Raw genomic sequence first — 144,179 nt, forward strand, 5'->3', positions numbered from 1 at the left:
TGTGTGTGTCCCGGTGTATCTGTGTCCCCCCCGGAATGGGCGCTGGGAGAACTACATCTCCCGGCAGCCCTTGCCCCTCCCACCAGCGCCTGGAGCCTTCCAGCAGCCCCCGGGATACTTTTTTACGAGGCGGAGGGTTTTCAGAGCTGAAAACCCTGCGACCACTTCTTTTTAATTGGACACCGTAGGTATCGGGAGTGCGCATACCCGCAGTAATCCAAAATTGGATTACCGCTGAGTTTTTTTTCCCCTCGCTAAACCTTGCGCCCAATTGAATATGCCCAATAGTGTGGCATTTGACGATGTTCCCTTGGCACATAACATTTTCCTTCTTGTATGATATAGTCTAAGAACACCTTAAACATCCAGTCTTCCATTTGTATTTATTAGAAATGTATTCAACAAATACAGACCAAGTCCAACGATTGGGTACACACAAAGATGGTCATCCCAATAACATGCCAATGAGTCCACTACGAGAGCGTAAGATAAACATAAGAATTGTACTTTTAGAAAATACTTATTCTACTCAACAGTAAATTCAAGGCATCCAATTTAGGCTGTATTATGTATATACGCATTAGTACATTGGTTTGGGCTTGAGAAGAAAGTGCTACCGTCACATGAACACTGCATTGCAATATGAATCACAAGGAATTAAAATAAAGGCAAATTTGGGTATAGCTAAATCTGTAATAAGTATAAGCTACAATTCCCAGGAAGCAGCTGCAAATGGTCGATTAGTACATGGATGTTGTACGACGCTACTGCAGGCAGCTGACGCATTTCTCATGTGGTAGAGTTAGCATTTCCTGTAAAATAGTGGTGCAGGACTGTAGCACAGATATAGTTCAATTTTAAAACATCTAAGTAGCAAAGGGCTTCACTTTATAGTTTAAGAAACGGTGGGCGGTGTTTTGGCTGCGTTGTGTCTTCCGTGAGTTGGCAACTTAGGCAGCGAATGATGGCTCCGACATCTGCATTAAGAGAAAAATATAAAAGTTCTCCAGTGGTTACACTAACCACCAAGGTAAAATGCAGGCTCAGTCCACCATATGTCCTTCATTACATATTTTATCACGCACTGGTAAAGGCAGTGTGTGCGAAATGCGTTGGCACTTTAAAAAAAAAAAAAAAAAAAAAACACAGGTGTAGAGGCTCCAGCACTGTATTAAAGAACTTCCAAAAATGTGATCAATCCCCTTTAATACATATTTAAGATTGGACCAGTGCTTGTCAATTCTACTTCTTTACAGTGCAGCCATCACCTACTTTTTGTCTCATTGGGGTATGTAGTAAATTCATAGTTGGCACACTGTGTACAAGGCACCTCCAGCCTCACCATCTGTAAACGCTCTATATATCCATTATGGAGTAAACAAAGATTTTTCTTTCAATATTCATTACACTTCCCTGCAAAAAATGTTTTTTTTTTCTTAAAATGAAGGTGGCTAAGTACATAGAGAAAGCAACATTAAAAATCACTGACATGTACAGATTAGTGTATATTATTCTGGGTGTTTTTGCTTTTTTCAAAGTAGTGAATCTTGATTGGAGCATTCTGGCGATTAAGTTCTGATTACGCTAACAATCCAGGGAGGGGAGGTCACACCTAATACCATAGCTGCAAAGAGCACAGATATACTAGTCCCCCCCAGTGATCTCTGTTCAAGCCCGCACAGGACTAGTTAAGGTCTGGTATGAGTCTCTAGCCAGGGCTAAGGTCCATTCTGCTAGGCTAGAGCTTGGATTTTGGTGTGCTCTGGATGAGTGTCTGCATATCACACAGAGCCTTTTCCAAATAATGCGCCATTCTTGCGGCATTCGTTTCGGCACAGCTGTTAAACGCAGATACAGAGAAATTGATGTGATCCTCCATAGGGTTATAGCAAACGCCATATCCGTCAGGCACCACCGGACCAAAGCACATGACGCAGTCTGTTTTAGCAGGGACCTAAAAAACAACATACAGAGTCAGGCGTGGAACACATCAGGCTACATAGCATTGGTGGGGATGACAGGACACACAGCTCATGTTATACCTGGCTAGTGGAGAGGTTAAAGTGCATTGCCATAGCATAGGAGGTGTCCATAAAGATTTCAGGAATGCTGACCAAATCTTCAATGCCTTGTAGCTTCAATCCCAATAGATGGCGGTCTATGGCATTACCGTTTATAGCCTGTAGCAAGCAAAGGGGAGGACGATATATGGTATTTATTTCATGGTCCTTTTCCTGGAAGCATACCAACCCCCCCATGCCTTTCTTAAGTTGGAGTGTAAGCATTAACCTATAACCGACCAATTCCTTTTGGCAGAACAATTCAGCCGTGGGTTCCGGCATACAGACCCTGACCGTTTCTCTAGGACACACACGAGTATTTGGTAGCATATTAGGATAAGTAGACTTTTATTATACACACTCATCCTTTATAAACGTCCTGCCAGGCTCCAAGGACAGCAGGTTCCTATAGATCTCGCAGTTAGTATTACTTTAGATAAGTGGTTCCCAAACTCGACCCTCAAGGCACCCTAACAGTCCAGGTTTTCAGGATACCAATGCTTGAGCACAGCAGGCTTAATTAGTACGCAATTCAATTTGATTTAACCATCTGTGCTCAAGCATGGATATCCTGAATACCTGGACTGTTACGGTGCCTTGAGGACAGAGATTGGGAACCACTGGTTTAGATCAAATCTGAGAATGTCATATTAAACCCGATGCATATATTTTTAGTTTAAATCATGTTCTCTGACCAACAACAAGATTAATTGCTGGTACTTTGCTCTGCAGTAGTAAGAGTTAGTATATCAGTAAGTTAGTACAGTATATCAACATATTAAGCAACCAGTGAGTAGGTTTATTACCACATATAAACACAAGGTGGCAGTACAAGGGCTTTTACGATATAGGTCATAAAGCTCCTAGGAACTCGCAGAAAAAAATGGAGCCATAGCACATAGACTTAAGTCGGGGTGTCACATAATCAGTCGCTACGTCTAGTGTGGAGATCAGCCGGGGAGGTATGCGAGTAATGGTTATATTCTGACGCCTGCATGCACCATTTACATGTATGTCAGTAACAATTTGCAACTCTCATCTATTGGAGAAGAATAAAAATAAGGGCAGTTCCCTATTAGCACCACAGCTATAAATGAGTGACTGTCGCTCTGTATCTAGAATCCCAGCGGCCATGTGCTGCCCTATGATCTTACCGTGTCTGTGTATGAGCGATGGGTTTGGACCGCTTTCCTCAGCAGATCTACTTTCTCTTGGTTCTAAGAATGGGGAAAAAAAGAGCCAACAAAACCCACGTTTATTAACTCTTCACCTGATAGCAAGCCTCTAGTAAAAACACGCCTGTATGTACAGAATATATAAAGCAATTGTGCCAAATTCCAACACTTGTTACCGGTTTCCCAGAATCCTCTATTCCTTTCACAAACTCCAGAGACTGCACAGAGGCGGAGCGGATGGTGTCCGTCCTCCCTAAGCGGAACATTCGCAGCGATGCACTCTCGTAAGTGGCACAGGCGCAACCGTACATCCTACACAGAACACAGCAAATCATGTATTAGGAGGTCACCTTGTATTACTGCTCTGTTCAATGCAACAGATATCAGGTGGAGGGGGACCAAGACATGAGATCATCTTGTGCCAGAGTCATAAAAGTGGTTTCAAAGCAGAATACAATTTGGTATACAATATAAATACAATCATTATCTTTGGGGCAGATTCAATTACACGTGAGCTGCCGTCCGTAGATCAGGTTGCGCATTTATCTGAGAGTTACGGCAGGACCTCTATGGGCTGCGAGCAGACTCCGCCTTCTGTGAGGCCATGCATGTAGCTGGCAGGAGCCGTTCCCGTGCCCTCCACATCTAATTGGATCTGCCCCTTTGAGCTCAGGCACCATGTGGCAGAAATAGTTTGTAACCACTTCTGCTGGGCAGACCAGAATTATTTCCCTATAACACGGTAGTGCCCAGCTGCCTCTCGGCGGACCCAGCCATACAGTCCCCGTACGTACCGGTAATAGGCCAGCTGCAGTGCCACTTGGATAAAGGCATCGGGGCTCAACTTCTCCGTCTTTGGAAAATTCTTCCCAAACACATGATAAACGAAGACTTTAATGTCCAGATCGTGAACCATTCTTAAAGAAAAGAGGAGGAAATACAAAACGATGAGGAAGAAATATAAATAGTAGTGCGATCTGCTTCAGACAAGTTTCACTGGAGGCTAAGTGACAGCTCGCCCCGTTTGATGGGCGGGCCGGGTGGGGGGGCCTCAAACGGAGGCCATGAGAACGCTTGCCGTTTGGGGGCGGCCCCACTGACATCACGAGTGATGTCAGTGGAGAGCTTCCGGCTCTGTTAAGAGTCGAAAGCTCTCTGGGGCTTGCGATGGGCGAGACCCTACCACAAGGGTCTCGTCGCAAGCCTGATGGTCGCGATGGTCTTGGCCATCGCGACCATCATCCTGGCCGCTCGGATTAGCTGTGGGTGGTCAAGAGGCCGCTCCAAAAAAAAAAAAAAAAAGCCCGGCCCTGATTCAGAGCGAGCGGCTCTGAATGAGGCCCTATGTGTGCACTATATAAATACCTTCTAATAATAATAATACAGGGTATTAGGAAAAGTAAGATCCATAAAACCTGCCCAATAGTCAGAGGAGTTCAGTGATCATCCTGAGCTGTAGCCCTTAGCGAGGTACTAGCATAAGGAGGCCTGATGGATGTATGTGCAGAGCATTTCCCCAGAATGTGCTGTAGCAGGTGACGCCCTCTATGGGCATCATAGGGTAACTAGAAATCGCCACTCTCCGTCTACCCTCGGCCATGTGTGATCTCTCTGTAGAGAAGACTTAGGCGGCACTTGGGTCTGTTATAAGGCTGCAACTCCAAGCGTGTCATTGGCCGGCAGGGAATGCTGTGATACTTAGTTTCACTGCTGTAAAGTTGCTGTTTCTAGTACAATATCTAACTAAGATGAATAAATGCTGTCACCATCGGTTCTGTGCACTCACATGTTCAGGTTTTGCTTGGCTTTCTCAATGTCATTCTTGATATCTGGAGTGATATTGAACCGCAGCTTCTTGGGCATCGGCAGGGAGACCATCGGTGAGCGCACAAAGTCCGGCTTTTTCCTGCGTGAACACACAGAGGTCAGAGCCTGCGGCTCACCATCTAGTTTATAATATGCAGAACCTAAGAGCCATGGCGTTTACTTCTTACAAATAGACACTAAAGTCTGCTAAACAAATGTGACACCCTGACTCCATCGCAGTTTATTGGAAACTCGCTGTTGCCCGCGGCTTTGCCCACAATGAAATCGCTTCTGCCAGCATTTTATTATTTGAAGTGTTCTAGTTGTACTGCTATGTACAGGGGCCCTGTTGCGGGAGTGGCCCACGTGACCAGCAGCGCTATACAGACTGGTAGCAGCAGCGCCTTCACCCACCACTCACACCAATGTCACGGTGTGCCCTGTGCACAGACTGCTATGTAGCCTCTATTCACCCACCACTCACACGAATGTCACTGTGTGCCCTGTGCACAGACTGCTATGTAACCTATCCTATTCACCCACCACTCACACCAATGTCACTGTGTGCCCTGTGCACAGACTGCTATGTAACCTATCCTATTCACCCACCACTCACACCAATGTCACTGTGTGCCCTGTGCACAGACTGCTATGTAACCTATCCTATTCATCCACCACTCACACCAATGTCACTGTGTGCCCTGTGCACAGACTGCTATGTAACCTATCCTATTCACCCACCACTCACACCAATGTCACTGTGTGCCCTGTGCACAGACTGCTATGTAACCTATCATATTCATCCACCACTCACACCAATGTCACTGTGTGCCCTGTGCACAGACTGCTATGTAGCTTATCCTATTCACCCACCACTCACACCAATGTCACTGTGTGCCCTGTGCACAGACTGCTATGTAACCTATCCTATTCACCCACCACTCACACCAATGTCATTGTGTGCCCTGTGCACAGACTGCTATGTAACCTATCCTATTCACCCACCACTCACACCAATGTCATTGTGTGCCCTGTGCACAGACTGCTATGTAACCTATCCTATTCACCCACCTCTCACACCAATGTCACTGTGTGCCCTGTGCACAGACTGCTATGTAGCTTATCCTATTCACCCACCACTCATACCAATGTCACTGTGTGCCCTGTGCACAGACTGCTATGTAACCTATCCTATTCATCCACCACTCACACCAATGTCACTGTGTGCCCTGTGCACAGACTGCTATGTAGCTTATCCTATTCACCCACCACTCACACCAATGTCACTGTGTGCCCTGTGCACAGACTGCTATGTAACCTATCCTATTCATCCACCACTCACACCAATGTCACTGTGTGCCCTGTGCACAGACTGCTATGTAGCTTATCCTATTCACCCACCACTCACACCAATGTCACTGTGTGCCCTGTGCAGACTGCTATGTAACCTATCCTATTCACCCACCACTCACACCAATGTCACTGTGTGCCCTGTGCACAGACTGCTATGTAGCCTATCCTATTCACCCACCGCTCACACCAATGTCACTGTGTGCCCTGTGCACAGACTGCTATGTAACCTATCCTATTCACCCACCGCTCACACCAATGTCACTGTGTGCCCTGTGCACAGACTGCTATGTAACCTATCCTATTCACCCACCACTCACACCAATATCACTGTGTGCCCTGTGCACAGACTGCTATGTAACCTATCCTATTCATCCACCACTCACACCAATGTCACTGTGTGCCCTGTGCACAGACTGCTATGTAGCCTATCCTATTCACCCACCACTCACACCTATGTCACTGTATGCCCTGTGCACAGACTGCTATGTAGCCTATCCTATTCACCCACCACTCACACCTATATCACTGTGTGCCCTGTGCACAGACTGCTATGTAGCCTATCCTATTCACCCACCACTCACACCAATGTCACTGTGCCCTATGCACAGACTGCTATGTAGCCTATCCTATTCACCCACCACTCACACCTATGTCACTGTGTGCTCTGTGCACAGACTGCTTATGTAGCCTATCCTATTCACCCACCACTCACACCAATGTCACTGTATGCCCTGTGCACAGACTGCTATGTAGCCTATCCTATTCACCCACCACTCACACCTATATCACTGTGTGCCCTGTGCACAGACTGCTATGTAGCCTATCCTATTCACCCACCACTCACACCAATGTCACTGTGCCCTATGCACAGACTGCTATGTAGCCTATCCTATTCACCCACCACTCACACCTATGTCACTGTGTGCTCTGTGCACAGACTGCTTATGTAGCCTATCCTATTCAAGTGACCGAGGGCCCAAAGCACCGCTCCCCCCACCCCTTACCGGCCGCACGCATGGTGCTGCACCTATCTCTTGCATTGATGATAGCAATACATTTTGATTTTGTTATTGCTCAGCTTTAACTTTACAGATGGAGATGAAACAAAGTGCCGGTTATATCTAGGAGATACCATTACACAATGACGCAGTTTTCATGACAACCGCTTTAATAGTTTTTGTGCCAACTTGGAACAAACAGACAGACGCAACGTTCTTATTATATTAGTATAGATAAATGCATATATTTTAGGTGTGACAAGGTGTAAGTACAATATATGTACGCTGCAATCTGACCACTATGTAGAATATCTATTACAGTGTGGATAGTACATGCATTCAAGGTGTATTACTATTCCTATGGCTTGGATGTCTCATACACTATCATTATACATGTAGCACCCATTACCATATTATCTCTGAGTACTCGAGTACAGGACTATCAGTATATACATATTTAGCAGAACTATAACACTTCTGTCTTTGAGCATCAGGCTCCAGACATGTTGGAGATCAGATTCATATCCTACGGTGGTGCAGCTCTTCTGTCAATAGGTTCTCTGAAAATTGAGAAGATCGGTTCAATTACTCCTTGCACAGGGCCGGATTCTAACTCGCCTGCTATGTCCATGTCAGACGCAGATGAGCAATTTTACTGTACATGCTCCCAGATTGTGTTCTTACAAAGTCACAGGGGTTGGGCACGCAATCCTGGCGCTGTTAATGCCGGCGGTCAGAATCCCAGCAGCGCAATCCAGATGGCGCAAATCCTGACGCATGCAGGTATGTGTACTAACCCTACCTCTAACCCACCCTAGCCTAACCCTTCCCCCCCGCAGCCTAGCCCCAACCATCCCCCCCACAGCTTATCCCTAGCCCTCCCCTCATCGCAGCCTGTTCTAACCCCCACCCCACAAACACATACACATACAAACTGACTCTAACCCTCCCCTCACACAGATTAGCCCCAATACTCACCGTTGGGATTGCAGCAGTCAGAATTTTGGAGCCGGGATTCTGTCCACCACCATTGTATGCGCCAGGATGGTGACTACATGCGAGTCACCGTAGCGATTTTAGAGGCAAGGAAGTGGCTACAGACACACTGGGACTGTACGTCTTATGGGTGTGCTATGGGAGCGTTGCTGAAGTAGTTGCCAATTTAGAGGCTTCATCTAACCTAGCATAGGGCTGGTGCAAGTTAGGATGGTGCAACTGATGGTGGTTTCTAAAGAGGCACCGAGCGGTATTACAGCATCTAAAGATGCTCAAAGTGGGCATCGGAGCCCTAGCACAGTCAGACGCACAGCTGTACACCAGGGAAGGGCTGGTACTAGCATTAGAATATGGTCACAGACACGACTACAGCAATAGATGCTAAGCGATGGCAGTAGTATGGGACTAACGCGCTCTCCCCCCTGTTATAGTTATAGAGTAGGCGGTCTGTCAACGAATACAAAGTTGTAGCAAAATAAAAATTTAGAAACTTCCACTGTCTGTCCATATGCCCTAAATAAACAGGTCCCACCGTTCGGGCTGTCACATGGAATTGCATGAGGGTAGGGGGGATCGTAAAGGAGTTTCTGTGCTCCCATATAGGCTTCACTGCAGATACAAGTGCCCATGCTCAAATGGCAGAGAGGAGGGTCGGTGCACGGGCAGCACTTAGTCGTTGGACCCTTATGGATATAGATCCGCCCTGCCCACATTCATACAGACCACCACTCATATTAAATTTATACGTGAATAAAATATGTGGAACTGAATGGTTGAATGCCATACTGGGGTGGATTCTGTGCTGCGTCTTTATGCTGATGCCGCATCCCAATTTTGAAGGGCTGAGACGCCCACATGCAGTGACTTAAGATGATGTATTTCCAGTCTCAGGTCACACACCATAGAAACTTACACCAGACCTATAGCAGGTGCAGAATCTCCGTATGGCGTCCTGTGTGAGCAGCTGTGCGTCTTTGTACCCAGCCGCCGTCAGCGACCTCCCGGCGTCAGCTTCGCCAACCCCGTTACCTCCCAAGAAATGTCCACCATAATGCTCAGACTCTACGTCTGATTCTGTGCTGCGTCTCTGTGTGCAGACAATCAGGCCGTATGCGTGGTGCGACTCAGACACGTAGGCAGTAGAAATAACTACACATATCGGCTCAATATGAATTAGGCTCAATATGGGAAATTCATCCGGGAACTTAAATGAGCCGCGTTTCTCAAGACCTTTTCCGATGGCGCACAGATAGAATGAGCTGTAGGTCTTGAGTTCCAGTCCTCAGCGGTCACATACACGCTAGGTCAAGCACTATTCCTGCTTAGATCACATTTATAAAAGTGTTATGACACAAATAATTCACACTAGTGACTGCGCTGGGATTTAGTTTTCTCTTTAGAGGCCACTCTCAGTACAGGATTCTTACGTGTATTCAACAACGTGATCCAGCAAAGCCACGATGGGTGGTCCTTCCGCAGGAGCGTGCTCGTACACCAGACCACACGAACCATCCTCCGCCACTATAAACTAAGAACAAAAGCCCATGAAGAGCCCTGTGCAGCCAATGGTGACCTTAAACTGTAGATGAAACTCTCCCAGAGACCACTAGGTCTTACCTGGAGGGTTTTGTCAAACCACCTATTGCCACTGTTCAAGCGGCTGCCTCCGCCATGTAACATCTGCGCAGCCACGCGGCTCATGTACAGCTCGTCAGAGACTCTGGGCATTGGGGCATCCAGGCACACCGTGAAGATGCTCTTCTGAATTGTTCTCACCGACTCTTTGTTGGTTTTATCTGGACGGAGAAGAAAAAGCCTTGTTAAATAGTCTGACACAGCTCTCTTTCCATAAGGGATAAAGCAGAACAGATCATGGAAGAAGAGATTGTTATGGGTTCTTAGGGAAAGATTCAAATAGCCGCCAGTCTTCTTCAGAACCACCCTGGTTACTATAACCTGGGTCAGCTGGGCAGGATAACCTCATTTAAAGACGAGCAAAGTTTTCCCCTTCGGCAATTATCTGAGTTTGTAATTCGGCAGCAATGGGGCAGATGGAATTCTTGCACAGTTATAGGGCTGGTGCAAATGCACGCCGACTGTGCCGATGGCTACTTTCACAAGCAAATGTATATGGTCATATGCGGCCAACTAGGAATACAGAAGGATAAACGTTTTGTTTTTTTAATCTCCGACCACGAAATGCAGACAAATTGCCTGTCACTCCAAATCAGCCATTGGAGGGATTTGTGGAGTGATGCAGTGAAATGCGAGATTTGGGACTTACACATCGGAAACATAGTGAATTCTACTGGTTACATATGTATACAGATATCTTCTGAAACATGCTTTGATGTATGCTTCCTGTATGGAAATACTGTATACCCTGTGGCTCTGATGTTTATACGAAACGACATATAGAACAGGCCTTTATCCCTGATTGTAACCTCATCTCTTTGTTGGACACCCCTCCACAATTTTTCCCAGCTTCAATAAAGGAAAACATCCTAATACAGTCCACATGTATGGCGTGGAGATTGACTAGGTCTAGCTTGAAGGTATCAAAATCTAACTCATGGGGGGCGTGGCCTAGCTGTCGGGCAGTGTGGATGTGTCTCCTCTCAGCTCCCTGGAGAGTCCCTCTAAATACAGGTCCCCCTGTCTCACCTTGTTACCCTGAGGGGCCTGGGCTTCTTCCTCCTCACTAGAGGAGCCGCTCCCCCCTTGTTTGGGCTCCGTGGGCGGACTCGCGGCGCCGATTCACTTGCGGCCTAGGTCGCCTCCAGAAGCCGCGGGCTAAATTTCGCCCCCCGCCGGCGCGTCCTGGACCAGTGGCGTCGCGGAGAATTGCCGCTCTGCCCGCCGCTTGTCTCTCCTCTACAGCCTTGCCGGGACCCCAGGTGAGACTATACTTACCCCTCCTGAGCCTCTGAGACCTCTAGGAAGCTGCCGCGATTGCCGCGAATCGCGGGTGGCGGCCATTTTGAGGCCTCCTATATATTATATTATACTGCTAATCAGAAGCCTGTGGCACAGGCAGGTGTATATGAGTCCTGACCAGGTTGCTGCTTGCTCAATCTGCTTGGCCCTGTACGGGCCCTTGGAGACTCTGTCTTGCCCAAATCAGCCTTAAATTGATAACCTGCATGAAAGGAGCCTGTGTGCTGGATTGGTGGCCTCCTTGCACTCTGTGGATATTAAGCCCTACAATGCATGCCCTGACAGCTTCAACCATGATATAACAACATGTCACTGAGGGGAACCTGAAATATGACACCCACTCTCTGCTAAGCCTGGTATTCCGCCTTTTCCTTATTGTGCCAATCCGCTCTGATATGTATCCTCATGGGGAGGAAGAATACAGCTAAACGCCCGGCCGCCACTCCAGTTAGGAAATCATCTAACTCTGCATTCCATACTCTATTTGGTGTTTCTGCCCCTCCGACTGGTACTTCAACAGGTTCTGCCTCTCCACACATGGCATCGGGGGGCTCAGATGGAGGCTCTAACCAGGAGTCTCATTCACCTCATTTAACCCCACCTGCCTCTTCTCAATCGTCCGATATAGGGGAGATTCTGCAACATTTACGGTCCTTACCGACTCGGCAGGACATTCAACAAGATCTGCAATCACTAGAAAAACGGATTCAGGAAACAGTCCAGACTCATATCTCCTCCATCCGCTCAGACCTTACCCACGTGGCAGAGAGAGTGGTTGCCTTGGAAGAACATGTGGAATCTGTGGATACCCAGCTTGGCGAATGTAACACCTTGTTCTCCCGCCACTCCAGTATATTGTTGGCGATGCAGCGTAGATTGGACGATATTGATAATAGGGGTAGACTAAATAATCTGCGGATTCGGGGGGTTCCTGAAGATATTCCTCAGTCGGGAATTGAAGATGCTCTCACCAAAATATTTAATGAACTTTTACATGCTGATCCTGATGCACGGATTCATTTTGATCGAGCCCATAGGGCATTGCGCCCTCAAGGTATGCCCTCTGAAAGACCCAGACACATTATATGCCGATTGCATTACTATAAGGTTAAGGAGCAAATTCTACGATATGCCAGACAAACAAAGGAGATCGACTTCAATGGATGTCCAGTACAGATTTTCCAGGACCTTTCGTGGTCAACGCTCCAACAGAGGCGCCTTCTCCGTCCTCTCACAGAGGAACTACATAAGCGGGACATTAAATTCCGATGGGGCTTTCCGCTAAGTGTGCAAGTAATGTATGAGGGGAAGCTCCATATTCTTCGAGAACCTGCTGAATTGCCCCAGTTTTGCTCTTCTCTGGGTCTGCCTACTATTTCAGTCCCCAATTGGCTGGATTTATTGGATACCAGTGCCCCCGTGCCACCTCGTAGGGAGTCCTGGCAGCAAGCCCGAGGCTCCAGACGTAGACCGGGAAGAGATCCTACAGCTGAAAGTGAGGAAACTACCTGATCAGGACAGTTATTATGGTCCGTAACATTTTATTTTATGCTTGATGATTTTTGTGGTCTACTTGTTAATCTTTGCTGTCTTTCCTATACATTCTAGGTCACTTAATACTTTTTCACTTCCATTTAAATGCGATCCTGCTAGATGTCTATGTGGGTCGCAATGGCCCATGAACAGTTCTTGTTTAACCTGATTATTTCATGTTAATTTCTAATATTCTAGATTAATGTTTTCCTATTGATTTTATATATTTTACTGATCTAGGCGAATACTTGACTTTAATATTACTCTAATTTAGATAGGTCCCTTTTTGTTTTAGGACCTATTTAGGTGTCATGTTCACTATTACCCTCCTATTTCCCCCTACTCCGTTGTGTATACAATGTCCATGGACCCCTTAAGGGCTTCCATGGCCTTTATTACGGAGTTTTGTTCTTACTACACTAATATATTCAGTTTTGAATTGAGATTTAATCTGATGTTACAATGTCCTTTGTTTTTTAGGATTTGTTCCATGTTTTCCTTGTATTTCCTTTGTTTTCTTCCTGTCTTCCTTCCCTTTTGGCTCTTATGTGTCCCCTCTTCTCCCAATATCTTTTTGCTGGTAGACGCTCTCTGCATGCAGGTAACTGTTCTTTGTATCCGACAACTGAGACACTCTCCTACACACTTTAAATATGGCTAAGTTAACTATTTTTTCTCACAATGTAAAGGGTCTTAATATACCGGAGAAAAAATCCAGTCTTCTGCATACGTTACATATAGATAAGGTGGATATAGCTTTTCTCCAGGAGACGCATTTTAAGAAAGGTGTGGCGCCATCTTTACGATCTCGTTATTTCCCAGTGGGGTACTTCAATGATTTCTCCGAAGCCAAGGCTAGAGGGGTGGTCATATTGTTTTCTAAACATTTGGTGCTCTCTGATACCTCAGTGGTCCATATTGGGGACGGTAGGGGATTATTGGTCAAGGTTACCATAGCTAATCAAAAATATTCTCTGGTAAATTTATATGTACCCAATAAAGGTCAGTCTGGCTTTCTACGTAAGTCATTAGAAATGATAGAAGATCAGTTGGAGGGCATCCGAGGGGTTGGTGGAGATTTTAACTGGGCTCTGGAGCCCTCTCTTGACACCACTTCTGGCTCTTCACGCACCTCTTTTAGAGAGGTTAGGAAATTCAGGCTGACCCTGCACGATTTTCAGTTGGTAGATACTTGGAGACTTTTACATCCATCAGAGAGGGATTACACTTTTTATTCTTCCCCTCATAATTCTTATTCACGCATTGATTATTTTTGTGTAGATCATTCCCATCTAGATCTCCTGGCAGATGCCGCTATTGGGCAGATTACTGGTTCTGACCACGCCCCTGTTTTTTTAACCTTGTATCTGCGTGATCCCCCTTCTCGCCAGTGGAACTGGAAGTTTAACGAGCAATTCCTCCGAGACTCTTACTGTAAAGATCAAATTGGGGAAACCCTAAGAGAGTACATCTCTCATAATGTCACCAACGATGTCTCATCAGTCTCAATCTGGGAGGCTCACAAATGTGTTGTCCGGGGGAAATTTATTCAGTTAGTTTTCTTTTTTTTGAGATAGGACCCTGAGTGTAGGGATGCTTTGTTATCTAAAATCCAGATGCTCGAACTTACCCATAAATCTACTATGTCCTCTGATGTATTTGTAGACCTTCAAAAGGCTAGAGACGCTCTTAATGATTTACTTTATGAAGGGGCTAGGAGAGGGTTTCGAAGATGCCGCCATAAATATTATCGTTGGGGGAACAAACCAGGCAAAATGCTGGCAAGGGCTCTTAGAGCTCAGAGATCCCTGACTTATCTTCAACGTATCAAGGATCATACAGGTAATCTCTGTCATACCGACAAGGACATTGCAGCAGACTTTTTACTCTGCCCTCTATAATCTAGGTCCGGATAATGCGAATTTAGATCACGCAGCTCGAGTACTGCAGATTCAGAAGTATTTGGAAGAAATAGACTTCCCTATTCTCCCCGAAGCGGTGACACAGGCTCTTGACTCCCCTTTCACAGAAGACAAATTATCTGTTGCCATCAAATCTTCCCATCCGGAAAGAGCCCTGGTCCTGATGGCTTCACGCGGTCATACTATAAGGCGTACCAAGATACTCTCTTGCCTCTTTTGTTACGGGCCTGTAATGCAGTTTCAGTGTATACCCCTTTCTCAGATCAATCGCTTGCAGCACACATTATGGTTATCCCCAAGGAGGGCAAGGATCCATCACTACCGGCGAGTTATCGCCCGATATCTCTCTTAAATGTAGATGTCAAGCTTTATGCGAAGCTTATAGCTAATCGGCTTAAGCCTCATCTCCCATCTATCATCCATTCTGACCAGGTGGGCTTTGTCCCAGGTAGGGAGGTGAAGGACAATACCACCAAAGTCCTTGATTTAATACACCATGCAGTCTCCTCTGATATTCCCATGGTGCTCCTCTCCACCGACGCTGAAAAGGCTTTTGACCGGGTGGATTGGGGTTTCATGACAGGGGTGTTGAATTGCTTAGGGTTGGGTGCAAGCTTCCTTTCTAAAATTTTGGCCCTATATAGAGCCCCTTCCGCCCAGATACGAGTGAATGGGATCTTGTCGGCCCCAGTCAACATATCAAATGGTACTCGTCAGGGCTGCCCTCTCTCTCCCTTGGTTTTTGTACTTTGCATGGAGGCCTTGGCGAGAGCAATTAGAGCGAATCCTAGTATCACGGGTCTTAAGGTGGGTTCATGGGATTATCGCCTTGCCCTCTTTGCGGATGATCTGCTAGCAATAGTAACTAATCCGGTTACCTCTCTCCCTAATTTAATGAAAGAATTCCAGCGTTTTGGTGACCTCTCTAATTTTAAGATTAATTATAGTAAGTCTGTTGCCTTAAATGTTACCGCTTCGGTTGAGACAGTGTCTGCACTTGGTACCTCCTTCCCCTTTAAATGGCAGACTTCTTCTCTTAAATACTTAGGCATATTTGTTCCTAGACGTTTATGTGACCTGTTTGCCCTTAATCATACGCCTTTGATCACTTCTATTCGTAAAGAATTGGATAAGTGGAGTTTGTAAAAGTTTTTGTGGCTAGGCCGCCTAAATATTATCAAGATGAATATTCTTCCGCGCCTCTTATATTTGTTGCAGGCCACACAGATTGCTCTTCCCTCGAGCTTTTTGTCAGAAGCACATACCCTCATCCGAAAATTTGTCTGGGGAGGTAGGAAGCCCAGATTTAAACATGAAGTGCTTTTTAGGCAGAAAAGTCAGGGAGGCCAACAATTACCAATGATATCCACTTACTATCAGGCCATTGTACTCGGTAGAGTTCTAGATTGGACTCGGGGTACAGTGGGTAAGCAGTGGGTGGAGCTGGAGGCAGAATCGTCTAATCTTCAGTTGAGTACTTTGCCGTGGTGTTCCAAAATTGTTCGTTCCACACACCCAACAGTGGGCCCTACTTTAGAAATGTGGAGAAAATTGCGAGTAAAACCCGGAATATCTTCAGTGATATCTCCTCTTACCCCTATCTTATACAATCCCCTTTTCCCTCCTGGGAATTCTGGGCGGTTTTCTTCCATATGGTCTGCTGCAGGGATTATTAGAGCTGGTCACCTTGTGGCCAATGGTAAACTCATACCCTTTTCAGATCTATGTGCCAATACTTCTCTTGCAACCCAATCTCTCTGGGCCTACACTCAGATCCGACATTTTGTCTCTTCTCTGGGGGGTCCTTCAGTATTTGCTAGAGATATGACATCCTTTGAATCTATGTGCTCGCATCGGCAACCTCCTACACATATAATCTCGGGTATATATAAGATTTTATTACATAACATGTTTTCTGGAGACCCTCTTTTTGCAAAGGCCTGGGATAGAGATTTTATTAAAAAAGATATACATATCAATTGGGACAGAGTGTTTCTAGTTACTAATGCGTGCTCCAACAGTTTAGAGGTTTTGGAAACACAATATGAGGTCATGACACGATGGTACCGTTGCCCGGTCATTCTCCACAAATGCTATCCCACGGTGTCCCCTCTCTGTTGGAGATGTCTTGGGGAAACCGGTACGATGATGCACATCTGGTGGGATTGTCCACTAATTATCCCCTTCTGGGGTAAAATAATAGCCTTGGCTTCGGAGATCTTAGGCTTCACTGTACCATCTGGTTCGGATTTTTGGTTGCTCTCACATACATCTGACCCGATCTCTCTATACAAAAAGTCCCTCCTTAGTCGTATTAATAATGCGGCAAGGGCGGTACTCCCAGTTCATTGGCGCTCCCGGACCCCTCCTACAGTCTGGGAATGGTGTCAACGTCTTGACTTCTATATGACAATGGATGATGTTCTCTATTCAGCCCCTGAGAAACACTCTGAGTTTACTGCGATTTGGTCCAAATGGATTGACTTTAAATCCTCTGCCTCATATGCAGCCCTCATTCCACATTCTTAATTATGGGAAAAGGAAAAAAAAAAAAAGTGTATTATATATATATATATATATATATATATATTTTTTTTTTTAATTGTCTTATTTCGGTGCATTCAGGGTCTATCTGCATACCTTCCCCCTTTTCCCCCATTGTCTTACTCTCTCTCTATTTTATTTTATGTATTTTTCTTTTTCTTTTCTTTTTACAAAAAAACAAAAACAAAAAAACAAAACAAAAACAGAGATGTCTGTATGTAAGGATATGTCTGTATATGTGTGTAATGTTTCTTATATATACAGTCCGTGTTATGTATTGATTTTCTGTTACAAAAATGTGTTTTTGTTCTGAAAATAAAGAATTTATATAAAAAAAAAAAAATCTAACTCATTATTCTTACCACTGTGGGGTAACCCACATTTTATTCCGGGCTTGGCCTCGTCAATCTTTGAAGTATGGCACGCTGCAGGTTTAGGCTATGTATTTCAGTTTCTAAACACGGATAAATTCCCTCTTCTTCTAATACCACTATTTCCCTTCTTACAAGCCGTGAGTTATGCTCAAAAAGTATCACAAGGCTTGAAGTTAGATCTACTTTGCTCCCTAGCCAGAATGTTATTATTTAAACCTAAAGACCCCCCTCCACCTCATCCATTTATGCACATTCACGTTCTACTCTAAATTTAGAATCCGGTTCAACGGGATTACTAAAATGGAAAATAGACTTGCCGGACCTTTCTATAAAAAATATTCTTGAGTCCTATACAAAAAACTCAATAAAATTTTGTCCTCATCTTCCTACACCGAAATGCACCAGAAAATCCTGCATAGAGCATACGTCACCCCAAAATTAAAATATATTATAGGAAACGCAGAAAATTCTAACTGTTATAAATGTGGTGCTCCAGAGGCAGATATTATGCATTGCTTTTGGCTTTGCCCCCAGGTTCAAGTGTTTTGGAAGTTCCTTCAGAACTATATTGTTAATTGTTTGAAGATTAGATTTGAATTAACTAAAGAATGGTTATTTTGGGGTATTTATTCCAATAGAGGTAGTGACGGTCTGACCAGGGGCAACCGCATCTTACTCATTAAATTGGCAGCAGCTGCTAAAAAAGTCATTTTATCACAATGGATCTCGACTGATCTCCTTCCCATAAATTTATTTTACACCAAATTTTCCTTTTTATTTTTTATGGATTGGACAGAAGCTTCTTTACATAAAGAAAAACAGAGGAAAACCTTTTTTGAAACATGGCTCCCCTATGTTCATACAGTTTCGGATGTATTAAAAGAAGCATTAAGAAAATGTTTTGGTTTAACGGAATGGTATCGGTCGGAGATCCCAAGTTCAGGAATACCTTTTTGATTGATGCGGTTGGCCCTCTTTACCAAATTTTTTATATGGGATTTATGTATGTGTTTTCCATCCCCTTTTCTGCTATATATTTTATTCACATTTGTTTGTATGTTATTGGATATTTTTTATCAAATATCTGTACCTGACATTGTATTTTGTATTTTGCTCTTTTTTGGCAATCTGTCAATAAAAAATAGTTTGAGAAAAAAAAAAAGGAAATACTGTATACCCGTACTAGGAGCGACCCCAAATATGGTTCTTTCTAACCAAAGAAAATGACCGATCTCTAGCATGTGTGTCACCAGGCAGCTCTGAATGAGAAACCACAACCAGGTGACAAAAGCACACATCAATAAACATTACTTTGCGTTCCTACATACAGTCAGCTAATGGAAGCCGTGTTATTTAAAAAACAGCTACGATTTTTGAGAGTAATCATGATCATAATTCTAAATCACTTTCCTAATTATCATAATTAGGCCACTTTTATAATTATCCTAATTAGGCCACAATTCTGACAAGCAGCTTCCTAGAAAAGACACACAGAAGCCTGCAGTATATAAACAGAATATAACCAAAGCAGCAGTCCTAGTCCAAACAGCAGCCATGGACTCACAAAAGGCAAACAGGAGCAGGTTACTGCAGGTCACTTGGACCCGCATGAGGATATTGCTTCTGTGTAATAATATGTATGAGCAACCATGAGCTTTGGACCTGAAATGCCTCACTGTCCTAAAGCTACCGAAACGGACTATATACACAGTATTAGACCTCTTCTGGATCAGAGTTACACCTCAACTATTTATCTGCCACTGCTAGCGCTGTATGTCACCATCTGCCGCTGTTAGCCCTGTATGTCACCATCTGCCGCTGTGCTACGGGTGCTGTACTGTAGCATTCCGTGCAGCACTCGGCTCCTGACACAGTGAGGGAGCCGTCACTTCACACTGGCTGGTCCTTGGGGGCAGTCTGTATCTCTGGCACCCCCCGGTGATACAAAAATGGGGGTTCGGGCTGCGAGGCAAGGCCCTATTTTTCCCTTGATGCGCCCAGCCGTACCTGCCCGCACCGGGTGTCTACTGAGGTAGGGACGCCATGGTCAGCGATTACAATCCCCAAGTCCCGTTTTTTATACTTTGGGAGAGTGGGGAAATATATATATATATATATATATATATATATATATATATATATATATATATATATACATACACACACACACACACACACACATACATACATATATATATAATTTGACAATATATATATGTAGGGTAAGCAGAAGCTTTAGGTAACGCCATCTTTAGAGTTGGTCAAATGTCATCTAGCATGATGGCCTCAAATAAAAGGTCCTCCATAATGCAAGACACCCTGCTTCTGAACATCAGATAGGTAACCCTGACTTCTAGCATTATAAAGTGATCACCCAGCAGTGGACGGGTCTGTGATTCACCACAAGCCGGCTCACTGTTACCCATAAATGCTAAGCATAGATGTGGCGTGTATTGAGTAGAGCGTACAATACTGTGCGGTGTAGATTAGGGAGTATGGCCCTTCATTGCAAGGACAGCATACATAGCATAGTCTCCTCAGCTCACCTTTGATAAAGTTGTTGTAGGCCTTGGCCCAGCTATTCCTGTGGTTTGTAGTCAAGACGCCGATGGGTTCTTTGTTGGTCTGCAGGGAGGTTCCCCAGATCTTTTCCAGCTGACTGAATATCTGGTCCTCAGTGAGGGGTGTCCTGTCGCTGTTATACACATCCATCTCAAAAAACTGAGGCAACAAAATGACAGAACCATGAAGTGAATCAGGAATCGTCACCGGAGATTCTATCTTTCACAGTGACCCTGATGCTTACAGGAAGTGGAGGCAGACATTTTGTGGGACGAACCAACAGTCATTCTATTCATTCCCAATCATGAAAATTGGTTCAGCATACAAAATGGCTGCCCCCGCAGCACATATTGTAGACTTTAAAACTTAGTTTCACAAATATTTGTAAATGACACCATCATACTTATATTGCGGTCTGTAATGGTGGCATACATACAGGTGCAAGGCAGTCACACTACTAAAATGTAACTTCTCAATAAACAACTTAATCAGCGTGCCTCATACTGGTCATTCCACGGGTGATATTATACTGGTCATTGTACACAGGTGCTGTCAGCCAGTACAGTGGTGATGAATGGTTGGGTCACAGCCACTAATTTTGTAATGTTGGTACTCCCAAGACTTCTATAAATGGTGCTTCAACATTCAGAAGGAATTCAGGAAATGATTAATACTAGTACGAGTATATCGGAGCCAGCATACGCTGGGTCACCTCTGTCTGCCTTCCTCTGCATCCCACTATCTCCCTCCCATAGCTGTATAATTGCCCCGTTCCAAGCTGGTCTTCCATCCTCTCCGGCTAAGGTCTGTCCCGTCGCTCACTGCAGTGCGCGCATGTCGTAGATGGGACGGACCTTAGCGGATAATTATATAGTAGACAGTAAAGATGTTGGTGGAGTATTGTGACCTGTATAAAGGACCCCAACTTGCTGCCTTGTTACTTTATACTGGCAGGGAACTCCTATGTGACCTATAATAGCCTTACAATGCAGGGAACAACACTTACTGTAAGGAGCAACGGTATCAGAGCTGGAGGCATGTAACTAAAATATTCATATGTCCTACCAGGGACCATGCAATGACATATATAGTAGGTAGGTCCTTGATAAATAAATAAATAAATTATATATTATATATATTTTTTTTTTTTTTTTTTTTTTTTAATGAAATATAATTACAAGCTGATTATTTTGGTCATCTCTTTGTACTGCCAATCAAATTCTGACTATTACTCAAACTGGATTTCTGACTCTTTTAAACTGGAGATGTCCGCTTTCAGATTATGCTAATGCATTGTGTTGTACATGGCTTATTAAATGCACCTAACGTAGTTACTTCTGCGCTTTTCAGTCATGTATGTATAGTATCAGGCATAATTGTATATTTGTGTCACCCACTATTAGTTCGAAGATGTGCCTGCTCCTGTCACAGTGTCCTCTATATCCCAAGGCAGTGTTTCTCAAACTCGGTCCTTGTGGATCCAGTGCGTGTTTCCAAGGCTAAAAATTACCACATGTACATCTACTGGGTTAGCCATGCACCTGTGCTCCAACTATAGGATCTGGAAAACATGCACTGCTCGGATTCCATGAGGACTGGGTTTGGAAAACATTGCCCCGGGGTATAGCAGTGTCCACTAGACAGGATGTTAGAGAAATATCGGTTATACAGATTGCTAAATAATGTAAGGTTGCAGGAAGGCATGTTACAGGTGAGTGCATGGCACAGGTGAGTGCATGGCACAGGTGAATAGACAGTACAAGTAAATACATGAAAAGGCTTCTGAAGGTGGTAGCACCTTGTGTGTTACAGTTACCGCTGTGAGACCTCTCATTATAAGATTCATCTATCATCCTTGAGACAGCGTGGGCCTCACCTGGAAGTTATGAACCACAGTAATGTGAGTGGGGGGCTTCTTCACTTGACTATAGTTGACGACAGAGTCGTGCTTCGGGCCTGGTACTCGGCAGGATGATAAGATCTGGTAGTACTGATTCATACACAGTTGTTTACCACCAAGATATTCTACAGGAAGGGTCTCACTATAGACAATGGGAAGATAAAAATAAATCAAGACAGTCTGACACACGGTCAGGAGAGTTACCGTAGCTTCAAGCAGTGCTCTCCCCAGGGCCTTTGTGATGGGCACTCCACCAGACACTTTTCTAACGCCGCCTGGCACCCAGTTAAGCTCCCTCCACCCCCCAACCGAAATCCCCGCTCTCATGTGGCACTATTTTTTTTTTATATTTTCTTATATATATTTATATATCCCCCCAGGTATAATGCTGCCTGGCTTTAGGAATGTTTGGGGAGAACACTGCTTTAACACATCACTTACTTGTCAATCATGGCCTTAAAGTCGAGAACACCTTCGATCAGCTTAGCAGCAAATCTAAGAGAAGAAGCACCATTCATTATAGAGTCAAAGTCAACAAGACTAAAGCTAAACTCTGTCACAGTTATGCTAAGTGCCCCCTGATATGTGTAGATGTACTTAATCCCAGTATATTTACACCTATCAACTCATTATGCATTTAATAATAAATACCCCTTCTGATTACATTTGCATCTGTTGTATTATTTATTCATGCCTTTGTTGTTATTTTGAGACACATATAATGGACTGAAGCATCCCTTAAATATGAGGTACACCTTGGGGTACAGGTTGAGAACCAAAGACCTACTCACAGTGGTAGCAGCCATTTTGTGAGGTAACAGTCAATTCTTTAAGAACTAGTGACTTCACGGTGGTATAAATGGCCAAAAGTGACTTTTTAATATAAAAAGGCCACAGAGCTCCAGGGTGACTTCTACTTTTAGGAGTTTTAAAACTTTTTAAAAATGTATGTAATATAAAAAAAAAAAAGATATTAAAAAAAAATAAAAAATAATCCTCCTCCTTATATAGGGGCTATGTACTAAGCCTTGGAGAGAGATAAAGTGGATGGAGATAAAGTACCAACCAATCAGCTCCTGTCACTTTACAGGCTGTGTTTGTAAAATGAGTTAGGAGCTGATTGGCTGGTACTTTATCTCTCTATAAGGCTTAGTACATAGACCCCATAGTTATGATTGCTTGACTAAGATTATTATATTAATAGAGATTTAGAAGAGAGAATGTTTGCTTCCTTTTACCCAGCTGCTCTCCCCCATCTATCCCAATTCTCTTCTTCACGCAACGAAAAAGCAAAAACATTCTCTATGCAGATATTTGTTTTACACGAGAAGAAATAAATAACAAGTTAAAGCAAACACATTAAGATTTGCAGTAACCCACAGGCCTAGAGTAATAGCCTTTACAGGATTTAACTTGTAGGGGCATCACTGTGGCTGAAGACACATACATGACCTAGGAGGGGCAGGAGCTGGTGATGGAGGGCGGGGAGGGGGGCTAGAGACCCTGCATTTTTCAGCAGCTGAAAGAAATCTTCTTTGGGCAAGTGGCAATTCTATATGTAATCTTCTTTATCTCAGACAGTATGGGGCTAATTTCTGAGTTGGAGGAGCAAAGCGAAAATAAAAGTAACTGTGGACAACCATGCTGCAATACAAGGGGGGGACAATATTTACTGTATTGACATGCAGGGTAAATACTGGCTGCTGTTGCATGTAGCCTGCAAATGCTGGACAGATTTATTATCACATAGCAGTGTATAGGTCAGCTAGGACCAAGGCAGGCTCTAGGGGTGTTCGACCAGTGAGATCGAACAGGAGCGCCACACATAGAGGGCGCACCCTTCCCCAACATCCTGATTTCAGCAGTACTGTCCCGCTGTCAAATTGGGGGGTTGGGATGCGCCCCCCCCCCCCCCAGCCTGATGTTGTTTGGAGGCTCCAAATAACGTTGTGTAGGAGGCGTGGCCTATGGTAATTAGACCACGCCCCCATTTTCGGTCACGCATGGCAGCACCGCGCGCGATGTAGGGGCACACTAGAGAGCAGGCACAGAGTGCGCCGACCCCTGGAGCCGGCCCTGGCTAGGACACGTCCCTCTCACATTTATATCTCTCTGCAGTGGCGTCACAAGGGGGGTGCGGGCCGCACCTGGGTGACACCAATGTGCAGACTCCACCTCAGTGACTGGAGCCAGGTGCTGCACTGCAGCATTACGTGCAGCACTCGGCTCCTGACACAGTGAGGGAGCCGCCACTTTGAAACAGACTTGTCCCTGGGGGCAGCCTGCATCTCCCAGACCCCCGGTGTGACTAAAACGTGGGGTTTAGGCCGCAAGGCCATGCCCCCTACCTGTGAAGCCACCCCCTCTGTCCCACGCAGCCATGTGCCCTTTTTGCTGGCACAACAACCCTGCCCGCACCGGGTGTAACCTCAGGTAGGTGCATAACATGTTCAGGGGTCTCTGCGCATGTTATATCACCCACCTGCAGTGCATCATGGTCCTGACAAGGTGCACAGTTACTGGCTGTATTCCCAATTCAAAATCAAGCCCTGTGTGATGTATCAGATACAAAATAAATGAAAATGGCCGACCTATGAGGTGTTGGACACTCTACTTCACCGTTTAGAAAGTTGAAAAAAAAAAATTGGTCATTTGCTTATATGGACCTTCTCCAAGCCCGGGGGAAATGGGACACATCGAAACATAATGCACACAAGACAGTTTTGAGGCAATTTTTAGCATTGCGTATGTTCCAGAGCCAAGTATACGCATTTTACTCGCATCTAAACTGGAACGGGCATAACTAGGCAACTGCTTCTCTCTGCCAGAGCCTCTGAGAACCCGGATACATTCTGGGATATATTAGGATTTATAGGGCTCGATTCAATGGAATGATCGTGATGCCGGGCACCGGTCTCCCGGCGTCGGGGAAATGCGGGCGTCTACATCTAGACGCCCGGCATTTCACCCTTGCTGGGATAAGACAGTCGAGAAGCCGCCTTCCGGTATATAGGCAGTCGGACCTCCTCCAGCGGCCGCGGCAATGTGTTACCCCCAGCGCGATGCACCAGGGGTGGGGGCTGCATCTAAGTGCTGTAGCCCCGGTCCATTGCCGGCAGCTGCGACAAGTGCTAGATGTAAGGAGCCGCTGACCGCTCCTAGCTGGGGACTGGGAGCCTAAGCTCCACAGAGCAGAGGGAGTCAGGAAGCCGCTGCAGCCGGGACAAGTGTCCCGGGCCTGCAGGGTTAAAGGCACAGATTCACTTAAAGACATGAAAACGACTGCACGATTATAGGTGCGTACACACTACACGATATGCTCCCTGAGCGATATCGTGTAGTGTGTCCCCGGCAGGCTGTGCTCAATGTCGTTCATGACTGAGCACAGCCGCTGAACGATATCATTAACGATATCGTTCAGCGCCGAGCTCTCTCCCCCATTCCCCAACATGCAGCAACCTGACGAGGTCGTCAGATGGTGCTGCATGTTCAGGCGATGGACAATGTCGGAAACGACCAGCGGGAGTGCGCATCGCTGGTCGTTTCCGACATAAAAGTGCACGATTTGTGCACGATTACTGAGCGATTGCACGATTACGATGTAATAATCGTGCAGTCGCGCAGTAATACCACCCAGTGTGTACCCACCATATGACATTGTAATCGTGCAGTCGTTTGTCAGTCTGTGATGAGCCTGCACTGAGCGAGCAGTTGTTCAGTGTAGGCACAATCAATCATCTGCAAACATGCTCAACCTGACGTCATTGTCAGGTTGTACAGCATATTTGTCCTATTATAGATGTCTAAAAGACCAGTGGGAGCACTCATCGCCGGTCATTTTAGACATTTTTTAAAACTATGTGCAAACGATGTTCAAACGATTATTAAATGGATGAACGATAACGTTCAATTTAATTGTCGAGTGGATGTGTTCCTTAAGTGACACACAGGGGGACTAGGCTAGCCGGCTCACCGTGTGGTGCGGTGACGCTGGAGACTGGGAGACCAGCTCCACAGTGCATAGAGAACTGCTGCAGCTGGGACTTAGGGCCTCATTCAAAGGCGGTCGGAGGATGCAAGCGGTCGCTCAGAAACTGGGCAGCCGCTTGCATCCTGACCGCCCGCCTCTGTTTCGGTTGTTAGGCTGTGGGTTTACACCCACAGCTCTAACGATCGCTAGGGTGATGGTCGCGATGGTCAGAGACCATCGCGACCATCGGGGCTTTCGACGAGACCCTAGGGTAGGGTCTCACTTGTCGTAAGCCCCGGAGAGCTTCTGGCTCTGTCAGAGCCGGAAGCTCTCCACTGACATCACTAGTGATGTCAGTGGAGCCTCCCCCAAACGGTAGGCGTTCCCATGGGAACGCCTCTGTTTGGGCTGCCACCCCCCCGGCCTGCCTTCCAAACGGGGCGAGCTGTCAATCAACATAGACAGCTCGCCCCCTTTGGAAAGACACCGGCTATGACCGGCGCTGTCGGTCGTAGCAGGTCTCACGCATGCGCACGAAGGAGCCGGCTCCCTCGTGCGCACTTGACAAACATCGAGGCGGCCGTGTGGTCGTAGACCGTACGGCCGCCTCTGAATGAAGGCCTTAGTCCCAGGGCTGCATGGCTCTGTGCCGGCCGCTGGGGACCGGGAGCTTAGCTCCCAGCACTACAGTACCAGGTAACATGCCCGCGTGACTGCACGCTGGGGGACAGGGAGAGCCAGCTCCTCGGACCCCCAGCTCTGTGAGCAGGCAACAGGGAAGAGCCCCAGCAGTCCAGGCCTGCAGGGCTAGGAGAGCCCAGCACTGAGCACAGTGTAAAAACAGATCAATAAAATGTATTTATAAAGTATATAAAATTATTATATAGGATGTGTGCAGCACTGAGCCAGGAGGGCAGTCCTGAGCAGCAGTGCTGATGTCTGTGAAAGCCTGTAGCAGGGCACAGGCTCAGTGTATATATTTGTACAATGTAAAGTGTTTTAAATGTGTAATTAAAATGTAAAGTGCACTTACCTTTGATTTCTCTGGAAGACCAGGGATCCAGAGTCCTCAGTGGGCTACTGGATCCTCCAGCCCCTTCCAACTAAATAAACTGCTCTCTTATGCAGCCTCATGCCTGAAAGTGGTATGAGGAGGTGCATAGGAAGCTGGCCAAGGCAGCCAGCTAATTATTTTCAGGGAGCTCCCCGGGGACCTTGCTTGCCCACCTCTGGAGCTCAGATTCAGGCAGAGGTGGCAGGCTTGGTCCCATAGCAGATTCCTGAAAGTACGTTATGGAGGGAAACTTCCCCCAACTCTAGATGAGCCGACTCCTAGGTGGCGACTAAGACACCATGTGGGCTCAGGCACAGGGGAGTGACCACTCTCCACTGTCCATAGGGGAAAATGTTAAACATGCATGTGGACAGCACATGTACTTAAGTTGATTGGTTGAAAACCACAGGGCAGACTTACCCCTTGTGGTAATGTGTATTGGAGGGACATAAAAGTAGGCCTGTGAGCCTGGTTTGGTGTGTATCTTTTTGAACATCAAGAAAGAAAAGAATTGCTGTAACATCTTTGTATGCTGACCCCCTTAAAGCTGAGGGGAAGAGTATTTTTTTAAGACTATTGAGCAATAATCCTCTTTGCCTTTACAACGACTGCATCGGAGTCCTGCGACAACAGAATTGCGCCAAACGCTACTCCGTATTCTGGCTGTTCTGGATTGAGCCCAACATCTTCAAACTCAAGCCCCCTGCCAGCTACTGTGCAGAGCCTGGTCAATTGCGAGGGGTCAGTGGGTATCAGCCAACACCAATCAGGAGGTGTTGCCACAACTTGTCGACGCATACACAGCAGTAAGCGGTTCCAGGGCTGGTGAAGGACCTGGTGGTGGTGGTGGTAAAGTTACATGCCCACTGCGCAGTGGGCGGAGTCAGTAACAGGCGGTTAATGACGGTAAGCGGGAATCCCTGATACCCCAAGTTCCAGTGGGGATCGAAACCCAATGTGTGATCGGGCGGCAAATGAGGTAATCCGGTCACACACCCCATAAACTCCGACTGAAAAAAGAAACAGCCCCTATATTGTGTAGTAATAGTGATGCATGGTACACAGATATAGGGTCCAGCAGCGGGGGTGAGGTATGAAAAAAATAAATAAATACATTTAAAAAAAAAAAAAAAAAGACATTCAGAATGTCGACCTCAGAATTTCAACATTTTCTGAATGTCGGCAGTCTGAATGATGTCATAGACATTAGGTCAACGTAAAAAGGTTTACATTCACATCCACAATGACATTCACAAAATGTCAATATGTTCATATAGTCATTTAGCATGTCGATACCAGAATGTCGACATACCATTTTTTTTTTCCAAATTTTAGCGGACCCTAAAAATAACACTAAAATGTTATAATACATATAATCGTTAAAAACTATATATACACACACATATACCGTTAGAGGCGAGTGTCCAACTTCAAATAATTGTATTTAAATCCACCCATTGGGCAATTTGTTATTATACACTGATGGAAGAGTCACCAAACTTTTAGAAGCACAAATAAGATTGAGCACTTTCGAGTCCTTCAGTGCAGAGAACGGGTCACGTCTCACAACATTCTGACAGTCTTGACAGACCCCTAATTTAGCAGTGTTCGCCTAATTCGGAACAGTTGGGACATACGGTAACCCATCATAGTAATTTTAATTAGGCAGCTTTATTTCAAATGAAGTCACACCCTCAAATAGAACTTACAAAATGCTTTAATCCATAATAGCATAAAACAATCATTTAAATAATGCAGACACGTTAAGCACATAATGGGGGGAATTCAATTCGCCCCGGCAATTTACGGGGGGTGAAAAAGGGAGGTAACCTCGGGCATTATCGGCCGAGGCTATTCAATTATGCTCCCTTTGTCACCTGATACCTTTGCGAACGCCTGTTAAATTGGGGTGTTATCGGGCGTCACCAGGGGAAAATTTCACGGATTCGTGCGTTAACAGGGTCTCGGCACCCATTAACCACTTAGTTATCGGGGATTTTTTTTTTTTTTTTACTGCCTGTGCAGTGGTGAATAAAAGTTTTAAAAAAAATCAACGATAAGTGCTGCCGGCGGCCTCACTTTGGTAAATTACCGCGAATAATTGAATTCCCCACTAAGGTCTATATATACTAAAGATCGATTTTAATCAATGAAAATTGATTAACATGGATATTGTGTATCTGGGGCTAAATCACACATTTACGGTGTGAACACTTAAAAAAAAAAAAATAAAAAAAAAATTGTCTGTTAGTAAATGTGCGTTTCAGCCCCAGAAACACAGCAACGATGTGGATCGATTTTCAATCGATTAAAAATGTACCTTTAATGAATAAACCCCTAAAGCTTATTAAATAATATGGCGCAAAATGCACAGACGTTCTATAGCTCATAGCAATGAATGAAATGTTAGTGTTCATTTTCTAATCTGTACTAGAAACAGTCGGGTATAATCGGCTACACTGAATATGTGCGCATTGCCCCCTGTAAGTAGTCTGTTTGGTTAACATGAAACGGAATCATATCTGACAGTCTATAAGTCTGTAAGCTGGAGCTCAGCGTAAAGTGTCAGCAGTCATAACTGGGCTGCGGCCTGGGACAGTGGGAGTGACAGACACTTGGACTTGGTACATGTCATTGGACTGTATTTTGAGCTCAGCCAGAGCACAGCGCTCAGTGAGAATAGTTATTGAGTAAGTGTGGGAAAGGTCACCGTGTACAGAGGTCAGCCTGTGTGTCTCTCAGAAATCCCCCTCCCCTCCTGTCACAGCACAGACAAAGGTCACCTCAGAACAAACGCTGGATAGCAGGCACTTTACCTGAGCTGCCCTTGTCTGTCTGCAAAATCTTGCTTTGGTAAAACCACTCCGGGGCTCGAGTGTACCACCACCGGCATACGGTATTCCAGGTACGCTGTCTGCAGCCACCAATCGGAGAGCTGAGGACAACCACAAACAGAGGAGCGCATCAGACACTGACCATTGAGATTCTCGTCTTACCATGTCTTTGTGGTCTGTACAGTTAAATCATTACTTTGTATGTTTAATGGTTTCCTTTAATGCCGGCTACATTCGTTACCAGTACATCTCTGCTGGTATAAGGACATCATCAGCGCACAGGCCGTGTATCTTGCGATCCCGTCAAATAATGCTTGGGCGGTTGTATTCTTTCTGACACACACACACACACACACACACACACACACACACACACACACACACACTCTGACGTTTATGTACAGTCTTCCCTCAGGCCTGACTGATGATGCTATAATTTAGGGATGGGGTATAAAACCAGAGGTGTACAGTACTAATCTATGGCAGGCCTGGCCAACTTGAGGCTCTCCAGCTGTTGTGAAACTACAAATCCCAGCATGCCCTGCCACAGTTTTGCTATTAGGAAATGTTAAAACTGTGGCAGGGCATGCTGGGACTTGTAGTTTCACAACAGCTGGAGAGCCACAGGTTGGCTAGGCCTGTTCTATGGGATACCTGGTCTGAAAAAGGACTTCGTTCTTCCAAAAACGTGACTTTATACACTTCATTATCTCGCTATATTCTAACCCTATAAAGAACGTTTTTTTATGCAGTTTTGTGGTCACTTACAATGAATATGTCCCAACTCTAACGTTTCACACGGGACCATCCCTATTTGAAGGCGATATGGAGAAAATTTAATTGTTACAGAGCATATGCTGGAATCAGTATTTTTTTCCATGAGTGAGCTGCTCAGTGGTTGTTATGTACTAGAACGCTTTCAGGGAGAAAGCCGTCAGCCGAAACTCCATATTGTGACGTTGTAAAATGGTGGAGAGATTGTATATTTTCTATACAATAATATCTACAAAGCCATACAACATGCAGGCGGCCATGTTTGTTGTACACATTGACCAATAGTTAGGGCAGCGGTACACAACAACGTGTATAAGGGTACTTTTCAGCACTATAATACCAAGCTGCATAAGTTATTCCGGGGTAAATGGGATAAAATCATTAGATATACGCGATAGAGATTATATATGAACTATATTTAATTGTAAATATCACAAATTAGCTGCAATTCCCGATGACTCTGGTTCTATTATTATTTTGGCATAATGGTGTGTTACCTGTGTTTGCAGAGGTGTGACAACAAAATGGTTGGGAACCCACTGTTTATATAGCTTACGTGACAAATACATCTACCGATGATTATCAAAGGTCTTAATTTCTATTCTTTATCTCTGCTTTCTGAAGGTAAATAAAATAAACGTCAAACACGAACTAAAAATCATAATGACTTAATAAATAAAATCAGTGTAACAAAGTGCACGTGACATTACCCAATTTTCTGCTTTTTTCGCTCTCCTCTCGAGACCCTTCTGCAACCGACTGCCCACTCCAGAGATCTGGAATTCTTCCACCAACTGTCTGGTGTGGTCCCATTCCTCCGCGCTGACCAGGGGCTTCAAGGCCAGTAGGTATTTGTCCAGTGTCTGTTGCAGTGGTGGTATAGGTAGTCGTGGCAGCCCCTCCTGGTGCGCCAAGTACCTACCTGGCAGCTTCACCAATGACACGGGTTTCACCAAGCGAGCCGGCTTGGCCTGTAAAAGTGGACAGACACTTTATATGTGGGATAATTGCACTCTAGTGCAGTACATTACAAGGACATTATCCCAAGCAAATATCAGGCCCAGCCCCTGAACTATACAAGCCACGCCCCAGGACGCAGAAGCAATGCCTTAATCTGCCAAACCACCCCCACATTCAGATGGAGTCCCACCCACTTCTTTCTAAGCCAAGTCCCTTTTTTTTGGGGGGGGGGGGGGGGGGGGTGTCACAGAATTGGGACAGTACCACTGCCATCAGGACAGTTGGGACCGATGTGAAAGCTTTTTTTAAATATAATTGCACAACCTTATCTAAGAGCACGATTCTTTTCAGCGCAAAGTGAATAGCGCCGGGAATGAAGTCCCGGAGCTTTTCAATTCATTGCGCTGCTAAGCCCGACTAAGAGCCGTATTCAATTAGAGCGGGTGCGCAATACTTTTCCGCCTCCCAGACTTTTCGCCTACATCGCGTCTTTTGTAGGCGGAAAAGTATCGCGCGTGTGCCCGCTTTACCCTGTATTCAATATGGAAGTACGCGAAAATGGGACCCGGCGAAACTTGAACAGGCGGAAAGTACTATCAGATTTCGGGAAATCAGTCTGACACTCCCAAAAAGATGCTCTGACATGGGGGTTAGCTATGGTTACCCCCCGATTTGGCTTGCTGAAGGTATTTGGCGTTTTTAAACGGGCGCAATAGCTGCTAAATATCGTTTTTCTATCCGTGGTGAAGAATAGTATTCAGGAGTATTTTTTCCAGAAAATAACTATTCCCAGCAAATTTGGGGTACTTGAAAATGGGGGGGCCAGCATATTTAAAAGTTGCTAAAGTTGAAAAAATCGTGAAAAATCCACCTGCCGCAAGCCCCTGTAATGAAAACAACACTTGGGGCATACTTGGGGACCCCCCCAGAGTCAAGTTCGCTAGTTTTTAACTTTGTCCTCCAACATTTTTTTTACGCCCCCAAATTCAGTCATTTTTTGGGGTGTTCTTAAGTGTTTTTTTCTTTTACACAGTTTACCTTTGGGGGACTGTCTGAATGCTGCACGGGGGTTTCCGCAACGTTGCACTCCAAAACCCCAATTCTGCACTTTTTTCCGCCTCCCATTCATAGGCGAAACTTTTCCGCCTATTACATCGCATTGACTTTCTGCCTAGGCGGAAAGTCTTCCAAATCGAGTACGGAGTAAAACCAAAACAGGCGAAAATGACGTCATCAGCGAAAAGTTTTTGCCAAAAACACGCGAAAACGGCTTTTTGCTTCAAATTGAATACGGCCCTAAGGATTTCGTCTCGCATCCCTCCAGGCCGAAATCCGACAAAAGTCTAGGTAAAATGCTGTTTTCTGCCCTTAGTGCTGGGAAAACAGCATCGCGCGGGAAGTTTAGTCAGGGAATGCCCGTTCTCGCGCCTAAATACCCTGTTTAAGGCACGAGACCAAGCCTTCCCCGACCTAACATCGCGATGGATTGAATAGCTCTGGGAGCTCATTCCTGGCTCTTTTCACTTCGAGTTTAATTGAATTGTGCCCTAATGAACAATAATAATATCAGCACTCCCCTTTTTACAGATATTATACTCATGAGTTCACACATACTGTACATTAACCTTACCTGTGTGTTCTTATAATAAAACTTTATCACTTTCCAGAGCGTCATACATCTGCCCCAGTATTTGTAAGTACCGGGATCCTGCTGAAGTCAGCAAAAGATCCTGCTGACTTCAGCAGGATCCCGGTACTTACAAATACTGGGATAGATGTATGAAGCTCTGGAAAGTGATAAAGGGCAGAGTGATAAACGACCAACCACTCAGCTCCCAACTGTCATGTCACAGGCTGTGTTTGAAAAATGACAGTTGGGAGCTGATTGGTTGGTCGTTTATCACTCTGTACTTCCCAGAGCTTCATAACATCTGCCCCAATATCCCTTCTCTGGAACTATCTCTGGGAGCAGGAAGATGGGACACAGGGCTAGAAATGACAGATTTACACAGTGTTATGTAACAGAGGAGGTCCCCAGTAATCGGAAGTGCTGAATTTAGCCAAAAGCGCCAGCGAGGGTCCCTGAACGACTGGGGGATGGACAAAAAAATAAATTAAAAAAAAGTTTTATATGTTTAAAACACCTGTAAACCAAAGACTGCCTGTCATCACCTATTATATGAAAGCTTGGGGATCCCAATTTGATTTCCCCCTACTGTAACTGTGTATGTCAGCTGTCAGTGTGAGTCCAATCTCTGTGAGGCTATTACTGTTTCATTGTAGATGCTAAATGCTGCAATATCCTACCGCAAATCTCCATCACTGGTCAGAAATAAGATGGAACTTTGTGTAACTGGTTGGCAATACCTTATAGAAGTATTTGAAATGATCGTTCAAAACTAAAATTACAAGTTGTTCCATATAGCATCATGTTAAACTTTCAGGAGACTTTATAAAAACTAAAGAGGTTTTTCCTTTTCCTACGCCGGCACTATATAAATAAATGCTTATAAATACATATACATGACATATGGGAGAATCACCAGTGAACATACAATGTTAATCATACATGTAAAACACATATTTGCAGTTGGGGGGGTATAGTGTACATTCTAGCACCCTGCACCTGTCACAACCCGTGTATTTCCTCTTTCCTGCCTGGGGTGTCACTCTCTGCTCTGGTGCTTCTACCACATGCTGGTCTTTATCTTTGCAGTTTGATGCATCAGCTGAGTGTGCTAGAAGCACCAGAGCAGAGAGCGACAGGCAGGAAAAGAGGAACTGCACGGCTGGTGGCAGGTGAAGGGTGCTAGAATGAACACTAGGGGTGTGGTATTCGTGGCAATTCACCACGAGGGTGCAAGGCTTAATGATACGAAGAATCATACCCTGCCCCCCATTACCGCCCACCTGCTTCTCCTTCCCCAGAAGGAAAACAACAAGATGTAGGCAAGTATGGGTGATGGGTGAGTGGTCTTCTAACAAAAGAAAACTAACCCTAGTCTGTGTACATGTACTATGGATTATAGACTGTAAGCTCCACTGGGACAGGGCCTGATGTGGATGACTAAACATTTTCTCTGTAAAATGTGCGCTATATAAATTATGATTAATAAAATAATTACACCCATTTGTTGCCACATAAAGAATAATGAAACTTCTTGTATGATATAATCATCTGAATCTGCACATGGATATATAAAATATCATTACAATGAGTTTTTCATGTTAAATAGACCTTAGAGTAGTAGTAAATGAATTCAACTAACAAAGACTGTAAACTAGAGAACAGTAATATTGAAGCCATTTTGCAAACTATTTCCATACCATTATCAACTACAGATATACACATGTAACAATTTTCTTTAACACTCGGTTCAGACGGCCATTTTGTGGGCTGACCAAATATTGACGACAGCCTATGCAAAGTGCCTTGTTTTTGCACCAGGATCCAGGGACATCGCTCACACACTTCATGGCCGATATATATAGTAAGCAATGGAGGAGAATCTTTGGTAACCAATATACTTTATAAACCTAATTTCCAAGAAAAGCAGATGGGAATGGCGATGTGTATGCTCATGCTAATTCTGTCATCACTCTACTGCTCCATGTCAGGGTTATGCAGGGAGTGTGGCGCTTAGTTATGATGTCACAGCCAAGCGCCACACTTCCAATCTGAATAGTCATGGCCGCCACCACTATCTCCCAGTTAAAACTACCAGGGGAAAAGGAGGGGGGGGGGGGGAGGGGTTACAAGGAGGAAATGGGGTGTGGTGCCTCCTGTGTCACCAACAGGTCTCACACCAGCCAAAAGTTCAGCAATCACAGCTGTGGGAAAGCATACCCTTCTGGATACCTTATACAGGTTGAGTCTCCCATATCCAAATATTCTGAAATATGGAATATTCCAAAATACGGAATATTTTTAGCATGACTGAGATAGTGAAACCTTTGATTTTTGATGGCTCAATGTACACAATTTTGTGCCTTTAAACAAAGTTTATTAAAAATAAAGTATAAAATGACCTATAGGCTGTGTGTGTATAAGGTGTATATGAAACATAAATGAATTTCATGTATCTACACAAACTTTGTTTGAGCCACAAAATGATTGAAAATATTGTATAAAATTACCTTCAGGCTGTGTGTATAAGGTGTATATGATTCATAAATGCATTCTAGGTTTAGATTTGGGCCCTATTCCTAAGACATTTTAATATGGTATGCAATTATCCAAAATACGGAATATTCCGATATCCAAAATACCCCTGGTCCCAAGCATTTTGGATATGGGAGACTCAACCTATTGATAGTTACATAGCATGTGACTGGTTTAGGCAACAACTCAAAAACATGTAATTTTTCTATTGATCCAAAAAGCCAACAAAAGGAAAATATCCCATTAATGGTTTACAGTTTTACCAACACCTAGGAATAATACAGCATGTACCGGAAAAGAATACAGTCACACACAAATGAAACATGTTTCCAGAAGCCAATTCCAGGGGCCTAATTATTAGCAGTATTGGTAGGTTAATTGGCTGTTAACAAAAACGTACACACATATTACGCACAAACGCGTGCACACACATACTACGGTACATTTTTAGCGTGTATATTCAGTGTTATCCCAAATGGGACAGGGATTTATGTGAATGACAAATATGCGCTGTGTAATTTAGTGGCGTTACATAAATAAACTATAATAACAAAAGCAAAGTAGAATATTGTCACAACAAGCAATAGTAACACAAACGTCTATTTTAGGTGCATTAGAACAGCCACTGTTGATGACCAGTCAAAGCAATAAAAGGCGTGCCATGAACAAACCCACGCAAACATATTCTATTAAATCAGGAGGTGACCCGTCAGACCACTGAGAAAGCGTGCACATGTGCATGACGACATTTAGAAGTGTTTGCCATATTGCACAATTACCGCTCTACTTGGCTTTGGCAGTTTAAAGGGGCACAAACCTAAAAAATATCCTTTGTGTCTACTAGTATATACAGTCTCCTGCCCTAGACACAGTTACAGATATGCCCAGCTATTTTGTAGCTGCTGGCACGGCAAATTGCGTCTTGCATAGCGCGAGACGCACACCTGCGATTTGATACATGCATTGGGCATGCAACCGCGCCTCCATACGAATGAATGGTGCGATCGCAGTGCGCAACATAGCATATGGAGGCACCGGAAATAGTATGGTGCGATGCGCGCGCAGGTTTGTGGGAGCGATCAGCCACAATGTAACTGTGCGCATCTGTACATACCTCCCAATATTAATAATTCCTAAACTGGGATATGGGACCATGCTTACCCCAAGATGCACATGGCTGTGTCATGTGAGAGGCGTGGCCACAGCCCAATGGGCACGTGTGACACTCCTGCCACCAAAAAAAAAAACAATGATATACCGCATGTGTGTGTTTTACGCTGAACCCACCAGTTGCAGACCCTGTGCCACACAATTGAAATAAAATCACCATCTATATTAAGGCCAAGTCATCAATGCATCCGATTTATCAGAATTCCAAAATCGTTCTAGAAATCGAACCCCAAAGATCAATGATTTTGATCGATCAAATTTTGATGTCCATCCCTAGTTCAGTGGTACCTGGATATCATTTCAGAACTGGGCTATTTGTGAGAGATGTAGTTTTAGGTTCTCTCGTTGCAAACAAATTCAAGGTGCTGTGCCTGCTACGCGATTGCCAACTTTATGTTGTTACATTTTTGGTCCTTTCCAGACCAGGACATGCAGCCACCCCAATGATGCCACCTCTCCAATATATTACACTGCAGGAGTATTATCACTTCTCAATAAGACTGACAGGAGAGTAGAAACAATATATTCTGGTTGAGAGAAGACAATGGAGCCACAATGAATGGTGATCTTTTTCAAACGGACTTACTAGAACATCACACAAGTCTTCACACAATAGATCTTATCATATTCAGCCCTAATAAGATTTAGAATAATTTATTTTAAATAAATATAAATTAAAACCAAAAATAGGGTTAGAGTTCTTTTAATGCAAGGAAAATAAAGAGCTGGAAACGTAACGGTACTACGCCTTGTGTCGGTATGGTATTTTGCTATCTAGAGTAATGTATGGCCATGGAATTGGCTCCTATAATCATTTAGCTCGTAGAGAGGAGTCTTAAGGTGCCCATACATCTGAGATGGATCGTCGCGATGCGATCGGAAATTTCCCGTCGCCCACCATCGATGTTCAGTGATCCGTCGCCGGATCGCTGACATTTGACATGTTAAATGTCCCCGATTTGACGATCGCGATCATTTTTTGATCGTGATCGTCAAATTGACAAAATCCAACATGTTGGATTTCTGCGATCCTGCAATGCCGGGCTGCAGCATCGCCGGATCGTGGCAATCCGGCGCAGATGTATGGGGCCCAATAGTTTAGCAGATTAATCTTGCAGGTTGGCCCATGCTCCAACAACCGAACGCTTGCACCTAGCGGAGATACAGAGTCATAAACGGTCCAGGCACATCCCCATTTTAGACTGAAGGGTGCAACTGGGTGGTAATGTAGCGGCCGCACGTACAGATGTTTAAAGAGGATGGGTCAGCAGAATCTGCGAATGCCAAGATAGTCGTTTCTGGATAGACCTATGGCACCAACGAATATGGGCTGGTGATAGTGCACACTGATAACCATGACGGCTAGTATACCAAGTGCAGGGATAAGGACAGTGTGACAACTTAGCATAAGGACAAACATTAACATTTTTCTCTGCAAATGTGAGCGTAATTAAGGCCCACTTGCATTTAACCCTGTATCGACCATAAAGCTGTATCCCACAGCAACCGGTAAGACACTATTCTAGAACTAAAAGCCAACATCTGATTGGTTTCCCTATTTCAGTGGTTCTCAAACTCGGTCCTCAGGACCCCACACAGGTGTATTCATAACTCACTGACACATTTTAAAAGTTCCACAAGTAGAGTTAATTATTTCACTTGTGATTCTGTGAGGAAACCTGGAAAACATGCACTGTTGGTGTCCTGAGGACCGAGTTTTAGAACCTGTGCCGTATTATTTTTCTACATTTCATGTCCGCATTTACCTGTATTGTTTTTTTTAACCCAACCATGCGAGCTCTGTTCACTTCTCAGGTGTTGCTAACAGGTGGAGAGAAGCAGGGGATTGAGTGAGGCTTGTTACTGGGGGATGTAGCAGACATTGCTGGCAGACAGAATCCCGACAGCTGCGATCCCGACGATTAGTATTAGGCTTAGGGTTAGACACTAGGGGGGGGGTCCTCACTTCTCTCCAGCTTTCATGGGACCCCGGCATGGAGGAGCAGCACCCTAGTAAAATCACTTACCTAGGTGGCAATGCCACTTTAAGATCTACCTATTAAAGTAAATCAGATAATGCAGGGCAATAAACAGGATTATAGAAGGAGGAATGAGATAAAGATACAGGAATATTATCACCAAGAGCTGTACTTTACCTTTTCCGACTGGTGCCTCTTATCCATTCTTGTACCTGTTTGAACCTGTGCACTCCCAAAACAGCCTAATTAACATGCAGGCTCATAATGTTTAGCGTTAGACATTACACTGTTCTATTCTGTCAAGAAAACAAAATACCAGCCATTAAAATCTAACAATCTATTATTTCTGAATCAAACTTATATTCATAGGTTATATCATTCTAAAAATTCGGAACCTATGTTTACAAAAAGTATTTTTAAAAAGTAATAAAGTGTAAAAAAGTTTCAGGATCTTGTCAGATCTAAAGACATTAAACTGGATCCTTATTTCTTTGGTCCCGGTCCATATATTTTTATTTTTTTGTATTAATTTATATCCTCAGCTAAGAAGGTATTTTAAAAAAAAGTTGTATCCCCCTATAATTAGCGATTTATTGATACAGGTAGATTAAGTAGGTGGCAATGCTTCTCCCTCTTATGTGAATGGGACATTTATAGGAGAATGGAACATAAATTCAGATGGGCCAAGCATTAAGAGTGGGACAGGGGACCATCACAGCCATTCCGGTTTCCAGTGGAACTGGTGCTGTACTTGCCTGGTGTCACAGTGGTTAGTATTGCTGCCTCAGTGCTGGGGTCATGAGTTTGAGACGAGGGCTTTATTGGTGTGTAGTTTGTATGTTCTCCCCATGATTGCCTGGGCTTCCCCTGGGTGCTCCAGTTCCCTCTAAAAACGGGTAGTTTAATTGGCTGCTGACAAAAACTAACCCAACAATGTATGTGTTTGCCATGGCAGAGAATTTCGATCGTAAGATCCAATGAGGTTTAAGAGAATGATTTTGCTGTTAGATTTAAAAAAAAAAACCCACCTGATCTAGGCTACACCAATCCTGCCCCTTTAAATAAATACAGGCCATACACCTGCAGCCACTGTAATTCTGCACTGTCCAGGAAAAACTGGGAAAGTTGGCAGATACACCACATTAGAACACTGAAGCGAAGCCCCCCACAAGCTCGAGTCCCTCGCTGCTTTGTGTTATCTAGTGCAAGTCATACTTGCCTACTTTTGAAAAAGCATTTCAGGGAGAGTGTGAAAGCAACACCTATGGGAGCAGAGTTAAAGTGGACGTGTATTGATACTCAGAGGCGTGACATAAAATTGATTTGCATCCAAATGTAAATGAGCCCCAAAGCAGTTAGTAAGATCTACTTGTTGATAAAAACACACTGATACTTTTCAGAAAATGCATGTAACCATATAGGGATCACTGTGCCTTATATCCAATGCAGGTAAATTATACTAAAGATCCCAGTTGAATGTATACATCTCTGGGATTTTTTTTATAAAACAGCTTCATAATGAGGGTAAACTGCAAACAGGGAGACTGCTAGGCTCTTCAGGGAGACAGGGAGATTGCTACTATTTCAGGGAGAGTTGGAAAGTATGGTGAAAGTTACACAATAAAGCTACAACCAGTATCTGCACTGTACAGATAAGATAACCCAGCTGTCTATTCTGTCACAGACTTTTAATTCAAAAGTGAATTAATCTATAGCATTTGTATATACACTGTAAATAAACAGAAAGTTGCCTTACCACTTAAAGTGGGGAACACTCCTGTAAAATGGGGGTGCAAGTGGCCAGGATTACAGCTCCTCATTGGTCCTCTTGCTCACAATGTCACAATGCTCCAGATTTCAGCTTGGGCTAGAGACCTAATTACAGAGCCCAGGAAAAGGTTGCAGGGAAGATGCGGAGCTAGACTGCTGCAGGTGGCAGAACAGCTGTAAGCCTAATGGTGAATAGGTCAGACAGCACAGGTCTTTGTATTGTAAATATAGTGGAAACTTTGCCCTAGTTCTCTAGTCTTGCTTCCTCTTTCCTAGACACTCCCTATTCACCAATTGCATCTGATTAACGTCCTGCAAGTCCGGGCCAGCTACATAAAAATAAAACCGTAACCAATCAAAGACACAAGTTAATGTACATGCTTAAGCGCGATGTCTAAATTAATAAAGTTTTCTAGGCTGCACTTGACATGTGACAATGAAATCAAACATCTCATTGTTTGCGTAGGGTTACAGCATATGTATACACTGTAAATATTATACATGTGCGTAGTACCATGTTATGAAATCAGCTAATTATACGAATAATATTTGGATCTTATTGTTGTGAAAGCAAAAACACTTTCGTGTCTATTGAATGCATCATTTCAAAATGACTGAGTCTGCCGTGCTGTAAAAGTAATCCGGCAAAGGTTTCCTTCTGATTTATGGACCATGCTCCTGTCGGCTATCAGAGCCGCATGGTTCCATTGCCAAGAACCCCACGGATCAGGAAATGATCTCCCAAGGCCGACTGCTCTCGATGGAGCACCAGGGCTATCAGCTTGGAGAAGACGAGGCAGCAGACTGGACAGCTGATATCTGAAGACCCTAATTAGCCCACAGGTTGGTAGTCCTGGAGGAACCTCAGGTGCAGGAAGGGATGTAGAATAGAAAAGTTATCGGCGTAGAAAAACAGATCATTAGGTTTTAGCGAGCAGATATAAAATAATGAGCCAGATTTATTTGGAGAGTACATTTCGTTTTGTAATCCTTCAGTTCTCTGGTTTTATCTAGCGCAATATTTTATATGGCTAAAATGTAAAAACAGATGAAGACAAAAAGGTATCCCAACGCCACCTGAAAAACTACCCCTGCCTGCAGCTTGTGTGTATGGAATGTGCTCTTATTCCAGTGCATTCATTAACGGTACAACCAGAGTGACAGCACTAGTGGCAGGAGTCCCATATCTGGGGAAGTTACGGCACTTACACAGGTCTCAACTGTTAGAACGTTATGCATCATGTTTGAACTCAAAAAAGTTACAAGGAATAGCCATGTCTCCAAGTACACATACCCCCAGCTTTGGTCTGGTCTTCCCTCCGTTCTTCCTTACCCCACTCACATACAACAGAAATGGCACCTACAGATGACTGTACTAAACACTGTATGGATAATATTTGAAAGGCCTAGTCCACGCTGGTGGGAGCGCTTCACGGATCTCCGCCTCCTGGGGTCTCCAGAAACCCCTACATCGCATCTTGTTCCGCTGTGTCTGGCAGACAGAGGAGAGCAGAGGTCACCAATTATGCAACATGCACATTACACACCTACAGCACCAGGAATTATGGATGGCCATCTCCCCCATGGTGTCAGAATGACGGGACTAAAAGGATTAATCACACTGACTCTTACAGTAGGGTGTCATTATGGGACATACCTAATTTGTGGAATGGTCTAATAATGAATAACGCATTTAATGACCACACAATGATAATCTACAGCCTATGTATTCTGACAAGACACAGATAATCAACTTCCATGATGGCCGTTATGGGCTTATCTATCAGTTTGTCACAATTTCCTTTTGCTATGGGGCCTGACAGCTGAGGGGTCACAACCCATGCAGATCTTTCCTGCCTGGGGTGTCGCTCTTTGCTCTGATGCTTCTAGCACACAAGAAGCACCAGAACAGAGAGCGACACCCCAGGCAGGAAAGAGGAACTACACGGCACCCATGTACAGACACTCTGCTATGTAGTGCGGCAGTGAACGGAACATACCTTCTAGCCCGATCAGGACTGAACTCAGGTTGGCACTGTTCCACCTACAGCAGGGCAGTTGGGAGGTATACACCTTTGTACGTGGTCACTACAACCATGTGTGACATTGATAAAGATCAACTAAATACCATTAAAATCAAAAGTAAATCAATTTCTTATTTAAACTGACACATCCCATATATAGATATTGGGGGAGGAGGAATCCATTCAATTAAGGGTGATGTACGGTGCCGATGACACAAAGTGGACACCTCCTGCACATCAACCCTAAATTGTGTATTTCACGTCGCCCCCCCAGACAGGTGCGTATTAAAATGCGCCATTTAAAGTTACCAAACGTACAGATTTTGGCGCGCAGTGCATGCCGAGCCAGTATGAGCGACTTTGCATCTCTCCTAATTAAACTGACCCCTTGGTCTGGTCACCTACTTACTACACTATACTGCAAAAACACCAGCATGAGGTATTTCTGGACACTTGAGTATGTCATAATTATTTATTTTCTGAATTTAAAAGTTTAAAAAGGGAAAAAAAGTGACGTGTGCGATGTTTGGGCCTCTGGCAGAAATCACAGCTGCCACCTGACTCCAGCAGCTGAGTCAGAGCCCTTCTGTTCTCTGTTTCGGAATTTCCCCCAACTCTCCCAACCAGAATTACTCTCCGGTCATCTTCCATGTTCTGCAGGTTTCACATCTCCAATTTCCAATAACAATTGCGATGGGGATTGTAGAGTTTATTCTGAAGCCTTGATCGGTCATTGCAGCTGGTACTTCATGCTCCATTTGAAGTATGTTTTAGCTCAGTGGTTCTCAAACTCGGTCCTCGGGACCCCACACGGTTCACGTTTTCCAGGTCACCCGACGGTCGGCATCCTGACTGCATACCCTCTCAGGAGTCCCACTTCGGTGCCGGTGTCAGCGCTGTAAAAATGGCTAAAAAATGCCCGCCGTGCCCATTTTCCTGTCTAGAAGTGTGGAGCTGGCTGCGCTGTGCTGTGCTCAGGGAGCTGCCGGCCACAGGACTCAGAGGAGGGGGTCCGTGACGGAGACTGCACACGGGCCCCATCCTCTCTTGAAAAGCCCATGCATCTGGCTTGCGTCATAGGATAACCCCTAAGGTGCATGGTACTCCCTGAACATCCTCAATATCTGCCCTACCTCTCATGGATGTGTCCACAGTATATGAACCAGTGTTTCCAGTCCTCAGGGGACCCTAGCAGTGTATGTTTTCCACATCTCCTTGCTGGAGTACAGGTGTAGTCATTACTCACTGACACATTTAAAAGATCCACAAGTGGAGCTAATTATTTCACTTGTGATTCTGTGAGGAGACCTTGAAAACATGCACTGTTTGGGGTCCTGAGGACAGAGTATGAGAACCTGTATTTTAGCTCATTGTCTTGCTGAAATATCCAAACTCCTTTCAGCTTCAATTTCTCCTCTGATATTAGATTCTTTGGGGTAACTTTACTAAAGTGAGAGTTTTTAGAATTGGAGATGTTGTCCATAGCAACCAGAATCTAGCTATTATCTTCTAGAAGGTGCTAGATAAATGTTAAGTAGAATCTGATTGGTTGCTATGGGCAACATCTCCACTTTTAAAAAGTCTCACTTTAGTAAATATACTGCTATGATTTGTTGATATTTAGCTGAACCCATTCTTGCTACCACTCGGACAGTATATCCTGTGCCACTGGCTGCCATGCAATCCTAAAGCATAGTCTATCCTGTGGTTACCAAACTTGGAGCCCGATTAGTTACTGTTCGCAACTGATTACATACGCAATGGGACGATTTTTGCGTTCTACGCATGCATTGAGGTGCACATGCGCGAGCCCGCCACTGCGATCGGGACTGCGATCGCAGTCAAAGCCGTTGCATGGCGCAGCCTGAGGCCTCATCGCGTGCGAAGACGTTAGCAATCCCTGAGTAAGGTCAGAGCTTGTGCAAGTGTGCGTGAGGCTACGATGGTACTCGATTGTACCGATGGTTTTGCAGTCTTGCTAAACATTACGGATGTGTGTAAGGTAAAGTGGGCGTCCTTGTGTAGCGCTGGGTCGGCATAGCGATTGCAATGTATTAGCATACTATCGCAGTTGAACTGCGTGCCTATTGCATTCGCAGTTGCGATCAGTAGTGAATCAGGCCCTTGGTCCTCAAGGAACCCTAACAGACTTAATTGGTACTTCAGTTAATATAATGTAACCATCTGTGCTCAACCACAGATATCCTTAATATCTGGCCAGTTAGGGTGCCTTGAGGACAGAGTTTGGGAATCACTGGTCTAACCCATGTTAATCTTTGGCAAGGTGTTAATTTTTCCAAATGTATAAATCATAGTTGGTGTCAACATCGGTAGGGCGCAGAAGCTGTGTTTGCATGAAGCCACAGAATCCAGATTTACTAACTTATGCTAATGCATGTTTCCTTAGGGCTAATGCAAGGATCCATGGGGCTTCAAAAGGGTGGCCGCACGGCGCACTGGTTTTCCGTCCACAGCAGTATGGGCACTTGCACCAGCCCCATGCTAGGTGTAAGAGACCCATCCGAATAAGAATCTGCCCCTGTGCAACCAAGTCAAGTTTATGAGCAATGTGTCTGGGTTCTCAAGATCTCGCCTTCCCTTTAGCATGTCCTGTAAGTTTCCATTTCTTAAAGACAGTGGAAATTCCAAGGTGGAAACATTTGGATACCTTTTTATAGCCTTCCCTTGCTTTATAACAGGCAGCTGTCATTATATAAGGTCAGCTGCTAGGAGGAGCTCAAGGCTAAGATCCTGAGAGGTTATAGGGGTCAAGTACCTTCGCATTGCTTTCACATGGTTTGATTTAAGAACAACAGTGTCAATAAAGTTTTGAGGCATTAAAAAAAAAAAAAAATTATATATATACGCGCGCACACACACACACTTTAATGATCAGCTGAAAGGGTGCAAAAAGTTTTCCGCTAACCACATTCATTTTAATCTGCTAAATTCAGCAAATAAACAATACAAATAGGTCATTGTGCATTACAACTTGCAGAAATGTTATGTGTCAGTTTGTACCTGTTACAGGTTGTGGGGACTTCTTTTCACTCAGAGATTCAGTGATACATGCAAGGTAATAAATAATAAAAACACATTTGCCCAATAGTTTAGATGCTTAGCGCAAAATTTACTAAACGGCCAGTTCTAAACCCTGGTGGTTTGGCGGCGGTTTTGCTATGTGCAGATATACTAAGGCCAAAACCGCTGTCAAAACAAATTTTAGAATAGGGCTGTCATTTAGAAACCACCGCCAAACCCCCGAGGTTTAGAACCCACCACTTAGTTAATTTTGCCCTTAGTATTCATTCTAGCACCCTGCACCTGTCACAACCCGTGCAGTTCCTCTTTCCTGCCTGGGGTGTCACTCTCTGCACTGGTGCTTCTAGCACACTCTGGTCTTTATCTCGGCAGTCTGTTGCATTAGCCGAAAGTGCTAGAAGCAACAGAGCAGAGCGCGACAACCCAGGCAGGAAAAAGGAACTTCACTGGTTTTGATAGGTGCAAGGTGCTAGAATGAATACCAGATGCTTTACGTGGATAAACCTGGTGCATTTGGTCGCGACAAGCCAATAAGTAATGGGTGCCCGCGGCACTCACACCCACCAGAACAACAATTGAATGGTCAGGCGCCTGTTACTTTTGGACGTGTAAAAAAACAATTGAATTCCCCCACCCCCCCTTGGTGTCCAAAATTGTTCATACAAATGTATGTATGTTTGAATGGTAAGAAACATGGACAAACCAGAGTAATGCTAATCTTCTACTAATCCACAGTTTACAAGCCAAGATCGTGAAATTTTACATACTAGCGTATCAAAACACAGCCGAGGGAACTTAAAATTTTTTACATTGAAATTACTGCTCATTTTTAATTAATTAAAAACCAATATTTTTGCTGTACGCTCATTGTGGGGCCTTGCACTCAGTACTGCTGTCTCCAGTGGTGATATTTAAGAACTTTATTATCTCTACTGCAAGGACCCTGCTGTACTGTGAGCTGACAAAATATGCTTCTCGAAAAGTTTTTATGCACAGAAAATAGGGAGTCGCTGTAGATGGTCATCCTGGTATCAGAGCAACAGAAGCTCTTGACCGTGTTTGCACTGTACATCTGACACATTTTGAATGCTTCTATCTCCGAAGTTTGCTTTACACCGTTACTACTTCCTTCGAAGACCTTAGGACTGTTGATGGGGAAGTTTGTCACACTTTTCGTGAGGCCTGCCTAAGGAGAGGTTTGTTGGAGGATGATGTGTAAACAAACATTCTTAAAATCCCGGGCAACGCCGGGTACTCCAGCTAGTCACCAATAAAAACTAAGGGGTCTATTTACTAAGCAGTGTTAGGGGAGAGAGTGAAAAGTGATAAGAAAGTAATAAGGTGCCAGCCAATCAGCTCCCAGCTGTCATTTTCCAAACACAGCCTGTGAAATGACAGTTGGGAGCTGATTGGCTGGCACCTTATCACTTTTCACTCTGTCTTCTAACACTGCTTAGTAAATAGACCCCTAAAGCTGGTCATACACTACATGATAATCGTGCAACCCGCCCAACTAAATGACTGGTTTGAACGACTACTGTGGTACTAAACGAGAAAAGATCTGGATCAGTTGATTTGATTTTTACATTTGTCTGATCCACACGATTGCCATCCAGCCAACTTCAGGCTGTGAATGGGGATCTCCTCCATACATTGTCTAGTGTATGATGGCGTTCCAGCTTTCAGGCTCTCCCCCCATGCCTGTTCGATGGTCTGCTGCACTGTATGATTGTCCAGGAAGACAACACGAAGGCCCGTATTCAATTAGTGTTGGAAAGGTTTACAGCACCCCAAGAAGTCTATATCGCTAGTTTTTATACTTGTCCCCCCACTTTTTTTGGGGGGTGTTCTGAGGTTATTTTTTTTAATTATTGGGCTGATTTTCCTTTGGGGGGCTGTCCCAAGGGTTCTGAGTCATTTACCCACTCCAAAATAATGATTTTGCACTTTTTGTCACCTCCTATTCATTGGAGATACTTTTTCACCTATTACACTGCATTGTGTTTCTGCTTAGGCAAAAATCATCCTAGAATTGAATATGGAGATACTTTGAAAACAGATGAAAAGTCCGAATCCGCGGAAACTTATCTCTAAACGGCACTTTTTGCCTCTAATTGAATCTGGCCCTAAGACGCCGAACATCACTGTGAGGTTTAGCTGCACACAAATCCGCCATGTATGGTACACACAACATCGCTAATTTTCCTGCGCACCTCTATGGGTGCAAGTACAAACGAGCAATGTATTGAATTACCCCCTAAGTGCCCTTATACAGTAAGGTTCATGAATGATAGCTCACTTTACCATAACATAATAAGCCATACGGCAGTAGCCCTTTACAATTGAAGACACAATAATAAAACAGGACTGGCTATTAACAGAGTGACAAAGAGGTAAGAGGGCCCTGCTCGCAAGCTTACAATCTATAGTATGATGGTGGGGTCCACTATAAGAGTACTGTACCTGTCACAACTCCAATTAAACACTACTACAGTATCCCGGTGACATCTTCCTATATAAGTGTCTCTGTGATATTGCTGGTACAGAGCAAAGAGAACTTTTATTCCCATTATTATAACATTTGTTTGGAAGAGGATTGCATACACATATTGTGCTTCCAATAGAATAATAAAGGTATATATTGTATTTCCTACTAGATGACATATCTTCAATGACCCATCTATACACTTATACCCCTTTTATACCGGAGCTAAAACCCGGGTTATTGCAGGGTTAACCCGGGCAGCTCCTTGGTGTAAAAGGGGTGAGGGTTGGATCGCCAGGTCGAGTGACCTGCAATCCAACCCAGGTAAATAGCAGGGTTTAACACAGGCGTAGCCCGTGAAACCCTGCTGTGTGTACGGCGCACTGCGGTTCTTGATGACCTGCAGTGCGCCGCAAGTTGGCCGATTGGTTCGGCTTCAGTGGCGCTTGGAGATGACGTCATCTCCAAGCATCCACTTTAACGACTCGACTGCGGTGTGAGCGGTGCCGACTCGGGAATATCCCGAGTTGGCGCCGGCTAAATTCCGGGTCTGATCCGGATAGGAACCCTGGGCCTGATTCAGACCCGCTCACGAGCGCTGAGGGAGCTCCGTCATGCGCATGCGCGAGACCTGCATAGCGACGGCCAAGCCATCGCTATGGGTCTCGCACCAAAGGGGGCGTGCTGTCGATGGTGAGTGACAGCACGCCCCCTTTGGTGGGCGTGCCGGGGGCGTTGCTGCCCAGACGGTAGAGGTAGACGATAGAGCCAAAAGCACTCCTGGGCTTGCGGCAGTGAGACCCTACCGCAGGCTCTCGTCGCAAGCCCGATGGTTGCGATGGTCTTGACCCTCGCGACCATCTTTTTGGCCGCTCGCATAAGCTGTGGGTGGTCACCCACAGCTATGAGAGCGGCCAGGAGGCCGCGCCAATTTTAGGTAGGAGGGCCCTGATTCAGAGCGAGCGCTCTTGTCAGAGCATCTGGCTCTGAATCAGGGCCTCTGTTCCAACTCTGGGTCAGACCCGGAATTTTGGTGGAAAAGGGGTATTAATCACCCATGGGTTAGTGGTAAATTTGTAAAAAAAAAGCTGTCAGGCAGCTAAAACATTGCGGGTTTATCAGTCTTATAAAATACTAAAACAGAAATAAATAGCGGCATAATAATTAGCTTGTATTTTCTAACTAAACAGTACATATGTACAATATGTGCCCATTACTCCAAACTCAGAGGGGTCTATTCAGCATTGATTTTTTTTAAATAAAAAAAAATAGGGAAACTATGATCTCCAGATTTTTTATGTAAATCCCCTAATCAGCAATGGGATAATGGAGAAGATAACGCAATTATCTTCTCCATTGATTCTCATCTCGCAGAGTAACGCACTGTAGGGATCAGCCATTGATCTCTACAGTGCTTTAACGCTTTTTGCTATTCAGCAAAGCAAAAAGTGTTAAATCACATCTCAGGATGTAGTTATATGAAGAAAATAATTAAATATCCTCAAAAACTGCAGGGACAGAGGGAAATTTTCCCATAATTCCCTGCAGCATCTTGTAAGCCCAACCAGTCTCCGTCCCTGCTTCCCGGTGATCGGCGGCAGGCAAGTCCGCCTAGAGCCTTTTAAACCTGCCGAAATTGATTGACGTGTGTACACAGGCTTTATACATGTATAATTATGTGGGAATATATATATATATATATATATATATATATATATATATATATATATATATATATATACATACACACACACACACACACACACACACACACGTATACAGGCTAGTGTAAAGCCTGTATACACGTCAATCAATTTCGAGAGGCTGGAGCTGTACTTACCCCTCCGCGGTCACCGCAAGCAGGGACGGAGACTGTTCCCGAGCGCAGGACTGAGCATGCGCAGAGGAACAAACAGAAGGGAATCCTGAAAACAATCCCTTCTGTGACATCGCAGGGACAGCGTGTTACTGCTACCCCTGCACAAAATATTGCTGCATACCTTCCATATTTTATCATACTTGATCAAATCTCGTGACGATGTTACCCGATAATATTCTGGGCAACATCGTCACTCTTGCTGAATTGACCCCAGAATGAGCTACAGTCAGATTACACTCCAGTGATACAGAACAGACTGTAAACCATTTGAAACGCGCTATACTGGGAACACTTTGCTATTCAGCAGAGGCACAGCTCCAGCACACAGCAGTGACATACCGTAACATGTGCCGGCCTGGGTTTAATTCAATGTCACTCTGTTTACCAAAGTAAAATTAGCCATTAAATCACCGCAGAGGGGCATAAGCCCTAACCAAATGCACACAAAGCTATTACACTAGGGCTGCATACAACGATTGCATTGCAAATACAGGCACAAAGTGCATCACCTACCTAGGCTACACATACTACATTTAGAACTTCTTTTAGTCACTGACTAGCCAATTGCAAAATACTTATATGTGACTTCATGTACTTTAATAAAGGTAACGCAAAGAATAGACAAGTTATATATATTTAAATAGTGACTGTTAGTAAATCCAGCCTAGCCATCATGTATCAACAAGTTCAAACGAAAGTGACTTTGTTTATAGAACACAAAAGGAATGTTACAGTTGAAAGAGCTCAATTTCACACTTTGATGATCACTAATGTCAACAGTATTTATTTCCAAAACTAAACCAAGCTACTGATTCAATGCTCAGAACTTTGGGCCTGATTCAGGTTGGATCGCAGTTGCGATTAACGCACGCAGTCTCGCTGCGATGATATGCTAATCCATTGCGATCGCTATACCGCTACAGCCCAACATAGGGACGCCCACCTTACCTCACAAACATCCGTCATGTTTAGCAAGACTGCGCAACCATCTGTAACATCATGTACAATCGAAGTCTCACGCACACTTGCACAAGGTCAGACCTTACTCAGAAATTGCTAACTTTACGGTAGGCAGTGAGAGCTCAGGCTGCGTATGCCATTGCAGTGGATAATTTATGCACGCCTGGCGGTCAAACGCACTGACACGCCTGCTTTTCGCCAGCCACTCCCCGCCACCACCCTCAAACGGTCACTTTCTGTCAATCACTCTGCGATGGGTCTGTGCAGTCACTGCGATGCATACAAATGCGCAGAAGGCAACAAACAACCGATAGCGTGCGTAATCGCAGTTTCAATCCTTCATGAATCTGGCCCTTAGTCCATTTGCTGTGGCAGACATTAGTAACGCACGGACTGTATACATGCTCTAAGCCACATATTAACATTCTCGAATTTCTAAAGCACAATTTTTAAAAGCCCCCTCCCACCCAGAGCTGCAGCTTGCTGCACTTACCATGCTTTTAGCTATGAAAGCCAACATATCTTCTGCAGGGAAATACTACTTAGAGCCCCAGTTCAAAGTCCCTGCGTGATTGGGAGCTGTCTCTGGTGTCTTTCACAATCTGTCCCTCACAAGGACGGCGTTACAAGGGTGCAAGGTAACTTCATAGCTGCTGACCTGTCAACAAAACTATGCGTTGCCCGGGGTGGAGCGCAGCGGCCATTTTTAAGAAGGGCATCTCCTCACACCTTGGCTGCCGTTACGTATAATAATGTGACAATATGAACTCTTATTATCAGAAGTAGACATTCTGATTACAATTGGGCTGAAAAATGTTTGCAATACGAGATCTACGTAATTGCCAGGAACAAACATGAGAGAGATGGAAAATATACCGCCATCTTTGTCGCGGGCAAATATCCCGCGCTCGTTACTGTGACCACGTTTACAGCTATTTCTCCAAACGGCAGCTGTTTGCAATTTAACGGAGGTTTACTTAAGTCATTCGTTGATCTTTTTTTCACACACGATAGTATGAGCGGGTTTGGGACTTAGCCCTTTTTAAAGATGGCGGACAGGATCTATTACAGTGGCCATCTTTTCTATTGGCAGGTGCCAGTCCTTCTGGTATCAAGCGCGCTTATAAAGCGACATGTGATGGTTTTAGATAGTAAAACAGCAAGGGTGTGTTTATTTATTTGGCCAGCTAGAAGAAGAAGACCCAGGAATCGCTGTTTCTGAGGAAGGAACGGGTGACCAGAAGAGGGTGTGTCATTTGGAGGAATTGGGGGTGAAAGGTGAAAGGTAAAAGGTGAAGAGAAAAGAACCCGGCTGCAGGAAGATGGCAGAGAGAGAACAGCAGACAGGTCTGTCACCGGGGACCAAGTCACCCCCGATTAATAACGTACCGAGTCAGAGAGAGGCTGGGGGGGCCGGAAGTGCTCGGCAGTCACATGGTTCCCTCCCGCTGGTCCCTCGTCGCCATGGTAACCATGTGGATGAGCAGGGTACAGAGACAGCCTGCACCAGTGCAGCAGGATTGAGTGGAACTACCAGTCCCAACAAACCTGGCCACTGTCTGCTCTACTGTTAGGGCATGCTGATACTTGTAGTTCCATTACAGCTGGAAAGCACAAGTTGCATGTACACAGCCTGGAAGGATTTTGCAGTCCCCCAAAATCCATAGGTTACCCAGTATAGCGTCAGATTGAGTTGGACGCGTTTCTGTTCACGAATGCACATGGCGAATTTTAACGTACAGCGCATATAGTGTTCACTCTAGGTCCTGCGCCAGGCAGTGTGCCGGACCTAGAAAGTGCACTCTGAGCACCTGAAAAGGGGGTGTGGCTGCGAGAAAAAGGGATGTGACTTTAAAACACGCCCATTTTTAATTACCCTTGGGGGAGTGCCCGGTACTAACAGACATGCCGGTCTGCCCCCAAGCTCTCCTCTCTCTGTGAATAGATGCCGTGCACATTCTTCCCACGCCCGCGGGTGGGGACGTCCCCTACCATGTTGTTTAGCGGGACACTGCCGTAAAAGCAGGGCACATTCTGCCCTTTTGAAATCGGGCAGGGCACAGCGCCCCACTAGCCTAGCGGGAACGCTAGCATAATCAAATATACGCATTTTTGTGTACCTCTGATTTTAAGTCAGACGGATCTTAGCCTGATCTATGGAAGTAGGTGGTGACAAATTCACGTAGCTTTTCCTTCTCATGGGAGTGTTTTGGGCGTGTAATGTGAATTCTGTGCATACAGTGAAGAGAAGTCCGTTTCTGACGGATCTCTTGCACATAGCAGGGGACTGGTGCAAGCGCCGATACTAATGATGACTGCTGAGGCTATGGACAGATAAACAGCGGACGGATTGGCTTCCCGCTTGAGGCCACACGGAGCCTCGCATTAGGTAGCCAATCTGGCTGCCGCGGCTTCACGGACACGCAGCCTCTTCACTTCTGATTCAGAATCATAAAGGGACCATGTATCAATCAGTGAAAAGAGTAGAGAAGTGGACCAGTGGAGAAATTGCCCATAGCAGCCAATCAACTTTAAGGAAGCAATTATCATGTGAATTCTATAAAATGATAGGTAGAGGCTGATTGGTTGCTATGGGCAACTTGTTCACTTCTCTTTTCACTGCTTGATACATCTCAGAAGTGCCTACATAAGTGATATATAACACCAAGCATCCCCTACAGTGAGTATCTATTATGTGCTTATATTATGCCAGATGTAGGTATGAAATGTTGCTGTGTTTTGAGCTATTGGGGCAGGATCTGAATCTGAATCCAGTGCGACACAAGAAAGAGCAAGTAACTGTACACCTGGACAAACCATGCTGCAAGGGGTATACATACATCTAGAATTTGCATGCAGGGTAAATACTGGCTAAAGTTGCATGTAGCCCACAGATACTGAACAGCTTTATTATTACACTGCAATTTAGTTGAGTTTAGACACGCCCTTATTTTACATTATATCTGCCCCACCTGCAGTGTAACATGGTTTTGCCGAGGTGCGAAGTTACTTGCTCTAGTTTTGCTTTACTCCCAACTTATTTCTCAGGCCCATTATGTACTTAAACTGTAAACTGAGTGGCCAAATAATTGTGACCACCGGGTTAGTACTTTGTTGGGCCAACTTTTACCCTTAATCCACCTTGAATTCATCTAGGCATGGATTCTACTGTCCACATGGATCAAAGGGCCCATACTCTCCCACAAAACATTCCCCATACCATGACTTTGCTTCCGCCAGGCAGAATAGTCGTGTGCAATGTAAGAAGGATCAATACTTTTATATTGTTGTCTCTATATTCTCACCCCACCTTCTGCATGGTGTAACTGAAAACGTAATTCATCACATCACATGACCAGTGTCCAATCATTTACTCTCCAATTCCTGTGTTCCTGAGCAAACTAGAGGCGGTTCACCCTGTTTGCAATTGATAACAATGGCGTACAGACTGGCCCTCTGCTTCTGTAGCCCATACAATGTAATGTGCAGCATACTGTTCATTGAGAGACCATCTGAATTAGTCCCTGGTTCTGATTATCTGTAATTTGATGCAGTGTTGCTTGTATGTGGGACTGAACAAGTCTGCCCATCTCTCCGTTCCGCTCGAGCATCCAGTAGCTGTGTATGAGCACAGGCCTTGCTCTCAGACCCAGTCTTTTGTCGGCTGGTCCGCTCTGTGTACACGTTAACAACTGCCGCCCTCAAACAATTCACCAGTGCAGCCGTCTTCCTAATGCTAACACCGCTGCTGCGAGTTCCGATAACCATTCCGCGTTCAAAGTCTGTCATATCGCCTAATTTACCCATTATTTCACGAGTCATGCTTCATTAGCCTCTGCATGCCATCAGCTTTCCATTCTTATACAGGCCCAGACAGCCTACGGCAGCATTATCTCTGGAATAGTTACTTTGCATAAAATCCCCCAGTGGTCATAATAATATGGTCACTCAGTGTATGATGCCAGGCATAGGCAGTGCATATTGCTGTGTTATTATATACTCCCACACATCTTATTATAGTGTTGTAACTTTTTTTTTTTTTTCGGACCTTGGGGCAAATTTACTAACAGTCATCGCGCCTCGGCAGGTTTGATTTCACAAAATATAAAACCGCGCTGATAGTAAAAGCAAAAGATGTGTGATACCGACTCTAGCAACTTTATAGTGACTCCTTTTATGTAACGCCTAGGGCAGTCTGTCCCCTGCCACATAAAGCACATCTTTATTATGTCTGGTACATTTACTTTGGCTGAGGATATCACACGGAATTGGTATGGAAGGCCTGAGGACGGGATGCCTGCGGTCAGAAGACTGACAGCGGCATCGTGGTCTGCAAAATCCTGACAGGGGCTGCTTAGTATACTTACCCTCTCCCTGTCCCCCCCTAACCCTCCCCCAGTGGTGCCTAACGCTATCCTCTCCCCCGGTGGTGCCTAACCCTAACCTCCCCCCGGTGGTGCCTAACCCTAATCTCCCCCCGGGGGTGCCAAACCCTAACTTTTCCTTCCTGCACCCTAAACCTAACCTTCCCGGGGTGGTGCCTAACCCTAACCTTCCCCAGGTGGTGCCTAACCATAACCTCCCCCCGGTGATGCCTATCCCCCCATCCCTGGTGCCTAACCATAATCTCCACCCGGGAGTGACAAACCCTAGCTTCCCCTTCCTGCAACCTAACCCTCCCGAGGTGGTGCCTAGCCCTAACCTCCCCCCAGTGGTGCCTAACCCTAACCTCCCATAGCCTAACCCTAATCTCCCCCCGGGGGTGCCTAACTCTAACCCGCCCCATCCCTGCTGAGGCCTAAGCCGCATACTTACTTTCAGGATGCCTGTAGTCGGGATGCCGACATCAGTATCTTCATCCTGTTCGGGATGCCGACGTCAGTATCTTCATCCTCTTCGGGATTCCGGCATCGATAAACCGACATCCGGCATCCCATTCGCCGGCATTGTGACTATCAAACATCTGGTTGCTATGTGTTACAGCACGTATTGCTATTACTATAATGGTAGCTAATAATCCATAATGGCTGTTTTCATGTGCTTTCTTAATGCATAATCTAAAGAGCCTTATACAGCCGATTCCCTGATGTGACCAGAACCGTGATCAGCCAGTCGGAAACGCAGATCGGTGGTTATCGATATTCACCGATCCATCGGGGAATTGGTGAAATCCTTCATGTTAAAAATCCCCGATTTGCTGATCCCAATCATATTTTAGTCGGTTTCAACAAATCAGTGAAATCCAACTTGTTGAATTTCACAGATACTCCGGCGTCTGGGGATCGGGGAATTGCGACAATCCATCGCTGATGTTTGATAATGTGTAGAGAATTAGAGATTTTAGTTTCCCTGGACAGGATGTATCAAAGTGTAACTCTCTGGAGCTTGTGCTCGATGGGTGACGCCGTCTGTAGATTGTATTGTCTATAGCAGTGGTTCTCAAACTTGGTCCTCAGGACACCACACAGGTCACCCACAGCTTAGCGAGCCGCCAGAAGGCCGGACACACCAAAAAAAAAAACGCCCTTCAGACCTACGAGCTGCCTCCGACAGAGAGCGGGTCTGAATCAGGGCCTCAATTCTTCATCATCATCAATACATTGACATTTAGGGTCTTAGTTGGGAACAAAGCTAAAAGGAGGTCGGGCAGATACAGAATGTGCAGCGAGAGATATAGATTTGGGAGGGGGCGTGTACTAGCTCAGACATAAATTACAGTGTATAAATAAAGCTGTCCAGCATTTATGGGCTACATGCAACAGCAGCCAGTATATACCCTGCATGCAAAGTATCATATATGTATTTGCCCCCCTTGTATTGCCCCATGGCAAAGTTACTTGCTCTTTTTGCTCTGCTCCCACCTCAGAATCAGCCCCTTAACGAGGTTTGTTTTTTTGTGTTTAGTTCCTCTTCAAAGGGCTTTTTACACCTTCTGATAACGTCATATTACTTAATACAGTGCTTTATCTTTTTCTGGCTTCTTTGTGTTGTGCTATAACTAGGGTGGTGCGACCTGTAGGGGGCACCATTCAGGCCTGTCAATTTTCTGTTTATAATCATTCTTGCTTGTAGCTTCCTTTTTTTTTTTTTTTTTTTTTTATTCCCAGCATCTCCTGGCCTGCCCTATCTCCTTCCTGTTTTAACCACCCACCCCAATTGACCACCCCCCCAAGCATCTTCAGTCACATCCTTTTATTTACACACACATTTCAAAATACCGTCATACCTGGGACTCAAACCTATCACCTCTCACATGGCAGTCAGCTTCAGTATCTGCCCCACAATTTCTGATGGCAGCCCATGAGGCCACACCCCTTTTTTGCCCGTGTCTTATGTCCCTAATTGAAAACCGGGGGGAGGGGCAATGCTTTTTCTGGCCCAGGGCCCCAAAAAGTCTAATTACGGCTCTGGGTGTATGTAGAAGCTACAACATAAAAACATATTGAGACGTACCATCAGTATTACTATATATGCTTTTAAAATACATTTGTAGTTTAAAGATTGAATCATACGTGCCGACATAGGGGGCGTGGTCGGGGATGTCACCCGTGAATGGGGGCGGAGCAGGGGGCGTGGACACGGAATCGTGTCATTTTGGCCCCACTACACAATGGCGAGATTATTGGCGTTGTGAAGTAGGGGGTGGGGTCATGATGATGCGATTCAGCATGAATCGCATCATCGACTCCAACGTTCCGGTGATTTTTAAAACAGCAGGGGGGTCCTGGGGTCAGCGGCCGGCCGGGAGGCTTCCCTACTTTTCGGGGGGGTTTCAGGAGCGCAACCTGATTTTCGGGAGGCTCCCAGCCGAATCGAGAGAGTAGGTAAGTATGGATTAAAGTAATAATTACAATTTTACAACCAAAAAAGAGGAGAGTTATAGAGGTTACCAGTGAATGAACGCACAATGCAACAGACAAGTGCAGAAAATTAATGATTTGATTTACAGAAATAAAACATAGACTATAGATCTAATCTAAGATTGTGTGCACTAAAATGTAAGATTACTGTATTAAACCTGAAAATGTTCATTACACACACACACACACCAAATCTAATGATAAAATAATCATATACAATTGTAATATTCAAAGTGTTAATTTTATTTAATAGAAGAAAATGCATAGGACAATCCACATAAGGGACGATAAAAGCTCCTCTGTCTGAATTTACACCAACTCCCTTGTATCTGAAAAACAGAATGGGCAAGGGCGCCACCTAGTGCAAACATTTGTGCCAACACCAGCAGTGCAAAATTAGCTTGAAGTGAACCTGTATCATAAATGAAAAGATTTAGGGCTTACCTGATATCTTGAACAATTTCACAAGTAGTCCCAGCAAATGGAGAATCTGTTTTTTTAATTATGACTCCATAATATATATACAGTATATATATATAAAAAAAAAATGGAAATATCAAAAACTCATAGTGTAATCTTGTTCACACAATGGTACCTTTAAAAACATATGATAATGCTCGCAAAATTTGTATGAATAATAAAGCTTATTTGAAGTCAGCGAACCAGTATCTTATTCAACGCGTTTCGTATCACATCACTTAGACTTCCTCAGGCGTACATATAAAATCTGTCATCAGAAAGAGCTGTTTATTTCTGTGACTCCCGGGTAAGACCAGGCTCTGCTTTCAGATTTGCTGATTATATCTGAATCTCGTTCTTTGCAATAACCATTTGCTCCATTCCTCTCTTCTGTACCAGGCTCCCATAATGGGTACGAGGTTCCTCCATCTCTGGTCGGACATAGCTTCATTGTCCCAAAGAAGGAGATCAACACTGTCCCTGACATGGCCAAGTGGAAGCATTCTCAGGTATAGAACATTTAGCCGTCTTTCACCCCGCTGTCTGTTTTTTAAAAATAACTGTTAACCCATTATTATGTTATAACAGCCATTTATTTGTCTTTGTTGGCTGGGTATTGCCGGCGGCACTATTGATAGTGCCATTTATGGTGATGTACAGAAGTGAAATTATTCGTACAACCTGTGGATCTTTTAAAACGTGTCAGCCAGTAATGAATACACCTGTGCTCCAGCAAGGAGATGTGGAAAACATGCACTGCTAGGCTCCCCTGAGGACTGGAAACACTGGCTTCTCCTGTGCTAAGTGTCAGAAACGGCGTAGGTACGGTGTGCCCAAAACTCGCAACCAGCCCCAAAGACCTACTTTATGCGGATTTCCGCTTGCACCAGATGGGTGCGAGAATCAAACCGCTCTAACTGCAGCCTCGGGGCTGGTTGTCCAAAACAATGAAATAGCTTCCGGTTCATTAGACAGAAGCTACAAAAAAATTGAAGTGCCGCCAATTGAAATTTACTGATTCCTCAGAGATAAGTGTAGAACATGGAAATCTATGATAGATTTGATTTAGTAAAGTGATGATGGAAATCTCTGGAGTTTAGACTCACTGGTTTTAGACAACCGTGACTAATCCAAGCCCAGCAAGATGGGAAGAGAGGAAACGTTTATTTCTCTACAAACATAGGAGTGAGTGGGTACATTTGTTTCAGACTGGATTCCACAGGTGCACTAATCAGTCCTTTGAAGCTCTACAAGTGCCAGCATGCCCAAGCAGTTACTGGCTACCAGGGCTTGCTGGGATCCCTGCGTCGTCATTGTGAGGTTGATATAGCGAGTGTCCAGACTTAAGAGGCCACAAATGCAAGTTATCTTATACTTGCACTTTATTTTACTGTGCATGCTCAGTAATATAAAGAGGATTGTTGCAGCTTGCACTTGAACTTACACCCAAACTTTAAAAGATTACACTGGCATTTATTTAGGTGGAGTGGGGGAAAACTATTTTTGCAGGCCCAATTTCCCTAGAATTCCACCCCGTGCAGACCACGCTGGGTCTGGCTGACCTTATGACAGAGGAACCCCAGTTTGTGGTTCTCTCCCTATTATAGGGGCTGATTCCGCATAGGATGGAATTGCAAAGCTGCACACATGTGTAGCAGGAGTTGTCCCATACCCCCTGCTGCATTTGCGATCCCAGCATTGCGACCGTCGCAGGCTGGGATAACCATCACGACCACGGTGGATGGCGGCTGGCCAGCTTGCGAGGCCAGGAAACTGCGTCCGTGGGTGCAGATCCTGGCTTTGCCACTCCCGGGAAACGGGCGACACGCCCCCATTTCCGGGAACGCCGGCCGTCCCCGCACTGCCCCGTAAATGCCTCTGATACGAGATTGGACTATAGTACTGATGCTGGTCGCTGCTTTTAGGGGGAAGAAGCATGCTTTTCTTACTTTCTTTCTCAGATTTGTACAAATGATCATTAGTATCACATTGTGAGTGTGGACCTCCTGACCGCATATCTTCTAGACATAGGAGGCAACAAAACCAAGTCATCTTAGATTTGCACTTTGTTTTACTGAGCATGCTCAGTAAAATAAAGAGGATTGTTGCGGCTTGCGCTTTGACTTACACCCAACTCTAAACGAGTGACGAAAGAAGAGGCACAGTTCAATAGGGAATAGCAGCAACTAAACTAGGAAAAGCAGTAATCAAAGAGGAAAAAATAATGTAGGAGATTAGCAACATAAAGATCAGCACCCACATATATATATATATTTATGTATGTACACAATCTGCTGCCACTTTATTATGTACCTGCTAGTTAATGCAAGTATCTAATAGGCCAATTGCATGGCAACAACTCAGTGAATAAAAACATGCAGATGTGGTCAAGAGATTCAGTTGTTGTTCTGAGCAAATGCCAGAATGGGGGATAACTGTGATTTATGTGACTTTAACTGCAAAATGACTGTTGATGCCAGATCGGGTGCTTTTAGTATCTCAGAAACTGATGATCTACTGGGATTTTCACACACAACAGTCTCAAGTTTACAGAGAATGGTGCGCAAACTAAATAACAGCCAGTAAGCAGCAGCTCTATGGTTGAAAAACACCATGTTAATAAGAGATCAGGGGAGAATAACCAGACTGGTTCAAGCTGACAGAAATAGTGTCTCAAATAACCAAGAGACACAACGGTGGCATGCAGAAGAGCACTTGGAACCTTGAAGTGGATGGGCTACAGTAACAGCAGTAGACTACGCCGGGGTTCTCTCCTGTCAGCTAAGAACAGGAATCTGAGCCTGCACTGGGCAAAGGGTCACCCAAACTGGACATTTAAAGTTCGAAAACATCAATTGATCTGATGAATCTCAATTTCTCCTGCGACATGCAGGTGGTAGGGCCACAATCTGATGGCATAATATGTATTCATGGATCCATCCTGCATTGTGTCAACAGTTGAGGCTTCTAAGGCTACTTCCAACAGGTTAGTGTCCCTTGCTACCAAACGGGATGTAGTTAAGAGAGCCGCCTGTCTCAATGCCGACGCTGGAATCCCGACGAGGGGGTTAAGATAGGCGTCAAAATACCGAACAAAGGTAAGCCGGGCCGTCCTTCGTGTTGGCCGTGGGTATGGGGGTGTTAGGTTTAGTAAGTTAGCGGGGTTAGCGTTCGGTTTTGGGGGGGGACATTAGGGATAGGAACCTCTAAGGGGGAGGGTTAGGGTCAGGCACGACTGGGGGGGGGGGTATGTTAGGGTTAGGCACTATGGGGGGAGGGTTATGTTTAGGCACGAAAGGGGTAAACTTAGGTTTAGGCACTAATGGGGAGGGTTAGGGTTAGGCTACAAGAAGGGAGGGTTATAGGAGAAGGGGGTAGGGTAAGTATACTTATCTGACCCCTGTCGGGATACCAACCATCGGGATGCCGCTGTCAGTATTCTAACAGGAGGCATCCCATCAGCCGGCATTAATACCCATTCCCTACCAAACATATGTTATCTCAGGCTGGTTCCACAAACCGCACAATGAGCTCCGTGTACTGCAATGGTCTTCTCAGTCACTACATCTCAGTCCAGTAAGAGCACATTGGGACATGGTGGATCTATAGAGATTGTAGAATCTGTGCCACAAATAATTTGGGCTGTTCTGGGTCCAAAGGGGGATCCTACCCAATATTAGGAAGGAGTACCTAATATATACAGACCTATAAGAACAGCATGCTTACAGAAAGGAACAGGGCTGGAAGCTTTTATCTGCGAGTGATTTACTTTGAACTGTATTATATTTTATGGGTACTGTCTATAAGACTGTATATGTGTTGTGTACTGTTTGTGTTGTGTGTTGTTATGACAACAGATAAGGTCTCCTATATCTGCACTGTGGTTATGGGTTATCTGTACCTAGCACAGGTGTGTAGAGTACAGCGACTCCCGAGTGTGGTGCAGTAACTGGTAGAAAGGACTGGCGTTGGCATAAATGGCACAAGGAGATGTGTGATAGGGTGTGATGAGTCATGGAGCCCATTTCTACGTTCATGTGACGGCTGGGTCAGGGAATAGGGGAAATCCAACATGTTGGACAATCTCTATTCCCCAATTCCAACGCGGAAATGGTCAGAATGTTCGAGTTGGTGATTTGTAACCATGCATATTTCCCCCCGATCTGCCGATGTATCGCCCATCATCGATGTTCAGGGATCAGCGTTTTTGGTCACCGATCATCGGATTAGCGTGGGCAGGAGGAATTGGGCCGCAGATGTTTATCCTGCATTAATGTCTTTATTTCAGGAGAGTATAACAAATAGAGAGAATAAATAACAGAGTAATTAGATGACATATTACACTTCTATGTCTCAGGCAAATAGAAACAAATGGGAAAAGTTCTGAGATTCTCCAACATGGTTTTTCTATATAAGGTTATGAGAAGTCAGCCGTTCCATAACTATATTTACACACAGAACTTTTATATTAACAATAATCCAACCAAAGTGTGTATATTTGTTGTGACCACACTCACACTAAGGGGTAGATTTACTAAAGCTTCTAAAACAGACTAGTGGTGGTGTTACCCATAGCAACCAATCAGAGGCTGCATGTCCTTTTCCAGAATGCAATAGAGAAATGATAGCTACAATTAATTGGTTGCTATGGGAACACCAACACTTGTCCGTTTTAGAAGCTTTAGTAAATCTACCCCTAAGAATGTAATCCATCGCCAAGGATGTTATGAGAAAGGGCTCTTTGGGGCCCGAAACGTTCCTATCATGCTGTATGCCTCAGTACACACATTGGTGTTTCTTTCTACAATCAGAGTGCCGCACTCAACCTTTATACAGATGTGTCCGCATACATCTCGCCTCCATGCGCTACAAGTCGCGTTAAACATAATGCGCGAGCGCCGTGCAACTTTGTAGCGCGGGGCGTCTATTTGTGATACTTTTTATTTTCAAATGTGTCTTATTCACAACGTGATGCAAATAGGAAGCACAAGCAGCTTCTGCTGATTAAAATGATACGCGGCATGCCTATATTCTGTGTGTGACCGTGGGTGCATCTGCATGCGAAATGCTGTGTGTCAGTGGCTGGGACACTGTGACGTAGCATTTTGCATGCAGATACACCCGCAGTCGTACACAGTAGATTGGATTTGCCCTGTTGGTGATAACTTTTGAAAGTTTGAGGTTCTGATTCTGGGTTGGACACACTGACGATGTCGGACGCAGTTGACCAATTTTTTTTTTTTTCTTCTTCTACACATGCTTATCAGTCACACTGCGTCCAGAGTCTGTGCGCAGACTCATGCTGGGTACACACGGAACGATCCGTACCACCGACGATCTTTCAAAGATATCTTTCAGTGAAGTCATCCTGCCACATCTCTGAGCAGGCAAAGTTGACGATATCGTCCAGATTGGCCTGCATAGATATCGTTATCGTTCATGAGGGAACGCGCATCGTTGGTCATTCACTGCATAAAAATTAACGATATGTCGTTGAACGTTATCGTTCATAGATATCGTACCGTGTGTACGCACCTTCACGGAGGCGGTCAGTCTTATGCACGTGTATGGGCGTGTTACTAAAAGTGGACGCAAACTCAGACGCTGACATTGGAGGCCATATTCTGACGGAGAATCTGCATTTAACGTGGGGCTGGTGCAAGTTTCGATGGCACGACCAATGGTTGCATCTAAAGACGCTCCTAGCGATATTTCAGCAGCTAAAGATGCTCAAAGTGGGCGCCTCAGTCCTCGCACAAACATCCGCGCGGCTATATACCAGGGAGGGGATTATAGCGGCGTTTACACAAGGTGCAGACATGGACGCCGCTGTGTGCAGAATGTCAGAATCGGGCCCTTAGTCTTCTCTGAGGGTACGGAATAAAAAATGACTGATATTTTTGTAACCAGTGCAAAAAGTTTCAAAATAGGCTCCGCACAGGGGTGAGGGAAGCCTCAGCAGGGAAGGGGTTAAATCTATTTGACAGTTTTTTTTTTTTTTTTTTTCAAACTGTCTGTAAGCATCCGTGGTGTAATATGCTGCATACAGCAGGAGGAAGAGTTTGGCATGATACACGTCGCCCCCTAAAGCCTACAATAAATATTACACTCACTGCTCTTCCTTAATCCGCACCATGCAATATATTTAATTACTCTGGGGAACAATTTGTTCTCATCCAAGCCCACCAGCACCTTCTCCGCCGGCGACGGCTGATGTAATCTCCATTGGTTACTGGCCATGTGTTTGCCAGCCAGAAACGCGCCAGGTATTTACATTGACGGGTGGCAATTACATGGTGGAGAATAATGGAGCACGATTAGGTAAATCTCCCGCTTGGAGTACAATATTTACAAGTATGTGTCAAAAATGTTGCTTTGTGGTTAAATGTATGTGTTTAATTACACAACTAGCAGCATCTAGTGCTGTAGATGTCGGGAATGAGTTGTTGATAAACATATTTCATGCATATTAGGGGGGGGGGGGGATAGATGAAATAGTTTGGGAACCCCTGGTATGGATGATTGCTGTAGCTGACTCTAGCCACCGCAGGTGCTCGCTAGACAGACACAAGCACGGAGCATGCACTTGAATTAAGTCACTTGGCGTTGAGCTCCTTGAGGTACATTTAGTGCTTTTATTGCCGTTTGTGATACATTTTTAAAGGAGCACATAAGAGTTCTCTGAATGTAAAATGTGCAGTTTATACAGCTTTGTAATGCTTAGTGTTACATTAGTGAAGTGTCTCATTGCGCATAGAATAAATGTAATATATTCTGGAAAGCTCGATGGTCCTGGTCTTTTAACTGCTGTAACAAAGTACTTTGCGTTGTTTTTTCTTCCTGCAGAAATATTTACAGCAATTTATTCCCCCCGTATATATTCACTTCTGTAAGCACAGCGGCTGCAAAGTGCATGTATTAAGCAACATCTGAGCGCCCAAGGATCTGGCTCCTGGTATTTAAGAGTCCCTATAGATCTAATGCTGCTGATTTGTATGTGATTGTAACTTATATTGTCATATTACAAGGCACTGAGGAGTACCAGGGTCATATAAAAGGCCATAAGGTCACACTACTCTTAAGGCTCAGACACACTAGACGATGTGTGTGATGAGCGATATTGGACCCGGCGGGGTGCCGACATCGGAGAGTGTATACACACTTGCCGATGTTGGCCACGACGAACAACGGCTTGGGGGGGCATGCAGCATTTGGTAGCATGGCATTGTTAACGATATCCCCAGATTGAGCTGCATGTTCAGCCGACTGGGGATATTGTTAACAACCCGCAGGAGCGTGCATCATTGGTCGTTCAGTGCATACACACTGGACAATATGCGCAATGTATCGTTGAACGATATCGTTATCGTCCATATCGTTCATAAATATCATCTAGTGTGTACGCGGCTTAAGGTATTTTATAATATTCTTATTATCTACAGTTGGCGACTCGTTATTCCACAAAATACCCAAGGGATGGATGAGATGGCTATTATTGTACAATAATGTAGATATTGTGATTTCTGATCAGCTTTAGACTATTAAGATCACTTATTGATATTGATAAACTACAAAATGGCCGACTCAGTGACATCACTCGTTTCTAGTAGACTGATTGGCTGCACACTTTAAAGTATTGATTCAGTCCCCAAAATGGCTGCCTCTTACTGTGTGTAGGCAAAGATGTCCCGCACAGAGTAGGCATTAGTAGTGGCTTGTTCCTCTGTGGCATTTATTCAGTGCTTCTGCATATCTTCCTTGGGGAATTAATAACGCGTCTCTGAGGTAACACAGCGTTTCTTCTTCTCACAGGCCTACGCTGATTACATGAGCTTCGTCCTCGCTTTAAATGAGGGAGTGAAGGGAAAGAAGTTGACGTGTGAATATCGGGTTTCAGAGGTAGGTACGGTGTTATTAAATGCACACACACACAACAAAATGGTTCCCATACAGTGCAATCCGGCTGTTCACACCACCACTGCATCTGTGGAGAATTTGGCTACACTTGTTCAGTATCAGACCTGGTTATTGAGGTGCCAGATATAGAACATTAGATTGGATAGAATTTAAGACCCCTATAGGCAGTTCTGATTGCCAGTGTAGTAGTAATGATCTGTGTACCTGAGTTGACTGTAGAAAGGGAATGGGGACTAGTCAATGTTGGTTAAGGTTCTGAGCAGTGTTTCTGGTCTAGGTAATGCCTCTAGGAACTGCTTTAGGTATATCTCTGATTTACTACACCCAGAGAGATCTTTTATATATAGGGATGAATTGTTCTGCATTGACATTAGGAAAACTGCATTTATTGTTACGCGCATACTGCTGTTCTACTTCCATACTGCGGAGTGCTGGGAAAATGAAATATTAGCTGTAGGACTCAACAGTGCCCCCCAGGGGCCAAATTATTATAGCAATGACCGATGAACAGCGAATCTCCCCAGTATGAGTGTACCTGGGTTTATTCAACATTAAGCCCCTGTTTTATAAGTATTTGATTCCCCAGTTTACTGTATACATGCACTGATAACTGAGGAGCAGGTTGAGAAGCCTTGAACGATAGCAGCTACCCCTGGATTTTAGAGCAATAGCCTTATCACACATGTACAATTTATTCATTTATTTATTAACAGTTTCTTATATAGCGCAACATATTCCATTGCGCTTCATAATTGGAAGCATTAATACTGGATAATAACTAGGGATGTGCAGGCTCAGATTAGTTCGGATTTTCCTGCCAAATTTGGATTTTTTTTCCCGCCAAAAATCGGGTCTCAGAAAGAGGCAAAGCGTCATCTTTCATGGACAAACATCATCATTCCTGGACGAAAGTCCATGAAAGATTATGTTTGTCCATGACAGGTGACGTTTTGCCTCTTTCTGAGACCCGATTTTTGGCGGGAAAAATCTGAACTTGGCGGGAAAATCCAAACTAACCCGAGCCTGCACATCCCTAGTAATAACAGACAGCCCTAGAGGTAGGAGGGCCTTGCTCGTGAGCTAACAATCTATAGGGAAATAGGCATTGATACACAAGGATAGGTGCTATATATTGCATTTTGGTCCAGCCAGAATGCAGAGTTTCTTGTTGTCCTGCATGATCCAGTCACACAGGAATGTTGGCAAAAGGTAGGGATGATGTGAAAGAAAGAAAATGGGCCAAATGTAATAGGGTGAGAGTTTAGAAAATGTGAGAGTGTAGCAGTAAACTCTCACATTGGTCGGGTTTTACCTTCATAATGGGAAAACATGTGAATGAGAGTATAAAACGTGAGCATTTTTTGAGTCTAAAAACATGCGAGTGTGCCTGTTCTCTTACTACTAAACTCTCACATTTTCTAAACTCTCACTCTATTACATTTGGCCCAAAGTGTGAGGTTATGTGTGTACTGTGAAAGGGGATGTAATATAGATGTAGATATAGAAGCTATGAAGGTTATGTGGGCGTTTCTGGAATCTGGTAAGCTCGTCTGAAGAGGTGAGATTGCAGGGAAAGCTTGAAGGTTTGGAGACTAGAGTAAAGTCTTATTGTGCGTGGGAGGGCATTCAAAAATCCTGTAACTGTGAATGGGAGCAAGTAATGCGTGGGGATGAGAGATGCAGATCTTGTGCTGAGCGGAGAGGTCGGGTTGGGAGATATTTTGAGATGAGTGAAGAGATGTATGTTGTTGTGGTTTGCTTAATAATCTTATGTGTAAGTGAAAGTATTTTGTATTGAATACGGTGTAAAACCGGTAACCAATGGAGGGACTGTTAAGGTGCCCACAGATTAGGCGTTCAGGTCACGATCCGATATTGTGTCCGATTTCTCCCCCTGCAGTCGTGGGCACGATTTGGTGTTAAAAACAATCCAAATTGACCCACGATCTATTGTGCATCCTATACTATTCCAGTGCATCGTGATAAGATTTTCAGATCTTGCCTGCAGCAGGCAAGATCTTAAGATGTGATGTACGACCAGCGGGTACGCGCATCGGCATCGTAATCGTGAGTAGAGACTCACGATTAGGACATATTTTACACAATCTGTCGTCCCGATGCGTTGGAATCAGGCTGATCGTGTAAAATATTGCCTAGTGGGTGGGCACCTTTAGAGAGGAGCAGCAGACGATGAACGTTAAGCGAGGAAGATCAGCCCCGCAGCTGCATTCATAATGGATTGTAGTGGCGATTGCCAGATTTTGAGAAGACCAGTAAGGAGACTATTGCAATAGTCAATGCAGGAAATAATGAGTGCATGGATTAGAGTTTTTGCAGTGTCTTGGGTGAGATATAGTCGAATTTTGGATATGTTTTTTAGATGTATGTAACATGATTTTGAAACAGATTGAATGTGGGGAACAAACGACAGTTCAGAGTCAAGGATGACACCTAGGCAGCGAGCTTGTGGGGCAGGGTGGATTGTCGAGTTATCAGCAGTGATAGAGAGATCAGGTTGGTAACTGGTATTGGCTGCTGGAAATATCATTCTGTTCAATGTACATGTACAATGGATACAGAGCCACTGAATCGAGTTCAGTGCAGTATTATTATAATCTAATCCTCTAAATCTAATCCTCTAAACATTGTGGCAATAATCAGAGTGTCGGATTGTGGGAGATGGCAGAGTTTACAGTCAAAATGCCAATGAAACGCAACAATGGTATAATGAATAACATACTGTATGCCCAACAATTCTCAAACACAGTGATTATAATAGAAGTAACATAGGGAACAGTTTGTGGGGTTGCTCTCTGTGTGCCTCTGTTTTTAAAGCATGTGTTCATATTCTGTAACATGGGCTTTGAATATTACTGACATCCAAGCCTGTGTTATAGCATGTTCACACATTGACAATTGATACAAATGAACAATAAAATATAAATATGTATTCCCTATTGGGGGCTAGATAGGAGTGTTAACAAACAAGGGACACATAATGACAGATTTACTGAAGTTTGCATAAAGGAAAATGAAGGTTTTGCTTATAGCAGCCAATGGGATTTTAGCTTTCATTTTCTGTAATGTATTAAACAAATATCTAATGTCTGATTGGTTGCTATGGGGATTACCTTTTCTTTTTAGAAGCTTCAGTAAATCTAGCCCAAAGGCACACATTTACATATGTTTTTTTATAATGGCCCCCACACTTAGACCACATCATTTTAAAAGACTTTGGTACTCTAATGACTTATCTTGAAAACAATTATAATAGAACTTTTGTTTGCACCAAACATTTTGCCTGTGAAACACAGAAAGCATTCTGTACCATCCAATGTACTTTGGCCACATGGGGGCACTATTCCATTGGAGTCTATGGAAGATACTTCATGTGATCTGTATTGAGCAGCTCCTGTAATAAATACAACATGATAAATATGGTTCTTTGCTCTGAATTTCTTGCTTATACAGTTATCGATGAATTGCTTTAACCCTTTCTATAAATAAACTGCATTTGGATGACATTTTTCAATGATCATGGCATAAATCTGCATAGGTTACTTTTTAGTTTTGTGGGACTATCCAGGTAACTCTTCACGGCTGAAACCTCTAGGCCGGGGATGGGGAACCTCAGGCCCCGTATAAGGCCCCAGGAATCATTTGGTCTGGCCCTCAGAGCTTTTTTCTGCTGGCCTCATCTGGCTAGCAGGGTGCCTAGAATGGCACCCTGCAGCCAGAATCTATGCAGCAGTGCCACCTGGAGCGTCCGTAAGACTCTTCAGATGGTCACACCGCTGCCCTTACTGCTCCCCGGAACATCCTCAGAATGCTCCGGGCATTGCTGTAACCACTGGCGATTTTTGCCCCGCACCCGTGTGATGTCACACGGAGGGGGCGTGACCTGCACCGGGCCCGCGAATAATGTTATAAATATTAAAATGGCCCTCGGCAGAGGAAAGGTTCCCCACCCCTGCTCTAGGCAGATTACACCGCAGGATTATATTCATTGTAAACACTCAGACTGATCTGCTGCTAATGTAACATCTGACATCTGCAGTAAGATAGGAGGAATGGTTTCTTATGTTTTCATTCCTATCATAGGGGCCTGATTAGAGTTGTACACACCGCGCATGCGTCAAGGTACATTACCATAGTCACTCGCAGAGACTATTTATTTGCAGTATGATTGACAGAGCGTGTTTGTGGAAGGTAACGGGCAGTGGCGGCAAGGAACGCAGGCATGTTGCGACCATTTTGGAGGGCATGTCACACCCTGCGTCTGCGATCCCGTACGCAAGAATTATGTACTCTAATTGTAACACTGTGCTAAATGTTTTAGAACGTGGCAAGAACTATCTCTCATAGGTTAAACACAAGCTACCGGTACAGTGGGTTGTGTTGGTAAACGCTTATGGAAAATTTGTTAAAAACCCATTACTAAAATCTGACTGAGGTATGGATCACATGGTTTTTATGCAATTTCCAAGTGCATATGTACGAAGAAGCCCTTCAATTTGCAGATTGGCCCTTTCAGCTACTAAAACCGTTTTGCAGGTAGCAACAGTGCCACCTAGTGGATTTGAGAAAGTTCTGTAAGATGTAAAATAAATGTATATGAATTTAGAGCCAAGATTATAATATCATTGATATGGAATTGTCCTTTATACGTACCTGATGCTTACACAAAGTGCAGACAGACTGAATCAGTAATCATGAAAAAATCCAACCTATTGACTTGTGGCATCACTGAAGCGTTTCCTCATTAATTCCAGTGATATCATTTTATTTATAATGAATGGACAGGCTGCATGCTCATCCGTATTGTATCTGTCAACAAAGGGGTAGGTTTATCAAAACGTCTATAGGAACCAATCCGATTCATGCTGTCATTAGAAGATGCTGTACTAGATAGAAGATCTCTGGTATCTTATTGGTTGATCAGAACAAAACCTCACTTTACTTTTTTAGATGTGTCGATAAATCTACCCCAAAATGTCACCTAGTGGTACTTTGTGGCCAAACTAACTTTAGTTTTTTCTTACAATGTGCTACTAATTATATTACTTTATCGTTTTGTCTTCCTGCTGTGCTGCACAAAGCCAGCCCCCAAATCCAAGTTTGGGTAACACAAATAAATAACTTCCTGTTGATAAACAATACATGTCTGTAGGCTGTACAATTGAAGACTGCAATATGTTTAGCAGAAGGTCATGGAAACCTGCTGTAATTAAAAACATATAAAGTGCAAATAACAGCAATGGGAATGTACCCATTAGTCATTATGATGCCCTCTACAGGCTGCGAGGGGTGCTACCACTGACCCTTCCACTGTAGCTGCAACATCACAGGTTCCAGATTCGCATTTGTGTTCAGTGACTTCCAAATGTGTCAATATGAAAGCGATATGATTGTATGTTGTGTAGTAAGGCGTGCTATGTTACCTCTGCTCTAAGAGGCTGCTGGTGTGTAAATATGTGTATCGTTGATGCAATAATCTCATAGGTATGACCGGTTTTGTTTTTATTGGAGTGGAAGCAGACATGCTGCTTACTCTACAGAGGTAAAATGTGATATCCACAGACTGCATACCAACATTGCCCCCTAGTGGGCAAAATAATTTGACAATTGGAACATTCTCCTTTTCATGCAATCCTCACTCACTTATAAGCGTGCCGGTGCTTTTATCAGACAGGATGAGCATATAACAATACTCTGATACGCAGATAACGTGTATAACTGGCCTCTCTATGTGTCACGTTAGTAGTGGGAGGCGGTATGCTGTACAGTGAGTGGATATTTTATCTTTCAGCCTTATATATAATATAATTAATTATGCAGCATTTTATAATGGGCCTGATTCGCCGCACAGCAATTGCAGTGCGATCATGCACGCAGAGGACCCACTCGTTGAGTGACAAGTAGTCAGCGTTTGAGGGTGGTAACGGGGGAAGGGGGGGGGTTAGAAGAAGGCAGGTGCGCCTGACTGGTTAAACGCTGTTTCATGGGCGTGCATAAATTAGCCATTGCGCTCTCCTGTGCAGCATGAGAGCTCTCTGCGTGTCAGGAGAGCTGCAGTGTCTTCGGCTGGTCAGGCCTGTTGCGCATCGATAGAGAGGGCAGCAGTGAGCGTCCCTATGCTCGGCCATGCTTTGGAAGGCATTAGCATATTTTAGTAACTGCGATCTGTGAAAGTATGCAAATGCATATTCATTACCGTCCGCCTCTGAATGAGCCCCAATGAACGCAGCAAAATGGCTGCTTTTTACAGTTTTATTGGTTGTATATAAAAATATCCCATACATTGGGATATTCACCGTTATTTGAGATACAAAAGTCAGCCTAATATTGGTGGTTTATTTAGCTTTCCCTCCTTGTATCAGCCACCAACCCATAGGCGTACTTTGTGCAATGACTTGGGGGATCTGCATAGCAGTCATACAGGAACCCGGCTCCTCTGCCTGCCGGTATTGTACGGATCGGAGCATGTAAGAGGCGCATGCGGCAATCCTAGTAATTGTGTGATTAGATTGTGCAGGCTCCCGGCATTGTCAGGTACAGCGCACACAGAATAGGTTTTGTCCACGGTGTCCTCTGGCTCACGCTGCCGGTGACCTCGGCTACACGGGACACACTACCTAATGCTTCCGTTGCAATATTAATTTAGCCGGACAATAGGATGCCGCCTGTGCTTCCACGCATTGCCTTTCAAAGAGACCCAGACACCAACAAACCCTTGTGTCTCTTTAATTATGTATTAGGCTGCCTAGGCTGGCAGCTGGGGCCTGCTCGCTGCATAAGGCTCTGCTGTTTTTAATCCCTTTAAAAAGCAGTAGAAAGCAATGGATGCGTGACTGTCATTCCCCTCCCCCCGCCTCCTCTCCAGCTCCTAAGCCTAGATGTTCAGCCGTCCCCTGCCAGCCATTACTCAGCCAGTCTCTGCTCTGAGAGAGGGATGGAAAAACCTGAATTGCCCGTAATGAGCTGCCTATGGCTGGGAGGCTGGTGGCCATGTAAATCACCAGTATTGTGTAACAAAAGCCTCTCTCTCCGTGATTCTTAATTACAGTGTGAATCTGCAGCACCCACAGCTGGATCTTTCGGCCTTATGAGCCGGGAACGGTTATAACACAGCAGCGCTGGAAGTATTGACCTGCATTGTTTAACCAAGTGGGCGCCAGGGGTTGCTGGCTGCTCTGACAGCTGCTGGGTTAAAAGGACACAGTTTCAAGTTGTTTTTTTATATCTATATTATGAAATAGCTACTTATAACATACCTTCATGTGCACAAACTTGTTGGGAGTTATCAGAAATAAATACATTTGAGATGAGGTTTTTACAGCCACTCGGAGAAGGGGGTATTTGTTTTTTCCTATGCCCATCAGATTTCCTGGCTGTAAGCCTATTATAGGACAGTAGGGGGAGCATTTTAGAGCCTATAATAGTGTCATAGCCCCCTATGACTGACATAACATAATTCTATTTAGTCTCAAGGATGGTTTGGGCACTTTTGTGAATATTAAAGAATAACTTGTTATCACTTGAGTCGAGTCGCTAAGCACATTTGGATGCAGAGAGGTGGAATTTCAGCGGGTGTTTTTTTTGGGTGGTAAAAAGGGGTGGCTGGCATGATGCTGTTGTGGCGCGGTCAGCGACTGTGAGTTTTTCCGCAGTTGAACGGATTCCAGCGCCAACGTTAAGACGAACACGCCATAGGGCAGGCGCAATATTCGATAGTGCGACTGGTGGTGCAACTTTTTCCCCAAAGCGGCGCATTAGCGCTGCAGTCGGCGGGCATCTCTGTACGAATTACATCGGCTGCGACATTAACATATGCAGTCACGCTGTGGAAAAAGTCGCAGTCAATGCAGCAATAGCACCCACCTCTGAATTAAGTCCATGATTGTTAGTTGCCGTTATGGGGATTGTGGGAGAAGTAGTAAGTGCCACGTGTTCCAGTTTGGTTAATTATTGATGAAATCAGCATTTATATAATGAGTAAGGGTACAATATCACATGCCTTGTTAGAATGTTTGCCGGTGCACTAACATTTTCCGTGACGTTGAGGCCACGCTTCCGTTCTGTCATCAGTTGTATATTCTGCACACGATGCTAATAGTGGCCGATTGTAGTATCGGCCAGTGGGACTAGTGACAGGAAGTCTGTTGTGTATAGCAAAATATCTCCCCTCCCCATCAAGACTTTCCTCCTCATAATATACACTAATTTGTAACTTGGGCTCGGTGGTCCTCTAACAGAGAGTCTGTCAGTGGAACTTATAAAGGCATAGACGAGATGTCTACTTACCAACAACCTGTTTTGTAAGCTGGGTACACACTAGGATGACATCGGCCAAATATGTCCTTTCCGGCCAAATCGGAACGATACATCAGCCAGATCGTCCAGCGTGTACAGACTATGGGGGTCTTCAGACCCGCTCGCGAGCGCAGGTCGCTCGCAAGCGGGTCGATGTTCCCCCACTGCGCATGCGCACGACGGAGGGAGCTCCGTCGTGCGCATGCGCGAGACCCGGCGAGCGACGGGCTCTCCATCGCTCCGGGTCTCGCATCAAAGGGGGCGTGCTGTCGATGTTGATTGACAGCACACCACCTTTGGTGGGCGTGCCGGGGGTGTGCCTGCCAGACGGAGGCGTTCCCATGGGAACGCCTACCGTCTGAAACCGGCCCCACTGACATCACTAGTGATGTCAGTGGGAGTGATTTTGGCTCTGATAGAGCCAAAATCACTCCAGGGCTTGCGGCAGCGAGACCCTACCGCAGGGTCTCCGTCGCAAGCCCGATGGTCGCGATGGTCAAGACCATCGCGACCATCATCATGGACGCTCGCATATGCTGTGGGTGGTCACCCACAGCTATGCGAGCGGCCAGGAGGCCGCTCCATTTTCATGGAGGAGGGCACTGATTCAGAGCGAGCGCTCTGGTCAGAGCGTTCGGCTCTGAATCAGGCCCTATATGCGTGCTCCCGCGGTCGCATGCGATATCGCCCGGTCAGCCATGCTGTATGACCAACTGGACGATATCGCATGCGTGGGCGTTGCAGATAATGAAGCACGGAACGAGGGATCGTTCTGTCGTTCATTACATCGCTCAATATGTACCCAGTCGGGCCGACCTATCGTCCGGGACACATCGCTAAGTGTGTACCCAGCTTAAGAGTCTTGTGAAAAAAAGAATAACTGTAAATATTGTATTATAAAGAGGGGCTCTATCCATGGCTGTATGTAACTGCAAGCTGGCAATATGAGAAATAGGTGATACAGGTTATCCGGTTATCTTAGTGGTGTATTCCTCAAATAGACCCACAAAGGAGATTTACTGAGCGTGTGTTTGATGCCCCCACAGTCAATCGAGAAGCTGATGGCCCTGCTGGATACCTTGGATCATTGGATTGACGAGACGCCCCCCGTGGATCAGCCGTCCCGCTTCGGCAACAAGGCGTTTCGCACCTGGTACTCCAAGCTGGATCAGGTGGGAGCTGCAGGAGATCACACGCAGTCAGTTATTATGTGATGAGACGGCGTCAAGTGATCTGACGCTACAGTGCTGAAGACAGGCAGGTTCTGCACGTTACAGACGCTGGCATCCACGGCTGCTTGGGCGAGAATAATGAGAGATTTGTTTTATTTTTAACACAATTTATTGGCACAAATCTAGAAAGCAATTTGTTATCATACTCACCATCATTTAGTAAATACAATGAAAAGAATTCATATGTTTCAGACTCTTGAGATTAGTAACATGAGTGAGGAGACCATTTTTTTTATTTTTTTTTATGCATTTATACAGCTTTCCCATTCATTTCAGTGGGGTTTCCTTTGTCCGCTACATGCAGAACCCCCATTGAAATTGACAGTACAGACAACAAATTGACAATTTTTTTTATGGTGAATGACGGCTATTTTGGTAGATTGCTAACTGCTGAACACATATTGATCTTTATTAGACACCCCCCTCCCTTTATGTACTTATACAGTGATAAAACGTAGGTGTAGGTATACACTCTACTAGGGACATAAAGGAACATCATATATGTCTAAAAGAAGTACTAAGGAATGATTTCTAAAAATATTCTTGTTGCAGGACTTTGCTCAGTTTCCATAATGCTCTGCAAGTAGAGTTACCAGTTAGTACAGTTCCATTATTTGCTTTTCTTTTCCAGATAATCCCATTATCTCTTTCCAGAGCTCAACTGTCAGCGTAATTGCGGTGTAATAATGCTCTCACAGTGCACTACCTTGGGGGCACGGCCTAATGATGAGAGCTATGTGTGACCTGATTGGCAGGGTGAGACCACATTGGGGTGTGGCCAGGTCCGGAGAGGTCAAAAAATATGGTGGCAATCAGGCGGCTGACACGTCACGAGTTCTCTGTGCTAGTCGTAATTAGGCACAAAAGTAGTTTGTTGGTAGTGTCCCTTTAAAAACTTCTTGTGCGTAAAATCATGTGTTCCTCCAATCAGATAGAAAATCCTTATAGGAAGCTGCACCGATTGCAGATCTCAGATAACTGACCATAGGCAGATCAGGACCACCTGTGTGCACCTATCTTGAATCTATTACCCAGCCTTGAAATGGATGCATAACTCATGACGTTAAGGAAGCCGTTAGGAGTGCTATGTGACCCTTAGCATGTGCTAAGGCGACTGTGCTTATTGACATGTGATTCATTCATTTGATTGATCGCCATCCCTAGCTGTCCACATACACGCAAGATTCGCTTTGCATTGTAATATGAATAGGAAAAATCTGGGGACAGTAGGGATTGATTCTCCCTATGTCACCAAGCACTGTACGAGCTGTAGACCTGAGCGTACTTTGATCACAGCACGTGTTGGTACGTATGTGCGTGTAAACACACATGTTTGTTTTTTAAACACTGATCAATATTTACTACTGGTCAGTACTATAGAGTGCATTTCCCAAGTGCATGTGGGACCCTAATTTTAAAAGGTGTGAGCAGAGGGGATCAGCAACCGCCCCTCCTGCAATTCCCATATATCCATATTCGGTTTTCTTGAATAGTGAGCCAGTTTACTCTATGGACTAAATGCTGTCCATATGACTGTCCTAAAAAGGAAGGCTTCTTTGTGCCATTATTTCTGAGAGAAGGGTGTAGATTCGTCTGGTCATTAGTAAATCCCTTCCACTATAATGTACAACACGCCTCATGTGACCGGTTATTGGGGCTGAGCTGACCGTGCGCTGTGTAACCCTAGGCCCGCGCTCCCCATTTGTATTGAGCAGACAGAAAGCACCAAAGCAGGTAAAGCCAGAGGCATGCCTAATGGTCCAATCTCGTTCTTAGGAAGCCGAGAATCTCCTCTCCACCGTCATCCCTCCGCAGATAAGTGCCGCCGTGCCCGAGGTGGCCGTGTATCTGAAGGAATCGGTAGGAAACTCAACCCGCATTGATTATGGCACAGGTAACTGAAGAAAAAATGAAAAAGTAACAATATACACCCATAAAACATAACTATTCTTATTTTGGCATTTTATTGTTAAGACTGGGGAATTATTGATGCTGCGCTGTACCTGTTGCCTTGGTGTATTTTACACCAGTGTATGCTTTAGTTTAGTAACAAATTGTTCTATATCACAGCACAATGGTAAATGTGAAGAATTAAACCTTGCCTGCTATTCTGCTTTTCACCACTAGGGTGCCCTGTTGCTGCAGCAGTTACTTGCTCGCCTGTTGCCTGCAGTGGTTTGCTCCGTGCTCTAGCCCACTTCTTCCTGTGCTGTCATTTTCTCCCTCTCTCCTTTACATCATTTCTTGTACTCTGTTAGTCACTCTAAAACGGTTTGTATCTTGTAACTCCATGGGGTGACAGCATCCGTCGCACGTGTTCGAGGGGCTGCTGGTAGACATGCGAAATCTGCTAGCAGCATGGAGCACATCTCACGTACACTTAATACCTCCAGCGACAGGCATACGTTTCTCTGGTGTAGCAGGCTCAGGTCACCCCATAAACGATTTGTAAATTCCTTGTGCTGGCATAAGACACCAATATTTTATTTTTCTTAATTTTTTTTTTTACCTAATCCTCCCCACTATATCTGCAATCTGCGTCTCTCTAGCTGTTATATAACTCCGTCCCAGCATCGGGCTTGCTGGTACCTGTAGTTCCACTGCAGCTGGAGAGCCATCGGTTGCCAAAGCCTTACTTGAAATGTAATTGGAGTGACATTTATTATACAACGCAGTCATTCAAATATTGTATTGTAGCCACTTGTTGGGAGGAGCAATATGTTTAAATAATAATCCACATCGTAGCAGCGGATCGATTGACCATAATAAATACTGTGTAGCAGGGAATGACGTTGTAATATTGGGTAAAAGTGGGGCGTTTTTTTTTTTTTTTTAATTTAGTGACTCCAACCGGAAGCTCTACTAGCAGGGAAGGCAGGGTTAAAAGCCATTAAATATCCTATTTGAGGCACAGGAATGGGAAGTTTGGGGAGGGGGCTGAGATGGGAAGGAAGTTGGGGAGGCAGGAAAGGTTGCAGATGAGGGAGATGGGCTGAAAGCAATGAATTGTGGGAGACCTAGAGCCACACTGATAGGACGAGTCCCATATACATTATGGCAGCTGCAGATGATTTGGTGTGTGTGAAATCGGGCTCTGACATAGTCTGATTGGCTGAGGAATAGCCTTTGTATATATAAGAAAAATACCTGCGACTTCCTCTTTAAATCACGGCAGCCTGGTACTGCATTATAAATCCACTAATCAGTTCCGGTAATAGGTCGTTGCCTGATGCAAGTGATTCTTTCAGCTGTCTTTATTTCTGCCGCCTCTATTGGTCTCACTCTCTCTTTATAACTTCTCTGTTTGCATTATAGTGTCAGTTAATTACAGAGCAGGGCTTCATGTTCCACCAACAGTTCCCTTGGAACGATGGTCTCATAGCTGCAGTCCTGTGCCTTCACTGCAGCACCAGGGGCCTGGAACCTATGTTGTAATGACCAAGAGTTTCGGTCCCGGGGACTCTGCTTCTTTATGAGGTGTTGGAGCGGTCACATAGATCATTTGCTTGTCTCCTTAGGGCACGAAGCAGCGTTTGCTGCCTTCCTCTGCTGCCTGTGTAAGATCGGCGTTCTCCAGGTGGATGATCAGCTCGCCATTGTCTTCAAGGTGTTTAATCGGTAAGAAATAGGAGTTGAGAATATTTGGGTCCTTTTCAGAAGAACAGGAATCGGGGCTGATTCTGAGTCTCCTGTAGCTGTAATTGCTGGCAACCGCGGACGCCTCATTTACTAACGTATTCTAAGGCCAGAATTCGTAGGGCTAATTGTAACCGCCTTCTAGTATTAGCACCATGTTAGGTGCAAGAGATCTGTCAAATACAGGCATCCCCTTCCCCGTACGCAGGAGCTTTCGATACTCTCCCACCAGTCAAGTTGCTGACCCCGAAAAACACCCAATTTCTTGGAAAGACAAATCCAGAAAATTTCCATACGACTTGGAAAAGACGGACATATGCAAGTATGCGTAAATTCACATCTGCGCTATGTGCAAAAACTCGCCATTAGGGTCCGTGCACAGAGATCTGTCCAACTCAGAATCAGGCCCTCTGTAGTCTTTGTTATTACATAGACAATGGGGGCGATTTAATTCAGCATGATGTGAATAGCTCCAAGTTCCCGGAGTTATCCAATTATTCCATTCGTGCCCTGCACTTAGTTGGGAGATGCCGGTTACTGCACCTTAAGCTGGATGTTAGGTCATGGTAAACGACATTCTTTGATTTTAATGCCGGCCGAGTTGCTGTTATCGCCGCGCTAAACCAGAAAATAGCATCGTGGCCGACACTTAAGTCGGATTTCTGTTGGCACCTCAGGGTGCTGCGAGCAGAAATCCTCTATTCGGACTTAACATGCGGTTGATTGAATAGCTCCGGGAACGCCGTCCTGGCGCTATTCACATCCCGCTGAATTGAATCGGCCCCAATGACTGATCATGAAGAGATTGATACAAATGATAGATAGTGTTTTGGTCCTCACAGCTTACAAACTACGACAGCTGTTGCTCACCTAGATAACATGGTAAAGCTATTAGTTGGGCAGAGTAGGATGGACTTATCCGCGGGGCTGGTCTGGGTACTATTGCTTATGAATTTAGGGCTTGATTCAGAGATGGGACGCTAATGCGATCGCAGCTGCGATTTCACATGCAGCGTAAATATGCTAATGTCTGCAAAGATCACCCGAGCATAAGGACGCCCACCGCTGCCTTCTTACCTGCGCGTCACGCCGCATACCTGCGTAAATATCAGTAACATCGGTGGCCATCACCCTTGCGGCAGGTCTGACCAGCCGCAGCCTTGGGAGCTCTTCAGACACGCAGCGCTACGTATGCATTCGCTAATTTATGCACGCCCATGTAACGGCGTTTAAATGGACAGACGCGCCTGCGTTTCTCCACCCACAGACGCTGACAGCCTGTCACTCACTCTGCAATGGATTCCTATGTGCGTCCGTGATCGCTGCGCACGCGCAGTGCGGCTTGCACGATGGCAGACAATCACTCGATTGTGTGCGTTATCGCCTCTGCGTCCGTCCCTGAATCAGGCCCTTAGACCACGATACCACTGACTGGAAGCGTCAGCTTGATGTGTTCTTATTCTTGTATTGTTCCTTACCCCGATAGCTACCTCGAGGTCATGCGAAAGCTGCAGAAGACCTACAGGATGGAGCCTGCCGGCAGCCAAGGTGTCTGGGGCCTGGACGACTTCCAGTTTCTTCCTTTCATATGGGGCAGCGCTCAGCTTGTAGGTAAAAACGTCATCTTTCTAGGGTAATTATTTGCACATGACTTATAAGCTGTCACCAGTGGAACCGCAGGACATAACAGAGGGTAGGCTTGTAAATCAATGTCTCGTACATTTCTGGCGTGGTGATTCGTGTGCTTAGATGTGTGTTGTATGTTTACTACATGTAAGAAACATGATGATGGACACCGCTTCCTGTTCTGCTGTCTCTGTAGTTGTCACATGACTTGGGGAACAGTAAATCACATCTAGTCCTTGTATTGCAGACCATGCCACGCTGGAGCCCAGGCATTTTCTGGACGAGAAGGTGGTGAATGAAAATCACAAAGACTATATGTTTCTGGAGTGCATCCTATTTATAACACAGGTGAGGCCCTTGTCTATGCTTCGTTCACTCATTATCACCGCACCCTCCCGTCTGTTACTATGTTATATGTCGTGTTGTATCTTGTGCATTGTACGTTATTAAGGGACCTATGTCTGCTTCTCCTGCCCTGGGATCCCCACCATATACATGACGCCTTTCTACCCAGACACTTCAGAAGTGGGCAGGAACCAGTTCTTGACACATCGTGGCACCTTTATCAGTTGTATTGCCTGGCCAATAGGGAAGCACTGTGTAATGTCACCCATCCAATCAGACTCTGTCCTTCTGAGAGATGGTCACATACACACAGCACCTGTCCAGGTGATGGTGAGCTGAGAAATTGGACCACCACTCCCGGCGCAGAGGTTCCCTCGGTCCTCAAAGCACCCTTACGGTCCAGGTTTTAAGGACGTCCATGGTTAAGCACAGATGGCTAAAGTTAAATCAAAAGACTAAGGTACTAATTAAGTCACCTGTGCCCCTGCATGGTTATCCTTAAAACTTGGACCGTTAGAGTGCCTTGGGGACCGAGTTTGGGAACCTCTGTCCTCAGGGTATATTTACTAAAGGTCGACTTCAATGGATTTTAATTAATTTTAAATCTATCTAAATTAGGGGTAGGCAATAAGCAGCCCTCCAGCTGTTGTAGAACTACACATCCCAACATGCCCTGCCGCAGTTTTGCTATTTGGCCTTGCTAAAACTGTTGCAAAGCATGCTGGGATTTGTAGTTCAACAACAGCTGGAGGGCCCCTTATTGCCCACCCCTGATCTAAATCGATGTTGTGTTTCTGGAGCTAAATCACATGAGGGGTGGGTGCAGGGATGCAGAGGGTCTGGGAGTGCCGTCTGCCGTTGGTGGCAGCTGCAAGATTATCTTCCGATAGCGGCGCAGTGGGCGTTTGACTGGCCACATTGTTTGTGAGCATGTCAGGTAACGCACAGCCTGGTGTGGTCAATAACGATGCGACCACGCCAGGCAAGCGGTAAAGAGCCATTAACTTGATCTTATTATAGTTGAGATATAATGTGGGTGTAAGGCTGGGTACACATGTAACGATCTCCTGTCCAACCATCCAACTAGTTGATTGGTTGGAATGAAAATCTGGTAACATATGGGAGTAAATGATGATCAGCAATTTGCTCCTAAATGCCAGAAAACAGATGAAAATGGTCGTCAGACAAGTTTGTTAAATGTTTGATCTAAACAATTTGTTCAAACAACATTTTATGTCCATTTTCCAGCGTTTGGGAGCAAATTGCTGATTGTCATGTGCTTACATACCTTACCAGATTTTCATTCCAACCAATCAGCTAGTTGGATGGTTGGTCAGAAAATCTTTACGTGTGTACCCAGCCTTACTGTTAGTCACTGACCACTTCCATGTAGTTACAGTACTTAGCTGAATACTTCCAAATACTCTTGGTCCCTGGTTCTGTCTGTGGTAACATTAACTGCCTGTAGATCAGGTGTGTGTCTGTCTGTCTGTCTGTGTGTCTGTCTCGCAGCGGACATGCTTGATCCCTACCCGGCAGGAACCACTGCTGCGCATACGTCATTCACACATACTCTCCATGGAACTGGTCACCTTAGAGTGATATATTTCCATAGAAAAGTAGCTTTTTGGAGAGCAAAATAAAAGTTGAGCCTATAAATAGTTCACTGATTATGTCTGAGAAAAGTATTCAGGACTATAGTATTGCATTTGCCTTAAACTAGGGATGTGCAGGCTCGGATAGGTTCGAGTTTGCACGTGGAGTTCGGATTTTTCCCTCCAAAAAAACGGAACTCAGAACGAGGCAAAACGTCATCTTACGTGGACGAACATCATCATTCCTGGTCTTTTGTCCAGGAATGATGATGTTCGTCCATGTAAGATGACGTTTTGCCTCGTTCTGAGTTCCGTTTTTTTGGAGGGAAAAATCCGAACTCCACGTGCAAACTCGAACCTATCCGAGCCTGCACATCCCTACCTTAAACACCACATTAATGATCCTAAAACTGAGCCCACTATCAAAGCCTGTTCCGCCTCCCCTGGCTGCCTGATAAGGAGGAACCAATTAATATGCTCACGTAAACCCGCACACCAGCCTCTAGATTGGGTGCAGAGCATGAGGAATATGTATGACCCTTTATAAGGAAATACCTGTTTTCTGGAAACCTGTCCTACATAAAGTTCAGAAAAGTGAATTGTTGATGCTGCTCAGTGATAATCCCTTACACACAGACCTGATCTCCCCACTACAGTCACTAAATTAATGGGGAGGTTGATGCTTGAGGAAGATTGAGGGGAGTACAGAGGTAATGCTTGAAATGTAAATATAATTTGGTACAAATAGCGGAAAAGCCGCTTATTAGAATAATCCCCATTACTAAGTATTCCAAATAATACATCCCATACTTGTAGCTGTACAGTGGGAACGCAGCATTATAAACTCCAGGGAATGTAACACAGTTGGACATACAGCTGCCAGACGTAAAGCAGAAACATACACACTCCCGAACTGCGCTATAGGCTGACACTTTACCGGAGCGACGTACGAACGCTGCGGTTCTCCAACCAGCAAACTGGCGCACTGTGGAGGGGTGACCTGCTCCAGTAAACATTAAAGTGAATGGGAAACACTGGGGTTGATGTATGAAGCGGTGAAAAGTGTAGAGAAGTTGCCCATATCAACCAATCCGCTTTGAAGTAGCATTTATCAAGTACAGTCTATAAAATAATAGGAGCTGATTGGTTGCTATGGGCAACTTCTCCACTGCTTGATACATAAACCCCACTGTTACAGTCACAATTGGGATTGTTCTAACGGCGTTCCCTATCCACGGTAATGTCACCAATGGGATGTATCATCACTTTGCAGCGTAGCAATTTCCCGGTTAGGAAACCGCGGTTTCCCAAAAAGCCCATTTAATCGTGTCCTAAAAATGTGCTGTTGTGTCCAGAATCCTAACATACACCCTGTGCACTTCCTCTAGGTAAGATTCAGGTAATGTTACCGGCATGTCTCTTTAATATGGATTGCCCAGGCTCAGTGTGTTTGGCATCAGGTGAGATGACCTGTGTGTTTTATATGTGCCACTTATTAAAAGGTCTGGCAGCAGGCGTAATGGTGGGTACACACTGTGCGATATTACTGAGCGACTGCACAATTACGACATCGTAATCGTTAGGGGTGAGCGGGTTCGGTTTTACTCGGTTCTTATCGCCACTTTACCGCAACTTTGGCTCGATTTAATTCGCTATCCAAAACACATGTTCGGCGACAGCCAATAAAAAGATCCGAGTAAAACCGAACCCGCTCACCCCTAGTAATCGTGCAATCGCTCAGTAATCGTGCACAAATCGTGCACTTTTATGTCGGAAACGACCAGCGATGCGCACTTCCGCTGGTCGTTTCCGACATTGTCCATCGCCTGAACATGCAGCACCATCTGACGACCTTGTCAGGTTGCTGCATATTGGGGAATGGGGGAGAGAGCCCGGCGCTGAACGATATCGTTAATGATATCGTTCAGCGGCTGTGCTCAATGTCATGAACCGACATTGAGCACAGCCTGCCGGGGACACACTACACGATATCGCTCAGGGAGCATATCGTGTAGTGTGTACGCACCATAAGTAACGGCTATCGCGACACGGCTTGCTTTCTGTTCTGGTAGCCCAGGGGTTAATAAACGCCCAGCGCCACCACAAAGGATGAGATCAGGGAAGTTTCCAATGAGTGATGCCGACTTAACGAGAGACGGGAGAGGAGCAGTAATTGAAAGGCACAGAGCATTGTGCAGCTCTCTCCTCTGCCTGCTCAGTCTCTGCTTCAATCTGCCCTTCTAAATTTGGAGGAGATTTTTTTTTTTTTTTTTTTCCCCCTCTCCTAGAGAAGGGAGGGTTCAGATTTCTGCTGGAAGGGAAGGAACTGACAGGAAGGGGCTGCTCTCATTTATCCCTCTCTCCCCCCCTCGCTCCCTCCCTCCTCTTACTGACTGAGGAACCATTTACAAAAGGCTCATTCTCTGGGGAGAGCAGAGTCAGGAACGCAGAGCCTGTGAGTAATTTCCTGCTCAATATGGCTTCTCTGACTCATTCAATTCCCCTGAGGTTACTGCAGGATTGGCTCTCTCTCCCTCTCTCTCCATCATGTGATGTCTCACGCTGCCTCTCCTGCCGTCTCTCGCTCTCTTTCTCATGATCTCTCCCTGCAGTCTGTGTCTCCTCTGTAGTTTTTTTTTTTTTTTTTTTTTAACCATGTATTATATCTTTGCTGGTCTTTGAAGTGGATTCATCTCGTGTAACTTCATCGGGACTGGCCAGTTTGTCTGCATGTTAAGTACTCACCCTGGGAGCGCACAGCAATCCCTCTGTTAAAAGACAGGACGGTACCGCACAGCATTTTGTTCTATAGAGAGGAAAAGCAACAACTAATTGTATAAAGAAGAAGAATAACATAAAATACCCTCTTTACTGCAATAGAAATCACTAAACGTGAAACAAAAATTACTGTTGGAAGAAAAATAAAATGACAAGTGCCCCAGTGCTAGCCATTGGGTTTATGTAACCAGCGTGTAAGTCTAACCGCATAGAGCAGAACACATCGTGCATCATGAGGCAATTATAACAAATATGGTGTAACCCATAGCAACCAATCAGACATTTGCTTTCATCAGTATAGTCTAAGTTAAAAGGAAAAAAAAAAAAAAAGTTTTAGCTGGTATGAAGTAATTTGGGACGCTCGCTCTGAATATGTCTAAAGCTGGGCGCCCGCCTGATTGGCTAATAGCTGGATCTGTATTCGATTCGGCTGCCAAAATTGCCACGTGTCTGGCCTCACGTTTGCACATTGTTTTAGCCAGTTTGCTTGTTCTAGACCAAATTGTCTGACATTGCACAGTGTGTGCCCCATCCTGACAGATCTAATTGCATTGTATTTGATTTGTCAGATACCAACCTGGCGTTTATTCCTATTGGTTCTTTGGAAGTAAAACTGTCCTAGAAGGCTCAACCAAACGAGTGGCTTCCATTATTGTTATTACCGTTTATGTATACAGCTCCAATAAGTCACATAGCGCCAAACAGAGAATGTTTGTCATTCATGTTAGTCCCTGTCCCATTGGAGCTTACAGTATAAATCCCTTAACACTCACGTACATATAAACTAGGAGTCGTTTTTTGTCAGAATTCTATTAACATACTGGTATGTTCTTGTTTTTTTTTAGGTGTGTTTGGTGGGGGGGCTGGAACACCCAGAGGAAACCCATGCAAACCTGGGGAGAACATACAAACTCCTCACAGATAGGACCCTAGTTGGGAAATTAACTCACGGCCCCAGTGCTGTCAGAAGGAGTGCTAACTTCTGCACCAATGTACTGCCTGATTAAGTAACTAAGACCCAAATGTATATATACTAGTATAATGGACCCAGCATATGGCTTCACCCGCCTCCTGTTCTGGCCCTCTCTGCTGTTCCTGCCCCCATCCCCTGGTCCATCACAGCTTCATCCCCCCCTTTCCACGGCTCTGTCATACACCCCCCCCCCCAAGCCCCCCGCAGCTCCGTCTCAAACAACCTTGACCCCCTGCTCCCAGTGCTTTCCTGTCTCCTTCACCAACATGGGAAGTATTTGCCAATAAATTCCAATGATACCAGGCCATAGCCCCTACACAGTGGTTAGATTTGTTGTCTCAAAGCATTGGGGTCATGAGTTTACTTCCTGACCAGGGCCTCCTCTGTATGGAGTTTGTGTGTACCCCTTGTGCTTGGATAACGTCAAATATTCTCTCTCTCTCTCTCTCTCTCTCTCTCTCTCTCTCTCTCTCTCGCTCGCTCGCTCGCTCACACTCTCTCTCTCTCTCGCTCTCTCTCTCTCTCTCGCTCTCTCTCTCTTCCCCCCCCATATATACAGTCCCCAGGGGTGGCACTCCTAGATATGCATATAACGATGCAGGGGCCCTCCAAAACAGACCAAGATATGGCCCAAAGTATACAGTCCTCTTAGGACAGAGTGCTACCTAAGAAGAATATATATATATACAATACTTATAATATGTAGTTCTAAAGTCACCATAGGTAAACAGAAGGAAGCACATTTTTTGGGAGGATATTAGATTATTGCAGGTATAATTTAAAGACAGAATTATCCTTTAACTTTGGGGGGAAGAATGTAATACCAATTCCCATTGCAATCCTATATATGATCTTTTTCATCCACTAGTTCTTGCGAGATCTGATTGCATAGTACCGTGCACGGTTAGGGTGACCACAATAAAAGATGGACGGACTTCTTACGCAGGTCACAGCTGTGAACATTTGGTAATTTGGTCTGAAAGCTGAATAGCCGGGGCTGTGTTAGAATCCTTCTGTACATTAGCCACACACGAGGCCACATCCGTCTGCTTTAGCAGTTGCCAGCACACATACAGCAATAGTGGCCAAATGCATTTCCAGCTGGGAGTGATTAAAATCTGAATAGAAGTTCTAGCCTGATGGTGAATGGTCCCACACATGGGGTGCTTTAGGGTCCATTTGCTAAGCTGTCTCATGTGTGGACCACTTCATTCTCAGAGACTTTGGAGGTGATGTATCCAGCAGTGGAAAGATGTGGGCCAGTGGAGATCTTGCCTATAGCAACCAATCAACTTCGAGGTAGCATTTGTCAAGTACATTCTATAAAATCATAGGTAGAAGCTGTTTGGTTGCTATGGGTAACTTCTCCACTGGTCCATTTGTATCGCTGCTCGATACATCCACCCAAATATAAGGGGTAGTCTACAGCCCAGCAACAATGGGGGTAAAATTATGTCGATCAATCTATCTTTAAACATAAAAGTCATTTTGAGTGCATTAAAAAACTATGATGGAATTATGTAGTAAATTCTTCCAGCTACTTCAGAGGCCAGATGTGGTCATTCTCCACCCGCACCTTTAATATTTCACCTAAACCTCTGCACTATGTAGGGCAGTGTTGCTATCACAGTGTGTATGACCGGCTTGCTCGAGGTGTGAGAGGTCTTCTGCATACTGGAAATGTACACTACAGTGTTACAGTGATTAGTGTAGCATTGGGGAGTATACACTAATAACCTAAGGCATATCTAAATCCATAGTAGCCAGTGCAACTTATGGGACTCTGCAATGTAGCGTCCTGATGCCAGGAGAAAACATGGCTGCAGTGCAGCTGTTGGTACTGGGGGAAGCTTTGGATTGTGGGTATACTTTTGGCAAAGGAGTGAAGTTATGCCTGGGCAGAGGACTCTCTTCAATTTTACTCTAGTAATTTCTGCAACCTTAATCCATGGCCTTAGATTCCACACGGGATATGCAGATCATCGTCTTATCAATGTATTAGCTGGTGGTCCTACATTGCTGTTATGCCTGATGGTCACCTCATTGCAAAATAATAGATCATTATCGGGCAAGATGGATGATGTCACTATCAGACTGGGGTGTAAATGTACTATCCTGCGACTTGCAGACATAGATCCCGGCACATCTGTCCCATGTTATAAAGGGACAATGATTTAAAAGGCAAAACCAGGTTTGTTTACCTTTTTAAATGATTGCCCCTTTAAAACTTTGGGCATATGCGCTGAGAACTCGCCAATGCCTGGATTGCGCAGGCTATTGCAATTACCCCTGTGTGTACAGTCATCTTCTGATTGCACGAACAGGCCCCAGTGTAATAGTTAAAGGATGTATGAGTGCTATGAAAATGTATACTGAAGAGAGAGATGTTTATAGCCCGCTTGGGGATTTATTGGGAGTGAATGGAGAGCGGTGGTCAGTCCGTTTGCCAAAAAGGGGAAACAACTTGCAAAGTTCCAAGAGGCTGTGTTACCCATGAGGCTAGTCTTGTCCTATTCGTCCCTACCTCTAGGAGCTCTGATCCTCCTGCGGCTCCGGAAATTTCACCTTGAGTCGGGACCGCCGCATCTTTGCAGGTCACTACCCGGTCGCGCCTGAGTCTCCCAGAGGAGCTCAGCGGCCCGGGATGCTGAAGTACAGTAAAATGTGCCCGGTGGCTCTGACAGCCCCGCGGCACACTTCACTACCGGCCTCGGCTCACTAGTGTGCTCCGGCACACTAGTGTGCCGCGGCACACCGGTTGAAAACCGCTGCACTAGACGATTAAGTTGAGCGATTGAACGATAACGATCTTTCAATCGTTCATAAATAGTTTGCAAAAATGTCTAAAACGACCAGCGATGCGCGTGCCCGCTGGTCGTTTAGACATATATCATTGTGCAAACATGCTGGTCAACCTGACGATAACTTCAGGTTGAGCATGTTTGCAGATGATTGATGAGCCTGCACTGAACGACTGCTCATTCAGTGCAGGCTCATCACAGACTGACAAACGACTGCACGATTACAATGTCGTAATCGTGCAGTCGTTTTCATGTCTGCTAGTGGATGGGCACCTTAGTTCCATTGCAGTTCGACAAATCTAGTTCTCGTTAGAATCCCCTTTTAAGTAACTACTTGCGGGTGAACTAGTCACCGAGATCTGTTCTGGCCAGCACTGGTCTGTGGCTTGGAAAGTTGCTTGTCACTTCGACCCAGGTAATCAAAGTTCCACCCAAGCTCAGCCGGCCATTAGGCTTTACCTGGAGGAGTTTGGATCAGGAGACAGCTGATACTGCCCTGTAATGCTGACTTCTGAGCGTCCCATTAGGAGACTCAGGAAGGAAACTGGCAGATAAACCAGGAAGCATCTTGGGAACACCTAGAACTTTGTAAAGCTTCAGAGACTCATGTGCATCTTATATTGTAAATACATATTGAATCACACATCAGTAAGTATTGTAAACGTGCACAGACCATGTTAATTTGCCAAATGCTTTCTCTCGCTCACTTTAGATGACGCAGCTAGTTCTTGAAACCTGATCACCAAGATTTCCTGGCCATTGTAGAGAGAAGAGAATGTTTTGACATAGCACAAAGTGTTGTATCCCCAAACAGCCAATCAGATGTTAGCTTTCATTTTCTAGACTGGGACACAGCAATGACAGCTATAATTTGATTGCACCATGTCCTTTTAGTGTATGGATTATACAAATCGGATGTTCTCAATTCTCTGCTTAAATATCCGAAACCAGTCATGTTTTCAGGATTTCTCAGTTACAGATTAAGGGCCTGATTCAGACCCGCTCGCAAAGCGCTATGCGCTCGCAAGCGGGTCGATGGGCGTGCAGTGCGCACGTGCGAGTCCTGGAGCGAGCGAGAAATCACTCGCTCCGGCGCTCGCATCCAAAAGGTTGGGGAGGGGGGGGGGCTACACAGGAACGCCTGCCATTTGTGGGAGGCACCACTGACATCACCAGTGATGTCAGTGGTGAGCTTCCTGCTCTGTTAGAGCAGAAAGCTCCCTGGGGCTTGCGGGAACAAGACCCTACCACAAGGCCTTGTCGCAAGCTGCGATGGTCGCGACCATCACCTAGCCGCTCGCAAAAGCTGTGGGTGGTCACCCTGCCCTGATTCAGAGCGAGAGCTCGCTTTTTGCGAGCTCCTCTGAATCAGGCCCTAAGTACAAACAAAAACAAATCTTTGCAAAACTGAAGCTGTCCTCAAAACATAGTGCTAGTAAATAGATGTTTTAGCAGTAAGTATGTCTAATGGTCTCTATTTTTCTGTTATCTTAGGTAGCGGCGGAGTAAATTCTGAGTTGCGTACCACTGCTGTAGTTATGTGTAGAGAGGAATTAATCTGAAAACTCTGTTTGTTAGGAAATTGATGTGAATTCATTGTCTCAAACCATTTTTTCTGTTTACAGATGAAGACTGGCCCCTTTGCTGAACACTCCAATCAGCTTTGGAATATCAGCGCAGTCCCTTCGTGGGCAAAAGTCAATCAAGGCCTCATCCGCATGTACAAGGCAGAGGTGAGGCACCTAGGGTCAGACCTACTATTTATCCACTTCATTTTGCTTGAATAATACACGGCCCATCGTGCACTGAATGACAGATATTTACAGCAGGATGTGGTCATAATCCCGAATGTCGAGATGCCGGCTCTGGAATACTGACACTAGTCAGAATCCTGGCGCAGGCACCCCAACAGTAAGTAGTGGGGTTAGGGAGAGGGTTAGGCACTAGAGGGGGAGGGTTAGGTTTAGGGTTTGGGGGAGGGCGGGAGGTTTAGGCACTGCGGGGGAGGGTTAGGTTTAGGCAGCGGGGAGGTAGGGAGAGGGGGAGGGTTAGGATGCCGATCGACAAGTATTGGTATACTAACCCTGTCGGAATGCCAGCGTCGGGAATCTGTCCACCGGGATTCTGATCGCCGGCATCCTGTACCCAACCCATTACAGAATATGTTCCTACTAAAAAGCATTTCATGGAGATTGTGAATGCAGCACTCGTACACATGGCGCAGAATACAACTTGTAGTGCTCTATCGGAGAGACATGTCACAAACTTACGTCCTACTGTAAATGAGGCCCAATATAAACACACACTGGCCTGAAAAAATATTCAACCCCTTACAAAAAATCATTAGATTTTTCTGTGGTACAAATTACACTTATTTATTGCGAACCAGTAGACTCTTAAACTAAATGTTCAAACTCATGGTTCATTATTTGTCTGCAGATTTTTTACTGAAAAATGCAGCTTGCATAAGTATTCAACCCTGCTGTGGAAGCTCCAAGTTTGTTCTCCTAACATTTAATTAGTTAGCCTCTACCTGATCCCAAGCCCAAAACTGCTGTACACAAACATCATCCAACCAACCTGAACACCCTGGAGCAGAACTGCAGTGTGCAAACCTGGCAGAGACTCACCCCAACAGACTTAAGTGGCCCATACACCTACACGACCAGCATAAGATCAGATTGAACATACGATTTCCCTACGACTCCCCGGAGCTCCCTGGCAGGCCCGGCAGCATGTCAGTTGTTTTTCTTAGCACAGGATCTGTCGTAAGATCGATCCTGTGTCTCACAGGCTCATTAGGGAAACAGTCATTGAAATTACTGAATTTACACACGATGGATCGCATGAACAAAATAAACGTCACGATCTGCACACGATACAATGGACAAGATGTGCTGCACATCTGATCATAAGATATGATTATAGGAGCTGCGGGAGAGCGCACATCGGATCGTATCTTACTAAAATAATACACGATTTTCACAAGATCCATCTTATGACTCATCGAAAATCGTGCAATCGGCCCGAAATCGTGTAGGTGTATGGGGGCCTTTACAGCTGTAATTTTTGAAAAAGGTTTGTCTTCTAAGTACTATGCAGGGGATGAATACTTAGTATTCAGTTCTTTCAGTTTCTAAAATCTGCAGACAAATGGTAAACTATGAGTTTGGAAATTTGCTTTAAGAGCCTACTGGTGTACAATAAAGTGTATGTATATATATATATATATATATATATATATATGTGTAACTGCTAGCAACTTCCTCTTTCTTCTCCACATTGATTCCTCCATAGTGGGTAGGGGCTGTGTTGCACATACCCAGCCCAGCCTCAGGGAGATTGCTAGACTTTCCAGGGAGTCAGGGAGGTCACCACTATTTCAGGGACTTTCTCTGAATTTCAAGAAAAGTCAGCAAGTATGATTTACAGCACACTTTTCTACTCTCCCTGATGTGGGAGGCTTTCGATTTTGGGTAGCCCCCCGCTCCTTTGTAAGACTGGCCTGATCTCGAGCAGAACCCCCACTTCCGAGTGAAGTGGGCAGAATGGGGGAAATAAATGGGAATTGCTGGTTCGTGTGGAGAGAGTGGGGGCTAAAATGATGCAGAAAAATATCATTTAGCCCCGCCCCTCCCCACAGAGCTGCGTATTGCAAAATTTTCCTGCAATGGGGCGGGGCCTAATGACGTCAGAGTCCGGCATCCGAAGTAGCAAGCTACAGCTCCTCTCCAGGATTCTCCCAGAGAGATGAAAAAAGTAGGTAAGTATGAAATACAGCCCTCTCTTTCTGGTCTTTATATACTGTAACAAAGGCAGATAATGTAAACATATTTAGCATATAAATTCCTTTTACTTAATGTGTACTTGACTAATGGTGGGCACACACTGGCGGATACATTGGCCGATCGATTGATCGGCCAATATATCTGCTGCACGTCGGCCAGTGTGTACCTGCGATATGTCAGTGAACGACGGGACCGACATATCGCATTGGCTGTGCTGCACAGCCGATGGACAGATATGTAGACATATCTATCCATCGGCAGGTGCCGACCGCCCGTACACACACAGCGGCAGCCGCGAGGAGGGGGGCGGGACCCGCAAACCGACCAGCCCACTGGCCACCAGGTCCCGCCACCGGAACCCGAGGGCACAAGCAGATGATTGCCGTTCAGTGTGTATGAACGACCATCATCTGCAGATATATCTGTCAGGTGTGTACCCACCTTTAGTATAGATCCCCTTATTGTATTCCTGCTCTCTTCTCGACTGGCTATACAACAGGGAATATTTCAATCATATAATCTCAGATTAACAGCAGCACAGATCATTTCAGGAAATAAGGGGTAGACTGTGGTTTGACTGTTTGTGTGGCTGAGTAAGTGAGAGGGCTGATGGGAAGGGGGGGGGGGGAGGTTAGTGATGTGAGGATCTTGTCTAGCCCACCCGGGAGGATTGTGGTGTCCGATGAATCTCTATATGAAGCTAAGTAGCAATAATTTAATTTGAAGCAAGTTTTCATTTAGCCCTTTATTGTAACAAAGCAACTAAGAAAGGGAATCACTGATTTTACTGACCAGCTAGTTTAGAGGATTGCCCGTCGCACAATGTAAGCCACACAGAATGAAGATGTGGTTTTTAGTAACCACAGAGAAACCAGAAAAAAGATGTCATACAGTGTGTGGAAAACTAATAAATGTATTTTTATAAGGAAACCTATACACACAGATTGCCCTTGCTGTGCTGTCTGTGTGTGTTCAAAACCACTTTCTTCTAAGTGTCAACCACATAACACATTCTGCAGCATTGGGGCTTTCAGATTACCGTCATCTGTGCTAATTGCTTCCCCGGCAATAAACATCGACATGGTCGGAAAATGTGTTTCAGAATAGCACCGACATGTGCCACAGCATATCTCCCAACACATGGGAAAGAGGGACTTTGGGCGTGTGCTGGAGGTGTCCTACGTGGCCTTGCAAGAAATTGGGCACAGCCTTGTCATGCCCCAGTTACCATCACTCTTGGGGAGCGCCCAGAGCAGCCGAGCCACCCCTTGGCTCACCCCCCCCCCCCCTGCACTGTTGTGCATATGTGTATGACCTCTATTCAGTATTCACCCGCTGTGGTTAGTAGATATGGCCACAGTGTTCGGAGGAAGGCAAGTTACCGTTGCAACGGCATGTAAACGCCGTCAACGCCCTTCACGGCTTGAACTCGCAAATTTCTGTTCACAGTCCTATTGGTCTGCAAACAAAAAAATGTGCAAGTCCGGAAGTACCATAAGTGGGACATGTAGCCCTCCTTACTTGCAGGTGCGAGATAATTATACCTAATTTATTTATTTATTTATTTACCAGTTATTTATATAGCGCACACATATTCCGCAGCGCTTTACAGAGAATATTTGTCCATTCACATCAGTCCCTGCCCCAGTGGAGCTTACAATCTATGTTCCCTATCACATGCACACACACATACACACTAGGGTTAATTTTTGGTGGGAGCCAATTAACTTACCAGTATATTTTTGGAGTGTGGGAGGAAACCGGAGTACCCGGAGGAAACCCACGCAAGCACAGGGAGAATATACAAACTCCACACAGTTAGGGCCGTGGTGGGAATTGAACCCATGACCTCAGTGCTGTGAGGCAGTAATGCTACCATTACACCGTCAATTGAATCTCTCCCAAACTTTTGTCACTTACCGGTCCCCAAAAAGGTGTAGACAAATGTTAGATTTTTATTGGCAATCGCTGTCTAATTGGCTACATGCACTTCGGTGACCAAACTGGTTAAGGTTTGACATTTGGGCCAAGCTACGCTGTCATGTCCAGATCACCCTGGAGCCTGTTAGTGTGGCTGGAAAGTGACTGGATCCATAGACCTATAAGAGAGTGCTCATCTTCACATTCACCAACCTGCCTGATAATTGTTTTGATGATTTAGTGGGATCGTTATCAGGCCTCTCACTGGTTTTATGTTTAAACACACTCACCGGCCCAATATCACAGTCTGTGGCCAGTATTATTCTCATTGCCCTAATTCCTTAAAATATCAAAAAAAACTCATACGTTTTGACAAAATGTCTCTCTTATTACTTTACACTCTTCCTTCTTAAACAATTAACTCAGTTCCTGGAATTTTATTATTGTTATCAACTTTCGGTACTTACCATTTAAAACATTCATTGGGTTCTCTCTGCAATGAGTCCGTAAAGTACACAAGTCCCAATATTGTAAAATAGACAGGATGATCGTCAGCCATGTTGTTAAAGCTCTTCATAGCGTAGTGACAAATCTCTGTGAAGTTAGAAGGAGAACTCCATGTTTGATCAGCATTATGGGCACATTGATGCAGAATTGGACAAAGGCTGAAGGAGGCAGGTAGTGAATGCCATAAATGAGGTGCAGCCTGGAGGGATTAAGGGGTCTATTTACTAAGCAGTGTTAGGAGACAGAGGGCCTGATTCAGAGCCGGACGCTATTTGCGAACGGTCGTTCAGAAAAAGGGGCCGGCTATTTAAATTGAGAGCTCGCTCTTTTCGGTCTGTGGACGCCTCTATGTCTGAGCGAGCGAACGAAACATGCGCTCGCTATTTTGTAAAGACGCCCCCTGGCCGTTCGCATCATACGTCATCTCCGCTATTTATTAGATTAATCGAGTACATCGAAAGGCGTCTGAACTGCTCGCAGTGCTTGTGGTTGGATTTTCCTACCGCAATCATGCGACCAGTTCAGGCTCAAAGACAACCAAGTGACGTGGCCGATGACGCTGCTTTGTTAATTATGCACACCCTTAAAACGCCCGTTTTGACCATTTGGCACGCCTGCGTTCGGAGCTCCACTCCCCGTTTTCAAGCACCTTCCCCTGTTACCACCCACAAACGCCTCATCCTGTCACTCAAATTAGCAGGCATTCGCTATTTTGCGAGCGCACAATTTCCGACCGCAATGACTGGTTGGCGCATGCGCTGATTGGCTGGCACCTTATCACTTTTCACTCTGTCGCCTAACACAGCTTAGTAAATAGACCCCTGCAGGTGTTAGTAAGAAGACCCTATAGACGGGGAGGGAGGTCAGTGTTGGAGCACAGAGGTAGTGTAGTGAATCATGTATAAGGTTAGTGGTGCAGTTTGAGGATATTACACTGACTAGGTATGAGAAAGTCACACGTAGTAGAGGGACGATAGTAAGGCCATACATTTGCCCGTCAGGAAGGGCTAATGTATCTGAATTATGTTACCACAACAGTAATACACAGCTGTATTTAACCCCTGCAAAAGGTGAGCACATGTAGTGAATAGAATTACTGAGGTGAAAAGTTCCTGGAGCACTGAATCAGTCCTTCCTCCATCACCCCCCCCCCCCCCCTGCCGGCTTCACATCCTGTGTAAGGTTCCACCCACATACCTCTGTAATCTGGGAGCCAGTCTCTTGGAAGTCTGTGCTGTCTCCTTCCTGCTAGCTAGGTTCTGTCCCTGTCTATACCTCCATATACAGAGATGCCAGTTGCTGCCGAGGAGCAAGTCTAGCTGACCACTGCTCCACGCAGGGGAGACCGGGGAGGGTTAGACATCGCAGGCTTGGGCTGGACAGCAAACTTTATGCTTTACTACAGATCAGCTGAAAATGAAAACTACAACTTTTCTGATAGTTTGAAGCCGTAGTAATTCTCTCTCTCTATATATCTCTATAGCGCACACATATTCCGCAGCCCCTTACAGAGAAATATTTCAGTCATTCACATCAGTCCCTGCCCCAGTGGAGCTGACAATCTATATTTCCTACCACATGTACACACACATACACAAAAACACCAGGGTAATTTTTTTTTCAGAGGCCAATGGAGAGAACATACAAACTCCACAACAAATAGGACTTTGGTCAGGAATTTAATTCATGACCTCAGGGCTGTGAGGCAGTAAAGCTAACAATTATCTATCTATCTATCTATCTATCTATCTATCTATCTATCTATCTATCTTCTTAGCTTCTATGGAAATAATGATCCTTGTAAGGCAAGTAGGTTCTCCAGTGTTTGTGGAACTAAAAGTCCCAGCATGTTGGTCAAACTAATATCTGGAAATCCACAGCAGATCAACCTGTGCACACCCAGTTCTTGTGGAACTACAAGTGACAGCATGCCTTGCCAGCCAACAGTCATAATAGCAGGTTCCACAACAGCTGAATGCCCATAGGGTGCCCGATTTTGCATCTGTGTCAGTACATTATAAATTGTTTTTTTACTGCACACAGTATATAGAGATCCAAGTAGAGTGTAATGGTGCATACACACGGTCCAACATGCTCGATCATCGATATCGTTGAACGATTTTTTTCTACTTTAAAAAATGAACGATGAACGATATCTGACCGTATTTAAATGATGATATCGACCAAGTTGACCTGCATGTACGGTCAACCTCCGATATCGTTATCGTCCATACGGCCACGTGCATCGTTGGTCGTTCAATGCAAAAAAGTAAACGATATGAACAATATATAACGATAAACGATATCGTTCATATTGTCCCGCAAAGTTAGACCGTGTGTATGCACCATAAGAGGGACATAAGATGATTGCGTACAGCCCGCAATAACAGAGTTTCTCCTTGGAATACAACACACATTGTGCTATTATCCAGCCTTCCTAATACACGGTGTCTGATGCACTCCTCGCCCTGCGGTGCGGGATTTGCTGGTATGAATGCTGGGGCTGTTCGCTGTTCCCTGGCACCACAAGGAGCTGCGGTATTGATTTGCAACCGAGAGCTGCTTCACATTAGGAGCGCAGAGCTAGCATACTGTGCCCATGTGTGTCAGCTTGTGACTAACCAAGTACAAACCGATAGGCCTCTTCCTTTCATCCCTTGATGTGTGTTCCCCTCACACCACCACCACATAAACCCTCCGCCTGCTGCAGGAGAACAGCACAACTCTTTTAGGTTTGAAATTGGGCTCATGTTTGCTCAGCCTCCTCCAGGCCCCCGAGTCTCTGGGAAGCGAAGTGAACTTTCACCCTGGCTGGAATTCCATGCGGCCTGATCTCCCAGACTCCCCCCAGCCTGCCTCATGACATCAGCGGCCGGCAGCTGCATGTCTTCCACTAAGAGCCTGGGCTAGGGCAGGGTAGCGGGGCTTTTACAGTCCACAAACACGTCTGAGTTATTTCTCTACCAGGAGGCTTCACATAGATGGCAGATGAGACCGGCTTGGCGAATTAGTAGGTTTCCAAACTCCTATTGGAATTGAAAGCTAAATTTTTTTTATTTTTTTTTACATAATGTGAAAATAAATAGGTACGATCTTTTGCAATACCCAGAAAATTTTATATTATTATTAACTGTTGTTTCTATAGCGCACACATATTACGCAGCGCTTTACAGAGAACATTCAGTCAATCATTTATGCTAGAGCTTACAGTCTATTTGTTTTGTCACAAACCAATTACCCCAACAATATTATTACCAGTGATTTATATAGCGCACACATATTCCGCAGCGCTTTACAGAGAATATTTGGCCATTCACATCAGTCCCAGTGGAGCTTACACTCTATGGCCCTCATTCAGAGCCGCTTGTAAGCGGCCGCTCGTTTGTTCCGAGCGATGTTCGCACAACTGCGCATGAATACGGATTGTAATACGCATGCGCGAACCAGTCAGTGCGGCCGAAAATTGTGTGCTCGCTAAATAGCAAATGCCTGCTATTTTGAGTGACAGAATGAGGCGTATGTGGGTGGTAACGGGATGGTGTTTGAAAACGGGGAGTGGAGATCAGAACGCAGGCGTGCTTAAGGGTCAAAACGGGCGTTTTAAGGGTGTGCATAATTAATACAGCAGCGTCATTGACCACGTCACTTGGGTTTTTTTACTCTGAACTGCTCGCAAAATAGCGGTTGAAAAAAACAACCACAAGAATAGCAAGCAGTTCATACGCTGTTCGATGTACTCGATTAATCTATTAAATAGCGGACATGACGTATGGTGCGAGCGGCCAGGGGGCGTATTTTTCAAAATAACAACCGCAAGTTTTGCTCGCTCGTTCAGACAGAGGCGTGAACAGACTGCAATGAGCGAACGGATCATTTGAATAGCCACCCCTTGTTTTTGAACGAAATAGCGAGCGGCTCTGAATGAGGGCCTATATTCCCTATCACATGATCACACACATACACACTAGGGTTAATTTGTGTTGGGAGCCAATTAACCTACCAGTATATTTTTGGAGTGTGGGAGGAAACCGGAGTACCAGGGGGAAACCCACGCAAGCACAGGGAGAATATACGAACTCCGCACAGGTAGGGCCGTGGTGGGAATCAAACCCATGACCTTAGTGCTGTGATGCAGTAATGCTAACTATTACACCGTCTGTGCTGCCCAATATATGTTTTTGAATCGTAGAAGGAAACGCGTGGAGAACATACAAACTCCTAGAAGGCGATTCAGTTTGGTACAGATTGCGTTCCACTTCGCACCTGCATGGTGATATTATCGCAGTGTCGGGGGGTACTGTATATGGCAAATAGACGCAAACCTCTTCATTTTCTAATTGACCATACCCCCAAGTCTGCTAAACCTAAAATGGTAAAAGATAGGCCCTTTTGTAGCTTGACAAATAATTTCCTTGTAACCGGTCTGGAATTGGTTTTATACCCCCAGTACAGATTGGACCAATATCTGCATGAAAAGTAATTACCCCAGTCACATGTAAACAGAACGTGAGCTGCAGCGCACTTGATTGCAGCACATTAAGGGGGCTCATTCAGAGTATAAAAGGAAGGGTGTGTTTGCCGGCGGGAACAGTTGCTGGTGAACAGGGAAGTGAGTGGACTGCCTGCGCGTCCACCCTCTGCGTTTTAGTGTCCGCGTGTTAGTTACTGCGCCTTCTGTGTAGCCAGCAAGTGGGGCAGGATCGGGGCAACGCTGCCTTCTGTGTTGCCAGCAAGTGGGGCAGTATCTGGGCAACGCTGCCTTCTGTGTAGCCAGCAAGTGGGACAGTATCTGGGCAACGCTGCCTTCTGTGTAGCCAGCAAGTGGGACAGTATCTGGGCAGTGCTGCCATCTGTGTCCAGCCAGCAAGTGGGACAGTATCTGGGCAGCGCTGCCATCTGTGTCCAGCCAGCAAGTGGGGCAGTATCTGGGCAGCGCTGCCATCTGTGTCCAGCCAGCAAGTGGGGCAGTATCTGGGCAACGCTGCCTTCTGTGTAGCCAGCAAGTGGGGCAGTATCTGGGCAACGCTGCCTTCTGTGTAGCCAGCAAGTGGGACAGGATCTGGGCAACGCTGCCTTCTGTGTAGCCAGCAAGTGGGACAGTATCTGGGCAACGCTGCCTTCTGTGTAGCCAGCAAGTGGGACAGTATCTGGGCAACGCTGCCTTCTGTGTAGCCAGCAAGTGGGACAGTATCTGGGCAACGCTGCCTTCTGTGTAGCCAGCAAGTGGGGCAGTATCTGGGCAATGCTGCCTTCTGTGTAGCCAGCAAGTGGGGCAGTATCTGGGCAATGCTGCCTTCTGTGTAGCCAGCAAGTGGGACAGTATCTGGGCAACGCTGCCTTCTGTGTAGCCAGCAAGTGGGACAGTATCTGGGCAATGATGCCTTCTGTGTAGCCAGCAAGTGGGGCAGTATCTGGGCAATGCTACCTTCTGTGTAGCCAGCAAGTGGGACAGTATCTGGGCAATGCTGCCTTCTGTGTAGCCAGCAAGTGGGACAGTATCTGGGCAACGCTGCTTTCTGTGTAGCCAGCAAGTGGGGCAGTATCTGGGCAATGCTGCCATCTGTGTCCAGCCAGCAAGTGGGGCAGTATCTGGGCAACGCTGCCTTCTGTGTAGCCAGCAAGTGGGACAGTATCTGGGCAACGCTGCCTTCTGTGTAGCCAGCAAGTGGGGCAGTATCTGGGCAACGCCGCCTTCTGTGTAGCCAGCAAGTGGGACAGGATCTGGGCAACGCTGCCTTCTGTGTAGCCAGCAAGTGGGGCAGTATCTGGGCAACGCCGCCTTCTGTGTAGCCAGCAAGTGGGACAGGATCTGGGCAACGCTGCCTTCTGTGTAGCCAGCAAGTGGGACAGTATCTGGGCAATGCTGCCTTCTGTGTAGCCAGCAAGTGGGGCAGTATCTGGGCAATGCTGCCTTCTGTGTAGCCAGCAAGTGGGGCAGTATCTGGGCAACGCTACCTTCTGTGTAGCCAGCAAGTGGGACAGTATCTGGGCAATGCTGCCTTCTGTGTAGCCAGCAAGTGGGACAGTATCTGGGCAGAGCTGCCATCTGTGTAGCCAGCAAGTGGGACAGTATCTGGGCAGCGCTGCCATCTGTGTCCAGCCAGCAAGTGGGGCAGTATCTGGGCAGCGCTGCCATCTGTGTCCAGCCAGCAAGTGGGGCAGTATCTGGGCAGCGCTGCCATCTGTGTCCAGCCAGCAAGTGGGGCAGTATCTGGGCAGTGCTGCCATCTGTGTCCAGCCAGCAAGTGCGGCAGTATCTTGGCAGCTCTTAAAACATGTATTTGTGCCCAAAAGCAAGTGGGCAGTATCTGGGCCGCACTAAGGATTTTCTACTTTAAAACGAATTAGAACCTGTTTAAGGAAGCTGAGTACACTAAATAATCTGATGCTAAAGTCACTAGACCCGGGGACCAAATCCTACAGACTGATTAAGAAGAATTAATATATAAAATGTTAATCTTGAGTTTAAATCAATATAAGGTCAGAATTTCAACATTTCATTATTTCGAAGACCCCCACTCGGGTGGCAAAATTTTCTGGGGAGAACACTGTGGCATCTATTGAAACAAGCTGGCTGATTGGGGCGGTGCGGACGCATAGCTGCATATGGGTGAATATCCACATATAGTTCCGTGCACGCAATGTGGGTGTAATTGCGTCCGACTTGCAGTCATCTTGGCCCCAAATGCCCCACGACTCTAACTACGACAGGAAAGCTGTGCGGTTCAAAGTCCGTTTATGAGAGTCAACAAAGAGTGCGCACAGCAGTAGTTGCTAATATATTTGTAGTGGCGTTATGGAGTAAGACGACAATATGGATATTGCTGATGGAATGTAGTCGGCATCCCGGCGTGCGGTATGCCGCCGATCTAAATACCGGTGGCGAAATCCCAACAGGGTGGGATCCCGGCACGAGTATCCCGACCGTCGCCATCCCGAAGGTAAGTATCTGAGTGTTAGGGGGACGTTGGCGTTAGGTAGCGGGGTTAGGGTTAGGCTCTAGGGGGAGGTTTAGGGTTAGGCACCGGGGAGGGAGGGTTAGGATTAGGGTGCGTGGAGGCGGAGGTTAGGTTTAGGCACCGGGTAGGGGGTTTTTGGGGTGCGGGCAGGGGAAGGTTAGGCTGAGGCACTACGGGGGGTGGGGGGGTGGTGAGGGCTAGGCACCGGGGAGGGAGGGTTAGGGTAGGAGTTAGGAAATCACTTACCATTAGTTGCTATGGGTGTGGGGATTCTGGCTGTCGGGATTCTGACCAGCGACATCCCGACAGCCGGGATTTCATACCCAACCCATTCCTGACATTATCCAGATAGATCTAGATTAGGGGGGCATTGATGGCTAATAATGGATGAAGCAGGCATCTTGGTTTGCTGGTCTCCTCCCAGATGTGTGTGGCTGGGACTGTTAGGCAGAGAGCAATGAGGGATAACATTGTGAGCATTAATATATATACCCTATTCACAAGGGCTATTCTCACTTTATAAATGGTAAGGAGCACACGTTATTCTACATAGGTAACTTTATCTCTACTTCCTTGTTTCTTCCGAGTGGGGTCTTTTATTTATTAGCAGTTACTTATATAGCGCCAGCATGTTTTGTTGCACATTACAATTGGGAACAGAACAGTAATAAAACAAGACTGGGTAATAACAGACTGACAGAGAGGTTAGAGGGTCCTGCTCTCAATAGACTTTTCTACCAAAAAGAAAATATCATCTGTAGGCACCAGGGGATGTCACCATATTACTGGGAACGGTATGCAGTCGGGAAGCCGGCGGACCTAATCCCGACAGCCGGCTTCCCAACTGTCATATCCCGGCAAGGCACTAAAGACAGGCGTCAATATGCCGACGCCTGTCATTAGACATGCTCCGGGAGCCCGACGCCCGGCATCACGATCGAAGGGACGCCGAGCGCGGATAGCCGGTTTTAGGTTTAGGGTTCCCGGGGGGGGGACTTAGGGCTAGGCACTGCCCCGGGAGGTTAGGTTTAGGCTAGGGGAAGGGAGGGTTAGGTTTAAGGCTCCCAGGGGGGACTCAGGGTTAGGCTCCCCCCCTGGGGGACTTAGGTTTAGGCGGCGGGGAAGGGGGGGCACCCCTAAGGGAGGGTTAGGGGGTAGAAATAGGTTAGTATATACTTACCCTTGATGATCGGGATTTCCTCCTCCGCCGGGATGCCACTGTCGGGATTCCAACCGCCGGGCATGGGTCCGGCGGTAAATCATACCGGTTCCCTGGGAACATCGGGGCACCGCTTACTACACTGACACTTTACAATAAGTTAGAAGTGGGAGTACTCCTGTTTTATTCTGCAAATAGTACATTAAAAAAAAAAAAACATATATTCTTCATTATTAAGGTAGTGCTTCCGGCGTTGTCAATCTGTAGCTCTCTAGCGTCTGTGGAATTAAAAGTTCCAGTTTGCCCTCCCAGTTCTGTTCTGGGACTTGTAGTTCCACAGTAGCCAGGGAGTCACAGGTTGTCTTCACCTGTACTAATAGAAATAAATTATAAAAAAAAAAAAAATAGGAAACTTAGTTTTAATTTTTAATTATAGTAAATATTTGAAAGTTCTTGGATAGCGTCAACATTGCCCAGGTCAACATTATCCATGTGGTGTTTTGTATGCATTGCACGTTTGGGATTTTCACAGCAATATTTAGCATTGGGGATGTTAAGCACTAATAATAATAATAATGATTATCTGTAAGGTTTTGTTGTGCCGGACTATGGGGAAAAAATGTATCATACTTTGGGGGCAATCCAAATAGCCATGAAGGGCGCGTGTTGCCATTGTCACGGCGTTCAAACGCCGGCACCGCATCTCACACCCCTCACGGACCTCTTTGAAGCTGAACTCGCTCAATTTTTTTTACGCAGCACTATGGGGCTGCGCACGGTTTTGAGCAAGTTCAGGCTGCCGTCATGTGCGCCCGTTGTTGCGAGGACTTGCGCCCGCGAGTGAATCGCTTATAATTGGATTGACCCCATAAAGAGACAAATACAAGGTAGACAAAATAAAAGCAGAAGTGAAAACTAATTCTTGAGTCGTGTTTTATGCATATAATACAACCAAATAATTTAAAGATTACAAATAAACCGATTCATATATGGAGAGCGTAGTCACAGTGACCAGTATTTAGCAGGAACCCATCAACTATCCACTGGCAGCTGAAGTGTTACAGGCATGTATTGCCCTGTTTGTGTGAGAGTGCAGCTGCTTCTCCCTGCCTCTTCCCACACACACACGTGTGGAAACTTCCTTAGTGGTAAACTTCCTACCAAGGCCGAGAGCCCACTTTTCCGGCCTCAGCCTCTGCAGCACTGTGAGCAAATGTACAGGAATAGACAGCGGTCTACAGGGACACCGGTGCAAAACTACAGCCAAATGGAGTGCACATCCAATGCTCATCATAAGGAAGGTCCTGAGTTTGGTGGAGAAAGAAGCAGGCTCCTCAAACAGCACAGGGTAGTGATATAAGGGCCTGATTCAGAGCCGCTCGTAAGCGGCCGCTCGTTCGTTCCGAGCGATGTTTGCACAACTGCGCATGCGTACGGATCATAATACGCATGCGCGAACCAGTCAGTGCGGCTGAAAATCGTTTGTTCGCTAAATAGCGAATGCCTGCTATTTTGAGTGACAGGAGGAGGCGTATGTGGGTGGTAACAGGGGAAGGTGCTTGAAAACGGGGAGTGGAGATCCGAACGCAGGCGTGCTTAAAGTTCAAAACGGGCGTTTTAAGGGTGTGCATAATTAATACAGCAGCGTCATTGACCACGTCACTGGATTATTTTATAGTCAGAACTGCTCGCAAGATTGCGGTAGGAAAAACCAACCACAAGAATAGCGAGCAGTTCATACGCTGGTCGATGTACTCGATTAATCTAATAAATAGCGGACATGACATAGGATGCGAGCAGCCAGGGGGCGTAGTTTTCCAAAAAACGACCGCATGTTTGGTTCGCTCGTTCAGACCTAGAGGCGTGAACAGACTGCAAAGAGCGAACGGTTCATTTGAATAGCCACCCCTTTTTTCTGAATGAGCGAGCGCAAATAGCGTCTGGCTCTGAATGAGGTCCTAAGTCTCCTAGCACGGTGATGCTGGGAAACTTTTACTATAGTTGAGATAATGAAGACAAATGTCGATCTACAATTCATTTATATGGTGCCTGCATAATCCATAGCACAATATGGGACAAACACAGTAATAAAACAAGGCTGGGTATTACCAGACAGGCGCAGAGAGGTAAGAAGGCGCTGCTCGCAGGCTAACAATCTATATGGAAATAGGACTAAACTTAAGAGCCACATATTATTATTAATATTATTATCCTTTATTTATATGGCGCCACAAGGGTTCCGCAGCGCCTTACAAAGTACATAAACAAATGAGCACACAAAACAAGTACATAGACAAATGAGCACACAAGAAAACTGTTATTAACAGTACAAACAACGCAGGACAAATACACGATTTATACATTGCTGCATAGCACTTAAAGAAGCAGCATGGCATCAGCAACCAAGGGTTAGGTGCTGCTGTAAATTAAAGCAGGAGTAAGTGAAGGAGAAGCACATGAGGGAAGAGGGCCCTGCTCGTGAGAGCTTACATTCTAAAGGGGAGGGGGCAAACAAACAGGGGTGACACAGATGGGCTGGATTGTGAGGAAGGAACATGGAGTAGTGGGTTAGGATGAGAGCTGGAAAGCTTTGAGGAAGAAAGGGGTCTCGAGAGCCCATTTCAAGGGTAGGAGCCAAGAAGCAATGTTAACATGGAATTTTGAGTTATGGCCAGGGGGACGAGGAAAGGCAGCTACTCGAGGAAGTTGGAAAAGGCAACTGTTATGAGCATTGAATGCAAATAATGAAGTGGAGAGTTTAGAAGGTAAGAGTAGGTAGGAGTGACCAGATGATAGAAGTACCCCAACACCAACACTGTGGCAACCTTCAGGCCAGGGAGTGTGAGAGAATGTGAGGCCCCTAAAGGAGATAGCTGCAGGAGAAGTGGTGTCAGATGGGTAAGTCCAGAATTTGGTGATGGCTAGGAGATTAAAGGACTTGAATATGAAGCCGTAATGGACAGGGACCAGTTGTTTATAGATAGGACTGGCTTTCCAAAGGAGACAGGAGAGAGGGATAGAGTTGGGAGGAGAGAGGAGTTTATTAGGGTTGCTGTAGTGTGGGGTTGAGATTGATTTAGAGCAGGGGGATAAGGAGAGTGTGGGTATGTGGTGGGCTCCTGAGTGAGGAAGGGTGACAGCAGGTGGTGGGCAAGGTGAAGGTTTAGTGTGGTTTGGGTTGAGAAGAAGAGGTGTTACTTGGAGAAAAGGGAGGGTGCAGGGCTTAGGAGTTATGGGAGATGTGGTGGAGAGTACTAGATGGGAAGAAGGGAGATAGAGGAGTGGAAGATATGGAGGATACTATAGAGGGAGAAAAGAAATGGGAACTGGTGGTAGAGGAAAGTATTATGTAGCTTCTGAGTGAGGGGGGGGGGGGGTAGAAGAAAAGAGCCATTGCTAGTAGATGTAAAGGCACAACTACAAGAGTGTATAATAAACAAAATTGAGTTTAGAGCTGTTAAAGTTGCAGGATTTTAAATTAAGGAGAAAGCATTCTTACAGATGAGAAGGTGTTTAAAAATGGTAGATACTACAGTGATGTAGAGATAAATTGACAGTTGTGAAGAAATAATATAAACAGTGTAGGTATATATTGCATATTGGTGTGGTAGGTTAGCAATGGGGGGAAAAGTGCTTATTGGGGCTATGTGATCCAGTCACAGGACATACAGATTTTGGGTATAAGACTATGTTTGAGTTTGTGTAGAGTGGTGGTAATGGCCTAGAATTTCATAGGGAGGTTAAGAACGGGGCTCAACAATTTGATAGACTTGCATGAAGAGATGAGTGTTCGGGGAATGCTTTAAGGTTTGGAGGCTAGAGAAAATTGTTGTTGTATGACCAAGTGGGTGCACCTTAAAAACAGTCCTGTAATCTGGAATGGGAGCATTAATGAGTGTGGGTGAGAGTAGGGAAGCTAATCCTGACCCATTTTTGGAATCCCGGGATTCCCCCACCCTTCCCTGTTTTCCTTCTCCCTCATCCCTCCAGGCATCTTTGTACCTCCTCCATTTTCACTTACCTTATACCCCTTTCAGACATACGACATGGGAAATTTCCTGCTCAGACCCGGGAATTTGTTCAAGACCCCCCTTTCACACTACAGCATCTACCAGGGAAATTCCCAGGTAGACCCCTTTCAGACATAAGTCAGGTTTTTCAGATTACCTGCCTCTCCTCTGCCGTCTGCCCCTCCTAGCCTATCCCCTCTCCGGCTGCCGCTGATGATGTCATCAAAATGCAGCAGGCAGCCGGCCAATCACAATCTAGCCATTTTTTATTTTATCAATAAATAATTTGTTTTACTCCCTATTTGCCCTGGTGGTCCAGCGGGAGTGCGGGCGGCCGGCTGTGGTGTCCCCGGCGTCTGGCTGGGATCCCCGACAGCGGGACCTGTATATATACAGCGACAGAGCCATCGGTGCGGGGGTGGTGAGCGGCAGCGCTGAGCGTCCTATAGGACGCTCTGCGCTGCCCACTCAATGTAAAAGCTGCTTGGTGCAGCCCGGGAGTAAATTCCCGGGTAGCACCATTCGGATATGAGCAGGGTAATTTCCCGGGACTTAACTCCCGGGAAAATCACTGGTCAATTGGAGGGTCGGCTACCCTGGAACGAGTTCCCGGGTAGGTACCTTTCAGACATACACGAGATCCCGGGAATTTGGCCGAGGCAGACCAAATTCCAGGGAATCTCTGTATGTCTGAAGGGGGTATTAGTCACACAGCGGTGGTCAGAAGGGCCGTCACTTGTGGGTGTGTACATTGTCCAATCTACACCCTGGCTCAGCTGCAGTAGAAGTGCTGGAGTCCTGTGACGCGGCTCTCGCAGTTGCCCGTAGAATAGATGGAGTCCCATGATGCATTTTGTTTTCAGTCACTGATTGGTTGGGAGCGCGCTGCACTGTATTGATGTCACAGCACAGGGCACTCCCAGCCTATCAGTGATTGAAAACAAATGCATCATGGGACTCCATCTATTCTACAGGCAACTGCGAGAGCCTGAGAAGATCGGATAATGCGACCGGAACCAAGAAGTTAAGTATTATCCCACTACCCTGGCACAATCCACAATGTGTTTTGAATCCCATAATCATTCAATCCGGGTATTTTTGGGACTCACTTTAGGTGAAAGGCGTAGAGCGGAGGGGTCAAGTTGGGAGATATTTGGAGCCAAGGGAAGGGATGTATGTTGATGCAGTTGATGGCCTTGTAAGTGAATAGAAGTATTTTATGTTGCACTCTGTAAAATAAAGGCAACCGATATAGAGACTGACAAAGTGGAGCAGCAGTAGAATAATGTTTTGCAAGAAAAATTAATCTACCTAATGCATTCTAAATATATTGTATGGGTTAAAGTCTTCTTAGGGGAAGACAAGTGAGGTGACTATTGCAATAGTCAATGTGGTATATAATGAGTACATGAGTCTTTGCAGTGTGTTGTGTGAGATATGTGCGTATTCTGGATGTTCCTTAGATGTATGGAAGAGCATTTGAATAAAGATTGGATGTGGGGAACAAAGGACAGTTCTGAGCCAAGGATGATATCTAGGCAGTGAGCTTAGGCGGTAGGGTTTATTTTCATGCCCACAGATATATCAGGCAGGCAGCTTCTGTTGACTGGTGGGAATATTATTAGCTCAGTTTTTGAAGGATTGCGTTTGAGGTGGCGATGAGAACATAGAAATAGAAGAGAGACATTCAGTAACGCAGGCCAACACAGCTGCCGAGCGTTCCAGAGAGGACAGACTGCTATCATTGTCATTTATTTATATAGCGCCATTATTTTACAGCAATCATTGTATCAGGCCCCGTGTGCTCCCAATTGGAGCATACAGGGCAAGGAGAGTACATATAAACTCAGCACATTGAAGCCATAGGGCCTGATTCAGAGCCGGTCGCTATTTGCGCTCGCTCGTCCAGAAAATAGGGGTGGCTATTCAAATGAACCGTTCGCTGTTTGCGGTCTGTTCACGCCTCTAGGTCTGAACGAGCGAACAAAACGTGCGGTCGTTTTTTGGGAAACTACGCACCCTGGCCGCTCGCATCCTACGTCATGTCCGCTATTTATTAGATTAATCGAGTACATCGACCAGGGTCTGAGCTGCTCGCTATTCTTGTGGTTGGTTTTTGCTACCACAATTTTGCGAGCAGTTCTGGCTATAAAATAACCCAGTGACGTGGTCAATGACGCTGCTGTTTTAATTATGCACACCCATAAAACGCCCGTTTTGACCTTTAAGCACGCCTGCGTTCAGATCTCCACTCCCCGTTTTCAAGCACCTTCCCCTGTTACCACCCACATACGCCTCATTCTGTCACTCAAATTGTCAGGCATTCGCTATTTTGCGAGTACATGAATTTCAACCGCACTGACTGGTTCGCGCATGCGTATAACGATCCGTACGCATGCGCAGTTGGGCAAACATCGCTCGGAGCGAACGAACGTCCGCTTACGAGTGGCTCTGAATCAGGCCCATAGTCTCAAATGCTGTGAGGCAACAGTGCTGACCGCTATGCTACCCTCATCAAAATTCCAAGGCATCGATTTACTTAGGCACCATTAGTCAAAGCCCGGAATTATCGTTCGCTTTGACTGATCGTTTTAAAGCGGAAATAGAAATAAATGGTAAACCAGGCCTGTTTAGCATTTATCTCTATTGCTGTTTGAAAACTATTGGTGAAAGCTGCCGATCCCGAATTGTGTACAGTTACAGAAAAATAAAGTACCTTTCATGTAATGTCTGTGGGGGCGGCCATTGTATGAGTGACCAGGTAATCATTAGAACACATCATTTCTCTAGCAGCCAGCGGCATTGATCAGGGACGAGTTCCCTTTTAGTTTTAACTCCTTTTTTAGAAATAAACCTGTAGATTAAATGTTTCAGTCTCCATATGAGAATGCTACAACTGAAAGTGTGCGGTTACATTAGCTTGATCAAGAACATCGTGGGGTATATTTACTAAAGTGCGGGTTTTTAGAAGTGGAGTTGTTGCCTATAGCAACCAATCAGATTCTAGTTATTAGTAGAATCTGATTTGTTGCTGTGGGCAACAACTCCACTTCTAAAAACCTGTTCTAGTTGCTTTGCATAGGGGCCCTGTTGCGGAAGGGGCCCATGTGACCAGCAGCGCTATACAGACTGGTGGCAGCAGCGCCTTCACCCACCACTTAAACCAATGTCACTGTGTGCCCTGTGCACAGACTGCTATGTAACCTATCCTATTCACCCACCACTCACACCAATGTCACTGTGTGCTCTGTGCACAGACTGCTATGTAACCTATCCTATTCATCCACCACGCACACCAATGTCACTGTGTGTCCTGTGCACAGACTGCTATGTAACCTATCCTATTCACCCACCACTCACACCAATGTCACTGTGTGCCCTGTGCACAGACTGCTATGTAACCTATCCTATTCACCCACCACTCACGCCAATGTTACTGTGTGTCCTGTGCACAGACTGCTATGTAGCCTATCCTATTCACCCACCACTCACACCAATGTCACTGTGCCCTGTGCACAGACTGCTATGTAACCTATCCTATTCATCCACCACTCACACCAATGTCACTGTGTGCCCTGTGCACAGTCTGCTATGTAGCCTATCCTATTCATCCACCACTCACATCAATGACTGCTATGTACAGACTGCTATGTAGCCTCTCCTATTCACCCACCACTCACACCAATATCACTGTGTGCTCTGGGCCTGATTCAGAGCCGCTCGTTCGCTCTGAGCGATGTTCGCACAACTGTGCATGCGTATGGGTTGTAATGCACATTCGCAAACCAGTCATTGCGGTCGGAAATCGCGCGCTCGCAAAACAGCGAGGGGCTGCTAATTTGATTGACATGTACCGTTTGTGGGTGGCAACAGGGGAAGGTGCTTGAAAACGGGGGAGTGGAGATCCGAACGCAGGCGTGCCAAACGGTCAAAAGGGCGTTTAATGGGAGTGCATAATTAGTAAAGGAGCGTCGTCGACCACGTCACTTGGTTGTCTTTTAGCCTGAACTGCTCGCAGTGATAGCGGTAGGAAAAACCTACCACAAGCACTGCGAGCAGTTCAGATGCCTTTCGCTCAGACATAGAGGCGTCAACAAACCACAAAGAGCAAGCGCTCAATTTAAATAGCCAGCCCCTTTTTTTGGAACGACCGTTTGCAAATAGCGTCCGGCTCTGAATCAAGCCCTCTATGTGCACAGACTGCTATGTAGTTTATCCTCCTATTCAAATAAACGCGGGCCCATAGCACCTCTCCCGCCACCCCTTACCGGCCACACATGGTGCCACACCTGTCTCTTGCATTGATGATGTCAATACAATTTGTTTTTGTTATTGCTCAGCTTTACCTTGATGTATGCAGATGAAACAAGTGTAGGTAGGAGTTTCCTCTACACATTGATGCAGTTTTCATGAAAATTGCTTCAGTAGTTTTTGCACCAACTTGGAACAGACTGACAGACACAACGCTCTTATTATATTACTATAGATATTATTTAGATTTATGGCAATGCGAGCAAGGGTCTGGCAGAACTTTGCTGTTAATTGTATTTCCCCCTTATGATTCTTGATCAATGTTACTCCTTGTCATTTGCATGTAGTACACTTGGTAAGGTGAGGCTATGAGAATTAAAATGTCATTAACAAAAAAGTAGGAATTGGTGGAACATATTGGGGACTGGTCCACTCTGTAAGACTATCACACACCTGACCATAAAGTGAGTAGCAGCACATTCAAAATGGAAAGTATGAAAAAGTGGCTGTGGCCAGCTGATAGTGATGTCAGGAGGCCCCTCCTACATTGATGACATCACAGTACCAACACCCATGTTAGTGTTTCAGGAAAGCACAGATTGGCTGGGACATAACTTTTATGAAAACATTATCATTTTTGGGGGGCCTGATTCAGAAATGTGCGATCCCCATCCCGTACGCAGCTGCTGTACAGAAATATGTAAATGTCGCAGACGCTGCGGGATGTATTGAGATGCCCACCTGTGGCTTTGCAAATCCAAGCATCTGCGCACAAAGACAGCATCGGTCGCATATCCTTTGACAATTGGACTCCTGAGTAGCCCTATGGTCAGGCAGAATGACAGCAGGAACTAAGACGCCGGAGCCACCTTCACTGCCTACGCGATCGCAGACTGCGACACACCCTGAAAATGGTTGTGACACGCCTGCGTTCTTTGCCTCCACTCCCCGATACCTTCCACAAAAGCTTCCAGTCAATCAGACTGCGAGTATATATTAGCTGAAGAGTGACTACGGTGATGTACCGTGAGCAGGAAGCTCCCCACTGACATCACTGATAATGTCAGTGGGGCCGCCCCCAAACGGCAAGCGTTCCGACAGGAACGCCTCCGTTTGGCCGGGCACGCCCCCGGCCCGCCCAGCAAACGGAGCGAGCTGTCACTCAACATCGACAGCTCGCCCCGTCTGCTACGAGACCCCTAATGACGGATCAACCGTCGTTAGCCGGGTCTCGCGCATGCGCACGAAGGAGCCGGCGCCGTTGTGCGCATGTGCACTGGAGCAACATCAACCCGGTTGCGAGCTCGTAGAGCTAACAACCGGGTCTGAATAAGCTCCAAAGTACCAAAAAATCAGCACCTAACTGTCACTTTACAGGCTGAAGTTTGTAAAATGATAGGAGCTGATTAGTTGGTACTTTATCTCCATCCAAGGTTTAGTACATAGACCCCTTAAACTGTACATCATGTCTGCCATTTTATTTTTAGTTTTATAAGTGTGGAAATAGCAGTAAGAAAATTCCAGATAACAGCAGGGTTACACCTCCTAAGGTGCTGATGCTGCTCCAGCTGATTATGGTTGCGCATACATCCCCTTCAGTAGATGTACCCTGACGTCATCAGTTACTATCCACGTCGACATAGAGTGGGAACAGTAACCAGTGGCGAGCAAAGCGAGCCATCGAGGGTACAAATTTCTACTATTGGTGACCAGATACTACAGGTGAGAGAAAATAACAATGCTGTCAGGGCATGGAACCGCACTAAGGAGGTCATTCAGACCCGCTCGCGAGCGCAGGACGCTCGCAAGCGGGTCGATGTTCCCCCACTGCGCATGCGCACGACGGAGGGAGCTCCGTCGTGCGCATGCGTGAGACCTGGCGAGCGACGGGCTCTCCATCGCTCCGGGTCTCGCACCAAAGGGGGCGTGCTGTCGTTGATTGACAGCACGCCCCCTTTGGTGGGCGTGCCTGCCAGACGGAGGCGTTCCCATGGGAACGCCTACCGTCTGAAGCCTGCCCCACTGACATCACTAGTGATGTCAGTGGGAGTGATTTTGGCTCTGATAGAGCCAAAATCACTCCATGGCTTGCGGCAGCGAGACCCTACCGCAGGGTCTCCGTCGCAAGCCCGATGGTCGGTGATGGTCTTGACCATCGCGACTATCATCATGGACGCTCGCATATGCTGTGGGTGGTCACCCACAGCTATGCGAGCGGCCAGGAGGCCGCTCCATTTTCACGGAGGAGGGCACTGATTCAAAGCGAGCGCTCTGGTCAGAGCGTTCGGCTCTGAATCAGGCCCCAACACCCTCACTTCACGTCACGACCGGTACATCTACTGAAGGGGATCTATACACAACCATCTGATTTAAGTGACTGTATTCATTCTAGAACGGATAGAGAAAATGTTTATAAATCTGCCAGGTGTCTGCATGTTCTCTCCTGGATACCTGTCGTAGTAGCAGCCTGATGTGACACTGTCTCTGTGTCTCCATTTAATGCGGTGTCCTCGCTCTCTGCAACTAATTAGGTTTTGTTTCTTTATCTCGCTCTCTTTCGCAGTGTCTGGAGAAGTTTCCCGTGATTCAGCATTTTAAATTTGGCAGCCTGCTCCCCATACAGCCTGTCAAGTCCTAAGGATCCAGGAGATGGAAAGGAGATCCCTCTGCCTCTAGACCCAAGCCCTCCCTCTGCCTGTTCTCTCCTTCCCAGCTGTGAGGCCGCACATCCTGTCAAGGTTCTCACATCTGCCGCGAATAAAGGGTTTTCTCCATAGGGCCCTTTCACGTTTCAGGAGGAGACGGGGTGGGAGATTAAGTTAATATTTTGGTGTTAGACTCAGCGCCTGGTGCCACTCTGGTATGGGGGAACTCTCAAGTGTCTTTGTGCTTAGCAGGAGTGGTTACTTCTTATGTTAAACGTCCCCTCTGACAGAAGATGCAACCAAAATGACACATTTGGGGGTTGTTAGTGATAGGATGTTCTCCGTGTGGTAAATTGAAGCCCTGCACAATGTAACAGTATCTTCCCCTGCTCTCTTCTGCCTGTGGTTTGGACCTATGGGGTTGAGTGGTAAGGAGACCTCCTTGTGGAGTCATGGTGGCTTACTTGGTGTCCATGTTCTATTGAAGGTCCAGTGGGCTATGGCGCACTGCCTCCCTGTGCAGCTTATAGGGTGTATACCAATAAAATATCTCAAGACCCTGATCGTGTGAGTTGTACATATGTCATGTTTGTGTGTTTCACGTGTTTGCTTTCTGGTGGTGGTGTTATTTTTATTTCCTTATTCATTTTGTAGCCTTGTAATGTCTCACGATGGACATATGTCCATCTAGCAGCTGGGGATGGGGAATACCTGCAGAACTGACGCTGAAGGTAAGGCTGTGCTTTCATCGATAGGTTTTTTTTAAGCAGCTGAGCTGTCTAAAATTAAGCTGGGTGCACACTAAGCGACCCATTGTACGATATATCATTCCGGCGCGGATCAGAAAGATAATCGTGCGGATCGCATAGTGTCTAACCCCGATCTTGCGTAACCGCGGGTCACACTCTTGTAGTCTTATGATCGAACAGTTGACTATCCAGATGCTGACTGTGGAAGAAAATAATGTATTCTGTTACCAGTGCACTACTGGTTTGTGACCATTTTCTCTAGCCATACCCTCTGCTTTGTTTAGTCCTCTTATGTTCAATACAAGGACAGCGCAGTTTTTTGGGGATATTGTGGCTGAATGAGATCTGCAGACCCAGTGCTGTTGGCATAATTGCCACCCAACTACAGTGACGTAACAGATGGACCCACATTTGTAGTTTCTGTTACTGCTCAGACCTCGCACATTTCAGCTCAGTGACCCACATAACCCACTGTACGGTGCTCGGGTAGAGTGGTCAGTTTACTTTTGGAGCACAATGAGGCCTGTTAGTGCGATTGAAAAGATGACTGCAGACACAGGCTGATGATGAATGTAATGAACCAGTCGATTCTGATCAGAGTATCAGTGTTTCTTGTTCTTCTATTTATGCCACACCTATGGTGATATCAAGCTAACTGGATGCTGCTGCGTTTGGTGCCAGCTTAAGGGACGGGGTACTCAGACGTAATCCCCACTATCAGGGCTGTAACTAGGGGTGTGTGGCCGCACAGAGCGCAGGGCCTGTGGGCGGCTCAGTCGCCACCCCACGGTCCCTGCTTCTTCCATTGGACGCTACAGGCAGGCACCCCGCCACAATTAAAGCAGCTTGGAGCGTTCTGAAGATGCTCCGGGCACTGCTTTAGGTGCTGGCGCCCACGTTATGACATCACGTGCAAAGGGGGCGGGGCCTGGAAAGGACGCTCAGAGCCCTAGTTACGGCTCTGCCCACTGTGCTATATTTGCCAGATTTGGTGGAGCTTCACAATGGGAGAAAACGGCTGTAACTAGGTATTTGAAGGACCCATAGCAAAAGTGTTTGAGGGCTCTATGGACCACCTAATGGTGGAAATTGTATATAATAAATGTAACTTTGACAAGGAAGATGGGCCCCCCTCAGCTCTGGGCCTCATAATAGCTGCACCCCTGGCACCTATGGTAGTTATGCCCATGGGGGCAAAGGAGATCTAGGAAAGGCACCGGCTGAATTTGCTACAATCGTGAATATTTCAAAAGTAATCAAATAAATATATATTTTTCTCTGTAACAGGCTAATTAAAATGTAGTATTGGGTAAGGCGTGCCATTCTATCAGTGACACACTTGTCCACTACAGCCCCTCACAATCCCCTCCATTAGCTTAAACAAACAAAGAGCTAGACAAGAAGGAACAAATGTAGACCAATAGTAAAGTATAATATGAACACCTAATGTGTCTAAGAGCAAAGTCCATATTTGCATATACTGTGAAGTCATTGACTGGGCCTGGGAGTGATAAGAAATGACCGGACTCCTTGCTGCACTGTGCATTCATGATTTTGTACCTAAAAATAATTACACATTAAAACAAAATAATTTTTTTTTTGTAGTTAAAGTAAATGAAAAAGCTTGCTCTGGAGGCTGCCATATTTCTGTAAGTATCTGTCCCACAAGCCAAGTCCTGTCTGAGGGCCTCACTGAGAGATGGACGCTAGGAGTGATCAGTGCATGCGTCCTCGGTAGTGGCGGATGCGAGGAGGTATGTACAGTAAATGATGCTGGTGTTTGGCTTTTGAATTGAGACGCCCACCTCTGCCTTCTCAGAGCCGCTGCCTGTGTCTGAAGTCTCGGCATCGGATCACCGTTGGGAACATCGGCGGACCATGCGGCATCTGAGTAACCCAATAGGCAAATTCACATCTGTATGCAAAAACTGGCCATTTGCATTCGTGTAGAGAGATCACTGCGACTCCGAATCCTCATTGTGGTAGATACAAAGCACTTCTCCTAATCACTGCGGACTATGGGCCTGATACAGAGATTGACGGAGTTGCAGAGCCACACACAAGCGTCTGTGCAATTCCGTCTATCTAAAATGCTAATGCAGAAGGAGGGGTCTGTTTCCTACAGGCACCTCCTTGCTGCATCTGCAACTCCAGCTTTGCAACCAAGGTTGCAGCCTGGGATCACCATCGTAAGCATCGGTTGCTATGGTCGCTCCTTTGAACAGGTTGCAGAAGCTGAAGTTTACCGCAGCCTGACCAGGGGCCTGGTAACTTGCGAGGCCAGGAAATCTGTGTCCACCGATGCAGACCCTGGCCTCGTCCCTCCAGGAAAATGGGGGTGGCATGCCCCCGTTTTCAGGAAAGGTGGCCAACCACGCCCCCATTCCGCTCACTTGGGGGGGGGATCTGTGAGATCACAGGAACCCGTTCTGCACATGCAGAGAATGGGTCCTGCGCATGTGCAAACCCCAAAACATCGAAGATGTGCCCTAACCATTGAGTTATCGTACAATCAGCCCCATTGTGTGCTCTGTATAAATAACAATAAAATATAATAATCCTGTCCCAGGCACTAGGAGCTAATTGTGGCTGCAAAGAACAGCACAGGATGATACAGCAAAAAGTTTTCTTCCATTTTATTTTATTTTTTCTTCTTAATGGAATGAGCCTCATGGGGGTGATACAAATTGGTGTCCCCCAAACCTTTACATTTAAATGGAGCACTTGGGTAAATCTACTAGCACTGTGCCTGACTCATCCCTTCCATCTGATTTACATAAAGTGCTTTTGGTAAATGACGTAGAGGACAACTATACGAATTGTGAATGAATAAAAGAGATTTGGCTTACAGGATACGGGTAGTTTGTGGTGAATTATATTTGAACTTTTTTTTTTTTTTTTAATTCTTAGAAATTTACTTATCAAGCTAATGGCGACCATCCACTTGCCGATTTCTATGAACGATAACTATATCGTCTAATCGCTCATGACTCGGGCACAATAATGTCGGAAACGACCGGCCATGCGTGCTCCCGCTGGTCATTTCCGACATCAATCATCGCCCGAACATGCTGGACAACCTGACGATAACGACAGATTGCCCATGTTCGGGCATGATTGATGTGCCTACACTGAACGACTGCTCGGTAAGTGTAGGCACAGCACAGACTGTGAAACGACTGCGCGACTACAATGTCGTAATCGTGCAGTCGTTTCTATGTCTGCTAGTAGATGTGCCCTATAAGAAGGTGACTTGTCTTATAGATAATATTCTTATTTGTTGGCTGTCTGTATTTCAGGAGGTTAAACTTTTGTGAAACTTATGACATTTACATTTCTCCACATTCATTTGACGACGTTAAGACAGAATCGTCTGTGCATTGGTTTAAAAAAACAAACAAAACTCTGACATGTCAGAGCTGCAGAATCTGGTGTTTTCAAAGGGCCAATGGCCTGATAGACGTAGACGATAGACAGATCCTGATAATTACTTTGCACTGTAGATAAACTGACGCCATTGTGCATCAAACTGCACTACTCATTGGCCTGAGTCGGCTTAAAACCTGCCAATTTACTATTCAGTACTTGCCCCTGCTAAGAGATGTAGACAGTTGCAATAAGGAGCCCTTATTTCCAAACCGTCTCCCTGCATTTCTGCCAGCCTTGTTCTCTAGTTGAGTTCATTGGAAAGCTTTTCCCCTGCACCACAAACGTTGGCAGCCCCTCCTCGCCAGCCACCCTCTAACTGTCACTTCCTGAGCTGTGCAGCTGTATTGCAGGATTGTAAAGCGAGCATAGCCTGGGGCTTCCTAGCATTCTCCTGCATCAGAGGAGCCCTTCTAGCCCTGGGCTCATCACTAATAAATGAGCGGTACGGACGCTTTGCGGCTAATAGGGAATTTTACCCTCTTCAATTCCATTCATGGAGAGAATTTCCATCCAGACGGGATTGTATTTTAGCAGATTGCTGCTTTTGTGCTGTAATCGTACAATCACCGTCTAGCGATCCTACAACTTTCCCACATTGTCCCTGTGCTTCAAAAGTCTTTCTAGTGCCAGATTTGTGTGTGCGTGTGTGAAAGAATCATTCGTACTATTAATTACAATCAGATTGTAATGTGTGTGGCCTGGCCTGCAGTAGTGTAAAGGTCACACCGGTCTGACATAGAGACATATAAACATGTAACCGTGGAATCATTTTGTCACCATCGCTGATTTGTAAGACGGCGTAGGACTCTGCAGCTCTGGACAGTCCACTTAGGACCTGATTCTTTGTCGCACAGAAAGCAGACGCAGCTGCCATTTTTCGCACTGTGCATGCATACCAAGCCATTGAATACGCATATTTGCTGATCTGCATGCAATTCAGATTTGGCCCCAACTCCATTTGAGACTGAATGGGAGGAACGGGGCAGCACCTGGATGTTTGTTCGTAGGCTAAGTAACCTGACGGTGCATCATGGGAGTATCCTGGTCGTGTCATCGGAGGTGTGTCATATTCAGACTTATGAAGAGATTTTTCAGAGGGATCTCTACGCCAGGTATAGGGTAGGTGCACTAATCGTGATGACTGTCACAGTGCAGTATGGATGGTGGGAGGTGTTGTGTCTGACTTTAAATAGTGGTAGAGCTCTGCATTTATTTCCATGCACATAATTGTGGCCAAGATGCTTTCAGCTCTGCAACCGGAGCTACCTATCATCTATGGGAAAAAGAGGGCAGCACAGTAACAGATGGCCCAGGAGAGTGTGGCCTGACTGTTACATAGGAAATATATATCCTCTTGTAGCTCCGCAATGGTGCAGCAACAACCCATGATCATCAGGGTTTTCCCAACCGTTCTATTCTCATTAAAATGTAACCACTAAAAAGCCCTCTAATGCCCAGGGAGGCTCTTCCAGACATGTTTCTGGATTCCCACAACATCCAGTTACTCTCAGAATCAGAGGCCTAAAGGGGAGTTGATCATCCACCAGGCCATTAGCTGGCAGCTAGCTGCAGTCAAATACCAACCTTTAGCTCCCCCAGGAAAGGCATTAGTACCATAGGTGGCCCCGGCAACTAAAATTAAAGCTTAGAGAGTCGGACCCAAGCCCCTGTGCAATCCGAACCTCCAGCAAGCTGCTACACAGCTCTAATGATTTCCACCATCATTCACCAGTTTTGCAGTTTGCATATTGTTTGAAGGTCACTTGCTGTCTGGAGGAAATGGTCTTAGAGGTCTAGAGAGGTAGACACCTATACTGGAAACCATGACCAAAAGCTTCACTGGTCATATCTGAAGCCCAAGCTCCAATATTAGGTTCTGTGAAGGCTTCAGCACACCAGAGACACTCTGCCAATTCTGAAGCCAGCACTTCTGAAAACTATTTGTCCCAAGTCTTATAAATCATCTGCTAGTTACACTCCACTCACTTCCCTAAGGCACATTGGCCCTCATTCAAAATTGCGAGCGCTTGTTCTGAATGTGGGCGGCCGCTTGTATTTTGAAGTGCGGCCTCCTGGTCACTAGCTAAGCTTTAGCGACCGACCAGGTTGATTGTCGCGATGGTCAAGACCATCGCGACCATCGGGGCTTGCGAAGAGACCCTAAGGTTGGGTCTCGGCAACCACAAGCCCCAGGGAGCTTCCTGCTCTGATCGAGCAGGAAGCTCCCCACTGACATCACTGCTGATGTCAGTGCGGCCGCTCACAAAACGGCAGGCGTTCCTTAAGGAATGCCTCAGTTTGTGCAACCACCCCCCCGCCACGCCTACAAAACGGGGCAAGCTGTCGATCAACATCGAGAGCCGCCCCTTTTGTAGTGAGCTCCGGAGCGAAAGAATTTCTCGCTCTGGGGCTTGTGCACGCTGCGCATGCGCAGGTCCTAAACATCGACCCACTTGCGAGCACTCAGCGCTTGCGAGCGGGTCTGAATGAGGTCCATTGTCCTATGCTATTCTGTAGTGTGGGGCTACTCCTTGCCCAACAACAAGCAGTAGTATGGTCCTAGTCATCCCTGCAGTACAGAACGTTTAAAATACAAAGGCACATAACCAAATGCATGGAGCTCTGGGGAATCTCAAAAAGCTTTCATCCTGTTCAGATTATTGGGGGGAACTAACCCTATATCTATAAGCCTATAAATAGCCACAAGAAGCAAGAACAATTGATCTATACATCTTCAACTTTTATGATTGCTACAAGCTGACCCTAATGGCACCTTAATAAATAATGGGGAAATCAGTATAATCAGCCTGTATCAATTTTAAGCCAAGCTTCCTATACTACTTCCTGACTCTAAACAAATCCTATAGGCATACCAGTATATGAAATGAGGAGAGACCCAAAAAAGGAAATGGAGAAAGTGCCAGAACCATCTCCGCAATTAAACATGACCGTTTTTAATAACGCCTGAGTGTCAGCTTCTGGGGCTATTCATGCCTCATCTTCTAGTCAACAACTGTCAATGTAGCATCCTATGGGGCAGATGTATGAAGCTCTGGAAAGTGATAAAGTGCAGAGTGATAAACGACCAACCACTCAGCCCCCAACTGTCATGTTACAGGCTTTGTTTGAAAAATGACAGTTGGGAGCTGACTGGTTGGTCGTTTATCACTCTGCACTTTATCACTTCCCAGAGCTTCATAACATCTGCCCCGTCTAATCCATCACTACCTGCGTTTTGCTAGAAGATAGGAGGGATCTTGAGTAAAATCTTAAGATCTGCCTACAAAACAAGACTTCAGTCAAGAGATAGAACAGAAATGTCAACACTTTAAAAAGATTTCTCACATGTAACATCCAGGCTGATAGGATGCATAAGACGGAATCTGAGGAGTCTGCTTAAAATTACAGAAAGAGACCATAGACCGGCAAGCACTGACACCAAGAACAACACGGGTCACTGGATGATTTGGAAAACAGTGGTAGGTGAAACAACCTTAGGTTAGTTATCTCTGAAGATCTCATCCCACAAAGATATTCTAGAAATATTCTTTAGCAAGATCTTAGAGCAAGATTCCGATGCCCTGATAATATTGTACTGAACCCCCAGAGCCTTGCGCCAGCAGGTTACGACTGAGCCCTTTTTTGTGTGACCTAATTTGCAGACTTCACTATCACACTGTCCTGGAAGAAAGTTTAAGGGAATCCAGTTGATCGCAAGATAGCAATGGGCATGATTTGCACTCAGACGCGGCTGCGGTCTGTATCTTTTTGCTAATGCTGTGGCCGACTTCAATAATACTGAGGCGCCCAGTTGCAGAGTCTTGTGGTGGTGCAGTTCTGGATCGGTGCGCCACAACCCACGACCATCACGTTGACAATCGGTGCACCATTTGGACACACCATCGAAACATGCACCAGTCATATCCGCATTTCTGACCAATAACAATCAGGAACCATGTGTGGTGCGATTCAGATGCATGAGCAGACTTAAAACATCGGGATACTGCATGCGGCATCAACACTGTGTGCAACTTACAATCAGGCTCAATACTTCAACATTGGCTTTTCAAATCATTCCTTGATTCATTTAAAAAGAATTGTATAGAACATAGGTGGGGATTCACCTTAAGCATAATAGTAGTCTACAACAGGAAGCAGATCACTCCACAAACGACATAGGGGTCCCCTGTATTAAGCACAACCAGCACCAGGCTATTCAGAACCAGCCCTGGTTGCCAAAATACAGGGGACAAACGAAGTAGAGGTCCCCTGTATTTAGCGCAACTAGCACTGGGCTCTGAGCCAGTCTGAGGTCAAAAAGAGTAGGATACCGTGTAATTTCCATAACCAGCACCAAACATTTTCTAGCGGGGGAGGGGGTAATGCCACAGCTAGGGGAACCCTTTCACCGGGTCCCCCAGCCGAAGCATTACCCCTGATGCTAGTCAGCCCAGGCCAGGGATCCCCGGGGAGCTTGTGGCTATCCTCGGCACCCCTGAAGTGGTGGGTGCTGGTTTGATTATGTAGTGTCTTGCAATTGATAGTAGTAAAAATATTGTCTTTTGCTGTGGAACTACAGGCCTCAGCAAGCCTCCCCCACATGCTGGTACTTGGAGAACCACTAGTACCAGCATGCGGGGCATTACAGGCAAGCTGGTACCTGTAGTTCCACAGCAAAGGAAATATTTTAAAAAAAGCAACACACACACCGTGACAGTAAAAGTTTAATAAAACATACATGCACACTCACTATCTCACATACTCACCTTTGTATCCCTGAAGCCCATCACGTCCACTTGTTTAAATAGATAATCTATATGGTATCTGAAAAAAAAAATACATACTCACCTTCTGCTATGTGTGGATCACGTCCTCTTCATTCGATGTAGGCATCCATAGGGCTTGGCAAAACCCCCCAAAATTATAATTTGCGGACCACCAGACATTAGTGTCCTCTAATCACAGTATTATTATTATTTATTTATATGGTGCCACAAGTGTTCCGCAGCGCCTCACAAAGTACGTAAACAAATTGACAAGCGACTTACAAAATGATACAAGACCAGGACATGGATAATATACATTGCTACATTAGCAACCATAACACCCAGATAAGCAACAGAGCATAGTGGTGAGTAAGAAGTAGATGAAACTAAAGTAGAGAGAAGCACAAGAGGATAGAGGGCCCTGCTCGTAAAAAAAGCTTGCATTCTAAAAGGGAGGGGAAGACAAACTGGTGTGACACAGATGGGGTAGATGGGGAGGAAGGAGCATGTAGCAGGGAGTTAGAATGAAAGCTGGAAGGCTTTGATAAAGTAGTGGGTCTTGAGAGCCCATTTGAAGGATTGCAAAGAGGTGGAGAGTCTGATGGGGAGTGGGAGAGAGTTCCAGAGGTGGTCAGCATTGCGGGCAAAATCTTGGAGGCGGGAGAGGGAGGATGTAATCAGTTGGCATGAGAGGTGGCGTGCATTAGTTGAACGAAGAGAGCGGAGAGGAGAGTGAAATGAGATGAGATCAGAGATGTATATGGGAGAAGATTGGGTGAGGGCTTTGTAAGCGAATGTGAGAACCTTAAATTAAGTTCTAAAAGGGAAGGGGAGCCAGTGGAGGAGGGGAGGCAGATGTAGAGCGTTTGGAGAGGAAGCTAAGCCGTGCAGCAGCATTAAGGATAGACTGGAGAGGAGAGAGATGGGATTTGGGGAGGCCAGATAGGAGGTTACAGTAGTCCAATCTGGAGATGACCAGTGAGTGTATAAGGGTTTTAGTAGCATCCTGGGTGAGATAGGGTCTGATCTTGGAAATATTTTTGATATGGAAACGACAGGACTGCGAAAGGGTCTGGATATGTGGTTTGAAGGAGACGGATGAGTCCAGGATAACTCCAAGACAACGCACCTTGGGACTAGATGAGATAGTTATGCAATCAATTGATAAAGAGCGGGAAGTGAGGTTATGTGGGAGGGCGGGAAGACGATCAGCTCTGTCTTAGACATATTAAGTTTAAGAAATCGCTGGGACATCCAAGAAGAGATAGAGAGACAGTTGGAGATATGAGTCAGAAGAGAGAGATCAGGGGAGGAAAGGTAGATTTAAGTGTCATCAGCATAGAGATGATAATGGAGGTCAAAAGAGCTGATGAGTTCACCTAGAGAGGAAGTATAGAGGGAGAATAGGAGAGGTCCAAGAACAGAACCTTGGGGAACACCTACTGTAAGAGGCTGTGGAGGGGAAAAGAAGTCATGAGAGGAAACTGAGATAGACCGGTCAGAGAGGTAGGTGGACAGCCAGGAGAGGGCAGTGTCACGTAGACCAAGGGAGTGAAGGATATGCAACAGGAGAGGGTGGTCCACAGTGTCAAAAGCAGCAGAGAGATCAAGGAGAATCATTATTATCACCATTTATTTATATGGCACCACAAGTGTTCCGCAGCACCTTACAAAGTACCGTACATAGACAAAAAAGTAACCATTAACTTACAATACAATACAGGACATGGATAAACATTGCTATGTTAGCGACCTTAATGCCCGCATAAGCAGCCAAGTGTTAGTTGCCCTAGTGGGGAGTAAGAGATAAATTAAATTACAGTAGGAGAAGCACAAGAGGGTAGAGGGCCCTGCTCGATAGAGCTTACATTCTTTAAGGGAGAGGAAGACAAACAGGAGTGACACAGAATGGGGTGGGCGGGGAGAAAGGATGATGTAGCAGCAAGTTAGGATGAGAGCTGGAAGGCTTTAATGAAGTAGTGGGTCTTAAGAGCTTGTTTGAAAAATTGTAGAGAGGTGCAGAGTCTGATAGGGAGAGGGAGGGAGTTCCAAAGGTGAGGAGCAGCACGGGCAAAATCTTGGAGGCGGGAGTGGGAGGAAGTAATCAATTGGCATGAAAGGCGGTGTGTATTAAGTGAACGAAGAGGGCGGACAGAAGAGTGAAGGGAGATGAGATCAGAGATGTAAATGGGAGAGGAATGGGTGAGGGCCTTGAATTGGGTTCTGAAAGGGAATGGGAGCCAGTGGAGGGCTTGCAAAAGAGGGGAGGCAGATGTAGAGCGTTTGGAGAGGAAGATGAGCCGAGCAGCAGCATTGAGCACAGACTGGAGAGGAGAGAGATGGGATTTGGGGAGGCCAGCTAGGAGAAGGTTACAGTAGTCCAATCTGGACATGACCAGTGAATGTACAAGGGTTTTGGTAGCATCCTGGGTGAGAAAGGGTCTGATCTTGGAAATATTCTTGAGATGCAAACGACAGGACTGCGAGAGGTTCTGAATGTGTGGTTTGAAAGAGAGGGAAGAGTCCAGGATGACTCCAAGACAACGCACTTTGGGACTAGATGAGATAGTAATGCCATCTATTAATAAAGAAATAGTGGGACATGATGTTATGTGGGAGGGTGGGAAGACTATCAGCTCAGTCTTAGACATATTAAGTTTGAGAAATCGCTGGGACATCCAGGAAGAGATAGCAGAGAGACAGTTAGAGATAAGAGTCAGTAGACAGGGGGAAAGATCAGGTGAGGAAAGGTAGATCTGAGAATGAGCAGAGAGTAGTGGCCTTTGGATTTGGCAGCAAGGAGGTCGTTGCTGACTTTTGTGAGGGCTGTTTCAGGGGAGTGGAGAGAACGGAAGCCGGACTGAGGAGGGAGTGAGAGGAAAGAAAAGCGGTAAGGCGGTTGTAGACAATTCGCTCAAGGAGTTTGGAGGCAAAAGAGAGGAGAGAGATGGGTCGGTAGTTAGAGAGGTTAGGATCAAGGGTAGGTTTTTTAAGAATGGGGAGAAAAGGGCACGCTTGAATGCAGAAGGAACAGTGCCTGATGAGAGGGAGAGGTTAATGAGGTGGGCAAGATGGGAGCAGGCAGAAGGAGAGAGGTAGCGGAGGAGGCGATCAAGGGGGGGAGAGGACCGGATGAGGGCCATGACTTCCTCTAGATACAGGGGAGAAGGATGTTAGAGTTAGTAAAGGTGATTGGGAGGGGTGATCTGGAAAAGGAGTAGGTGGAGAGCTGGGGGACTGGTTGGATAAGATGTCCTGACGTATGGAATCAATTTTAGATGTGAAGTAGGTAGGAAAGTCAAGGGCAGAAAGCAAGGAGGGGAGACGAGGAGGGGGTGGGCGAAGGAGGGAGTTGAAAGTGGTGAAGAGACGCTGGGGATTAGAGGACTGAGAGGAGATGAGGATTTTGAAAAATGACTGTTTAGAGAGGGAAAGAGCAGCACTATAGGATGAGAGCATAAATTAGAAATGGAGAAAATCTGACTTAGAGCGTGATCTTCTCCACTGTCGCTCGCCGGTTCGTGAACACTTTTGCAGGTATCTGGTGCATTTGGAATACCAAGGTTGAGGAGTAGATCTGTGAGTGTGAGTAGTGATCGCCGGGGCAACAGAGTCTAGAGCAGAAGGGAGGCATTGTATAGGGAAGTGGCTTGTTCAGGACAGGAGACAGAATAGCGGAGAGAAGAGAGTCAAGCAGGGAAGAAAAGGAAACTGTCGATAGCCTCAATGTTATGCTTCGTGATGGTGGCTTTTGGAGGTAGAGGAGGGGAAGGAGAGAGGGACAGGTTAAAAGAGAGAAGGTGATGGTCAGAGAGGGGGAATGGGGAATTGGAGTAATCAGAGATATCACAACGGTGAGTCAAGACCAGATCAAGCACATGGCCACTCACATGGGATGGTGAGGAGGTTCATTGGGAGAGACCAAATGAAGATGTGAGGAGTTTGGAGGCAGAGGATTCTGTGGGGATAGCAACTGGAATATTGAAGTCACCTAGAACTTGGAGGGAAAGCCAGGGGGGCGCTAAATGATAGCTACTCGGAGGTGTACTGGGTGGAAGAGGCGTATAGCATGGACTTCAAATGTAGAGAATGTAAGGGATGGTTCAGAGGGTGTGGGTTGGTATGAGTAACTGGGAGATAGAAGGACCCCAACACCACCACCATGGCAACCCCCAGGTCATGGGGTGTGGGAAAAGGTGAGGCCCCCAGAGGAGAGAGCTGCAGCAGAAGTGGTGTCAGAGGGTAAAATCCAGGTTTCAGTAATGGCTAGGAGATTCAGGGAGTTGGAGATGAAAAGGTCATGGGTTGGGTCCAATTTATTACAGACTGACCTGCCATTGTTGTTTTGTTCTTTTACCCATGTTTTTCATTTTTTTTAAACACAGTATCACAGGCGGATCTCACTGATCTGTTTGTGCATCTGTGTTTATTTTTTGACACACAGATGCATGTATCATGCATCATCCTGATCCGTCCGTACATCTGTTCGTTTGAGTTCGTCTAAATCGATCGCTAAATACAAATGAAAAATATGAATGATTACACCATCGAACAACACGAATGACAGTAACTCGGCAGCTTAGTAAATTCAGTAACCTGTCCGAAAAATGAAACACATGCATACGGACGAAGTCCTCCGAGATTGATCTCGGATGACATCGAATAGAAATCGTCAGCTTAGAAAATTTACCCCTTAGTGTTGAGGCATACCAAGATTATAGAATAACGGGCATTGCCTAAATCACAGCGTTAGTACTCTCCTATTGCCCAAACTGTTCACAATTAGGTCTTCTTTAAATATAAGTGCCATTTTTACGTAGAAGACATTTCACCCTCTGTTGCATAGTGTGTTATCAATATTCTGACCTTCATTAGTACATATTCATTGTACATTATAGCTTTAGTAATCCTAGTGCAAGGAAGTTTAGAATGCTAGTTGGGTAGGGTACCATTGTGAAACCCCCTGTATACCTGGCCATAGGCAGCTCCTTAGCCCATTTTTATGATTTTCATGACTGTTAATGTTAACCTCTCATCACTCTTCTCCTCCGCTTCCTTTCCCCCATTCTTACTTCTCCTTCCCCTCTCTGCTCCGGAATCCCGACAGTCCTCAGAATACTAGAAACGGCATCCCGATGGTCAGGGGTATCAGGCTTAGGGTCTAGACACTAGGGGGAGGGTTAGGGTTAGGCCATGGGATGGGAGGGTTAGACTGCAGTAGGGCTAGGGGGAGGGTTAGACTAAAGTAGAAATAGGGGAAGGGTTAGGCTGTGGGATGGGAGGGTTAGACTGCAGTAGGGCTAGAGGGAGGGTTAGGCTATGGGATGGGAGGGTTAGACTGCAGTAGAGATAGGGGGAGGGTTAGGCTGTGGATGGGAGGGTTAGACTACAGTAGAGTTAGGGGGAGGGTTAGGCTGTGGGATGGGAGGGTTAGGCAGAGGGTTAGAGTACAGTAGAGTTAGGGGGAGGGTTAGGCTGTTGGATTGGAGGGTAGACTACAGTAGGGTTAGGGGGAGGGTTAGGCTGTGTGATGGGAGGGTTAGAGAACAGTAGAGTTAGGGGGGGGGTTAGGCTGTGGGATTGGAGGGTTAGAGAACAGTAGAGTTAGGGGGGAGGGTTAGGCTGTGGGATTGGAGGGTTAGACTACAGAGTTAGTAGGAGGGTTAGGCTGTGGGATGAGAGGGTTAGACTGCAGTAGGGCTAGGGGGAGAGTTAGGCTACGGGAGGGGAGGGTTAGGCTATGGGAGGGTTAAAGTACAGTAGAGTAAGGGGGAGGGTTAAACTGTGGGATTGGTGGGTTAGGAGGAGGGTTAGGCCGTGGGATGGGAGGGTTAGACTACTGTAGGGTTAGGGGGAGGGTTAGGCTGTGGGATGGGAGGGTTAGACTACTGTAGGGTTAGGGGGAGTGTTAGGCTGCGAGATAAGAAGGTTAGGGGGAGGGTTAGACTACTGTAGGGTTAGGGGGAGGGTTAGGCTGTGGGATGGAAGGGTTAGACTACTGTAGGGTTAGGGGGAGGGTTAGGCTGTGGGATGGGAGGGTTAGACTACTGTAGGGTTAGGGGGAGTGTTAGGCTGCGAGATAAGAAGGTTAGGGGGAGGGTTAGGCTGTGGGATGGGAGGGTTAGACTACTGTAGGGATAGGGGGAGGGTTAGGCTGCGGGATAAGAAGGTTAGGGGGAGGGTTAAGGTGTGTATCCACTTGCCGATAGAGGAACGACTGTACGTTTACAACATTGTAATCGTACAATCCTTCCTCGTCCTGTAGTGCCGACACTGAACAATATGTCGTTCAGTGTAGGCACCCCTCCCTCATCCCATCTGTCGTTATTGGTAGATTGACCGGCATGTTCAGGCGATGATTGATGTAGAAAGCGACCAGCGGGAGTGATTGAACAATGTCGTTACCTTTCAAACGCTCATTTTAATTGCCTAGCGGATACGAGGCTTTAGGGTAAGGGTTACAATCTTTCCAGAAATCTGTTGTATTCTGACCGTCGGCATCCTGACTGTCGGGATCCCCTACCCAAGTCCTCCGATCATGTCATCTCTGCACAGATCGATTTATGTAGCTTACTGCTGTACACCTAATATACTATATACTACTCGGACCCCCCCCCTACACACTATTTAATACTTTATCGAACTAATAAATTCTTATCGAATAAAAATAATGTAGAAGCGTGACTTGACACAGAATGGCCCTGCAACAGACAAGAGCCGCTCATCTCTTTGTGCCGCTGGTAACGTGCTCACTCTGACTGGCTGCACATGGCCTAGTTCATGTCCCACGTCACACGCAGGAATTGGCAGCTCTGAAAATAGTCTTTGCCGCTGTTCACATTCCAAAACTCTAATTGGCTATAAGTGTAATACGTGTGCTGCCAAATCTGACCTCTCCTGGTGTTACGCACTCAGGGAGACATTGTCAGGATTTGCGCCGCAGGTCAGCGCGTTGTACATCAGACCTGATTAAACAATCAGATTTTTCATGGATTTGGTGCTCGCTTCAGCCCCAAACAAGCACCAATGTGACCGGTGTGTTCTAGTGTTAAGCTGCAGTACGTTAAGTTCATGTCAGTCACAATGGGCCTTCACAACTCTACGCACAATAGCCAATCACTATGCAACCTCTCCCTTCTGCCACCCCATCTGTTATCCCCTAACTCATCTTCCTATGCAGCCTCCTGCAGCTCTCCCTACCCTCCTGTCCTGCTCATTGACTATTGTAGCTTGTACTTGCCAGTAACTCTTGTCCTAACACCAAGGACAGGACAATATACACAGCTAATTATTATTTGGCCCATTCACTAAACATTTTATAGGGCTACACACGAAGACCTATGAAAAACACCATGTTAGGAACCACTATTGTACATGTGTATTGATGTAGCTGTATATGTATTTTTTGTACATGTGGTTTGGTGCATATGTTATGTACACGGAAATTGGTACATATGTATTGGTGTTTTTGTATTTGTGTATTGGACTGGTGTATCTGTACATATAGTTGAATATGTGTTGGTGTATCTGTATGTGCAGTTGCATATGTGTATTGGAGTTTATGTATGTGTATTGGTAGAGCTCTATATGTTTGTGTAAATATGTATAGGTAGATCTGTATGTGTATATGATTATTGGTGTATGTGTATTGGTATATCTGTATATGTATATGAGTATTGGTGTATCTGTATGTGTATATGAGTATTGGTTTGTATAAGTGTATTGGTGTATATGTATGTGTATATGAGTATTGGTGTATTGTGTATTGGTGTATATGAGTATTGGTGCATATATATATATATATATATATATATATGTGTATTGGTGTATCTGTATGTGTAGTTGCATATGTGTATTGGAGTTTATGTATGTGTATTGGTAGATCTCTATTTGTATGTGTATATGTGTATTGGTAGATCTGTATATGTATGTACACAGATATTCTTTTGTGGATTCGGCGCCAGTAACAAAAATCAAAGCCACAGTAATAATACCACCTTTAGTAAAAATTAGCGAGAAGTCCAACACTGATAATCGAGCGTCAGCTCTTTGTCAACAGAACGTAGTACTGGTGATATACTACCTAATAATTGTAAAACAAATGGAGGGTTGACTATGAGCGACAAACTTTGCTAATAAAATGTGCAATATAAATTATGTGCAAATAGTCACATAAAGTGCTTAGAAGTGCATAAAGTGCTAAACAGTGTTATTCTGAATTAAAATGACCGTGCAAGAAATATAAATTAAAATCATAAAAATTTAATACAGAGATTTAAAACAAGCAAGGTAAACAATGAGTTCAGTAAGCAATTAAAAAACAGTTAAAATTATGTATATAGGAGTATTGGTGTATATGTACATGAGTAGTGGTGTATATGTATGTGTATATGTGTATTGGTAGATCTGTATATGTATGTGTATATGAGTATTGGTGTATATGTATATGAGTAGTGGTGTATGTGTATTGGTAGACCTGTATGTGTATTGGTAGATCTGTATATGTATATGAGTATTGGTGTATATGTATGTCGCCCACATGTCTTTTGGCAAACTCAAATCGTGTCTTCTTATTTTTATCACTAAGTAATGGCTTTTTTCTGGCTACTCTTCCATAAAGCCCAGCTCTCAGGGCCGGCTCCAGGGGTCGGAGCACCCTGTGCTGGCCCCCTCCAGCGCGCCCTATCTTCGCGTGTGGCTTGTGGCGTGGCCTAATTACCATAGGCCACGCCCCATGCGTGACATTATTAAGAGGCGTGTCCGTCTCCAAATAACGTCAGACTGGGGGGAGCCTCACTAGCTTGGCTTCCCCCAGCCCTCTGCCGACACTGAATGATGCCGCGCGCATGCGCGCAGCATCCATTCAGAGTCTCCGGGGTCCGGCACCGCTGCACAGCTGCGGCAGTGGGGGGTCCCCAACCTCCCGATTTAACCACCCGTGGGCCACTTCGGCCCAGGAGTGGAACAGTGGGACAGTAATGTCCCGCTGAAATCATGATGTTGGGGAGGGGTGCGCCCTCTATGGGTGGCGCCCCTGTGCGACCGCTCAGGTCGAACACCCCTAGAGCCGGCCCTGCAGCTCTATGGAGTGTACGGCTTATCGTGGTCACATGCACAGATACACCAGTCTCTGCTGTGGAACTCTGCAGCTCCTTCAGGGTTACCTTTGGTCTCTGTGCTGTCTCTCTGATTAATGCCCTCCTTGCCCGGTCTGTGAGTTTTGGTGGGCGGCCCTCTCTTGGCAGGTTTGTTGTGGTACAATGTTCTTTCCATTTGATGATGATGAATTTGATGGTGCTCCGGGGGATCATCAAAGATTTGGACATTTATTATAACCCAACCCAGAATTGTACTTCTCAACAACTTTGTCCCTGACTTGTTTGGAGAGCTCCTTGGTCTTCATGGTGTGATGCCTCCTGCTTAGTGGTGTTGCAGCCTCTGGGGTCTTTCAGAAAAGGTGTGTTTATACTTACAGATCATGTGACACTTAGATTTCACACAGGTGAACTTCATTTCACTAATTATGTGATTTTGCACCAGAACTTTTGAAGGGCTTCATAGCAAAGGGGTGATTACATATGCACATGCCAATTTTCTGAATTTTATTTATAAAGATTATTTTTTATATATATTTTTCACATTTTATTTCACCAAATTAGACTATTTTGTGCAGATCCATCACATAAAATTCAGATTAAAAAAGAAAAATATATGACAGGTTGTAATGTAACAAAAAAGGTAAAAAGCCAAGGGGGTGAATACTTTTGCAAGGTACTGTATGTGTATTGGTAGATCTGTATGTGTATATAAGTATTGGTGTATATGTATGTGTATTGGTAGATCTCTGTATGTATGCATATTGGTAGATCTGTATGTGTATGTTTATTGGTAGATCTGTATGTGTATATGAGTATTGGTGTATATGTATGTGTATATGAATATTTTTGTATATGTATGTGTATATGAGTATTGGTGTATCTGTATGTGTATATGAGTATTGGTGTATATGTATGAGTATTGTATCGATTCCTACCTACCTATACACTCTAAAATAATTGTCGCTGTTTAGCGTTATGAGTCGCACAAGAAATAATTGCTTTCAGACTTTGATTGTGGTTCCAAAGCACAAAAAGTTATTATTTAATATAAAAACAGATAGTTACATGCTGTGATCTAAATACAATTAGCGCAAATAAATCATACAGACCCAAGGTACAGTCGTTACATATGCACGCGCTCTGGACCCAGATCCCAGCATCAAAGTAGAAACCTCCGTCAACAGCAAAGCAAGCAGACTGGGCATCTAGTTTCAGAGAGCCCACATATATACTCTTACAGGGATAGGCAATACAATACAACAGTTTGGCATGATTCCATTGGTTCTTCTTCCTGGTTCCTCTGTTACAGTATAGCTCAGTTCATATGGACACAATCCAGCCTCCAACAGCCCTTTGTGTCCTTTTTCCCACTGCATAATAAATCTAAGCTGGCTACATTACAGAGTACATTTTAATGTTTAACTCTCTATGGTCCATAGTTTGCAGACACATGTTGCGATCTTCTCACCGATGATACCGGAAATCTGCAAAGACACAGTGGATCAGTACAACACCAAACATGGACTGCTTACCATGTACTAAACCTTAGATATCAAATAACATTTATTTCACAACATTACTAATACTGAATAAACCTTGAATATTACACTTTAATACTAGGGAACCTTTTTTGTAAGTGTGCAGTGTGTAAGTATTGGGGTATTGAGAAAAGACGCTAGTTAGCGTTGTGCGACTACGTGTTTGTGGAGTACACCATGGTACGTGTTTTGCAGGGTTAATTATTTTATATGTTTTAGTGACTGTATGTATTATATGATGAGGACTTTTAACATCTTTCTATTGCGTGGGAATCGCACGACGCTAAATAATAGCATCGCCGTATGTACATTGCGAGATTCGCTAAAATGGTGCTGGGCGGCCAGTCGCAAAATGGCGTCTCATTGCCATTCGAAAAATGGCGTTGTGCAGATTTAATTTTAAACCGATCCTGTCTCAGCCAATATATGTATGTGTATATGAGTATTGGTGTATATGTATTGGTAGATCTCTATATGTATGTGTATATGAGTATTGGTGTATCTATGTGTATATGAGTATTGGTAGATCTCTATATGTATGTGTATTGGTGTATCTGTATATGTATTGGTAGATCTGTGTGTATTGGTAGATATGTATGTGTATATGAGTATTGGTGTATATGTATGTGTATTGGTAGATCTGTATATGTATGTGTATTGGTAGATCTGTATATGTATGGGTAGATCTGTATATGTATGTGTATATGTGTATGGGTAGATCTGTATATATATGTGTATGGGTAGATCTGTATATGTATTGGTAGATCTGTGTATGTATGTGTATATGTGTAGATCTGTATATGTATGTGTATATGTGTAAGGGTAGATCTGTATATGTATGTGTATTGGTAGATCTGTATATGTATATGTATGGGTATATGTGTATGGGTAGATCTGTATATGTATGTGTATTGGTAGATCTGTATATGTATGGGTATATGTGTATGGGTAGATCTGTATATGTATATATATATGTGTATGGGTAGATCTGTATATGTATGTGTATATGTGTATGGGTAGATCTGTATATGTATGTGTATATGTGTATGGGTAGATCTGTATATGTATGTGTATATGTGTATGGGTAGATCTGTATATGTATGTGTATATGTGTATGGGTAGATCTGTATGTGTGTATAGGTAGATCTGTATATGTATGTGTATAGGTAGATCTGTATATGTATGGGTATATGTGTATGGGTAGATCTATATATGTATATATATATATTTGTGTATGGGTAGATCTGTATATGTATGTGTATATGTAGATCTGTATATGTATATATATATATGTGTATGGGTAGATCTGTATATGTATATGTATTGGTAGATCCCTATATGTATATGTATGGGTAGATCTGTATATGTATTTGTATATGTGTATGGGTAGATCTATATGTGTATGGGTAGATCTGTATATGTATATGTGTATGGATAGATCTGTATATGTATATGTGTAGATATGTATATGTATGTGTATTGGTAGATCTGTATGTGTATGGGTAGATCTGTATATGTATGTGTATGGGTAGATCTGTATATGTATGTGTATTGGTAGATCTGTAAATGTATGTGTATAGGGGCATTAGTGTATCTGTATGTGTTTTTGTACAGGTGCATTGGTGTATCACAGCAGTATATTCCTGCATGTTGTGTACTAGTGTTGGATACACTGCTATGATCCTAGTTGCACAGTAATACATTAATATGCGCGTCAGATGCTGCACACGTTTCATATCAATCTCTTCTAGTCGCCGTTCTACAGAACCTTCTCTTTGTGGCAAAAAATTATAAAAATTAGCCTCGTTATGTCCCCAAAACCTGTTTATTTCCAGAGGTACCCTACTTATACATGCTGCTCTGATGCCGCACACGCCTGCAGGATTAACCATGGGGGGTACAATGATTTTAATAACTTTCCTAAGATTACAGGCTCCCCTGGTGCCTTGAGTCCGGCCAGCAATCCAGCTTGTAGAGCTACACTCCCCCTGAAAGTCCCAGTGTAAGGTACACGCAGAACAGGACAGGACACACAGTGCACAAGACGGATGGGAACAGGCTGCCCATGGTGTAAACTGCATCTGTCTCTCACATTACGCCCTAGCATGCCTCCCTAGTGATGGGATCTGCTATGTGCGGTTGCTTCATACTGGCCTGTGATAAACAGTGAAGGAGAATTACACTTACCCGTAATATTCTAATGATTTGCTTCCCGGTAATCCTCCCATGGCTGTATAAGTTCTCTCTCTTTTATGGGGAGAATTTACAGCTTTGAGAAGTAAATAGATATATTTTTTGGGCCTAGTAACTGTTTACCATGTGTAGAGACAAATAGCTGCTGGCTAAAGGAAAATTAGACTTACAGTACTGGTTGCTTTATATGAAAAAGCTAATAATAACAGTAATATAAATATGTGTAGTTCAAGTAAGTTATAACGAAATGGCACTAAGGGCCAAATTCATATTGCTTCATGCATATATCACACATACACCTGTCCTGAAGAAGTACCGCATTACCTCAGGAATCGCCAAACATCTTACTAATAGTTTATATTAGCATAGCCCCGCCCCCTTTTGCACTCTGATTACTAGAGGACCAATGCCACCCACCAGTGTGCTACTGCTGGTGCACACTGCATAGCTGTGCCTGAGAAGCTGAATACCAATGCTTGTGCCCGGGACAACGCAGGAGGAGGGACCTGGCATTGCTGGGCCCCAGTCATCTCAGGGCCTTTTACTGCCCACACCTGCAGCACCCACAGTAGTTCTTCCGCCACTGCCTAACCCACCCCCTAGTGCCTAACTCTCTCCCTTAGCGTATAACACTAACCCTCCCCTAGTACCTAACTCTAACCTCCCCTTAGTGCCTAACCCTGCCATTAGTGCCTAACCCTAACCTCCCCTTAGTGCCTAACCTTAACCCTTCTGAATGTTGACATTTCACATTGTGAACATGTCAACATACTACAGGCGCCGACATGTTCGATGTCGACATGCCGTCAATGTCAACATCATAACTGTCATCATTGTGGTGTCGACATTGCGACTACATCCCACTTGTCATGTGACTGTAGTTATCATAACAACATAAAATTTAGCAATCTGTAAGTGATTAATAGGGTTATAAAGAACAGGGGTAAGGAAAAACAAACGCCATCATGCATCAGTATACTGCGTAAACCAGAGTGATTTTGTGTAAAAGAAAAAATAAATAGTATTTTTTTTTTTCTCTTATGATTTAAGTGAGATAAGTTTTTCTGGAATGTGACAGGTCTGTTATCAGTTTTGTTGTGAGAGTGAAGAGTTTGGGATGGTGCACCTGCCTCTACAGGAAGCTGCAAGAGGGGCACATTTAAGTTAAAACTGTAAAAGCTTCTGGGAAGGAGATAGAGAGCTCACAGCGGCACTAATGTGACATTCCTGGTGTAGCTGTTCCAGGAACTTGTCATAACCAAAGATACGTGAGAGAGCTTGTGTACCACACATCTGTATGCTGTAGGAGATATTGGCCTGATTCAGAGGGGGGGTGCTGCTGCGTCCGTTCTTGCGTCTCTTTCCGGAGTTGCAGCTGCGATAATATGCAAATACTAGTTTCTGCCCTCGTCTGGTGCAGTAATCTGTGTCTGAATGCGCAAGCCCTGAAATGCCCGCATCCAGCATCTCTGCACACTGTAACACCGCCCGTCATTTTTGATATGCCACCATCGGTGCACCACCGACACTTGCACCAGTCCTATGGCAGGTGCAGTTTCTCTGTCTGAACATGGCCTCTGTGTGCCTGCGTTTCTGCATCTGAGAACACCTGCGACACTCCCACGACATCCCCATGCCTTCACTTTAGACCACCTCCCAGTCACCACCCATGAACGCCCATCGCTTTGCCGCCCCATATCTGATACCGTCTGCCCCGATAGCGACAGCATCTTTGTGTGTACACCCTGTGTAATGCACACATCCAGGGTCATAACAGGGCTTCGCGGCGCCCTGTGTCGGCCCTGCCCCCTTTGGACATGATAACATGATGTCGCGCATTGGGGCTGGAGCCGCCAGCACCTGGAAGTGCCCGTAGCATCTTCAAGATAGCGGTACAAGGGACGCTACAGGCGGCACTGCCGCCGCAATAGTGGCTGCAGGATGCCGTTCCAGGCACCCTGCTAGCCAGAAGCAAGGGCCTTGGGGCAGCCATGGTGCCGCCGACAGAGCCCTGCGCTCTGTGCGGCGTCACCGGTCGCCCACGCTGCTTACGGCCCTGCATGTAGTGTAGGGGGTTCCCTGAACTTTTTGCGCATGTGCAGTCACAAATAATCACTCAACTACGCGAACACCAGCATCGCGTCCGAATTGCGCACTCCTCTGAATCGAGACTATTGTGAGTCTGTTACTTAACACAGCAAGAAGTCCTAGAGAGAAATACAGGGAGTTCAAAAGGCAACACTGTTCATATAGCTAACAGGAATTCATGCCATCCCAGTTATTCAGTAGGAAATCCTGTCATGTTATGGGACCTTTAAATAGATATTTGTGAATGAACTGTGACTTGTGCCTATTGGATATTAGATTTAGTGGCCATGGAACCATTGCTGAAATAAGTGTCAATTGCTACGGCTTAACTGTATGATAAACCTTTGGACCAGGCACATAAACATAGCTAGAAATGAATGGGCCCCATTACAACATTTTAAAAGTGTCCAGGCCCTAGTTGTGCTCACACACCCCCATGAATATGCCCATCTAAGAACAATTGCATATTTTGCAACCCTCTAAATTACATCTTTCCCAGTATGACTCATTTGCCTGCAGTATACATATTTGCCTTTTTTCCTTTGTTAAATCTGATTTTAGACTGGCTAATTAATATGTAGCCGAATTTAGAGAGAGTTTCTGTTGGGCACTAGACACTTGTGCTGTTCAACGTAAAGCCAGGGCAAGGTTTCTCGGCACCCTAGGCAAAACTTCAGCCTACTATATATACACACACACACACACCTACTTTCCAGCCCTTAGAGGATAGTTTGGAAGTGGCGTCTTAGAAGTTCAACACCCTCAGGGGAGTATCTATAATGGGTGCAGGGTGTTCGGCGCAGGGGGGCCCACACAACACACCCGGCCACCAATGTAACAACCCGGAATTCCGTCCGCCGGCAAATTGCCGACGCCGCTATTCCAAATGATATCAGGATACCGGCGGTATCTCGAACGCAGGAAGCCTGAACGTCCAGACGTCCCTGGAGGGTTAGATTCAGGGTGCGGGAAGGGGGTTAAGGGTTAGGTACCCCCAGGGGGAAGGTTAGGGTTAGGCGCCACTAAGAGAGGGTTAAGAGGGGAGAGGGGTAGGGATAGGGTACTTACCTCCCCTGTCGGGATCTGCAGTGTTTGGGGTTCCGGCTTCGGGATTTGAACCTGCAGCCATTGAGCCGCTGGTATTTCATACCACTCCCCTCCCTTCCACACAACAAGGAACGACCTAAAAAATGCACTCTCAGCAATCCTATATCTCATTGCAATATTATTGTTCCGCTGTAATTATATGATTGCACTGCTCTAGTCATTATACACAGTAGCGGAATTGTAGGGAAAAGGGGTTACCTGAGCCACTCGGGGCACAGGACACCGTGACCTCACGTGGAACACTCGACAGGGCATGGTCACAACCCCAGCGCTACTAATGTGTATAAAAAGGATTACCAATGGACAGTTGAAATCACAATTCTTATACAAAATTGAATGCAATATTACACTAAAAAGACATTTAAAGTGCATATACAAGAAACATAAAAATAATAATAAATGATAAATACTAATGTTTAAAAGCCACATATTAGTATGGGTGAACCATATCTGATTGCTCCTTAATGGATCCTCCTTCCAAATTGTACACAGTCATATACTGGCTGATGATAGAAATGTAGACAAGGTATTCCGTAGGCGAGAGTATTATTGGTATTGGATGAATGGTTTTTCCACGGTCCTTGGCAACATTCAGTGGCCGATGCAGATATTAACAGGGCTGTAATAATCCACCGGAAGGTAAGTAATCCGCCAAAGTCAACAGGGGTTTGTGAAGTCCAAAAACTGTATGTAGCCAGTTAATGGATAGGAGTATCTCTAGATCTATAGAACCTATAGATCTAGAGACACTCCTATCCATTAACTGGCTACATATACTTTTTGGACTTCACGAACCCCTGTTAACTTTGGCGGATTACTTACCTTCCGGTGGATTAGTACAGCCCTGTTAATATCTGCAACGATCACTGAATGTTGCCAAGAACTGTGGAAAAACCATTCGTCCAGTACCAGTAATACTCTCGCCTTGTCTACATTTCTTTCATCAGCCAGTATATGACTGTGTACTATTTGGAAGGAGGATCCATTAAGGAGCAAACAGATATGGTTCACCCATACTAATATGTGGCTTTTAAACATTAGTATTTATAATTTATTATTATTTTTATTTTTCTTGTCTATGCACTTTAAAAGTGTTTTTAGTGTAATATAGCATTACATTTTGTATGAGAATTGTGATTTCAACTGTCCATTGGTAATCCTTTTTATACACATTAGTAGCGCTGGAATTTCTTGTTTTTTGTATATGTGTTTTTAAGGGGCTGACATCCCCTTTTTTCCAGCCGCTTAGGTCTAATTCTTCTCATGGTCATAATGACGGCCCTTGTTATATCATTACCGTTTTGCAATATGCCATTACCGTACAATGTGATTTGAGGAGGGAGGTTTTATATGGAATTTCAAATTTTGCCTTTAGTGCCTAGTAGAACTCATGCTCACACCTCTGGTCCAGTGGGTACTAAATGGCCCGGATTATTCTAAAACATTTTTAAGTGTACTCTTGACAAACAGGAGGAAGGAAGGGGGCTCAAACCCAAATATTGCCTATGGGGTCTTAATCAGGTTCTGGTACCCAAAATACCCTTCTTCTACTAACGTATGGTGAAAGAACTGGTTGAAAATAATGTAAATGTTAAATGTACTGGTATGAACAAGTTTTTTTTAAGCCATGGGCAGTAAAACGGTTTATAGACCCTGCGACGTGACTAGTCCCACCTGATACAAATGTGCTGCTTTCACCTCATTTATTATTGGAGACCTGGGCTGCATGGGATTCAGGTGTGGACAGGCTACAGCCGGGGAAAGCACAGCAATCAGTCTCCATCAGTTTTGGCGTAACCGGCTAAATAAAGATAAGGTACAAGAATCAAGGACAACGCAGTTTCAGGATAAACACGTGAGGGGGTAATTTCCTGCTACTGACAGGTTAAAAACCATGACCTCCCACAAGGACAACCCAAGGCCCAGCTCCTGGGATGCTGAAAGGCAAAGCCGTGCCGGGGAGACAGAGAGTATGACCAATGGATCTGTCCTCAGACAGCTATTTGTGCCTGTCAGGATTATCTGTATGGCCGTGTCAGTCTGCAGCTTCGGCTTTGTGCAGCTGGAAATTGGTTGCAAACAGGACACAATAAGAGTATCATGTGCAAAGCCAAACTAAAGAGATGTCCTCTGTGCAGTGCATTGTGTGCAATAAATACACATCAGGGCTTGCTTATTCTGGGCTGCCTTTTGCCTCAATATTTAATCTTGTCTGTAAGGGTTAGGCTCATAATTCCCTCAGCACAACAAACCCTCTGCCTGACAGGGGACATTGCAGGCTCAGTCCCTCTGAATGGCACTTATTGAATGGCTGAGCTTGTTACCTATAAAAGGCTGGCTCTGTTTGGCCGTTGGCCTCGTAGCCTGAGGCTGTGGCCCTCCATGAATAGGTCACTAGTAAGCAATGCCTGTAGGACTAACACACGGGACAGAGAGGCTAGTGTTAGGGTGGTATGGGACAAGTCAGAAAACGCATGCTTTGTTCCTTGTCTGACCTCCCCTGGTCTCTCTGTCTTCAGCTCTTATTTTACATTGAAATTCATCCCCCCACAAGACTATGTTGGCTGCCTTTGGTGGCATGCTGGGAGCTGTAGTTAACTGCGGAGCCACAAGTTGTTTGGTGTGCTTCTGTTACGCTACAAATGGGGCGTGTGGGACCAAAACACACATAAATACCAATTGCCATAAATCGAGTGTCGATCTGGCTTCTTGGTCTCATCCCTGGATCTGTCCACTTTGGTTACCAACATGTGTGTTCTCTGTATGGGTGGTGTTGGCACCTGTATATTTTACTTCTGAAGTGGTATGGGTCCTCCAATTGATGATGATACCCCCTTTGTTGGAAGGTCATCAAGGTAAAACAATTTAGCGCCGTTGTCTTGAACTTGCTTCAATGCGTACTCCTGTTCGATCACTAAGAGCCAACAAAGTGTGTACCCACATAATACTGTTATGTATCCGGGATATGATGTGAGGGCACTCACCTTCTTTCATATGTCAAACTGGCTTGAACATTCTGCTATAAAACACAATGTTGTTGGGGTTTTTTTTTCGGAATCCAGTGTGTTACGATTTGAATGTGAGTTATAAACCAATTTATCTGTGCAAGTGCTTATAATGCATAAAGTAATGCCCATGCAAAAAAAAAAAAGTGAATATTTAAAAACAATATTTACCACATGGTATACAAATATCTACAAAAGAACAATAAAAAAAAAACACTATATATTCCGAAAAGCACCAAAGGTCTGTGAAAAGAAAATACTACATTTTTACCAGAAATACTACATCTTTACCAGACTAAGGGGGTTATGTTATAGGTTCCGATTTTACAGAATCGGCAGGATTTCAGTGTGATTGCTGCTAAATTTAAAGCGGCAATCAGTTACAAGGCTGAGCCAGTCTTATAACTGATTGCTGCTTCAAATTTAGCAACAATCTCACTGAACAACTAACGGTTACGGAAAATTGGAACCTAATACAAAACCCCTTAAACCCAAGTCAGGATGATAACACTGGAGAAAATAGAAAAAAAATAAACAAAATAAAAGAGGATGAATTAAAAAAAAATTGTAATAAAGTTGAAACAAAAACAAATCTTGGTTATTGAAATTAAAATAATCAATGTATAACAGTTAATACATATCTTCCACCCCCCCTTCCCCGGAAAATAATATTTATTTTCTGGGGTCTAGGCAGAAGCCCCAAACACTTTTTTTTTTTTTGTAACTACATTTTATTGAAATTGTTTTAAAGTGCATGAACAAATATAAGGCAACAATACAGTACACCACAACCATAATATTGAAAAAGAAATACATACAATATAAGAATGGTTGTGGCATAACAACAGAATAAAAAATACTGATAATGCACAATTTAAAAACAAAACATAATAAAAAATTTAATAAATGTAGAAGAAAGAAGAGAAAAAAAGAGATCCGCCAAGAAGAAGAGGACATAGGAATGGTGTGTGGGGGGGAGGTCATCACTAGGGTCCCAATAAAGAAATGGGCTGCTCTCAAATAACTTATCAGAGATTTGGAGCTAAGTTGTTCCAATAGGGATTTGAATCTTTCGGATTTCATCCACGTAAACCATACCATTGAGTAGGTCCTAAACTTATCAGAAGAAGACATAATAATATCATCCATAGATGTATACAATTCAAGTTTTTTAAACCAGTCAGCAAGGGTCGAGGGAGGTAGATTTCC

General features: G+C 45.2%; 2 protein-coding genes across 2 annotated transcripts; one reads left to right on the forward strand and one right to left on the reverse strand.

Moving 5' to 3' along the window:
* Positions 1–1,442: 1,442 nt before the first annotated feature.
* Positions 1,443–52,044, reverse strand: CRAT (carnitine O-acetyltransferase). The gene is made up of 14 exons (XM_088453460.1): positions 51,717–52,044; positions 31,503–31,763; positions 30,001–30,119; positions 22,602–22,655; positions 22,137–22,302; positions 20,245–20,419; positions 10,006–10,184; positions 9,816–9,916; positions 5,022–5,141; positions 4,030–4,152; positions 3,412–3,547; positions 3,215–3,277; positions 2,043–2,180; positions 1,443–1,954 (listed from the first exon to the last, which is right to left on the reverse strand). The coding sequence occupies exons 1-14, from the start codon at positions 51,741–51,743 to the stop codon at positions 1,739–1,741; spliced, it is 1,878 nt and encodes a 625-aa protein (XP_088309586.1). The 5' UTR covers positions 51,744–52,044; the 3' UTR covers positions 1,443–1,738.
* A 281-nt stretch (positions 52,045–52,325) lies between these two features.
* On the forward strand, positions 52,326–115,560 carry PTPA (protein phosphatase 2 phosphatase activator). The gene is made up of 10 exons (XM_088453521.1): positions 52,326–52,570; positions 58,942–59,051; positions 66,355–66,441; positions 75,819–75,944; positions 77,781–77,898; positions 79,523–79,622; positions 81,127–81,251; positions 81,514–81,614; positions 91,384–91,491; positions 114,916–115,560. The coding sequence occupies exons 1-10, from the start codon at positions 52,546–52,548 to the stop codon at positions 114,988–114,990; spliced, it is 975 nt and encodes a 324-aa protein (XP_088309647.1). The 5' UTR covers positions 52,326–52,545; the 3' UTR covers positions 114,991–115,560.
* The last annotated feature ends 28,619 nt before the right edge of the window (positions 115,561–144,179 follow it).

The sequence above is a fragment of the Taudactylus pleione genome, unplaced genomic scaffold, assembly GCF_031769625.1.
Source record: "Taudactylus pleione unplaced genomic scaffold, aTauple2 ptg000579l, whole genome shotgun sequence".
Lineage (NCBI taxonomy): Eukaryota > Metazoa > Chordata > Amphibia > Anura > Myobatrachidae > Taudactylus > Taudactylus pleione.

Bases quoted from the DNA above. Each gene is read 5' to 3' on its own strand.
- PTPA (XM_088453521.1), top strand. From the start codon at position 52,546: ATGGCAGAGAGAGAACAGCAGACAG. The intron at 52,571-58,941 runs GTCTGTCACCGG...CTTCTGTACCAG, and splicing joins AGAGAGAGAACAGCAGACAG to GCTCCCATAATGGGTACGAG. The intron at 91,492-114,915 runs GTGAGGCACCTA...TCTCTTTCGCAG, and splicing joins TCCGCATGTACAAGGCAGAG to TGTCTGGAGAAGTTTCCCGT.
- CRAT (XM_088453460.1), bottom strand. From the start codon at position 51,743: ATGTTGGCTTTCATAGCTAAAAGCATG. The intron at 22,303-22,601 runs GTAAGTGATGTG...CATTGTCTATAG, and splicing joins TTTAAGGCCATGATTGACAA to TGAGACCCTTCCTGTAGAAT. The intron at 1,955-2,042 runs GTATAACATGAG...GTTGTTTTTTAG, and splicing joins TTAACCTCTCCACTAGCCAG to GTCCCTGCTAAAACAGACTG.